We start from the raw sequence: 144,179 nt of genomic DNA, 5'->3' as shown, positions 1-144,179 counted from the left end.
GACAGACACACAGACAGATGCATAAACTCTCTAAAATATGTATATAGATTAAGACATGTTTCCGAATACTGAATAGAGCCATAAACTGGTAGTCCCCCTCTGATGTTTCCATTTGATGTTTTAAACTTTGTCTGACTAGATTAGCTACACAGAGATAGGAAGGTTAAGATGAAATAATAAAGGATTAAATGATGTGTGTATCCTGCAAACAAAGGGCTGTTTGTGCCAATGACTTGGTTTATTTGAGGGTTTTACACCACCACTCATCTCTATGGTATCTGAACACCTTCCATGCAGAATTTGTAATAGCAGTGAAGTCTGGTTTTCATATTCTGCTTATCAATGGTGAAGCTGAGAAGATATAGATTTTCTAGTTGCATTGTTCATTCTGGGATACCACCAAGACCAAATGGATTGAACAGAGGTATTGTCATAGGAATGCTAAGACTACACAATAAATGGGAGGGTGTATTATAGGACAGACAAACTTTGTCCAAGAAACTAACTACATGGAATGATTAACAGCGAGTTGATAATTTGATTGATGAATGATGTTCTGTTCTGAGAAAACTATTCTGAATATGCTGTGAAGGAGGCAGATAGTATTCTATCTAGCCAGAATAGCTAGTGGAGAGGGTGTTCTCCAAATCAGATAGGGTATGTCTACACAACCCTCCTAGTTCGAACTAGGAGGGTAATGTAGGCATACCGCACTTGCAAATGAAGCCCGGGATTTGAATTTCCCGGGCTTCATTTGCATAAGCGGGGAGCCGCCATTTTTAAAACCCCGCTGGTTCGAACCCCGTGCAGCGCAGCTACACGGGGCTCGAACTAGGTAGTTCCACGACGTGTACCGATAGTTCGGAATAGGAATCCTAGTCCGAACTACCTAGTTCGAGCCCCGTGTAGCCGCGCTGCACGGGGTTCGAACCAGCAGGGTTTTAAAAATGGCGGCTCCCCGCTTATGCAAATGAAGCCCGGGAAATTCAAATCCCGGGCTTCATTTGCAAGTGCGGTATGCCTACATTACCCTGCTAGTTCGAACTAGGAGGGTAGTGTAGACATACCCTTAGTTACAGGCAAAGTCTTACTGTTTGGTCAGGTCATATGTTGCAGTTGCTTTTTTAGAAATGCCTCAGACCTGCAGCCTCTTTAATCCAAAAGACATTTTATTGCTTACATAGGGGACAGGGAAAAGGGAAAAGGGGAGATAATTGCAGGCTGGAACAGTTATAGAATAATGGCTTAAACACAGGCATCAAGCAAAGCAGATATTATCTGACCAATAAGGTGAAACAAAATTGCCAACATCTTATCATCATAGCACAGGATTGTTGGTCAACACAGTTTTCATGCCAGTGGACAAGTACAAGTGAAGAATCAGTCAGTGTTTACATTATTGATAACTGTTGAAACAGCTGAAGCTATTTACCAGGAAACTTCACTCTTAGGATGTGGATGAGCTGTTAAAGTACAACTAGACACTTTCTTCCAATGTTTATAGAATCTTGAACTTGAGGACATGGTAAGTAAAATCACTGTCCTCACCTACACACATACCCCACCAATTGTTTAGAGTTTCTATTTCAAAAATCAGTCATTCATGAAGTGAAAGCCCTTGTCCCCAAGTTGAGCTCATCCTCTGCATTAATGAAAGTCTGAAGAAGAAATTATCTTCAGCACACATGAAACAACTAAAAGCGATGGTCCAAAACCCAAAGTCCTCAGTGGAGGGTTTTCTTAAGTGAGAACAATGAGTAAGGACCTCAGATGTGGCACTATATACATTTATAAAAAAGAACTGTGTAATTATGCACACGTTTGTAAAAGGCCCGATAACTATATGCAAATTACATACTGTAGTTAAAATTCATATATGAGTCTCTTGCAGAGCTCATATTTATGCATATAAGTCAGGAGCTGTACATGAAATGAATATTTTATACAGATGTATCTGAACATTGGCTTCAAGCACGGTTTGAAATGCCTGCCTCAGATTAAATCTGAATCTCATGGATTGAGCTCATCTCAGTATTCAATTAACTAAGTCATTGCCTGAACATCTTGTCCTACACCATGGGTGGGGAACCTCTGGCCCAATGCTTAATTTCATCTGGCCTGCAGCATATCTCCACACCACTGACTGGAAGCTCTGGCATATCCTTGTGGCTGCTAGGCCAAGGGGAGCTCATGGAAGCTCACATATTGCCCTCAACCGCAGCATGGCTCCATAGCGCTCATTGGCCAGGAACTGTGGCCAATGGGAGTGGTGCAGACTGTGTGCACTACACAGAACCATCTGGCCCCTCAGTTTAGGCGCCAGACATGGTGGGTACTTCCAAAAGTGGTGCAGAGCCAGGACTGGGAATTAGCCTTAGCCCTGCTGAGCTGCTGACTGACAGCTGCCTCAGGTTGCATGGCCAGCCTGGGCCTGCATCTGAACCATCTGTCCCAGATCAGAGACCCCCTGTACCCTAACTGCCTCCCAGACCCTGCACCCACACCCCAATCCCCTGCCCTAATCCTGACTCCATTCCTACACTCCAAATGTCTTGACCCCAGATGGAAGCCTCCTCTTGCACCTCAAACCCATCCTCCCCTGCATCAACCCAGAGCCTGCACCCTCATCAAAAGTCCTCACTCCAGCCACTTACCCCAGCAGAGAGTCCACTCCTGCACCCTGAATCACTCATTTCTGGCTCCACTGTAAGCCTCTGCATGCCTCCCCTCTGTGGGGCTGCAGCTATAAGCACCAGCTTGCCCAGATGTGCAAGGAAGCCCCAAGCCTTTGTGCCGTACCCCTTCTCTCCCCCGCCCCTCCATGGTGGCACTGTGTGTGGCTTATGATGGATTTTTTCTGTGGGTCAGAAAAAAAGTTCACCATCACTGTCCTACACCTACCTGTATTATTGTCCACTCCTGACTGCATCTCACTTGGGGTCTTGTTTCTACAATAGGCTTCAAATGGACAGAGGATTTGCCTACATGGAGCTCATTGCAGGATTGAGTTCTTAAATTGTAAACTCTTTAGAGACTCTTAAAAAACAACAAATATTCTGGTAGCACTTTATAGACTATTTGATGTTTTTAAAGTTTATCCTGTACAGACCAACTCGGCTACCCCCTGAAGCTTCTTTAGACACAAAAACTTGCCTTTGCCCTAGAGAATCATAGAATCACAGGGTTGGAAGAGATCTCAGTAGGTCATCAAGTCCAACTACCTGCTGAAAACAGGACCAACCCTAACTAAAGTATCCTAGGCTGTGTCCAGACTCCATGCCTCCGTCGACGGAGGCATGTAGATTAGCCAGCTCGGAAGAGGGAAATGAAGCCGCGATTAAAATAATCGCGGCTTCATTTAAATTTAAATGGCTGCCCCGATCTGCCGATCAGCTGTTTGTCGGCAGATCGGGAGAGTCTGGACGCGATGCCCCGACAAAGAAGCCTTTCTTCATCGACACAGGTAAACCTGGTTTCACGAGGCTTACCTGTGTCGATGAAGAAAGGCTTCTTTGTCGGGGCATCGCGTCCAGACTCTCCCGATCTGCCGACAAACAGCTGATCGGCAGATCGGGGCAGCCATTTAAATTTAAATGAAGCCGCGATTATTTTAATCGCGGCTTCATTTCCCTCTTCCGAGCTGGCTAATCTACATGCCTCCGTCGACGGAGGCATGGAGTCTGGACACAGCCCTAGTCAAGGTTTTGTCAAGCCAGGATTTAAAAACCTCTAGCGATGGAGATTCCACCATCTCTCTAGGCAATCCATTCCAGTGCTTCACCACCCTCCTAGTGAAATAGCTTTTCCTAATAGCCAACCCAGATCTCCCCCACTGCAACTTGAGGCCATTGCTCCTCATTTTGTCATTTGTCACCACTGAGAACAGCCTCTCTCCATCCTCTTTGGAACATCCCTTTAGGTATTTGAAGGCTGCTATCAAATCCCCCTGCACTCTTCTCTTCTGTAGTCTGTAATGTGCACTGTGTGATGCTACACAAGTTAACAATGATATCATTTCCTGATTTCAGTGATGAAATATGGAGCATGTCTAGGCGCATGCTCACATTTTACGGGTGCATTTACAGGAGTCCTGAAAAAATGTGACCTTTCAAGTACATACATTTAAAAATCACCGTAACAAAGTATTTTTAAATCAATCTTTTTCTTTTCAAACTGGCTGAAATATTCATTGAGAAATAAGAAGAGACACAAAAAGTGATTTTTTTGAATATCTACCTAAATAAAGTGAAAAGAATAGATGAAAAGCAGATAGTATAGGTAGAGGTGTAAAATAAATGCTGAGCAATCCAGAAAAGAGATGATAAAGAAATAACTTCACCAATTACATGCTTCTTGAGCACCATTCCTATATTACTGGTAGTAGTCTGATTTTTAGTATTAAGTTGCACTCAGAACTATAGTGGTCTGATTTCTTTTCTCACCAATTTGTGGGAGTTGTGTGAGAAAAAAACCAAGCATGTTTTCCTAAAAATCTACATGCTAGAAATTTTTTTGAGGGAATAATATGACGTGTTATTACATGGAAGGTCATACTAGATGGTCACAAGGGTCTCTTCTGGCCTTGGAGTTTATGAGTCTATGAAAGATGAGAATAAAATTTTCATACTCTAAAATGAGTTTACTAGATGGAACAGAATTGACTAAATACACTCCAGGAATACATACAATGCCCAGAGCAAAAATTCTTGGTTGTATTGTTCACCAGCTGAAGGGCTACTTAAAAAAACCCCAATGTTCAGTTAGCAAAATTGAATATATCTGGAATATTTTCAGTGAACAAATATTTATGAAGATACATATATATAAAAGTTCAAGGGGCAGAAGACTGTCTGGAGATGTTCTAAGATTAAATTGGAGGACACAATCTTTACAAGTGCATCAATGAGCTTAGAGCAGTAGTCCCCAACCTTTTGGGGCTTCCAGGCTGCGCGGGGATGGGGCTGTGCATGCGTCGCGCGCCCGGGGGCAGCAATGTGCATGCGCCATGTGCCCAGGACGGGGGCTGCACATGTGCCAGGGGCCCGGGACGCAAGAATGGCTCAGGCCGGCCCTGGTCACTAGGCGGGCACACATATGGCACCCGTGGGCACCGCATTGGGGACCACTGGCTTAGAGCCTTGGTTGGAAGGGGTGGGGCTGAGGGCAGGAAGTCCTCAGCACTTCCTGGAATGTGTTACACTATACCGTTCTGGCCCCTCTACCCCAAGCCAGGCCTGAGAGCTGCTTGGAGGGTGCTGTGCAGTGCTCTGATGGCGAGTTAAAAGGCCAAAGGCTCCAGCCAATACCACTCCTCCAGCAGAAGTATCTGAGAACCTCAGGCCCTTTTGAATCACCAGGCCCTCTTTGCCCTCTTTGTTGGTGGGCCTGAGCATGATCGAGATTAGAAGATGGGATGGAGTGGAGCAGGGCACTTGGGCTAGAGGAAGAAAGGAGACAAGAAGTTTCTGCATCTCTGATGGGAGGAGGAGGAGATACTTTTATATAGTTCCATCCTAAACCACCATTATCTATCTATCTATCTATCTATCTATCTATCTATCTATCTATCTATCTATCTATCTATCTATCTATCTATCTATCTATCTATCTATCTGAAGCTCTTTATTCTCTGTTTAGTAGCAACTCCTCTTTCTTTAAAACAATAACATTGTTGAGTTTGCCCCACTTCCAAACTAAAAAATACCCACAGCTTGCAACTTCTGAAACCCAAGACACCACAGTGTCTTGACAATAGTAGTTTTAGATATTAATGTTGATGCTGGACAGGTCTGTGTACATAGAAATCACCCTTGTATGGATTATATAATTTTTAGAACTTAGGTGTTCTATCTTATATGTGATTTGTAAAAGATTATTTAAACAATTCTTTTAAATCACAGAATCAGATTAAAGTTGCAAGAGACCTCAGAAGGTCATCTAGCCCAATCCCACTCCCCAAATATCTCAACACATTACAAGTAAGTTCGATTTTATTAAGAAAACGACAGTACATCTCTATTTAGTGGCTTGATCTTGCACACATACATTAATAAAATCAGTAAAATGGGGGAACTTCAATGAAAATCAGTAAAATGGCTTTCAAGCTTAAAGTTAATCACATACATAGGCATTTGCAAAATGGTATCTTGTATTATAAAATGGCCTTTCTGTGCATTAAATTTATTTTAAAGAGCCCTGAAGACTAGAACTGTAGTTTGCAATATGTTGTATTAGACAATGAAAAAACCCACAACATAGCACAGAATGAGAGCTACAAATTATTTTAGCTTTTGTAATGCTCTTGACTCATGGTTAACAAGAAAAGGATGCCCTGTAAAGGCTAGTAAACTGTGGCATTAGTCACAATGTACTTTTTAAAAAATCAGATGACTTTTTTTTTCTAAAGTTGAATGTAATTGAGTGCTCTGAAAGATGCTCTAGAACAATGAGATACTTTTTTTTTTTTTTTTTTGAGAATGGCAGGATTTGGACCCGACAGAATATCAAGAGCACATATATTGTGACATTGGGGCGGTAATATGTTTTTTTTCTTATGCATTTGTATAGTGCCTAGCACAAGAGGGTGCATGGCTTGGGCTGCTATTTGCTATCTTGATACAAACAAACAGTAAATAAATACCAAAACAACAACGACTGATTGTGACTCGGGTGACATGAACATAAACCTTATGTAAGTCACTTCACCTTTCTACGCCTCTGATTTCCCTCCCACCCTTTGTCACCCCTCTACTTCTTCAGGGAAGAGAGACTCCCAGTCGTGGTCTGGGCCCCCCAAGTGCTACTGGAACACAAGTGAGAAGCACTAATAATGGAAGGTTGCACAGGCCCATCTGAATGCCTCCAGCATAGTCGAGACTACAGGCATCTTTAGCCTTCTGGTGATCTGCCAAAATTCCCAGAGGAGACAAACTCTGTCAGTTTATAGGAAGTTGATATTTAAAAAACTGAAGATCAACTCATTTTATGTAGGTCAAACTGACCTCATGCTGGAGCCTCATATTGGATTCAAAGTAATAATCTAAAAAGGAAAGGCTCCATATAACATTTTTTATCAGTCCCCTGAGCCATCCTGTCTCCTCTGTATTATTTATTGGTCAAGAAACACATATTTAGAAATTGAGACTCTCACTGCAAAATATAATCTTGGAAGCTGAAAACACACCCTCTCTGATGACGCTCATCCCTTCTTTATTAGAATAATTCATTCACAATAGAGCAGCCAGAGTTACAAAGTAGATTCTGGTTTTTTTTTTAAATCTTAAATTTCAAACCTTGAAAAGATTTGAGCTGGAAAACACTAACAGGAAAAGTACAGACTGAAAGTGGGGCTGCTAAATGGAAATGTCACACTTGACCTCAGTCCTGAGACTAATGCACATACAATTCATTGCTACTGTGGCAAAATATACCACTCTAGTGTATGCTATTTGCACAAGACATATGTATTATATTCTCTCAGACACCTGACCAAACAGAGATTAGCCATATGGCAAGCTTTAAAGGAATCCTATTTTGTCACAGAAGCAATCCTTCCTTCGTTTAATGGGAAGTATGATCATCTTGAAATATAATTATATTTATTCCTCCTTAAGAGCGAGGATGTGAAAATGGAAAGAAGTCATTAGCTTCCCCCCTTGAGAATCTATGAAAAATTAGAAAAAGACGTATTGCAAAATAAATGTTTTTTGTTACTGCTAAACAGTAAGATTCCCTAAACAATTGTCTTCATGTAGTACTTCAAGAACGTTTACAATTCATATTAAATTATATACAGGCATCTCTGCATATTATTTTGTTAAAATGTCATTTTGGCAGATATACTGCAATGCATCACTCAGATGTTAGAGACATGCAGTATTATCCAACTATAGGACAACTTGTCACACACAGTTTCCCTCTATCTTGTGCAATCTAGCAATGTTGCTTGCTGTACTTCAGATGCTAACATGCATTGTAACCAGCAGGAAATGATTGATTAGCAAAGGACATGGTAGCTCACTAAATCCAGGCTCGGACTATTGCAGGTTATCTAATTCAAACAATGGCCACCCCCAGTTCTCAGATTTGTAACAGGGATAAATGCCAGATTTTTTCCAGATGCTTTTGAATATCAGAGTCACTCAACTGTAGAAAGAAATTTCAGCTATAATTTTGAGAAAATAAAAAAATCTTGTATTTCAGTCTTTCAGGTATAGTTTTATGGGTTGTCCATTAATGCAGAGCAAGTAATTTTTTGGACTGGTGAGTAAAATATTATTAGCTCTTATATTCTTAATCAATACTCATAGTATATGTCAGACAAAGTAGATTTTATGCTTGGGCCAGTAAATGTTAGTTTTAATTTTGCTAGGCTGTCTCAGCCCTACTTAACTAACATGTAAAACACATTAGACTAGATTAACTAAGTCACGTTATTTCCTGTATTACACGTGGAAAACATAAAAAAAATCATTTTAGCACTTCCCAGGCTCATACATTTTATTGTACCTCACAGGTCTTAGGGCTTGATCCAAAATCCACTGAGAAGTCTTTTCATTGACTTATGAGCTTTGGGTCACACGCACTTGATGTACAATATTTATTTCTGGTCCAAGGGCCTGGGAAATAGTAAACAATAGTAGGCAAAATCTGAAGGAAGAGAGAGATGAGACAGAAGAGAGAGAATCCCTTTCATTTTGATTTGACTGTTTTGTTTTTCTTTATGGCCAACTATGCTCTCTGATCAGCATCCAAAGTATTCTTATGCATTCCCAGAAACTTCAGCACTAGCATCTTACAAAGCCAAAAAGCGTAGCAATTTTTTTTCACTTCCTTAGTGGATTTGGTTAAGTGGCAGCATTCTTAGATTCTCCAGCCTGGTGCCACACAGAATTGGTCTACCATTGCTTACTGTATTGCCAGTCAGGAGGGGCAAACATCTGAAAGTTTAGGGCCAGATCATCAACAGAAATCTATCTATCTGTTCTAGGGGGGGAGGGTGTGTGTGTGTGTGTGTGTGTGTGTGTGTGTGTCCGTTTGTTCAAGAACTCCTCTGAAATGATAAGAGCTACGACTCCCAAATTTGATATGCAGCTTCCTCTTATCCTAACTTGAAGCAAGATCAGGATTTGCTTGTACCCAGAAAGTGGGAAGTGCCTGGAATCCAATTGTTTTCCATAACATCAAAAGGGAGGGAGATGCTAGGGGGGAAAGTCATACTGCAGCGTGATCACCGAGGGCAGTGAGTGTGGGGGACAGCTACCTTGCAGAGTGACCAGAGATGTGCAGCCACACCAGTACCAGAGTGGCCCTCTAGGGCCAAGGCTGTCCATGTTGCAGGCCTTCAGCTAGAGATAAGTGGCTCCTCCTGCCCCAAACCCTTTCCCCTCACCCTCATCCACAGTGCTGAACGGGGAGGGAGCCCTGCTGGCCACTGTCCCAACCATTTGGCTCCTGTGGCACTGTGCCTCCCCCTATCATGAGAGGATAGACCCACCGCTCTCATCATGCGAGGATGACAAGGAGTCAAAAACCATGGCCTGGTCTTTCTCTCCCCATCCCCTTCCTGCCTCCCATGAGTAGGCTAGGAGTGGCTGGGAACTATGGCTTGGAGCTAGCCCACCCCCTAAGGAGCCACAAGAGGAGCCAGGTAGCTCATCCCTGCCCTCACCAGGAGGAGCTGCTGCGGGGACAGGCAGGCTGGCTGCTCGGGGGAGCCAGACAGCTCTTCCCAGCAGCCACTGGCTGGGAGGGCTCGGCAGCACAGTCCCCTTGGAGGAGTTGCCAGGATTAAAGCTCTTCAGCTTTGTGTCATTCTCTGTTTAGTAGCAACTTCTCTTTCTTCAGAACAATAACATAGAGCTGAGTGCCCCACTTCCAAACTGAAAAATGCCCACACCTGGCAACCTCTGAAACCCCAGACAGCATTTCACGAGGAGTAACGGTAGTTCGAACTAGGAAGCCTAGTTCGAACTACCTAGTTCGTGCCCCGTGTAGCCGCGCTGCACGGGGTTCGAACCAGCAGGGTTTTAAAAATGGCGGCTCCCCGCTTATGCAAATGAAGCCCGGGAACTTCAAATCCCGGGCTTCATTTGCAAGTGCGGTATGCCTACATTACCCCGCTAGTTCGAGCTAGCGGGGTAGTGTAGACATACCCTGAGTAAATCTTTTAGTATACTGTATAAATAAATATAACCCCATTCATGTCAGTGCAACTATGCTGATTTATAATCACTGAGGACCTATCCCTCAGTGCTTCTGTTTAGTTTGGATGAGCATTTTTTAATTCAAACAGTTATCCCAAATTATGTGAACTATCCAAACATGATGGTTGAGCACTCACCAATGAAGCAGTCATTAAACCTTTCTCCATAGGCATGCACAGCACATTTCATTAGGGTGTGCACCCAAAGAATTTTTTTAAAATGTACTTTTTGACCCCCATTAGCCACATCCCTGACCCCCATTAGCCACGCCTCTGGGGGGTAATACTTTTGGGGCAATATGGACACATGACGGCTGTGTCTACATTGGCACCAAGTAGGAATAAAAGATCCTTCGGAAAAGGGTTTATTTTCCGGAGAATCGTGTCTAGACTGGCGCTTTTCTCCGGCTTATCCCCAAGCCGGAAAAAAGCGGCAGCCATGTAAATGCAATTGCGATGTGTCTCATTAGCATCCCTTTTCCGGAAAGGGATGCCAATGTAGACACAGCCGACCAGAAATAAAAGATGTCATGTGACACCCCCCCCCCATGCAACTATCCTGCAATTCCTTTAACCCAATGTGTGTGACATTAACTTGGGGGGTGGAGAGGCTGGGGGAAGGGTCCCCTCTAAGAGTTTCCTCCCCATGAGCACAATAAATTTTCTGTTGTGCACTAGTACTGAGTTTGTGGCTTGTTTGGATGTGCCACTGTGGCACCCAAGTTATTAATAAATATCGAAGGGTATGTCTACACTACAAAGTTAGTTCGAACTAACGGATGTTAGTTCGAACTAACTTTCCTAGGCGCTACACTAGAGCTCCGTTAGTTCAAACTTAATTCGAACTAACGGAGCGCTTAGTTCGAACTAGGTAAACCTCATTTTACGAGGATTAAGCCTAGTTCGAACTAGCTGCTACCCATTCCTTTCCTTTGATGTCCTCTAGTCCTTCTTTATGGGAACTAATGAAGAACTTTTCTGTATGCACTCTCTCCACCCAACTCCTGCTTTTAGAGACCTCTATCCTGTCCCCCCTCCATCTCCTCTTTTCTAAGCTGAAAAGTCCCAGTCTCTTTAGCCTCTCTTCATATGGGACCTGTTCCCAACCCCTGATCAGACACCAGAGGACACCAAAGGAAAGGAATGGGTAGCAGGCTTCAAACTAGTAAGAGAAAGTTGTTCTTCACAAAGCAAATAGTTAACCTGTGGAACTCCTTGCTGCAGGAGGCTGTGAAGGCTGGAACTAGAACAGAGTTTAAAGGGAAGTGAGATCAAGTCATGGAGGTTGGGTCCATGGAGTAGTCTTAGCCAGGGGGTAGGAGTGGTGTCCCTGCCCAAAGTTTGTGGAAGGCTGGAGAGGGATGGCATGAGACAAATGGCTTGGTCACTGTCTTCGGTCCATCCCCTCCAGGCTCCCTAGGGTTGGCCGCTGTCGGCAGACAGGCTACTGGGCTAGATGGACCTTTGGTCTGACCCAGGACGGCCATTGTAAGCTCAGGGTCGGGGGTCTCAGTGGACCCCCTTGATTTTCATGCACACCTGCTCCTGGGTGGCCAGGCTGGCAGTTCTCTTGCCCTAGACGGCCACTTTCCTGTGCCTAGTGCGGAGATCGTGGACGAGGTCCACGATGTCCGCACTAGCCCAGGAAGGTACCCGCCTCTTGCGGTCCAGGGCAAGCTCCCGGGAGCCGCCAGCCTGGTCCCGGGAAGAGGGGGTGGGCTGGGGGACATTGGGTGGGTGGCTCTGTGCCGTGCCAGGTGCAGGGTCTGCTGGCTGGGTGCTGGCAGGCTTGCACCTGGCACGGGCACCGTAGCCAGCCCGTGCCCCTTTAAGGGGTCTGGGGCCGGGAGGGGGGCATAGAGTTTCCCTGGTGTTGGCCAGAGTGGCCACCAGGGAAACCTGGGGAGGGCTAGCCTCCCACTAGTTCGAATTAAGGGGCTACACACCCCTTAATTCGAACTAGTAAGTTCGAACTAGGCTTAATCCTCGTAAAATGAGGTTTTCCTAGTTCGAACTAAGCGCTCCACTAGTTCGATTTAAATTCGAACTAGCGGAGCGCTAGTGTAGCGGCTATGAATGTTAGTTCGAACTAACGTCCGTTAGTTTGAACTAACATTGTAGTGTAGACATACCCTAATTGTTTTGTTCTGGGAACAGTGTTGAGTTCTGATATGGCCCTAGTAGTAGGTTATAATACAGACTTCAGGCTGATAGTTCAATACAAATTTCTATACAATTATATAGAAATAGAATATAGAATGCTGCACTGAACAGCTACACATGAAATTTAATATGTTGTGCCCCGTCTTCTAAAACAAGAAGTCCCACCCAATAAAATATTTTGAACTACAGTGAAAATTTTAAAAAAATGTTAAGCTCAATTGGCACTGTATGTGCTCTTTGACACAGATAAGATGTCATGCATCTCGTTCCATATGGCCAACAATTTAAAATATTTAACTAGGAGCTTGAGAATGACAGAAGGCTGAGTCTGAAACCCTAGTGTCAAAAGAAAGTGTTTCCTCGCAGAGTCTTGTATTAACACATTTACTGGAAAGGATTACCTCAAATATGCTTTGTACAGACTACAGGTGGCCTTAAGTACTGGGTAGAAGGGAAACTGTTTAACTCTTTTCCTCAGAAAGAATGGCAATGCACAGCTGCCTCCATATGAAAAGGAACTTCTAGGATATCTGATCATTTCACTGGATGTAGGTCAGTGGTTCTTGACCCCTCAAGGGTTGTGAGGTTATTACATGAGGGTTGTGAGCTGTTAGCCTCCACCCCCAATCCCTAGTTTGCCTCCAAATTTATAATAGTGTTAAAAATGTGTTTTTAATTTATAAGGGGTGGGGGTGGGGAGAAGATCACTCTCACTTGCTGTGAAAGGGGTCACCAATACAAAAGTCTGAGAAACACTGAGGTAAACATTTACTCAGAGCAAGGAAAGTGAACAGAACTCATATACTTCTACAAATTGGGCTAGAATAAAAGTGAATTGTTATACATAGCAGAGTAACCCTGGGACCCATAAGACATGTCTACACTGTAGCATTATTTTGAAATAACGCACATTATTTTGAAATGAGGTGAGCATCTACACAGCAAGCTCATTATTTTAAAATAAACCCTCATTTATAAGGAATAACACTTATTTCTAAATAGTTATTTCAAAACAAGGTGTGTGTGGATGGTGCAGTTGTAATTACGTTGAAATAAGTGGCCTCCAGAGATTCCCACAGCTGCCCTGTCCTCACCCCTCAGACCTCCATAGTTCCTCTTCCCCTGCAGGCTTTCAAGGTGCAGGCAGAAGGGAAAGGGCTTGTGACAAAAGGAAGGCCCTGACACCCCTGTGCCACACACCAGCAACCTTCACTGCCTTCTCTGCTGCCATGAGTCATCCTAGCACTCCCACTGAGCACCAGGGCTGCAAGTGAGCCAGCAGCCAGCTCTGAAGCCTCTGCCTAGGGCGGAAGAGAAGGGCTCCTTCCTGGTCTGGTGCAGAGATCCTGAATCTCATTGGGGTCTGGGGAGAAGAGGCTAACTTCAGGATCTCTGTCACAGATGCAGGAATGTAGCTATCTATGGTTGGTTGGCCGCCAGCTTGGGCCAGAATAGCCACATACACACCCAGGAGTAGGTGAGCATGAAAATTAAAGAACTTAGGCAGGCCTATGCCAAGGCCAGGGAGCAGAGTTCCTGCTCCGGAGCGGCATCCCAGTCATGCCACTTTTATGAGCAGCTGCACTTCATCCTAGGAAGGGGATCAGTCCCTACACCCCCCTATCAGGGACTCTGACCTGGAAATGCTCGTCCTAAGCCTCCTGCAGTATAAGACTGTGGACAAGGAGGATGAGAAGGAAAAGCAGGAGATAGAGAAGGAAGAGGCCAGCACTGACACCATGCCTACCAGCCAGGAGCTCATCCTGTCCCAGGAGTCTGTACACTCCTCCCAAGATGTCTCCCAGGGTTTGGACTAACCCAGGGGAGGCCCATCAAGTGATTTCCATCACTTTCCCCAAACACACACAGGGGAGGCAGCGGGTGGAGAGGGACTGGGGCGTGCTACTTGCTTGGCCTTCTCATCCTGGGGATCACACAGCAGCCGGTGCACACGGAGCACCAGTCCAGAGCAGACAGCTGCAAGAGGCTGCCACAAAGGAACCAGTCAAAAGGTTCCTGCACAGGCCTGCCTTACTCCTGACTCCATGGTGGGACACTTTCTTACCATAAGCCACAACTAAGGAGGATGGGGTCAGGGAAACATGAAGCATAACGGAGCAGTCAACAAAGGCTTCCCTTGTCGACTGATCCGCATCTTGCCTGCCGCGCTGTGCTGATGATCAGCTGAGCCGGCATAGCGCAGTAGCCATTTTTATTTTAAAGAAGTCGGGGATATTTAAATCCTGGCTTCATTGACTATGTCGGGTAGCCTATTTTACATGCCTCTGTCGGCAGAGGCATGTAATCTAGACATACCCCAAGGCTTGTAGCTCCATTTGAACCTCCACACTTTACCTTTATTTCTTCCCATCTTGCATCAAGAGACACCTTCCAGCCAATCAGGGTTGAACATCTCTTCCTGTGGCAGTCAAATGGGTCAGCAAACAGAGATGGGGTGATATTGCCTCTCGTGTCTCCAGGAGAGGAACTCATACAACTATACAGGTTAAACATCTCTAGTCTGGCACTCTCAGGACATGACGTGTTTCCGAACCAGAGAATTTGCCAGACCACAAAAGGTCAATATTGTCTAATAGCATTACCAACCCTTCCACTGCTTACTGGGCTCTTAGAAGCCATTTAGGAGTAAATTACAGCTAAATAACAATTCAGAACACTGAGAGCCAGGATTGGTGGCTGTAAGCAAACTTTATGGGGCCATGGGAAACTCTGCCATACCCATGGTAAGTGGACACGTGGCTAACTAAAATCATACTGGACCTCAGATGTTGCTGGACCAGAGTTCTGGACTAGGGAGGTTCAACCCGCTGCTGGATTTAGGAACAAGAGATTAATGCAGGACTTCCATTCTCTAGGTTGCTATTAAACCACTGTGACTGACTCTATTTTACATGTTTAATGCAACATCTCTCTTATTTCAGTATAATTTTGCACATGTATATGAACTTATCTGGCACCTTTTTAATAACTCTTTGGTGTGGAGATTGTTTTAAAAATAGGGGTAGTGATCTGCTTACCATAATATTATATTGGGATTTTTAAGCAATTATTTCTTCTGGTACCCTGAAAAACCCTAATTCTGCTTCTGCCATATATCTTCTGTGGTCTAACAGACAGGAAGAGTAACTGGTAGGTGAAAAGATTATGTGCTATCCTAGCAAAGCGATGTGGTTGACTATTTAATGTCTCTGGCTTTCTGTAAAGCTGCAAAACCAGTAACCTCTTTCTCAAGTTAAACTGCTCATCAGCTTTCTTTATATTTCTTTACTGGTCACAAAAAGAAAAAGGTAACCAAGACAACAATTATAGGAAAATCAGAACAGAAACCAACTTTGGAACAGACTATAAGGGAAATGGTAGCTTCTATGAATCAAGAGTTGATGCCTTTTTGGAAGATATGCTTTAACCACAAACAAGTTATCAGGTTCAATAATATGGAGGAGAGAGGGGGAAGGGACAAGGTGAAATGTAATGGCCTGTTATATTTAGAAGGTCAGTCTACACAATCTAATAAACCTTTCTGGCTTTAAACTCTATGAATCTATGACTATTTCAGCTGCATTTGAAGAAACTTGGACTTTTGAAGTGAACATCATTTCCAGGGAGTACAGAAATTAGAAGTGGACCGATAAACACATCAATTCTTTTGCCAATGTAATGTTGTTCCCTTAAACACAGAGGGCATGTCTACGCAGCAGCGTTATTTCAAAATAATAAAGACCACGTCTACACAGCAAGCCATTATTTCGAAATAATGGTGAGCTGGAGGACTTCTTACTCTGATTCCTGTAACCCTCATTTCATAAGGGGTAAGGGAAGTCAAAGGAAGAGTGTCCTTCCTTCAGCTTCCTGCTGTGTAGACAGTGCCAAAAACCGACTTAAGTTATTTCGATTTCAGCTATGCAATTGACGTAGCGGAAGATGTGTAACTTAATTTGACTTTTTCCATGCTGTATAGATATACCCACAAATATTTATTTGGTGTTTTGCCTGTGTTTCTCATCAGATGTCAGTCTTCCCCAGCTCCTAATAACTAAGGGTACGTCTACACTACAGCGCTAATTCGAACTAACTTAGTTCGAATTAGTTAATTCGAACTAAGCTAATTCGAACTAGCGCAGCTAGACTTAAAAACTAGTTCGAATTAGCGTTTTGCTAATTCGAACTAGCGCATCCACACTGATTGGACGCAGGGGCGCATTTAAGGGCAGCTGAAACCGGTTATGGCAGGGCATCAGGTCAGTAGTTGCTTTGTGTGGCTGCTGTCTGAGGCTATCTGAGGCTCGTGCTTAAAGGGACCCCCCTGGACAGCCAGTTCTCAGCTTTTCCTGCTTCCTTGCCAACCTCGCCGAGGGACAGCAAAGATTTTTTTCTCTGTGCCCATCTGTGTCGGTGCTTCCCTTCGGGGATGCCGCCACAGGTGGCAACATGGAGCCAGAGCTCCCCCTGCACTTTTTGGTGCAGTTTCTGGACTTGCTGCTGCAAGCCTGCCAGCTATGGGTGGAGGCTGCCGTACACCACCTGCTGCATGTCAGCCCCCTGCCTCTCCGCCTGGCCACCCTTGGGGCCATGGTGCAGATGCAGTGGCGCCCGGGCGCCGGCGTGCCCCGCCGCATCTGGCGTCTGGACACCAGCAGCGACTGGTGGGACCGCATCGTCCTGGAGCGCTGGGGAGACAGACAGTGGACCCAGAACTTCAGGATGAGGAGGGACACCTTCCTGGAGCTCTGCGAGTGGCTCGCCCCTGCTCTGCGCAGAAGGGACACTCGCATGAGGCCCGCCATCCCCCTCCAGAAGCGGGTGACCATCGCCCTCTGGAACTCTCCACGCCAGACAGCTACCGATCCGTCGGGAACCAGTTCGGCGTGGGGAGATCCACCGTCGGAGCGGTGCTCATGCAGGTATGGCACTCACCGGCCACTGGACTGGAGGCGACAGGGGGCTGCAAGGAGGGGATGGGCCGCCCCAGGGAAAACGGAGATTGGGGGGGAAGGAGGCAAAAGTGCCTCGCACTAGAGGGGCCGGTCTCTCCCGGCCGTACTACACGCCGCCCGGGGGGGGTTGCTTCCGGGAGTGGGGCGCGGGGCACTGCCAGGGCACGAACACTCCCAGCCACCCAGGTGCCCCACTGATTCGTGCTTTGCTGTGTCTCTCTGCACATGGTCAAGGCCATCAACCGGGTGCTGCTCCGCATGGTGGTCCGCCTCGCCGACCCGGACGCCATCATCCGGGGGTTCGGCGCCCTCGGGTCTGGAGGTGGCCTCTGAGGGCACGGCTCTGCTCCTCCAGCACCTCCAAATTCCACTGGCGCAGCCGAAGGTCCTCCCGGACCCAGTGCTCCTGATTGAGGAGCAGGTGCTCCATGAACCGGAGGTGCTGCTGGTAGTCCTCCTGGTTCCTGGCTCTCCTGCTGGCCCGGGATGTTGCAGGCGGGGTGGTGCGCCCTGCAGTCCCAGGTGCTGCGGCTGTGGTGAAACAAGAGCAGCGGTCAATTCTCCCTGGGGCCCAGGTGGGTGAAACCCAGCCCCCCTCTGCAGGGCCAGGGCCCGTGCATGACACCCAGCTGCTGCTCCGTGGTGGGCAAGGCCCAGGAGCACGGTCCCTGGGCTCCCTCTCCCTCCCACCCCCCCGTACACATAAGGGGAGCATGATGGTACTCACAGGTGGAGGCCTCCCCAGCCTCGGATGACACAGGAGACGTGCTCAGTGGGGTGCCTCGGGGGTCCTGGGTTCTGGGCAGGCTGCCGGCAGGCTCCTGGCTCTCGGCGTCCTCCGGCTCCTCCTCCTCCGTGTCCGGGAGTGGTCCCTCTGCCCTGGGATCAATCACCACCCGGGGGGCATGGACGGCGTGAGCCCCGAGGATGCGGTCCAGAGCCTGAAAGTGGGGGCAAGCCTCTGGGTCACCCGCTGTCTGGCAGGCCCGGGAGTAGGACTGCCGCAGGTCCTTAATTTTGCACCGGACCTGCTCCCGGCTGCGCTGGTGGCCTCTGGTGGCCAGGCTGGCAGCCATGCGGCTGTAGACGGCCGCGTTCCTGTGGCTAGTGTGGAGAGCATGGACATTGGAGGCTTCCCCCCAAACCTGGATGAGGTCCACGATCTCCGCACTTGACCAAGCGGGCGCCCGCCTCTTGCGTCCCCGGGCAGGCTCCTGGGAGCCGCCAGGCTGGTCCTGGGGAGCAGTGGAGGGCTGGGTGGCATCGGGTGGCTGGCTCATTTTGTGGCAGGTGCAGGGTCTACTGGCTGGGTGCTGGCAGGCTTGCAACTGGCACAAACAGTGTAGCCAGCCCGTGGCCCTTTAAGGGCTCCGGGGCCGGGAGGGGGGCAGTAGAGTTTGCCTGGTGTTGGCCAGAGTGGCCACCAGGGCAAGCTGGGAAGGGCTAGCCTCCCACTAGTTCGAATTAAGTGGCTACACAGCCCTTAATTCAAACTAGTTAATTCGAACTAGGCGTTACTCCTCGTAAAATGAGGTTTGCCTAGTTCGAATTAAGCGCTCCGCTAGTTCGAATTAAGTTCGAACTAGCGGAGTGCTAGTGTAGCACCTATGAAAGTTAATTCGAACTAACGTCTGTTAGTTCGAATTAACTTTGTAGTGTAGACATACCCTAAGTGACTCTTTTCACCAGAAGATTAAAGATCTTTGTGAAATACTGAAGTGTTTCATGAATTGCTCAGAAGCCAAGTGAAGTTAGCAGCAGTTCCTGAATTAAGTTTAATAGATAAATAATAATAATTTGATTTATTCATTAGTTTCCATTCATTGTCCAAGTGTCCTTTATAGCTGAATCCTGGGCAGAACTAGTTTAGAATCCTACAGTGAGACTGATCCTGCAGATCCCACTACTATAACAGCGGGAGCATGTGGGAATGGGGTTAGCAAGTCTCTACTTTACAGCATTTCTGTTACCATCTCTGTGACCTGCCTGTTCAGCAAGTAGTCCTGGCACTGGGGCTATGTGTAGCATTTCCTCGTCAGGCTTGGGAAGCCCTACATCAGTTTGTGTAGCTTGGTGGATCCACCCTGCCCTCTGATGGCTGACTAAACCATGGCCAATGGTCACCAATTAGTAGAAACAATAACATACCTTTAATTAGCATTCTTGATCTTAAAGACTTCCAAAGTTCCTAAACAATTACATTACTAACCATTAAATAGGTCTGTTCACATGAGTAAACAGAACTTCTAGGATATCTGATCATTTTATTGAACCTGGGTAAATATTTCCTCAAAGCAAAGAAACTGAATAGTTGCACAAATTGCTGCTAAGATGAAAGATAACCCAGGTCTCCCACATGATCTCAGGTAAATACCCTAGACAGTCAGTCTGTCAATATCTAATCATCTACTGAACCTGTTCCATTCTGATTAAATATTCACTAGTCCAAAGTGATTGACTCTACAGTACAGTGGTTAGAGAATTTCTAGGAACTAGGATGTTGGAAATCCTAATTTAATTCCTATTTCAAATCAACCAGAGAAGGAACCAGGTTAAGTGACCTAATAATTCTGGGAGAGATATTCAAAGGTACCATTGAGAGTCAGCTATTGATTTTATGTTGGTGTTGGGTTCCTATGTGCCCTTTGAAAATCTCTTCCAAATTTCCTGGGGAACACAAGGCTAGATAGAAAATCTCTGCCTACTCAATCAGCAACATCATGTCCTTCAGCAGCAAAGACAGCCCTTGATAGTCTGACATCCAAGTATCCACAAGATGCAAGGCTTCTTGGTTTGGGAAACTGATAAGATTACATCTTGAGATGGTATGTAACCAGTCACTTAATGGTGTTTTTAAAGAAAAATAAAATCTAATTGTAAAAACTTTACATATTTTTAAGTTTTTAATTGATTTTTTTAAACTGACACAGATCAAGTAATAAAGTTGTGATCATTAGCAAGGAAAGTGATGGGAGAAGCCAGGAAACCAATTTAATAAAAATGCCTCTTTTTTGGGGAGGGACGTATCCTTTCTGCCTCGTAGTCCACCTATTTGACCTGCCTTTTCTGTTTTGTAAAGAAGTTTATTAAAAGGTCCTTTCTTGGATTGAGAACTGGCTAAAAGACAGGAAACAAAGGGTAGGAATAAATGGTAAATTTTCAGATTGGAGAGGGGTAACTAGTGGTGTACCCCAAGGGTCAGTCCTGGGACCAATCCTTTTCAACTTATTCATAAATGATCTGGAGAAAGGGGTAAGCAGTGAGGTAGTAAAGTTTGCAGATGATACCAAACTGTTTAGGATAGTCAAGACAGAAGCAGACTGTGAGGGACTCCAAGAAGATCTCACCAAACTGAGTGATTGGGCAACAAAATGGCAAATGAAATTTAATGTGGATAAGTGTAAAGTAATGCACATCGGGAAAAATAACCCCAACTATATGTACAGTATGATGGGGGCTAATTTGGCTACGACAAATCAGGAAAGAGATCTTGGAGTTATCGTGGACAGTTCTCTGAAAACTTCCACACAGTGTGCAGCGGCGGTCAAAAAGGCAAATAGGATGCTAGGAATTATTAGGAAAGGGATAGAAAATAAGACCCAGAACATCTTACTGCCCCTGTATAAAACTATGGTACACCCACATCTTGAATACTGTGTATAGATGTGGTCTCCTCACCTCAAAAAAGATATTTTGGCCTTGGGAAGGGTTCAGAAAAGGGCAACTAAAATGATTAGGGGTTTGGAACGGGTCCCATATGAGGAGAGGCTAAAGAGACTGGGACTTTTCAGTTTAGAAAAGAGGAGACTGAGGGGGGATATGATAGAGGTCTATAAAATCATGAGTGGTGTGGAGAGGGCTGATAAAGAAAAGTTATTTATTAGTTCCCATAATAGAAGAACTAGAGGACACCAAATGAAATTAATGGGTAGGAGGTTTAAAACTAATAAAAGGAAGTTCTTCTTCACACAGCGTGTTGTTAACCTGGGGAACTCCTTGCCAGAGGAGGCGGTGAAGGCTAGGATAATAATAGAGTTTAAAGAGAAGCTGGATAAATTCATGGAGGTTAGGTCCATAAAAGTCTATTAGCCAGGGGATAAAATAGTGTCCTTGGCCTCTGTTTGTCAGAGGCTGGAGAGGGATGGCAGGAGACAAATCGCTTGATCATTGTCTTCGGTCCACCCTCTCTGGGGCACCTGGTGCTGGCCACTGTTGGTAGACAGGCTACTGGGCTAGATGGACCTTTGGTCTGACCCAGTATGGCCGTTCTTATGGTCTTATGTAAAAGGAAGGAAAAAAAAGAAGAAAAACAAAGATCTTATCTTCTGAAATGTTCAGGGAGTGAGACTTTTTTTGGAGCACGTGTAAGAATAAGAACACAATCCTGTGGAAATGCGTGTTAAGGTTTTGTTATTCATAATTTAGTCCTGCGGGAATGAGAGAGAGAATTTATCAGAGTTCTTGTGATGGATATGAAAATAGTTTAATTGAATTAAGTTTTGTTAGGCAAGCTCATTTGTGTAAGAAATGCCAAATACATTTGCCTGTCACAAAGCAAAGCACATGTTGATCAAGAAACAGCCATGCTTTTGTGTGTGTGACTAGATTACTTATGTCTTTTAGTTTAAATGACATAAGGAAGGAAAGGGTTGAATAAAATTAAATTTCTTTTTACATATTTCAACAACAACATATATTTTTAACATTCCAAATGCATGAAATTTTATGTCAAAACTGTAGATCTGTTTCACTGAACCAGTTATTCTTGTGGTATGGTAACAGAACCTCTACAAAAATAAACTCTTACACTTCCCATTGATAGTTCTGCTCAACAAAGCACCTGCACATGCCACAGCTTGCTGTTTAGGGAAGAGAGTCCTTATCAATAGCATCTGGCCTGAACTTGATGTGCTCAGAGGAAATACACTACCATCCACAGAATGAGCGCTGCTTGAATATGGCTGGCACTAGTGCTTAATGGCACACTCCCAGGGAATACAAATTTAGAAAAGATCTATGTCCACTGAGTTGAATCTATTATCTTCAGTTAAAGCTTTGGAGGAAGGAAGAAAAATACAAGGGTCCCTACAAACAGCCAAGAAACACTGGAGATATTCCACAGAGATTTCAACAACCTACACCCCACCATCAACCTCAGCCTGGACCATTCTACACGAGAGATCCACTTCCTGGACACCACAGTACAAATCAACAATGGAAAATTAGACACCACTCTCTACAGAAAACCTACCGACTCATACAGTTACCTACATGCTTCCAGCTCCCATCCAGAACACACCACACGATCCATCGTCTATAGCCACGCCCTTCGATACAACCGCATCTGCTCTAATCCCACTGACAGAGACCAGAAGCTTCAGGATCTCTACCAAGCATTTATAAACCTCAACTACCCACCCGAAGAAATAAAAAAGCAAATTGAAAGAGCCAGACTAATACCTAGAAACCATCTACTTCAAGACAGACCCAAGAAAACCAACAATAGAACACCACTTGTCATCACCTACAACCCCCAACTTAAACCTGTCCAACACATTATCAATAAACTACAGCCTATACTGGAACAGGATACCATACTCCAAGAGGCTCTGGGAGACAGACCCATAGTCTCCTACAGACAACCACGTAACCTCAAGATGATTCTTACCAACAACCACAGGACATACCACACTAATACCAATCCTGGTACCTTCCCTTGCAACAAACCACGTTGCCAGCTTTGTCCACATATTCATTCTGCTGATACCATTATTGGACCTAACCAAGTGAGTTATAAGATCAAGAACACATATTCCTGCGCATCCAGAAATATAATCTATGCTATCATGTGCCGAAAGTGTCCATCTGCTATGTACATTGGACAAACATCTCAGACACTTCGCCAAAGGATCAATGCCCACAAAACAGATATCAGACAAGATCACAAAGAGAAAACAGTTTCTTGTCATTTTAACCAGAAAGGACACTCTCTCAATGACTTAACCACCTGCATTCTGCTACAAAGACCTTTTACATCTGCACTTGAAAGGGAATCCTCTGAACTGTCATTCATGTTAAAATTCGACACTCTCCAAAAAGGAATGAACAAACACTCGAACTATCTTACCCATTACCAAGATAGCTTCCCCAATTATCACCTCTAATACCATTAGCTCACAGACATCCCACTCTTCCCACCTCTAATATCATCAATTCACAGACACTTACCTTCCTTCCTTCCCCCCCCCCCCCGCATACTCCTCCTGTTCTGAAATGTGATTTGTCCTTTTCATATTTGTTCATTTTTTTAAATTGTATCCTTTGGTATATATGGTTGTGACTACTTTCTTCCACTATTTGATCTGAGGAAGTGGGTCTGGCCCACGAAAGCTCATCATCTAATAAACCATCTTGTTAGTCTTTAAAGTGCTACATTGTCCTGCATTTTGCTTCACCTACAAACAGGAACATGGGAAAAGGTCTTTCCTAACCTTCAGGGATTGTAATGGACAAAGCACTGGTTGGGAATCAGGAATCCTGAATCCTTCCATAGCAGGGCCGGCCCGAGCCATTCGTGCGCCCTGGGCCTCAGGAGCGCGGTGCCGCCCCTGAAAGTGTGGCGCATGCGCGGCCCCGCCCCTGGGCACCGGCACATGCGCGGCCCCGTCCTGGGAGCCCGGCGCCTGGTGCATGTGTGGCAGCCCCGCGTGGCACCCCCTACAATGGAGCACCCCGGGCGGTAGCCCAGTCAGCCCGTAGCTTGGGCTGGCTCTGCTCCATAGCAATGTGGATTGCTTCATGACTAATCTGCTGATCAAAAAAGGGCTAAGTTTATTCTGAATGTTATGAATGTTATTCTAAATGGTAGTTCAATCAACTGTACCAGTTCCCCACACTGGGGTTAAACAAAAAAGCATTTCCAAAGCATTGTGATCTAGAAAACAGTTTTTAAAATTACTTCTTTACACAGACCAAACTATGTTGATGCTCAATTAGCTTCAGATGCTCTAACCCAGTTCAGGAAGCACAATTTAGCCCACAGAGTAGATAGAGTCATAGAGTGAAATCTTGGCTTTCCCCAAGCCAATGGGTGTTTAGGGCCAGGGTTTTACCCATAATCTTGATAAATATTTCTGGTTCATATCCCATCCTTAAAACAGGAGTCTGCTATCATGCTGCAATCCATGATGCTTTTGTGGTGATAGCCCTGGCCTGGGAGTCAGAACTTGGATCTATTTTCTTGCCCTGTCACAGACTTCATTGTTATATCTGCAAATTGGAGATAAGGCTTCCCCACCTCACAATCGGGATGTAAAGTCCTATTTAAAAGCTACATGTTTAACTGGTTAACAGGCCTGCCACGTCGCTCCATGGGCATGGGGGCTCCTGGAGTAGGGTCTGCTGGACCACGCCACAGGCTGCTCCAGCCTGGCTGAGTAGAGCCCAATGCATTGTGCTGCAAGTGGGGGAGCTGTTCTATCTGGGCCAGCACCAGTTACCGCAGTATGTATACCCTAAGGCAATGCTTACCAAGTAACTGGTTACCTATTTACATCCCCACCTCACAGGGTTGGGAGGTGCTCAGATACTCTGGAGATGAATGCCATAGAGAAGCATATAAGTAAAACAAACTTCTCCTAAAGGTTAACAAAGGGGCAATGACACTACTGCTCCCCAAACTGACAAGGGGCAATTCTGCTATTGATGAGATAATTGCTCCCTGGCCTTTCCCTTCCACTGCAAACAAACGGAAGCAAAGATAGGCAGCCACGTCTGGGGTAGAGATCAAACAAACTTATCTGCAGTTAGGGGCATGAGAATTACAACATATTCAGCCATCTTCCATGGGGGAGAACCTTATACCTAACTATCGAGAATTCTCGGAGCCCCACGGGGAAGAAAAAAGGCAACATATATGATTGTCTCTCTTCAATCTAAAATATAATACAAATTACATGACCAATCTATTGAAAAGCATGAGAAGAAGGTTGCTGGTTTCACTTTATAAAAGAGTACACCAAAGATGAGTTCACCTTCACATCCCAGGATCGAATCCTGCAAGATTTGTTAAAGCAGAATTTAAGCAAAATTTCCAGTGACATCAATTTTATCTGAGGATGGGCAGGGTTTGGTCCATCACACTAGTTAAATTGATCTACTCTGCCCATAAATAGCATTTTGCAAGCACGGTTTACATCATTGTTGATGGTGCTTTATCCCACCTCTTTTTGATGTCCCAAGCAACTCTCTTGATAATATATTTGCTGCTCAATTGGTTTTATTTGTTAGTATTTTTTTCTTAATATCTACCTTAATGTTTTTCCTTCCTCAGTTTCAGTCTACTTCTCCTAATCCAACCAACTTCTGAAAAAGAACAATCCCCTTCTTTTATATATGTTTACCCTGTAGCAGTATGTATAGGACTTATTGTTTCCCGTTTGGCTTTCTGTTTTCCAGACTATATGCATCTGGCTCCATCAGTATCTCCTCATGTTTCTGGTACATCAATCCTTTTTGTTTTCCCTCTAATAGATGGTGCACAATCCAACTAATTATGTGTATGCATACATTCAGCATATGTACAAATATGTCTCAGTGCAAATGGAGCCTTTACATTTTTTTAAAAAACTCTCTTTGCATCTTACATTAATATCTGGAATTACAGTAAAGAGATCAATTCAGATGTACATATTAGCTTGTAAAATCCAAGTATTTTTCATTGGAAAAAGTAAACTTCCTTCTAGTTGACTTCAGTTTTATTTTTGCCCAGAAACAAAGAAGAAAAAAGAAGGGGGAACCCAATCAAATACCTACGGAGTGTTTTAGGTGACAGTTTATGTTTTTTACACAAATGTAATACTTGAATTTCAGCTTAAAATGCTTCAAACAGTAAATCTCACACCACACCTTTGATGGAAGAATTATGCTCATGTTATAGAAGGGAAACTGAGGCACAGAAGGACATTGAATGACTTGTCTGAGGCCACCCACAGCAAACCAATGACAAAGCTAGCAATAGATTCTTCATTGCCTGAACCCTATTCATTGCTTGAATTATCAGACAATATTCCCTAATTTTAGTACATTAGACCACTAGATCATCTCATTTATCCAAATAAGTGTTAAACAATAATCATTTTCTAAACTTACAAGAATTACTTATGTGTACTTTCCATTAAAATAAGAAAAAAATATCAGGATATGTCTGATATGCCCACCCATATAAGATAAAAGTTAATTATGTATTTCTGGCAACAATCAACAGTCAAATAGTTGGCAATTTTGAAATATAGGATAAGTACTTACAATTATATTCCAAAATTAAAACCCCATTAGAATGAAGTAAGCCCATCTTTCTCCTTGGTGCTATTTCTCCCCCTCAGGATATAAAGGACCCCAGATATTGTAGTGCATCTGTTTATATTTTCAACGCTATCTTCAAAACCAGAAGGACTGGATCCTTTTGTAAATGAAAACTTATATAATAAAGGACACAATATGCAGGAAATCTGGAGGAAGACCTTCCATCCTCAGAAATCACTGGTTTTCTGAGCCCAGAAAAATGTCTATTGTCCCAAGTACTATGTTAAGTGTTGGTAGTACATTGACTATGCACAATAGAATAACCATTATGTATTCTATAATGATACATATACAATTATTTATCTGCATTATTAAGACAGGAAACTTGGCCCAATCCCCTCTGAACACTTCCAGACCATGAGTTGGGTGAAAAATGTTCTTTTCCTGTCCTGCAAAAATTTCTTAAGATTTATTTATTTTTTCCTGTCCCAAATTAGGACAAAGTAAAAATTTGAAAATTTTCACAAACAGAAAATATGAAAAATTGTTTTGGGTCAATCTAACCATTTAATTTTGATTATCTCAAAATGTTTCATTTCAATTTTGACCTGTTTAGTTTTAAAAAATAATTTTAAAATTGTGAAACAAAGTTGTTTTTAATTGAAATTTTGAAGTTCTTCGGTCAAAATGGTCAAAATAAGATGTTTTGATAATATCAGAACTATTTCCTCAAAATTCAGGAAATTCATTGAAACTGGCCCTTGTTCACAAAAAATTCTGGTTTCACACATCTGCTTTTTCTGATGAAAAAAGTTTCAACCAAAAATTCTTATCCAGCTCCAGCAACAGCCACGTTAATTGTCTCTTAGGTGCCAAAGATTGGCAAAAAGGATTAAAGAGAATGTTTCTGAAAACATAACTATTTAAATAGGCCCATGAAATATATTTGCATCTCCCCCATGTTATGATGCCATCTCTTCTCCTATAAGTTCCTGTGGAACTCTATTGTCTTCAAAGTATGACCGCGCTGATTCTACGCCAGGACTTGTATAGTGCTGAGGAATTCTGCAATTGGAACATGGACCTAGCCTGTTCCTACAAGGACTTACACACATGATTAACTCAATGTATGTGATTAGTCCCTTAATAAGATTGTTCTATGTTTGTACAGTGCCTAGCAGACTGGGTCCTGGTCTAAGATTGGAGAGCTCCTATAACAAGTTAAGCACGTCTGTAGTCTTTGCAAGACTGGAGTCTTATGAAACAACTCCATTGATGAGGAAGAAGAAAGAATTCAACCTATCTCACTCTAGTAGTGCTTATTCAGCAATGCTACCAGGAATAAAATAAAATAATCTGCTATTGTGCCTAAAGAAAGCAGATCTACAAGGAGCAACTCTGTGGAGCAAAAAGGTGACATTTCTGCACAATAAATTTTCAGAGTAGAACTGCACTGCAACATGCCTGTGTCTGCTTAACCAATAGGCAGTAGCAAAGTATAACTTGTCTAACAATTCAAGAGCTTCATACCTTTAAAAAAAATCACCCCAGAGGATAAATATATGTGAAAATGTTACAATTGTTTAGCTGCAGCTGCACGTTTGGATATACAAACACTTTTTAGCTCTAACTAGATTTGTGTTTTTACTGTCCTGTACATTTACCATCAGACTTCTATTTGTTTCATGAAAATATAAATTCCTGCTTCTAAAGAGATAATTTACTAACCCTGACAAGCTGCAAGGCCTCTGAAATGCCAAAAGGTATTAAGTCCAGAAATAGTTGTAACCAGATGCAAAACATTATTCTTTCCAACCAAAGTCCTTCCTTGACACTTGGTACATATATGCATACATTGTTAAAGAGAAATCGAGCAATGGTTACTTGCACTTTTTAATATATTTTAAATTTGTAAACACTTTGTAGAATGTATTCAGCCCATAAGTTGTCAGGGTGAAATAAAACAATGGCCAAGATCTCTCCTATGCGGAGATTTCCCAACAGCTTTGTGCTTTAGAAAGAAAAACAAAAAAACTCTGAGGACCACAGGCAAAAACAGTATAAACGGAACCATCTGACTGGGGATTGTAAATGACCAATGATGTCTAAGCTATGTAAGCGTTGTGCCAGACTGGCCTGAGATTAAGTTACAGCGTGAAATGACCTCACAGCCTACACAGAACTGAGCTCTTCTTTAGCTCTGGCAATTACATTAATCAGGATTTTTACCATACCTATGTCTACATTTCTTTCTGTGCAGCTCTTCAAAGTTTATCAAATCGCTGAGCTTTGATAAGGGTTTGATATTCAGACCCTTACATGCTGTTTGGGACCTTGATAACTATGTTCAGTGCATAATATAGGCAGTAACTGAAAATGTTTATAAAAAAGATGATAAAAATCAGACAAAGAGGCTGCCTGTCTGCAGCCATCTGTTGTGTTATGTTTGACAAGCTCCGAGAGAGGAGAAACGTTATCTGAGGACTGAATAACTTCCTAAAGTGAGAGAGATTTGGGTAAGTTCATTTGTTTTTTCTGTACCTTTTCTTCCTGTTAAACAACTGTTTCCCATTACTGACACACAAAGAAAGGAAGCAATGTTCATCCCAAGCACCAAATATTACAGAAAACAAGCATCATCTGATGGTGATGGGGGAGAAGGGATTTGAGTTTAAAATGGGCTATTGTTGATAGCTGTGTGACAGAATAGCTGTTCTAAGCAACTTATCAAAAAAATTAGATAGAGTTTCCAGCAGATTTATTTCTATGCTGTCTCTTCCAAGACCCATCCCCCTTACTGCAGGTAACACCTTACCACAGCTGTGCTATATCATTTGCTATCATATTTATTCTTTTTAGGGGGATATTAGTTTGTAAGAAGTACATTTTTAGCCAACTACCAAAGATGAAAGCCTCCAAACTAAGCTGGAATCTGAAAGAATACTTAGAAAGTTATACAAAGGCAGAAAGAAAATGCATTTACATTGATCCTCAGAGGAAAAAGCTGGCAAAGCAGACGGTGAAATAAAACAGTTGGAGGGAAACACATGCCCTACAATTCCTTCATAAGTATCATTTTCAATGGTCTTGAGAGCCTGAAAACAGCTCTGCTTTTTTTGGATTAAAATGAGTTGATTTAACTGTAAATTAGCAACAGATGATATGTGAGACTGTGTGTTACAGTATTTACAGTGTTTGGCCATATTTTCCACTCCCCCAAAATTAGAGCACAATACAGTTAAGAAATATTTATCCACATATTTAAATCAATCTAGAATTAGAAACACTCTGTATATTACCAGTGCCATCACTGCCAGATTTTAATTAATCCTTTAGCAACAAGGTTCCAGTTCAGCAAAGTATTGCAACACATGCCTCAAGTTAAATGCTTTGCTGTATAAAGATAGGTTTAAGCATGTGCTATATGTTTTCCTGAATCAGGGCCCAAATCCTGAAATGATAAACAAAGAGTAGTTATGAAACACAGGTGAGCCCTCATATGACAAATGAAATTACACATATGTAAATTGCGTTAATGGATTGATTTCAAATAGGAGGCAGCCATTGTAATTCATGCAGTGGCTATAGGTTATCTACTTTGGTTAAGAAAAAGGGGCCAACTGCTATTCTCATTCACATTGCTGCAGACCCACAGGGCCAAATTCAATGACAAGAGCGTAAGTGGGCATCTTTCTTGAGTTCAGGAGAGTTTCACCCATTTAAACAAGCAGGAAAGTCTGCTGACTACAAGCAGTTTGTACTGACATGAATGTGAGCAAAATTCTGCCTCAGTTGATTCTTAAGGAAATTTTCATAATTGAATTCCTTATAGAACAGGCACATCAAAGAGGAAGTTTCCTCTCTTTGTTAGCTTATGCATAAAGGATAGTTATAGATTGGTGCCTAAATAAAGAAAAGGTTACAGTGAAGCACAAAAACATGTTTTCATATCGTTTTTCCCCTCAGCGTAATGAAAATTTGTTGTTATTTCACAATCTGCTCACTCATTTTTGCAACCAGTTCATTTTACACTTGAAACACCTTGGGCAAATTGAATTCAAACAGGGTGGGAACTATTCTGATAAATAATTACCTATTTTAACTTCAAGATACATTTGATCAAATTCTGCTACCGGTTATAATGCCTCCAACACCACTATATACCCACTAAAACAATACAATTAGACTTATTACTTCTTTCCCAGGTATATGCATTGAAAACCTTCTACAGGGTGCCAAAATGCATACAGATCCTGACTTCAGTTGTAATCCTACATGCAGCTAAATCCTACAGCCCTTACTCACACAAACATGCCATTAAAGACAATGCTGGCTTTGCCTGAGTAAGGAAAGTGGCAAAATTTTACAGACATTTCTAAAATGATGCCGGAAAACACTGTAGGAAGAGCTGCCTCACTGAACCTCTGTTCTTACATAAAGCTGAGTTTCCCTTCATTTACATCCTGAGTAAGAGCATCATACTTTGAGCCAAAACACTTTGATATTTTCAAGCTGTCTTGTTCTCAGACAATCTTGTACTGTCAAAGGGCGACATCATGGCAGGTAGTATTAGTATTGACTTTACTTCCTTCAGCTGTATTATGATATATGGATGAGTATGCATATTATACATGTGTGTTGCTCTGCCTGTCTGGTTCATTCTTCAAAGCAAACTATGCACAGTGAATTCATTCAATAAATACATCCCTTTTTTGCAGTTCATGAATTATCAAAACCAACTGATTTTTTAAAAATTGTGGGTTAGAGTTGTTTGACAGAATGGTTATGGAAACAAACTTCAGTCTCTCAGTTGTGTGCAGATGCAATGCTTGGGCTACTTATTCTTCATTACTTGTTGAGAGCCTTGTCACAAGAGTCATGTTATTGTTTCTGCTTCTTGATTAGACTACTACTGAAACTTTCAAACAGGCAGCTAATGAATAGCAAACATTCTTACCCAGGCTTGAATGGGGGTCTCCATAGCAGCAGTCAAGCCCAAAGCATTTATGTGAATAGATATATATCTACTATATATGTGAGCGAGTTTGTCCGTGCATCTCTCTGTTTGTTCAAAAACCCCTAAATGGTAAGAGCTGTGACCACCAAATTTGGTATTCAGCTTCCTCTTACCATAACTTAAAGCAAGGTAAGTGTTTGACTGTGCCAGAAAAATGGGAAGTACCCAGAATGGGATTACATCTCATAAAACCATACAGAAAAGACATACCCCCTGTCCAGGACTGCCCAAACCCTGAAAATCCCACTGCCCAGGCACCCTATAGAGTGGGTGGGTGGGGGGGGCTAAAGCCTCTCCCCCCCCCCCGATTTATATGGGAACATTGCTGACTGTTCCCCTTTATCATGGAGCAAGGGGAAAGTGCACAATTTGCTACATTGCTCACTCTGGTTGGAGTGTTGAAGGGGCAAATGAATCTGAACCTGCCCCAGCTGGGAGCTATGCACCCCTCCGCTGGCTGTGCCTGCTGGAGCTGCAACAGCCATGGAGAGGCACTTTTCACCTGGCCTCAAGTTGCTGCCATGAGAGAGGGATGAGGTTGTCCCCTCTCACAGGGGAAGCCTGCATACTGAACCCCTCATTCCCACCCCTACCCCAGAGCAATGATTTCAATGAAGAAAAACAAAAAATAATTGAGTTAAGAGCCTGAGCAACAATGGGTAAACCTTCTAGTCTGTAAATATAGAAAAATAGGGGTTGAAACGCCAATCAAGATTTTTAAAAATAAGTAGTCATTGGAACTCATCTTTAAGCACCCTAATTGGCATGCCCTCAAAGAGGATGGGTTTTCTAGAATCAAGGAGCATCTGCCATTTGAAAAATAGGATTCTAAAGGTGATGTTGTGTTTCTTGGTATAAAAAGAAGCTGGATAATAAATACTCTTGCTGGAAATGTAGAACACAACACTGCTTTATTGCTCAGAAATCAGAATGAGAACTCACAAGAACACAAAGCGGAGAAAGAGAAAACAGGCTACTCCATGAAATAGAGAGGCACAACTCACCCCCACCTTAATCTTCTAGATAGACTGTCAGCTACTAGGCTTAGATTATATGTTTTCCTATGGAGTCCCTCAGCCTGCAAGCATGATGAGAAAACACCTAACAATTTAAAGTAGCAAATTACAATTTCAAGACAGCACATCTGAGCACAAAAATGTTGAGGAATCTATAGTCAGACACTTTTAAAAATCATGGCTATTGATTTAACCCAACAGTCAAGCAATGTAACCAGACACTGTTTGATAGCATTTAGCCAGATGTACTGGAGAGAGGGAGGCAATCAAACTTAGAAACCCAAAACTTCAGGTTTCTTAGTCTTGTGTATCATGCTACCTTGTACTCACATAAGGACCAAACAGGCTAAACTGTACGAAAATACACCATGCAGAGAGCCACATAAGCCAACATCACAGATTTGTTGGTATAAGACCAATAGCATCCTAATAACTTTAATGTTAGATATATTGCTTCTTCCAGCTGAGAGACAAATAAGTGTATAAGTATGATATTTATTCCTGCTAACTTCCCAGCTACAACAAATGACATTGCAATATTTGTTATAACTGGGAAGATGGCAGGCATAAATACATTTCTAAAGGATATAGAATCATAGAATACTAGGACTGGAAGGGACCTCGAGAGATCATCGAATCCAGTCCCCTGACCTCATGGCAGGACCCAGTACTGTCTAGACCATCCCTGATAGACATTTATCTAATCTACTCTTAAATATCTCCAGAGATGGAGAGTCCATATCCTCCCTAGGCAACTTATTCCAGTGTTTAACCACCTTGACAGTTAGGAACTTTTTTCCTAATGTCCAACTTATACCTCCCTTGCTGCAGTTTAAGCCCATTGCTTCTTGTTCTATCCTCAGAGGCCAGGAAGAACAATTTTTCTCCCTCCTCCTTGTGACACCCTTTTAGATACCTGAAAACTGCTGTCATGTCCCCTCTCAATCTTCTCTTTTCCAAACTAAACAAGCCCAATTATTTCAGTCTTCCTTCACAGGTCATGTTCTCTAGACCTTTAATCATTCTTGTTGCTCTTCTCTGGACCTTCTCCAATTTCTCCACATCTTTCTTGAAATGTGGTGCCCAGAACTGGACACAATACTCCAACTGAGGCCTAATCAGTGCAGAGTAGAGCGGAAGAATGACTTCTCATGTCTTTCTCACAACACACCTGTTAATGCATCTCAGAATAATGTTTGCTTTTTTTTGGAACAGCATCACACTGTTGACTTATATTTAGTTTGCGGTCCACTATAACTCCTAGATCCCTTTCTGCCGTACTCCTTCCCAGACAATCGCTTCCCATTCTGTATGTGTGAAACTGATTTTTCCTTCCTAAGTAGAGCACTCTGCATTTCTCCTTACTAAACTTCATCCTGTTTACCTCAGACCATTTCTTCAATTTGTTCAGATCATTTTGAATTATGACTCTGTCCTCCAAAACAGTTGCAACCCCTCCCAGCTTGGTATCATCTACAAACTTAATAAGTGCACTCTCTATGATGATATCTAAATCGTTGATGAAGATATTGAACAGAACCTGTCCCAAAACAGACCGTAGGGACGGAACCCCACTTGTTATACCTTTCCCGCAGGATTGTGAACCATTAATAACTGCTCTCTGAGAATGGTTATTCATCCAGTTATGCATCCACTTTATAGTTGGCCCATCTAAGTTGTATTTGCCTAGTTTATTGATAAGAATATCATGCAAGATTGTATCAAATGCCTTACTAAAGTCTAGGTATACCACGTCCACTGCCTCCCCCCATCCTATCAAAGAAAGCTATGAGATTGGTTTGACATGATTTGTTCTTTACAAATCCATGCTGGCTCTTCCCTATCATCTTATTATTTTCCAGGTGTTTGCAGATGATTTCTTTAATTACTTGCTCCATTATCTTTCCTGGCACAGATGTTAAACTGACTTGTCTGTAGTTTCCTGGGTTGTTCTTATTTCCCTTTTTATAGATGGGCGCTATATTTGCCCTTTTCCAGTCTTCTGGAATCTCTCTTGTCTTCTATGATTTTCCAAAGATGATAGCTAAAGGCTCAGATACCTGCTCTATCAGCTCCTTGAGTATTCTACAAAAGCGACGAGGAGTCCTGTGGCACCTTGTAGACTAACTGAAGTGTAGGAGCATAAGCTTTCGTGGGCAAAGACCTACTTCGTCAGATGCATGTAGTGGAAATTTCCAGAGGCAGGAATAAATATGCAGGCCAGGATCAGGCTGGAGATGACCAGGTGGATCCAATCAAGGAGGATGAGGCCCACTTCTAGCAGCTGATCTGGAGGTGTGAATTCCAAGAGAACAGAAGCAGCTTCTGTTCTCTTGGAATTCACACCTCCAGATCAGCTGCTAGAAGTGGGCCTCATCCTCCTTGATTGGATCCACCTGGTCATCTCCAGCCTGATCCTGGCCTGCATATTTATTCCTGCCTCTGGAAATTTCCACTACATGCATCTGACGAAGTGGGTCTTTGCCCACGAAAGCTTATGCTCCTACACTTCAGTTAGTCTATAAGGTGCCACAGGACTCCTCGTCGCTTTTGCAGATTCAGACTAACACGGCTACCCCTCTGATACTTGAGTATTCTAGGATGCATTTCATCAGGCCCTGGTGACTTGCAGACATCTAACTTTTCTAGGTGATTTTTAACTTGTTCTTTTTTTATTTTATCTTCTAAACCTACCTCCTTCCTGCTAGCATTCACTATGTTAGGCATTCCTTCATCAGACTTCTCGGTGAAGACCGAAACAAAGATGTCATTAACCATCTCTGCCATTTCCAAGTTTCCTGTTACTGTTTCTCCCTCCTCACTGAGCAATGGGCTTGGTCTTCCTCTTGCTTCTAATATATTTATAGAATGTCTTCTTGTTTCCCTTTATGCCTGTAGCTAGTTTGAGTTGGTTTTGTGCCTTTGCCTTTTTAATCTTGCCCATTTATTTGTCTATATTCATCCTTTGTAATTTGTCCTGGTTTCCATTTTTAATATGACTCCTTTTTTATTTTTAGATCATGCAAGATCTCTTAGTTAAGCCAAGGTGGTCTTTTGCCATATTTTCCTACACAGCGGAATAGCTTGCTTTTGGGCCCTTAATAATGTCACTTTGAAAAAATGCCAACTCTCTTCAGTTGTTTTTCCTCTCAGTCTTGCCTCCCATGGGACCTTATATACCAGCTCTCTGAGCTTTACAAAATCTGCCTTCCTGAAATCCATTCTCTAATTTGCTGTTCTCCCTTCTGCCATACCTTAGAATCACAAACAATATGATTTCATGATCACTTTCATACAAGCTACCTTTCACTTTCAAATTCTCAACCAGTTCCTCCCTTTGTTAAAATCAAATCTAGAACAGCTTCCCCCAGTAGTTTTTTCAACCTTCTGAAATAAAAAGTTGTCTTCAATGCAGTCCAAGATCTTATTGGATAGTCTGTGACCTACTGTGTTAGTTTCCCAACATATATCTGTGTAGTTAAAGTCCCCCACCACCACCAAATCCTGCTCTTTGGATGATTTTGTTAGTTGTTTATAAAAAGCCTCATCCACCTCTTCCTCATGGGTAGGTAGCCTGTAGTAGACCCCTAGCATGACATCACCCTTGTTTTTTATCCCTTTTAGCCTAACCCAGAGACTCACAATACATCCGTCTCCTACGTCAATCTCCACCTCAGTCCACGTGTGTACATTTTTAATATATAAGGCAACACCTCTTCCCTTTTTCCCCTGCCTGTCCATCCTGAGTAAGCTGTACCCTTCTATACCAATATTCCAATCATGTGTATTATCCACCAAGTCTCTGTGATGCCAACGATGTCATAATTGTATTTATTTATTAGCACTTCCAATTCTTCCTGCTTATTACCCATACTTCTTGCATTTGTATACAGGCATCTAAGATACTGATTTGGTCTTCCCTCCCAGTTCTGCCTTGTCTCTCCTTTCTCTCTACCATTATAGCCCACACTCCCTCCCATTTCCTATCCATCTCCCAGGTCTCCATGTTCTTCACTTACTTGTGGGCTTTGGTCACCTGTCCCCGTCAAACCTAGTTTAAAGCCCTCCTCACTAGGTTAGGCAGTCTGTATCCAAATATGGTCTTCCCCTTCCTTGAAAGATGAACGCCATCCCTGTTTAGCAGTCGTTCCTAGAATAGCATCCCGTGGTCAAGGAAGCCAAAGCCCTCCTGGAGACACCATCTTCGCAGCCAGGCATTCAGTTCCAGGATTCACCTGTCTCTGCCTGGGTCCCTACCTTTGACAGGAAGGATCAATTACATATTGATACTTCAGCGCTAATGAGTTAGCAGTAATGTCAATGTAAGAAAGGTTACAGACATTTTTTGAAGTGACATGAATGGGAGAGCAGAGAGAGACAGATATGCATCTGGTCCGAAGTTTTACTTCTACTTAATTTGCTAATGGAAGGAAGAGAAAGAATTTTAATGTTTGTTGCAAAACTTTCTTATTCCTGAGCAGCTGGAAAATTGTATAATAGGCTGTCCAGAGCCATGAAATATAGATCTGAACTTCCCCAAAGCTTAGGCTCTTCTGTTCACATTTTGGCCTCATCTCTTGATAATTATTATTATAATTGTTAATTATTTCTGCTACTTAGATTTGGCTATTCAACATTATGTTGAAATAACTGCTTGTCGTGTAGATGCAGACTACATTATTTCAAAATAACATTAGTAGACGTACCCTTACTGGCTAGAACAGTTGCAGAGAGAGGATGAGTCTGATTTGCTGAGTCTGGATTTACTATGTAGAGATTATGACAGTGGCTCTCAACCTATTTACCACTGTGGGACACATATGCAGCTTTCTATGTGTTATATGGGCCACATCCATGCAATATACATACTACCTCTGCTGCCCTGAGAATGCCACATGGGTTGCAGCTGAGTGCTGGTACCAGTGCCTTAAAATGGCACATGTATTTTCCACTCACTTTAAGGGTACATGGAGACTACACGCCTTTTTCGAAAGAGGCTTTTTTGAAAGATACTTTGAAAGTATCTTTCAAAAAAGCCTCTTTTGAAAAAAAGTGTCTCGATTACAACCAGTACTTTCGAAAAAGCAAGCTGCTTTTTCGAGAGAGAACACCCAGGCAGTCTGGATGCTCTCTTTTGAAAAAGCCCAGTTTGCATTACGTAGCGCCTTTTTTTTTAAAGAGCACTTTTGAAAAAAGGTGTTATTCCTCGTAAAATGAGGTTTTCCACGGTTGAAAAAACTGCCACATTCTTTCAATTTACTTTCGAAAGAGCACAGCAGCAGTCTAGACGCAGGGGAAGTTGTTTTGAAAAAAGGCCACTTTTTTCGAAAAAACCCCTGTAGTCTAGACACACCCCAGGTGACCTTTACACTGCATGTACAAAGTAAAGAGAACTACAAGTAATTGTGACTCAGGCCCAGTATGTTTTAATTTTCATCCTTCCTTGTGCCCAGTAAGGATGTTAACCGGTTAATTGGTAAGCATGAGGCTTACTGGTATGCTTACCGGTGAAATCTGGTGGTAGCCAACCACAATGGCTGGAGCTGTCCTAGCCGTGGAGGGGCCAGCAGAAACGTTCCCTCTAATTTTTCCCACCATGAGCAGAATGAATTTTCTTTTATGCACCGATATGGAGGTGACGTGCGACACAGAGATAGTGTGTGACTCATCACCTACGTTTTGGTGCACATTATAAAATTGTTGTGGTGGGAATGGGGCCAAAGCATCTAGAGTGTACGAGGGGGCTCAGGCCTAGGGTGCAGGAGTACGAGGGCTCCAACTGTGGCTACAGTATAGGCCTGTTAGTTTGACATCTGTAATATGCAAGAGCTTGGAAAAAATTTGAAGGAGAAAGTAGTTAGAGACATTGAGGCTAATGGCAATTGGGACAAATTACAACATGGTTTTACAAAAGGTAGATCGTGCCAAACCAACCTGATCTCCTTTTTTGAGAAAGTAACAGATTTTTTAGATAAAAGAAATGCAGTGGATCTAATCTACCTCGACTTTAGTAAGGCATTTGATACAGTACCACATGGGGAATTATTGGTTAAATTGGAAAAGATAGGGATTAATATGAAAGTTGGGAGGTGGATAAGCAACTGGTTAAAGGGGAGACTACAGCGGGTCATACCGAAAGTCAAAATGTCAGGTTGGAGGAAGGTTACTAGCGGAGTTCCTCAGTTTTGGAGCCAATTTTATTTAATCTTTTTATTGCTGACCTTGGCACCAAAAGTGGAAGTGTCCTGATAAAATTTGTGGATGACACAAAGTTGGGAGGTATTGCCAATTCAGAAAAGGATCAGGATATCATACAGGAAGATCTGGATGACCTTGTAAATTGGAGTGATAGCAATAGAATGAAATTTAATAGTGAGAAGTGTAAGGTTATGCATTTAGGGATTAATAACAAGAATTTTAGTTCTAAGCTGGGGACACATCAGTTGGAAGGAACAGAGGAGGAGAAGGACCTCGGAGTCCTGGTTGATTATAGGATGACTATGAGCTGCCATTCTGACATGGATGTGAAAAAGGCTAATACGGTCTTGGGATGTATTAGGTGAGGTATTTCCAGTAGGGTTAAGGAGGTGTTAGTGCCATTATACAAGGCATTGGTGAGACCCCATTTGGAATACTGTGTGCAGTTCTGGTCTCCCATGTTTAAGAATCATAGAATCATAGAATCATAGAATAATAGGACTGGAAGGGACCTCAAGAGGTCATCGAGTCCAGCCCCCCGCCCTCAAGGCAGGACCAAGCTCCACCTACACCATCCCTGACAGATGTCTATCTAACCTGTTCTTAAATATCTCTGGAGAGGGAGATTCCACCACCTCCCTTGGCAATTTATTCCAACATTTGACCACCCTGACAGTTAGCAATTTTTTCCTAATGTCCAATCTAAACCTCCCCTGCTGCACTTTAAGCCCATTACTCCTTGTCCTGTCAACAGAAACCAAGAGGAACAAATTTTCTCCTTCCTCCTTGTGACACCCTTTTAGATATTTGAAAACCGCTATCATGTCCCCCCTTAATCTTCTTTTTTCCAAACTAAACAAGCCCAGTTCATGAAGCCTGGCTTCATAGGTCATGTTCTCTAGACCTTTAATCATTCTTGTCGCTCTTCTCTGTACCGTTTCCAATTTCTCCACATCTTTCTTGAAATGTGGCGCCCAGAACTGGACACAGTACTCCAGCTGCGGCCTAACTAGTGCAGAGTAGAGCGGCAGAATGACTTCACGAGTTTTGCTTACAACACACCTGTTGATACAACCTAGAATCATATTTGCTTTTTTTGCAACAGCATCACACTGTTGACTCATATTCAACCTGTGGTCCACTATGACCCCTAGATCCCTTTCTGCCATGCTCCTTCCTAGACAGTCGCTTCCCATCTTGTATGTATGGAACTGATTGTTCCTTCCTAAGTGGAGCACTTTGCATTTCTCTTTATTAAACCTCATCCTGTTTACCTCTGACCATTTCTCTAACTTGCTAAGGTCATTTTGAATTATGTCCCTATCCTCCAAAGAAGTCGCAACCCCACCCAGTTTGGTATCATCTGCAAACTTAATAAGCGTACTCTCTATTCCAATATCTACATCATTGATGAAGATATTGAACAGTACGGGTCCCAAAACAGACCCTTGAGGAACTCCACTTGTTATCCCTTTCCAGCAGGATTTAGAACCGTTAACAACAACTCTCTGACTACGGTTATCCAGCCAATTATGCACCCACCTTATCGTGGCCCTATCTAAGTTATATTTGCCTAGTTTATCAATAAGAATATCACGCGAGACCGTATGAAATGCCTTACTAAAGTCTAGGTATATGACATCCACCGCTTCTCCCTTATCCACAAGGCTCGTTATCTTATCAAAGAAAGCTATCAGATTAGTTTGGCATGACTTGTTCTTCACAAACCCATGCTGGCTATTCGCTATCACTTTATTACCTTCCAAGTGTTTGCATATGATTTCCTTAATTACCTGCTCCATTATCTTCCCTGGGACAGACGTTAAACTGACCGGTCTATAGTTTCCTGGGTTGTTCTTATTCCCCTTTTTATAGATGGGCACAATATTTGCCCTTTTCCAGTCTTCTGGAATCTCCCCTGTCTGCCATGATTTTTCAAAGATCATAGCTAAAGGCTCAGATACCTCCTCTATCAGCTCCTTGAGTATCCTGGGATGCATTTCATCAGGACCTGGTGACTTGCTGACATCTAACTTTCCTAAGTGATTTTTAACTTGTTCTTTGTGTATCCTATCTTCTAAACTTACCCTCTCAAGAAGGATGAATTTAAACTGGAACAGGTACAAAGAAGGGCCACTAGGATGATCCGAGGAATGGAAAACCTGTCTTATGAAAGGAGACTCAAGGAGCTTGGCTAGTTTACCTTAACCAAAAGAAGGCTGAGGGGAGATATGATTGTGCTCTTTAAATATATTAGAGGGATAAATACCAGGGAGGGAGAGGAATTATTTAAGCTTAATACCAATGTGGACACAAGAACAAATGGATATAAGCTGGCTAGTAAGAAGTTTAGACTTGAGATTAGATGAAGGTTTCTAACCATTAGAGGAGTGAGGTTCTGGAACGGCCTTCCAAGGGAAGCTTCAGGATTAAACTAGATGGGTTTATGAAGGGGATGGTTTGATGAGATAACTTGATCTTGATAACTAATTGACCATTCATTATCAGTGGTAAATAGGTCAATGGAGGGATGATAGGAGTTACTATAGAGAACTTTCCGGGTGTCTGGCTGGTGAGTCTTGCCCACATGCTCAGGGTTCAGCTGATCGCCATATTTGGGGTTGGGAAGGAATTTTCCTCTAGGGTAGATTGGCAGAGGCCCTGGAGGTTTTTCGCCTTCCTCTGTAGCATGGGGTACAGATCACAGCTGGAGGATTCTCTGCATCTTGGGGCTTTCAAACTATTTGAAGGCTTCAATATCTGAGATATAGTTGAGAGGATTATTCTAGGAGTGGGTGGGTGGGTGAGATTCTGTGGCCTGCATTGTGCAGGGTGTCAGACTAGATGATCATGATAGTCCCTTCTGACCTTGGAGTCTATGAGTAAGGTGGGGCTGGGGATGAGGGGTTTGGAATGCACAAGTGGGACTACAGGTTTGGGGAGGGGCTCAGGGCTGGGCAGGTATGTGTGTGCAGGAGGGGGATACAGGCTCTGGACTGGGGGTGTGAGTGTACGGACTGGACTTTAGTGTAGGGTGAGGGACTGGGGCTCAAGGCTTACCTGGGTGGCTCTGTGCTGGGGCTGGCATCCGCAGCAGCGTCACGGTCTGGGGAGAGAGCTCTCTCCCTGCAGCAGCCCTGAGCCCCAGCACGAGGCTTAATGGGAAGCTCTGCAGCACTTACGCTGATGGGCTGGGTGGCAGGACTCCATAGCCATGGTGGGACCTCACAGCTGGGGTGGGACTGGCAGCAGGATCTCACAACTACAACGGGACCTCAGAGTTGAAGCTGTGGTGGAGCTGGGCGGCAGGCCTTAATTTAAAATGGCTAACTGGTTAAACATTAGCATTTAACTGGTCAACGGTTTTAACATCCTTAGTGATCAGATAAGGAGTTTGAAACTGAATCTATTTACAATATGTTGAAGTAAAATGCTGTCTCCCCTCTGTGTCATCTGTAGTGCTCAAACATTGTGGAGCCCATAAACCAATCAACTATGCTAGAGTACTGATTTCCTATGAAAAGTGCCTATTTAGAGCCCAACTCCAGGAGTTCTGAGTACCCATCCTTCCCCTCCAGGATCAGGCCCTCAGGTTGCTAGCATAGGTGCCTAGGTTAGCACATGGGATGCACTGCCCTCCTGTGCACCCACCAAAATTTCAATTGATAAATAGGGCGCCTCCACACCCCCCCTGCCTGCCCTTCTGGGTGGCCCTCCCTGCACCCATAATAGTAAGAATCTATGTTTCTAGAGTTTTAAATCTGAACTGAATGAGGCCCCAAAGCTTGAAAAAGATTTTATTTTAAATTGCTTTCTTATTTCAGACTCCCTATTTGTGTAAATTGTTTGTAAGCTCTTCTTACACAGTGATTCATTCATAGCAGCATTGGCTTCTAGATTTCCTGCACCTAGTGCAATCATTAGTCCAGCTGCAAAACCCTCTTTAATCCATGCAATGGTTTGTGTCTTGTGGACGTTTTGTGGGTTTCTTTCGCGCTCTAAGCTCTATTTGGGCTATTTATAAATGTCATTTTCAAGTGTTGCACTCTGTTAAAACTGAAATCATGGTTGTTTTACACTGTATATTTATACAGACATGTGGCTGGTCAAGAAGCAGAGAAACCTTAGTTCTGAATATAGTCAATTCAGTTTAGAGCTGTGTACCCAGAATAGCCTCTGCTGCGGCAGATCCTCCCAGGTATGTTATTTTTTTAAATTTAAAATATATCAACTTACAGAAACACAATCAAGACTGACAGGATAGAGCCATCCGAGACCCACTTGCATCTGACGAAGTGGGTCTTTGCCCATGAAAGCTTATGCTCCAACACGTCTGTTAGTCTATAAGGTGCCACAGGACTCCTCGCTGCTTTTGCAGGATAGTGCCAGATTCTTTTCCACTTCATGCACTATGGGTACGCTTGTGATCACAAACCGTCTAGGGCCCTCGGAATGGTGGTGGAAGGTCACTCAGCACACCTGCAATTATGACCATGGTAAATGACTTGTTTTGTGACAGATGGTAGATTTGTCATTTTCAAGAGAACACTGATTTCAGGGCAGGTTACATGGCAGGTTAATTACATACATAATGGGAGTTCCCATCCCTAAAAGCAAGACTTGTTGGCACTCAAACATCTTGCCTATGGCATTTGGACCTGACCAGAATTCTAGCTGAATCACTCAGTTCCTCGCACAGGCTCTTCAAGAGCATGCAGTAGTATGCCTGTTGCACCTGTGCTAGAAGAGACGCAGAATTCTTCCCTGGGCCATTGACTGGTGTAGAATATGGGGGCGGGACCATAGATTTACTCTCATTCCTTCCCTCCTCTTTCTGAGCACATATTTCCTGCAGAAGCCTCAGAAGGGAGCAGGTGCTATGCTCTACAGGTATGCTTGCAGAGCAGCTGGAGCACGCTTAATAACACAGGTAGACAAGCATGTTTCGAGCCGAGCTAGCACATGTCTATCCACTCTGAGAAGCAAGTTCCCAGCTGAAGTGTAGGTTGACCATCAGTGTGACCATGATTAGCCCTTATGCAGGGGAGCAAAGGAAGGGGATGCTCCTAATGCCTTTCCCTGGATGCACAGCCAAGCAGAGGCTTGCCAGAATTTGGCCACAGAATGGAAATGGAAGGTGCTGAGAGATTAGGGACATTACTCTCTTTTAAGCTGCCAAACCAAACAAAGCTCTCCAGCTCCCCTCCTCCCACAGGAAGGGCACCATCAGAATTCCCCTTCCTGGCCTCCCTTCTCCTAGAAGGAAGGACACTTCCCCTCCCAGTTATTCCCCAGGGCCATGTTACACTACCGATAGGATTGAAGCAGCCGCAGTCGATCTTGCAGGGTTTGAATTAGTGGGTCTAGTGAAGACACACTAATTCGAACTGAGAGGGGTGCTCCCGTGGATGCCAGTAGTCCTGCTTCTACGAGGAGTAAGGGAAGTCGAAGGGAGAGTGTGTTCCCACTGACCTCCTGCAGTGTGGATAGCGCCAAAATTCGAGTTAAGATATTTTGATGTAAGCTACACAATTAATGTAACTAAAGTTGCCTATCTTAATTCATGAAGCACATGACCAGGCAAACAAGCAGGCAGGCTGGGAAACATTTTAAGCTCTGCAGGCAGGCAAGCTAGTCTGGCAGTTGACAAGTAAGTCTCTTGGCCTCAGCCTGCTTCCGATATCCCAGACCTTTCCTGCCCCAACTGTCCCCCTCTTACACTTATACCCCCTCCCAGATCTGGCACCCCAATCTCCTGCCCCAGATCACAATCCCCTCTTACCCTAGGTCACATCCCAAACCCTGCACTCCAGGCCTCTGCCCTATGTAACAACTGCCTGCTTCATCCCAATTCCCTCCAGACTCCAGTCTCCCTCCTGCAACCCAGTCCCTTACCCCAAACTCCCTTCTGCACCCAACCTCCGTCCCCGACCCCACATCTCTATTAATATCATGGACGAGTGTGGCCCTCCATCACTTTCCAAAATCTTGCAGTGGCCCCCCGATCAAAAATTATTGCCCACCCCTGTTCTAAAATGAACTGTGCCATTTTAGAAGATGCTTGTTTAATTGGTATTTTAATTGTATTAAATTTAATTGATATTTAATTTAATTGGAGCTTCTGAGGTGGAAAACAAATGAGGCATAGTATATAGATCTTGTACCAAAATAGCTGACGGTCACAATGTTCCCTCCAATTTTCCCCAGGCAAGTGTGGAATGAATTTTTTTATGTGAAGAAATATGGAGATGTTCTGTGGCAGGGGTCGTGCCGACAGGTTCCAAGTGTGAGAGGGAGCTCAGGGCTGGGGAAGAAGGCTGAGAGAGGTGGGAGTGAGGGCTCTTGAGGGGAGTGAGGGCTCCAGGGTAGAACCAGGGGTGAGGGACTTGGGGTGCAGGCTGCCTCCAGGGCTGCAGTGAGGACTCTCCCCAGCCCTCTCCCCCAAAGCAGTCCAGGACTGGGGCTGAAGAAGAGGCACTTCTCTCTACCAGAGCTGGTCCAGGGCTGGGGAGAGGTGCGTAGCCCTTGCTAGACTACCATGTGGCTGCGTGGCTCAAAAGGGATTTAATTCACTGATACCCCACAAAGACTCTAGAGCACCATAAAGTTGTGTTCCCTCCAACTGTGAGAAGAGCAAGATATAATTTTCAGCCCAGTTCTCCCCTCCTTTGCAACCAGGAGGAGTTCAGCTGCAGTAAATGAAATTGCACATGTAAAACTTACATAAGCGAGAGGGGAATTAAACCTTTAATCATCCAGCAGAAAGTAATCCTCCATAAAACAGGTGAAGTAAGAGCCAGAGGTTGTAAATTAGGATTCTCATCACTGGATTGGCCCTTCAATAAGGAGGCAAGCTTAAAACTAGGCACAGGAACTAGGAACTCTGATCAGGCCATTTGGAAGCTTTCTGTACTACATGCAGCTATAAAAACCACTAGGGTTGCCAGGTGTCCGGTTTTGAATCTGACAGTCCAGTATTTGAGTTTTCGGGAAACAAATGGAGAAAATATAAATGAGAAAATATAAATGTCCATTATTTTCTAAATAAGATGTAATGTAGATTGTGATGTAATGTCAAGTGTGTCGGGTATTTTTGTTGAAACCACCTGGCAATCCTAAAAACCACACTCAGGATGCCTTACACAGCTCCATACAAAAGCTCAGCAAACCTTTAGCTTGTAAAAGTGTGAGTCAGTACGTGAACTGAAATACAAATCTTTGCAATTTATTCAAAAATTAGTCCTTCAGTTCTGACAATTGATCCAGTACAATTGTTGATCTAATACAAAATTGATTATACTCAAACAAGATGAAAGTGCACCATGCAAGGTTTTTAGTTTCAGCAAGGCCAGTGCTGCATAGCTATTTGAACAATACAATTTTAAATTAAATTAAACAATCATCATTATAATGGATCATGGTCCTGGTGCAAAGATAAAGCAAATTATGATGAGGAGAACAGTGTTCCTAGACTTCATGTTAAAGATGATGTACCGGGGGAGGGGAAGTTGCAGTAAAAATGGGGCCTTTATAACTATTTTGTGGTAAATAAAGAAGACTTGACAAGTGTATGTTGGTGGGTGGTTTTGTTTTTTTAATATGCCTCTTTCCTCCTCTCTCCCTCAGTATTATGTTAGAAATTTCTAGTCAGTCTGCCAAACTCTATGACTAGAGAATTAGCCTCATAAGAACCAAGAAAGAGAAATACGAACTGAACAGAGATGGGAAGGAAAAAATACATTAAACTAATAAATTAGACTAACTAAAACTCTGTTTTATTTTGTTTGTTTTTAAAACATATATTTAACATTAATGCTTAGATTCTGGAGAAAGAAAATCTTTGTTAAATGTTCAACAAGCTCCATTCTTTGATTAAGATGCAAGAGCTAATATCATCTGAGCCCTACTCTCTCCATCCCCTCAACAACTCATCTAGCAAAATTTGAGTTGACATTCCTAATAATTCTGAAGAAAAAAACAAGCAGAATCCCCCCCCCCCCCCCCACACACACACTAAAAATAAGTAATAAAATAATAATAGTTTGACAGAACCACAATATAATCAGATGTCAGGTACCATCAATTAGGAGCTAGTTTTAAAACTTGGATACAGTATCACCATTTAAACCAGATTTACCCAGCCATTGTTGGTTTTAAGTGGTTGCATCTGGTCCACATTGGCTAAGTATATCATGTTTGAAATATGAGAGAAGAATCATTAAAAAAGGTTCTAATCCCAAGTGTGAAAAGCAATAATTAGTAGGATTACACAAAAGGGTGAGAGAATGACCAAAAACAAAAATCAAACAACCCCCCAACAAATAAACTCAGCAAAGTCTGTGGCAGTCCCTTAATTCTCACTTCTGACAAAAATGTGGTGTGTTATGAGACATAGAAAGTCCATTACCAGTTAATTTAAAGATAAAGGGGTAAGAATATTCAGTTATGAATAATTCCTACTGTCACATTTAACTGTTCTTTAGAGGGCTGAAAAAAATTAAAAAACAATGAATGGTCCTGCAGCACCTTAGAGCAGGGGTGAGTAGGCCTCCACGGGTGAGTTGATTCAGCTGTGGACACCCTGCTGCTCTTCCACCCCCCAGGCCAGTCAGGGCCTGGGTACAGGGGAGTGCGCAAAATCTCATCTCCCGCCAGGGGCACATAGTGCTTGTAGAGCAGGAAGCAAGACACTTTGTGTGTTCCCCCCGCCCTCTGGCCTGATTGGCCTGGGAGCAAGGGGAAGCACGTGAAGCCTCCTCTTGCCGCCAGAGGCATGGGCTCCTAGAGGGAACCACCAGCTGTTCAGAACAACTAATGGTTCTCTCTAGGAGGATGGGGGAGACTTTATGCTCTCCCCCATCACCAAGCCATTCAGATTCTGTGGACGGGGAAGCATGGCAGTATCCTGGTCCCTTCCCTTCCTCCCGAGGCCCCGCCCCTTCCGGTGCAGCTTGGGGCCACTTCAAAAATTTGTAAAGTGGCTCCTCTTCTAAAATTATTGCCCACCCTTGCGCGTTAGAGACTAACAAAAAATGTAGATAGTATTCTGAGCTTTCACGGGTGCAACCCATTTCTTCAGTTGAATAGAGCAAGGGGTTCAGAGGTACAAATAAATAGCAGAAAAAGAGAGGAGATGGAGAAGGAAAGAGAAGGGAAAAAATTGTTAATTGTTAATTAGAGTGTCCGTGCAAAATGAGGCTAACAGAGTGGCCTGTAAGTGCTCAATACTGAGCTTTTGATGTCATTAGGATGTTAAATATAGCAGCCCATCCAATTCATGTCTTTGTTCAAATCTTGATTAAAAGTGTCAGATTTGCAAATGAAGGCAAGTTCTGCAGCTTCTCTTTCCAGCTGGTTTTTGAAATTGCTTTGTAAAAGTATAGTCACTTTTAGCTCTATTAATGAGAGCCCGGGCAGATTAAAATGTTCCCCAATGTGTTACCATTTTGAATATCTGATTTGTGTCCATTAATCCTTTGTCATAGAGACTGTCCAGTTTGGCCAATACACCTGGCAGAGGAGCATTGCTGGCACTTGATGGCATAGATCATATTAGTGAATGAGCCTCTGATGTGGTGGCTTATGTGGTTAGGTCCTGTGATGATGTCGCTTGTATAGATGTATGGACAGAGTTGGCACCGGAGTTGATTTCAGGGGTGGGTTCCTGGATGAGTATGATGGAGGTGTGCTGCGTGGTTGCTGGAAAGAATTTTTTTCAGATTAGGGGGTTGTCTATAGGCGAGTATTCGACTGTCCCCCAAGGCCTGTGAGAGTAAGGGATCATTTTCCTGGATAGGCTGTAGATTGTTAATGATGCATTAGAGGGGTTTAAGTTGGGGGCTGTAGGTGATGACCAGTGGTTTCCTGTTTTCTTTGTTAGGACTATCTTGAGAAAGCTGATGCCTGGGTACTTGTCTGGCTCTGTCAGTCTGTTTTTTTCACTTCCCTGGGTGGGTATTTAAGTTTTAAGGATGCCTGATAGAGATCCTGTAGGCATTTGTGTTTGTGGGATTGGAGCAAGTCCAACTCTATCTTAGGGCCCAGCTGTAAACAATTGATTGGGAAATGTGTCTTGGATAGAAGCTAGAGGCATATAGGTAAGTATAACGGTTGGTAGGTTTCTGGTATAAGGTGGTGGAAATGTGTCCGTCATGTAATTGTACTGTAGTGTCAAGGAAGTGGATCTCTTGTGTGGACTGCTCCAGGCTAAGGTTGATGGTGGGGTGAAAGTTGTTGAAATACTTTTGGAATTATTCAAGGGTCTCCTTCCCATGGGTCCATGTGTTGAAGATGTTGTCAATATAGCGTAAGTAGAGTAAGAGTGCTAGGGGGTGAGAGCTCAGGAAACGTTGTTCACGGTCAGCCATAAAGATGCTGGCATATTGTGGGGCCATGCAGGTGCCCATAGCTGTGCCGCTGACTTGAAGATATAAGTTGTCCCTAAATTGGAAATAGTTGTGGGTGAGGACAAAGTCACAGAGTCACCAGGTGCGCAGTGGTGTCATCAGGGATAGTGTTCCTGACTGCCAGGAACACTTCCATCATCGTGTGGAATGTAGGGCTATGTCTAGACTGCAGGCTTCTTTCGAAAGAGGCTCTTTCGAAAGCATCTTTCGAAAGAGCCTCTTTCGAAAGATTGCGTCTAGACTGCAGGTGGATCTTTCAAAAGAGCAATCCGCTTTTTCGAAAGAGAGCACCCAGCGAGTCTGGATGCTCACTTTTGAAGAAGCCCTATTTACATTGAAGAACGCCTTCTTTCGAAAGAGGAACTTTCGAAAGAAGGCGTTCTTCCTCGTGAAACGAGGTTTACCGCCATCGAAAGAAAAGCCGCGTTCTTTCGAAATAATTTCGAAAGAACTCAGCTTGAGTCTGGACGCAGGGGAAGTTTTTTCGGGAAAAGGCTACTTTTCCCAAAAAAAACCCTGAGTCTGGACACGGCCTAGGTGTAAAGAGCTTCTCTATCCATGCTGGCCAGGATGGTGTATTCAGGAAGATGACTGATGTTCTGTAGTTTCCTCAGGAAGTCGGAGGTATCTTAAAGGTAGCTAGGTGTGCTAAGGAGTCAAAATAACCAGCTAATCCTTCTGGAAGTGTGCCAATGCCTGAAATGATGGGTCTTCTGGGATTTCCAGGCTTCGGTGGCTGATAGAAAACTCCTGGTCGGGGATTTGGGGGGGGGGGGAGGGGAGTGTAGATTTGGTCCCAAATTATAGCATGGAGTTTCATGAGCAGATGGTGTAGTGTTTGGTTTTTGTTTTTGTATTCTTTAGTGGGAGCAGAGGAGAGAAGCCTGTAGAATCTGGTATAGGTGAGTTGTCTGTCAGCCTCCTTTTCATAATCTATTCTGTTCATGATGACTACAGTGCCCTCTTTGTCAGCCTCTTTGATTATAATGTTAGAATTGGTTTTGTGTCTGTGTATAGCATTGCATTCTGCATGGCTGAGGTTATATAGCACACGTTGTCATTCACTGACAATAGCAGCCCATGCATGTTTGCAGGACTGTTGTACTTGGTTCTTCAAAGTACTATCTATATATATGTATAACAGGGTTTCCCAAACCTTTTTGGCCATGGAGTCCCTACAATTCGGCAGAGCCCTTAAAATATTATGATTTTAATTCAATAGGTATTCAAATAAATATACAAGAAATAAAAATAGAATTTCAAAACGTTGCCTATTTCTTATAAATTCTCCCTCTCCCTATCAGAAAATTAGTAACAAAATAAGAGGTATTATCAATCCTGGTGAAATTGGACGACTCTGTAGCTGTGGAATCAGTATTTGCATCTGACACTTAACTGATATAATTCAGACAGCTGGAGAAGCTATTGTGTTATAAATCAATATTTCACCAGACCTCTGCATCTGATGATCAGAATTAAAATCCCACAAATTCTGCAATGTCATGAAATATAAAATAGAAAACAAACTGACTAGGAGATTGCAACAACTGATTATGAGGGAAACAGCTGCCCTCTAGAGGGAGACAGGAAAAAGATTAGTGAGGATTCCTTTTGGTAAATCTAAAAGCACAAAAAGTACCCTGCTGTTTAGGATGTGTTTGTCCCAGAAACTGACAGCTTCCAGTTGTTCTAATCCCCCTCACACCAGCAACGGATTCTTGACAGTGGAACAAGGCAAGAAACAATAATAAAATTAAGTTCTAAATCTGCAAAATGTATCCGTAGGAGGAATAAAGTAGTATTTTAATAGTGCCAGTACAACTCTCATTAGATGGAAATGTGCCTTGTGGATCATATCTTCATTCCATTAATGCAGGAAGTCTCTCTGTATATGCTCAATTGTTTTATGTAATCTAATTAGATATGATTCCAGTCAAGGTTTTGCTACTTCCCCTGGGAAATTATACCAAAACCTAATAGCAAATTTGTTAGCAAACGTTTCCTGATATTCACCTCCCTGTTCCTAGTATTAATCTGCAGCACAGTTATAATCTACTGTATGCTTGCACTTTGGCTTGTCCTGGATGCTCCAGCTCCTTTTTACATTCATGCATGTTAATACATCCTATTACAACAGGGTCACCAGGATTTTTTATTCTCCAAAATTGTTTTGTTGAAACATAACTTCCATGTAATCTGTGCTGAATTCAAATACTTCCTCGTCACTCGATTCATGCTCTTCTATGACCCTATTTACCTATTATGTTGGGCCTCTCTCTAGTATCTGAGCACTAAATTCTTGTTCATTTTACAGTTTTTAAGTAGATAGTCCCATGAACGTTACGTCATAATTCATCTTTCAGAGAGTCTCACATTCCTTTTTGCAGGACTGAAGGTATTTCCATAGTGACCATTAAAACTCATCATTTACTACTGTATATATTTAATATATTTCAGGAATCTTCTACAGTACTGGGAAATATTGTTATACCAGCATGGTAACTGCTGATAATGTGGTCAACCCGTTAACAAAGAAACTTGTTAATGTGTGGTTATGTCCTACTATGACAGAACATGCTGCAGGATGCTTGAGAATTGGAACAGGATATAATAGTAATGAACACAATTAGAATAGGAGTGGGTTTTTTTTTTATACTCTCTTCAGAAAACCATATATTCTCCATTAATGTCAGCTGGGTTTCCCTAGACAGTTGTAATTCACTGAAGAACAGTGGCCACCATTTCACTTCTCTTAAAAGAGAAAAATTATATGCCAAAGAATCCTCCTCTGGTAAAATAAAATTAATATTGCTGAGCATTAAAATCAGGTAGCTACTCTTCTGCTGCTAGCAGTGTGTGACAATGGTCACAAAACAGCTTTGTACGAAAACACCAGCTCCATTTTCCAGAATTTCTCAAAAAAATGGCGCCTCTTGTTAAAATAATATAGATAAAACAAGTATTTATTCAAAAAAGAACTCTGAAGAACACACAGGCAGAGAATATCAAAACTAGTCCCTTTCAAATGGATAAGAAGAATCGGCCCATCCAGTTCTCTTACTAAATTAGGTCACTGCAGTTTTTTGTTTTGGCTGACTGATTTCTGAGTGAGTGAGTGTTCAGGTACTTCCTGCCTGAAGTAATATTACAGCATTAAACCAGTCATGGATGCAGTTTCTGAAAGGGGCTGATGTTCCGTGCTAGATCTGGTGCTGAAAAATTGGAAACTGTTCCAATTTAAAGGGAAAAATTACCTGCGAGTATGTTGGACACTTCTTAAATGAATTAGTCCTCAGTGGAGAAGAAAAATTAGAGACTTTGAAACTGCTGAAGTACATTTGGAAGAGTACAGTTAAATCACTGTGAGATGTGAAAAGCGAGGATAGTCAGATGCCACGAAGCATAGAGAAGACACTGTCCAAAGAGACTGGCAGTGGCAGACTGCCTAAGTCTACGCTCCCTTCAAAACAAACTATGAAAGGAGTAGCAACTGCAAATCCATTTTTGGTTTTCAGAAAAAGGAAATTTACATGAAGTCTTCTTTTCCTACAGAAAGCAGCTCCAGGAGAGATCTGTTCTAATATCACACTTAGATATATTTAAATTATGGCATAGTTACGAATACTAGTACAAGCATGGAAATAATACCTGGAAATGATACTTTCCTTCTCAGAGTTAATTTGCAAATTAACCAGTGCTTAAACAACTGTGGAATGAGTCTTTCATAGCTCCAATACATATTTCTAGAGAGGAGCGTTAGTGCATTGCTCATGCACATTCACACGCACAACACATTGTTGCATGTACACAATCCCATGAGTTTAATAAAGTGATTTCTTTCAAGTCTGTTTAGAAACACTACATATTTTATTACGATGGTTTCCTATGTTCTTTCTCCAAAGTTCCTGACTTTCACGTTTATTTTAATTCTTTTTAATGGCCTGCCTGGTGATCTTGGGGAAAGTTACTTCCTCTCTCCCTGCCTCAATTTCCCCCCTGTAAAATGAGAATAGTGATACTGATCTTCTTCGTAAAATGCTTTGAGATCGACTGATGATGTAAAGGTCAATATAAGAGGTAAGTATTATTAACTATTATAATCTGAGCTTATTGGTACCTCCTGGCACACATGAAAGACAAAATAAAAGTGTGAGGAAAAATTAGACAGCTTGGATGCATGTGGAAATCAAGGCACTTAATATATTTTTAGATTTTTATGTTGACAGATCTACAAAACTGTACAATTTACTTTTTTTCTCTCTCATAATTAAATAAACGTCCTGGGTACTTAATCTAAATCCCTTGTACCCAGCTAATTGTATCTAATACAAGTATGGGCTAAAGGCTGTTCTATATGAAAATAATTGCTAGTTGATGGGTCTCATCTTGATTGAATAATCCTATTTCTTAGTGGATTATGTATATTGGAAAATAGTCAGATAGTGCCTAATCTGACAGCCCCTGTACATCTAAAACTCCCACTGAAGCCAAAGGAAGAGTTTTAGAAGCACAGGGTCTGTAGCATTGGTCACAGAGTTAGCATAGTTTGCTGAGGGTTAGGTTTAAACAAACATTTAGAGAAAAAATATCTTCTCATTTTATTAGAGGAAAACCCTGTGGGTCAGAGAAAATAGGGGAACATTTAGTTCTGCCAAATCAATAAAACATTTAAAAAAATTATGTGAAAACTTTTTAAAGTTGCAAATCAGTCCAAATGATAAATCTCTATTTTTATTGTCTAGTCCTAATTTTTAATACGACTAAACTGATTCCTTCCAAATGTATGTTTTAAAAAGCTTCAACAGGCTGATACTTTGCATTCCCAGTCTGATTCCAAAGTGAATTATTATGATTAAAAAGAATTTGAAATGGAAACATTGACAAACCATTAAGTAATGCAGCACCAGTGGGCACTGAATAGTATCCGCTAGAGATGGTTGGAATTTTCCATTGAAGTGTTTTTCAATAGAAAATGTTATTTCTGCAAAATTGAAATTTTCAGCAAGAAAATGCAAGTTTTGCTTTTAATTTTTGCTACATTCTAGTGGGAAAATCTAAATGTTTAAAATTTAATATTTTGTTGGGGCCCACTGAATCAAAACCTTTACTTTTGTCAACCAAACATCAAAGTATTTCTTTTTGGAGTGGATACATTTTAACCTGTGTTATGCCTGAGCAGCCATAGTGTCTTATGGGAATTGTAGTTCATGAGTCTTAGACCTCCATTTGTGCATATGGGCCAGGCTCCCTAACTGGCCTTCATCTCCCATGATACTGGAGATGTCCATTGCTTGCAACGGGAGATTTTCTTTACGGCAGCTGTGGAAAATATTTTAGAAACACAAGTTCACAATGAATTGTATTCCCAACAAACACACATGCAGTGTAGCAGGTAGCCATGGATTATTACAGTTAGAACTGGTTGAACAATTTTACAAAACCTTTTCCCCAATCAAAAAATGAAACCAAAATGTTTTTATTTCAATTAAAAAAAATGGAAGGTTTCCTTGAGTCCAAGATAGAATTTCAGTTCAAAATGAGAGACAAAGGGAGATCAGAATTCTCAATAGCCTAGTTGGCTGTCTGCCCAGGCCTAATTTTGGGTCTCAGAGGCTATGCCTACACTGCAACGCTATTTCGGGATATATCCTGCATCTTAACAGCAAGCCTGTTATTTTGGGCTCACTATTCTGACGTCCCTGTAAACTTCATTCCATGAGGAGTATGGGACATTTAAGAAAAGCGAGTTATTTCGAAATTTGGCACTGTGTAGACAGCGCCAAATTACAAAATAAGCTATTTTGAAATAAGATTGAAGTAAGATACACAGTTTGCGTAGCCACGGTGCAGTGTAGATGCACCCACATATATCTAATCCCACCCTTCCCCCGAAACCTGAGTTGCCACTGCTGCCTCTACCTTCTGCCCCTAGGGGTGGGCCATCCTCCTCCTTCTTGCAGACAGTGCAACAGACGCTATGTGGCTGGTGGCCCCCTGATGTCCTACGGGCATTCTCTGGAGTGAGAGGAGCTCACACTCCTCGACAGGCATATCCTAGAACACAGGCTGGAGAGATGGTGGTTTCCAGTCCAAGAAGAACACACAGACGCACCAATGCCAATCCCAGATGGAGAAGGAGAGCTGACCCGAGTCAAACCCAAGGTTTGATTGTTTTACTACCCAACCCAGTCCAGACCTGGCACTTGTAATCAGGTCCCATGGGGTTTGGGTTGGATGCAGGGCTCTATCCCACTCTCTAACCGTTGCGGAATCACCACTACATAGAGTTGGTCTCCCTCAATCTCTCCAGCTCGAGGTGTTCCACGGTGTATAAATACTGACTGGGTAAGAGAGAGAAAGATGCCCAGAGGTCAGAGATCTCACCTACGTTGCCAATAGCCTGATGCTCCAGGCAAATGCACCGGTTATGCAAGACTCTGATTTCAAGCTGACTTGAACTTGGGTTTTGCATGATCCAGGCAAGTGCCTTAGGCACCAGGCTATTCGCTACTTTGGTCTCCTTTGTACTTGTGTGGGTTTTGGGAGAAGGAGAGGGGAGTCAAAAACTTCAAGAGAGTTTTGCTTTTCATATCAGAAAAAAGCAGATTAAATGTACTGTGAAACTTCATAGATGATTAGAGCTGGAAAAGACGTCAGGAAGTCATGAAGCCCAACTGTCATGACGTATGCACACCCCCATCCCTTGGGGTTAGAATACTCAGGGGTGTGGACGCTGCCCCGTTGGTTTCCGGGTCATCAGCAATCCCTTTTAGTCTGAGAGAAACAACCCTCGGCTTAAGATAGTACAGCCTAATGGCAAATGTTAATAGGGTAGTCCCTATCTCAGGGCAGTTCAGCCTAATGGACAGAGTCAATAGGGGTTAGCCCTTATCCCAGGGCAGTACAGCTTAATGGCCAGAGTCAATAAAGAGGGATGACCCTTAGTTCAAGGTAGCATGGCGTAAAGTTCAGAGTCAATCAGGAGTAGCCTTTTAACTCAGGACAACACAGTCTAATGACCAGAGTAAAAGTAAAAGTGGGAACTCTTAACTCAGGGCAGTGTGGCCTAATGGCCAGAGTCAATAAATTGGAGGCAACAGCCCTGGTAAGGGGACTCTGGCCCACCCTAATCCACCAGGTCTCAACACAGTACCCTATGAACGGCAGAGCGTTTTACCACTCGCTCGGCAGGGAATCCAACCAAAACACACTGAGCTCACAGGGGTGAGAGATACCTCTCCACCACCCTCCCTGGGTCACTTCCTACCAGTGTTGGTGAGGCAACATCCCATGTTGTTTCTGGGTGCTTTTGTTCCCCTACAGTTGCTTCTCCCTGAGGCTCCTCCACTGCTGGTAGCTTGCAGCGTCTCCTGGGTTCCCGGCTCCTGTCATCTGAATCTTCTTCAGAGTAGCTCTGGAGTCCCTGCTGGAGGTCTCTCTCCTCTGCTGGCCACCCCAGAATGAGCTGAGCAGCTCCTTTTTATGCTGCCCCAGTATTTGGCGCATGCCCAGTCTTGGTGAAGGCGGCAGGACTTCCTCTGCCCACAGGGTTTTAACCCCAGTAGGTTCAGTGTAGGGCCGTGGTCACCAACCGATCACTCGCGAGCTACTGGTCGATCTCGAGGCCTCGACCAGTTGCTCGCGAGGCATCCTGTAAGCCCCGCCCCCATTTCCCTCCCACACCCCAGAAGCCCCACTACTTACCTCCAGAGAAGACGGAGGTAGTGTTGGCTTCCGGCGTGCAGGGGTTTGGCCCCAGGGCTTCCCGGCACGGGGAGGGGGTTGGTGCCGGGACAAGCGCCCGCGGGGCTTCCCTGCGTGGGTGGGGGGGTCAGCTCCCTGGGCAGGCGTGCAAGTGCGCGAGGCTTTCTTGCACGGGGGGGGGGTTTGGCCCCGGGGCAGGCGCGTGCACGCGGGGCTTCCCTGCGTGGGTGGGGGGGTCGGCCCCCTGGGCAGGCACGCGCGCAGGGCTTCCCTGGGGGGGGTCGGCCCGGGGCAGGCACGCGCTGGTTTCCGGGGTGGGGAGAATGCTCGGAGGAGGGAGATGCAGGGGACTCTCTGCCTCCACTGGCATCCCACTCCCCTGTCCCCACTCCCGTCCCCAACTACAGAATGCTGTCCCCACTCCTGTCCCCACTCCCCGAACTCTGTCCCCACTGGCATTCTGTCCCCTGCTGCAGAATCCTGTCCTCTGCCCTCCCAGCACCCTGTTCCCTCTCCCCTGCCCCCAGCCACAGTACTCTGTCCCCACAAAATGTATAATTATAAATGCTTCATTTTAGATTTAAATAGCATGAATAAAAAACAGACCATTTATTTCATAACTATAAACACGTGATTTTAATTGTATGTATCGCATAATTTAAAAATAAACTGTTTATCAGAGTGTGTAAGTAAGGGTTGGGGATAGCAAGTGATGGACAGGAGGAGAATAGAGAGGGCGGGGCTTCAAGGAAGGGGAGGGGCTTCAAGGAAGGGGCGGGGTGGTAGATCTTCTCCTGTTCTGAGATTTAAAAAGTGATCTTGGGTATAAAAAGGTTGGAGACCACCAACCCTGTGCTCAGAAGAGGACCAACCCTAACTAAATAATTCCAGATAGGGCTTTGTCAAGCCCTGTCTTAAAAACTTCTAATGATGGAGATTATATCTCCCCAGGTAATCCATTCCAATGTTTTTCCTAATATCGAGCCTCAACCTCCTCCACTGCAACTTGAAACCATTGCTCCTTGTTCTGTCATCTGCCTGAGAATAGCCTGACTCCTTCCGCTTTGCATCAATTCCCCCTTCATGTAGTTGAAAGCTGCTATCAAATCTACCCCCCCATTCATTCTTCTCTTTTGCAGACTAAATAAACCCAGTTCCCTCAGTCTCTCCTCATAAATCACGTCCCTCAACCCTTCATTATTTTTGTTGCCTTCCACTGGACTCTCTCCAATTTGTTCACATCTTCTTTTCTGTAGTGTGTGTGTATGTGTGTGTGTGGGGGGGGGGGGGGGGGGCTGTCCAAAAACTGGACACAGTTATCCAGATGTGGCCTCACCAGTGCTAGTTGGAAGGGAATAATCACTTCCCTCAATCTGCTGTCAATGTTTCTACTACTGCAGCCCAATATGCCATTAGCAGCAAGGGTACACTGTTGACTCATATCTAGCTTCTCATCTACTGTAATCCCCAAGTCCCTTTCTGCACTTCTCCCTAACAATGCTTGGGATTCTTCCGTCCTAAGTGCAGGTCTCTGTTCTTCTCTTTGTTGAACCTCATAAGATTTCTTTTGGCTCAGTCTTCCAATTTGTCTAGGTCACTCTGGACCCTATGTTTCCCCCCAGTTTAGTGTTATCCACAAACTTGCTTAAGGTGCTATACATCCCATCATCCAGATCATGATGTTGAACAAAACTGGAATCAGGAACAACCGCTGATACTGGCTGCCAACTAGACATCGAGGCGTTGATCTAACCCAACAATCTAGCCATCTTTGTACCAACTTCATAAACAATTGATCCAAGACATACTTCTTTAACTTGCTCACAAGAATACTATGGATCATCATATCAAAAGCTTTGCTACAGTAAAGCATATCACTTTCCCCTTATCCACAGAGCTAGTTATCTCATCATAGAAGATAATCAGATTGGTCAGGTATGATTTGCCCTTGATGAATCCATGTTGACTGTTCCTGATAATCTTCCTCTCCTCCAAGTGCTTAAAAATTAATTCCCCAAAGATCCCCTCAATGACTTTTCTGGGAATTGAGGTGAGGCGGACTAGTCTGTAATTGCCTGAATTCTCCTTCTTCCCTTTTTAAAAGATGGGAACTGCATTTGCCTTTTTCCAGTCATTTGAGCCCTTCCCCTGTCACCATGTTTTCAAAAATGGCTCTGCAATCAAATCAGCAAACTCGCTCAGCTCCCTTGATGCATTAGATCCAGCCTCATGGACTTGTGCATGTCCAGCTTTTCTAAGTAGTTCTTAACCTGTTCTTTCGCTACTGAGGACTTCTCACCTCCTTCCCATACAATGCGGCCCATTGCAGCCATCTGGGATTTGACTTTGTCTGTGAAGACGGGGGCAAAAAAAGCACTAAGTGCTTCAGCTTTTTCCATATCTGTCACTAAATTACCTCCCTCATTCAGTAAGGGCTCTACAATTGCCCTGGCCTTTTTCTTGTTGTTAACATACTCGTAGAATCCCTTCTTGTTATCCTTCACATCCCTTGTTAGCTGCAACTCCAGTTGTGCTTTGGCCTTCCTGATTACACCCGAGCATGCTCAAGCAATGTTTTTATATTCCTCTCTAGTTATCTGTCCAAGTTTCCACTTCTTGTCAGCTTCCTTTTTGTGTTTAAGCTCACCGAAGATTTCTCTGCTAAGCCAGGTGGTTGCCTGTCATATTTGCTGTTCCTTCTGCACATTGGGATGGTTTGTTCCTACACTCTCAATAAGGCTTCTTTTAAACACAGCCAACTCTCCTGAACTCATTTCCCTTCATAATAACCTCCCAAAACATGTTGGTTTTCAGCCAGCCCAGTGTCTCTAAACACATTCATAAACTCACAGCCAGGTTGTCCATCTTGCCAAACCAACCAACTTCCAAAGCAGGATGGCAGTGATCTCACTACTATTGTGCCTTTAAAAACATCACCATACTGATGGACTATGATGACTTCATATATTCACCCTGACTTGATGTGTGATGCTATCTTCTCTCTCTCCTTCACATTTCTCCTTGAGGATGATTTCACCGATGGGGCTTATAAGTCACTTCAATGGCTATGCCAACATGACTTGGGTCAGGTGAGCAAGTGGCAGATCAGAGAGTCAAAATTTATGTCATTACAAAACTAAACTGAGTAGTATCTATGTATGGACAGCAAACACTAAGAAATCTAAACACGAGGGGGAAGGTCATTGCCATTTCTCCTGTAATACAAATGGTAAATATTTTATTGCCTTCATCTCCTCCTTCCTTTATACACGGATTATCTTCAAATTGTACACTCTTTGCTGAACAATATATTTACCTCTGATTTTATAGGTCTCTTACAAAACAGGGCCCTGATTCTGAATGGATTCTCTGAGAGCTAATGTGATATAATATTTAATAATCCTTATAAGGATTACAGCAATAATTTGTAAATACTGTAGTAACATTTCTGGAAGTATCACTTTTAACAAAAATGGTGCTTTTAGCTTGGCTCCCTAGACTTTTGCATGACTTTGATAAGATATACAGAAATGCTTTTTTATACAGGCCCAATATGCTACTTCAGAATATATGGCTGATGCTACAATATCAAGCTATAAATCATGCAGAAACTAGCTACAGATTAAGTCTGGTTTGTACAAAATAAAGGAAACAAAAAATCCTTCATGTAAAAGGAGGAGACTTGGGAACAGTTAATAACTATAATGTTTATATATTGATTGATTCAATACTTTGTACTGGCTTCTTTGGAAGTAAAGTAGGGTGAAGAATGGATTTTTTTAGTTCATTGGCAATATTGGAAAAAAACAGTTTCAGGTTAAACCAAAACCAAGGTTTTTAAAACATTTTGGTGAATCGAGTAATTGAAAAAATTGTTTTAGATCAAAAAATGTTCTGTTTGAACCAAAACAAAATAATTTATTTTGATTTCAGGCATTCATATTTTAATTTTTTTAAATAAAATTTATTTGAATATAAAATCAAAATGAATTGTTTCTAAAATATTGAAAAAATAGCTTTAATTTTTTTGAATTTGAAGAGGTTTTTTTTGTAAACAACAGAACAATTTAGCAAAACTTATACAAATTTACTTTTTAGTATTGCCAAATCTGAAGTTTTCCCACCCTCTCCCCAAAAATCACAGTTTTGAGTAGCTCATTTGTAAGTACTTTGAGATAGGAACACTACCTGTATAAGTAGACTTTTAGGCACAATTGGGTATGGATTCTAACTGAAGGCAATGGCAGATTCAGCAAGAGAAATAAATGATAATTTGTAATTATGATATTCCATTTTGGTAGTAAAATTTGCTTTTGAAAGTCAATTTTGTTTAAATTCAATGCATGTAACATGCATCTAATCAAGACAGAATGTGACAAAGTTAGTGGATTACTGATACAAGCTTGGGTATGATAGAAAAGAACATGTCTGTAGGGCTTCCTTGTACAATAAGATATACAAGTAGATGTGTTCTAAAGGCCTGGTGGCACTTTTGCTGAAAATGTTTTGTATTCTCAGCATCTGTGTGGTTCCCAATAAAGAAAAAAGCCCGGTTCCCCTGTTTTCCAAAATAGCTGGAGATTACTAATATACTCCCAATATTTTAACAAGGGGTGCCCCCCCCCCCAAAATTCCATGCTCCCCCCAGTCAATGAGAAAACCCACGGAATCAAAAGTGACAGGATGGGTTGAGCAGTGAAAAATCATGGAATCTATTAATTTGTTTTTCCACTTCAAAGAAACACTTCCCCAAACTGTAATCAAGGATGGAGTCAACATCTTCTCCCCTCTTTTTGTTTGTTCGTTTTTATTTAGCAAATAAACTTACATTAAGATCAAGTTGTTGGCTATTTGTATATTTTATTGCTGAAAAAAATTATCCTGAGCTTATAGATGGTATAGCACAGTGTTCTGCTTGTTTAACTGAAAGTGGGGAAGGATGGGGGCTGTGTTTGTGTATGTGAAAAGGCCTTGTGAGGGAACCAGGGATATGCCACCTGGGGAACATTTCTGAAAAATAACTGACATTTAGTGTAATCAGGTACCTTCTATAGGGGAAAGGTTGTATTTCCAGAGCCCTAGGAACTGCAGTACTGGACCAGGACAGGGACCCTTCTAGTTCAGTCTCTTGCAGTTGTTTGTAAGTCATGCTCCAGAAAAAAAAAAGAGCCTATAATTGGTAATTATGGAATAACTTGCTTATGGGAGAAGTTTCTTTCCAACTCCAGAAATAAACTGGTTGGGAGTCTGGAAGGAATTATTTGGAATCATTAGAAAGGGGGATGGGATGAACTTCCTCAGGGGCAGGAAAGCCACTCCACTCTCTCTTCAGGAAGGCAGTAGGGCTACGTCTACATTGGCCCCTTTTCCGGAAGGGGCATGTTAATTTCACGAGTCGTAATAGGGAAATCCGCGGGGGATTTAAATATCCCCCGCGGCATTTAAATAAAAATGTCCGCCACTTTTTTCCGGCTTTTAGAAAAGCCGGAAAAGAGCGTCTACACTGGCCCCGATCCTCCGGAAAAAAAGCCCTTTTCCGGAGGATCTTATTCCTACTTTGAAAAAGGGCTTTTTTTTCCGGAGGATCAGGGCCAGTGTAGATGCTCTTTTCCGGCTTTTCTAAAAGCCGGAAAAAAGCGGCGGACATTTTTATTTAAATGCCGCGGGGGATATTTAAATCCCCCGCGGATTTCCCTATTACGACTCGTGAAATTAACATGCCCCTTCCGGAAAAGGGGCCAATGTAGACGAGCCCCAATAGAACAGCTTTAAATCAGCTAACCTGCAGTTCTTTCCCTGAACACCTTCAGGGTGACCTCCAGTGCAGATTTCAGGTTTAGTTAATTTGTCCAGAGGGCATGTAGAAGCAACTTAATGAAACAGTTTCTGTTTTTCAGTCTGAAAGGCAAAGGCCCAAGAGTCTTTCTGAAATCAGCACTAAAACTCCCATTACCTACTATGGTAAAAATCAAGTTGCTTGATTGTCTCTTTTCCAGGAAGCCAAATCAAACTTTCCTGTGTTTATAAATCTATGAGTACTGTTTACTTTGGGGAAAAAAGCCAGCACAAGGCCCCCACACCATTTAAAACATTCAGCCAAAGATGTAGGGAATCTTGTCATTTACCCGTACTGGTGCATGGGATAGGTTCTCTGCACACCTGTGCGCTGAACAGGTTTCTATGGCTATGTTTACACTACTAGGTTATTTAAAAATAAGTTATTTTGAAATAACTTCCAAAATAACTATTTTGAAATAAGCTTATTTCTCTTCACAAGCAGGAGTTATTTCAAAATAACCAGCCCCTTATTTTGAAACAACAGGCTTGGTAGTGTGGATGGTCGCCTTGTTATTTCAAAATAACTCCTAAGTGTAGACATGCCTATGTTAGACCAGCACAAGCTGGCTCGGGAAGTGGTCATGACAGGAGAATAGACTATACAATCTGCCATTATATGGTCAGTGTCCCTCATACCTAATGCTAGGAGTATGGAAGGGCAGTGGCTACTATATTCCAGCCCATACACTGGGGTACTGACTTCAGGAACAGGGGTTCAATCTGTCTGCAGCCCTACACCCTGGTTTTGGATTGAGATAGTGGCTTTTGTCTCCTCAACCCCTCCAGTCCCATATTCTTTGCCCACTGAAATGTGATTAATCTGGTTGTAAGGGGGTGCTTTCTGTTACAGGTTGCTCTGTAAATCAATACAGCTGCTATGTCCTCAGCTCTAGCTTTATTATTCAACTATATTCTCTCTCACACCTTTAAATCCTAGGTGCAAAAGGGAAAAGTGGCCTATTTTCACATTGCATCTAAAAGCATTTGCAGATTCTTGACTTGCCATTTGAATCTATGTAGGTCTCTTTAGTGAATCCTGACAGGATGGAATTCATTTATGTTCAAGGGAAAGGCTACCGCAATGTCTGTGCATTTGAGAATCACAGCTGCTAGGATGTGGGAAGTTATTTGAGAGTCCACTGGACACGTCCCTCCTCCCCTTCTGTAGGAGCAAGACAGAGAATTCTCTTTTTGCAGTGCTCTGTCACCTACCAGTAGCTCATTCACTCCAGCTTCACAATGAGTTGTTTACTGGCCTTGACTGCCTATGAGAGCAGCCAGAAGAGAGCAGAGGAAAAGGAGAATAAACAAAATTAAATCAGGGCATGTGAACTGTCTGGCTAATTTTTACAGACTAAAATTTAAACGCAGATTCAGGATCCCAAACAGAGGGCTTGAGAAAGCTGGGAAGAAAGAAACCATATGAAAGCAAAGCTGAATAATTTATCCACTAACATTACTTTTCCTCCCAGACAAAAAACACCTCAAAGCCTTTTCCTAGCTGAAGGGCTGGCATTAAAGGTAAGACAGAGAAACAAAACTCCTAGTTAACTGGTAAATCAGGAGACAGATGTACTAAGCCGGTAAGATTTAGCAGACTGGGTTTGTAACTTTTCTAATCTCCATAAACGTCTTCCTAAACATTATAAGCGGGAACCTAAGGCTTTGAGAGCAAATGTCTTGAGAGCAAGAGGTAATCAGTTCTAGCTCACTATACAATTGCACATAGAATTGGAGATAATATGGAAAGATGGCAATATATTACTTTTATAAAGTGCGCTGCTGGCTGGTGTTTTCTGGTGCATGCCTGACACAGAAATCTCTTCTCGCCCTCCCCGCTTTTAATTGAAGGGGGAAATCAGAATAGCTATGGAAACCAAACTTTGAGCTTTTAGACGTGGCTATCCACTTAACAATTGCTTGCCTTGCTACAAAGCACACTCCCACCGGCTGTGTCGGCCAGCTAACCTCTCAGGAAATAAAGCTTTATCTATTGTCAAGCTGTACTTAAGCTGCTAATTCTTAACTGTGAAGGATGCTTTTCCTGGGCAAGGCGCTTTAGGAGAAAACACAAATCAGTACTGCGACTGGTGACTAAGGAACGATGAAGCACAGAGGACGGGGCGGGATCACAGCTGCTAATAATACTTTCTTATCCAATGAAAAACATTTCCTATTGAGACCCCCAAGAGTTCCCCCTTCCCCCTGATCCTGCATAGACATTGGCCCTTTTCTTGCATTCTGTTTCCTAAGGCATGATGGCTGCAACATTCAGAAGTTTTTCTCCCCTAACAAAGGAATGGAGATAACTTCTACTAGCTTCACGTTGTTAAGGATGAACAACAATTAGTAAAGCAGTAGAGCAGCAGATTTTACCTATGGGATTAAACAAACTTTCATTAAACATGGAGAAATCTATGGACTGCCAGAGAGGAATCTATCTGAAATCTGCTAACTAGGTAGCTGTCTGAAGACACGATGTCTCTAATCCTGTATCTCTTGGGTAAGTTACTACTGTTATTTTATTTATTTTCTGGTTCAGTTACAAAAGTATAGATTTAATGTCAGCTCTGAGAATCTGATTTTAATACTTTCTAATCCACTGGGTCGGACTGTTGCCTGCTGTAACTTTTTTGGAGCCCACAGAATTATTTTACTGGAAATCAATCTAGCCCACCAGATTTAATATTGTGGAATATTTTAGCAGTAACTGAGCAATACTTTTGTCAGGGGAAAGATTTCCTTCCTATTGCCCAAGTCACAATATTGTTTTTATGAAAGAAGTCCTAGTTTCTCACACTGATGTAGCAACATGTTTACAGTGAAAAGATTACCTCCATGTTTTTGGAATGCAATTACTCTGCAAAACTGCTTCCTTGCTTGCCATGAATGTTTGTAATGCACACTATCTTCTGAAGTCAGTATGAGAAATTAAGGATCTCTGTCACAGTTGTGTTTAATTAGCTTGTTTCAGCTAATTCAAATAATAGCAGCTTGTTAAAAAATAAGTTGTTTAGAACATTTTTTAACATTTTGAAATCAGTGACTAGAGAATACTGTTTGACTTAGATTTAACAAGTGAGCTTTATATTCAACAGTGCTAATTTAGGCTGGCATATGTTTAGTTTTGTGCACTATCACAGTGTATAAAGGTAAGAGTATAGTTAAGTATGTGCCTAAATCTTTGCAGCACAGAAGCTATATTTCCAGAATTGATTATGAGAGTCAAATTTCTCATTTTGTAACACTTTTGTTTATTTTAAAGAATTAATTGGCATTAATTTACAGTCAAATTCTGCTCCCTTTGAAATTACTGGCAAAACTCCCATGGATTTCAATGGGAACTTGATTTGGCTATATAAGTATATATAACAAGCTGTAAAATGTATTATGCATGCTTAGTTTTTTAAATAAAGTATTATGTTTTAATAAGAGAATTACAATAAAAATAACAGTCTTTTTCACCTTCTTGAGAATGATTTGCAGCACAGATATTTTTAAATAACAGCGTTGATGGTTTTTTTTTTAAAGAAAAGGCAGTTCTATAATTTTATTATTCCAATATATGGATTGAATAGTTAGCAAGACCTAAAGGATGAGGAAGTTCAACGCTCAATGAGGATATCCTTTCACCCTACAATACTTTTTCCGTCCTCCTTCTTCTACTAGTGTTAGGAAAGCCAAAGCAACCTTAGTAGGAATCTATCCTTACTACCTTAAAGAGTTCAAAGCTTATTAACTTAAAAAGAAAGTCCAGAAAAACATGGAAAAGGAAGAAGGAACTGAATGTACATTTATTTTCCCTCCTTAGAGTTTAAAAATGAGACTTCTGACTAAAGCTTAGGTCAGTTGACAAGATCAGTGCCCTTTAAATTCTGGAAATAGAAGTTCAGAACATACAAAGTACAAATAGAGCCATGCCTATTAACTTTCATTTCAGAATGTGTGGTTTGACAGGGGACACAAAGAAAATACATCAGCTTGTCTCTCTTGTCATGTTTTCTGGCAGAAGTAAGATATTACTGTTAATTGTTTCTAAGTGCTGCCACTCACAAGCAGGAAAGATGCAACCCTAGCAGTGGCTCTTTTTTCTAGAGACTGTGTGACGTAATAGATAGCACACAGGACTAGGACTAGGAAACCTACATTCTAGTACCTTGTACTGCCACTTTGGGTTCTGTCTGCAGAATTAAGCCAGGCTTTTACCTGTATGATGCTACTGTCCTACACACCCATAAAAACTCTCACCTGAGAGAAGTGCTTTCAACCCCAGGTTAGAGCCTAAATTCAGCTTTCACTCAGGCTGATAAACCTCCCACTTTTCAGTGAGGGTGCAGGCTAAATCCCCCAATGTCTTCCTACAATTCCCCCTGTGTACCCAGAACGGAACATATCCCCCTGTTCCATAGAAAAGAATCAAAGCAGCTCAGTTTACTGCAGCATGAAGAATCATGGAATGTGCCCACAGAAGTCCTAATGACACACATGAAAGAAGGAAGCATCAGTGAGGACACAGTGACTTGGGTGTGGTTTTGCAGTGTGCTCACACACTTCCAGGCTAACTCTGCAGCAAATTCACACCATTACATGCGGGCTGGGTCTGAGTCTGACCCTATTGACTTCAGTGGTACAAAACCAGCCCCACTAAGTTCCCAAAATAGGGAAAATCCTGCCATATCTCACAGGATTAACAGCATTACAGGGAAAAAGCCTTAAAGCACCTTAGAGGCTAACAAAAAATGTAGATGGTATCATCGTGGGCACAACCCACATGAAGGCTCATGATACCATCTACATTTTTTGTTAGTCTCTAAGGTGTGCTGTAAGACTATTAGTTGTTTTTAAGGTTTTCTAGTTACAGGCTAACATGGCTTCTCCTCTGAAGCATTACAGAGGTTACTACATGCTTGCACAGAGCTATCTATGTGTAAACAACCATAAAATTGAACAATGTTCATCAGTCATTCAACTTTAGAAATGAACATGTACAACACAATAACTTGCTTCAAAATGTTTTTTGTAATACTTAAGTATATTCACACATAGTCACGTCTGACAAGCTAATTTTCTTCCAGCATTTTCAGGGTTTCATTTTGGAACTTGCAGATACAGACTTTTTGCATAAGATGTTTTTGTTTTCACATTAAACACAAGTGGTATTTCATTACTCAAAAATAACACCACCTCCCCTCAAACTATACTATAGTTTCCCCACCATTCTCTGTCATTCTTGGAAATATGGTATCTAGAAATTGAATTATGGGAATGAAATTATGGTCTCTCTGAATCTGCATTTTTGTAATGACATTCTAGCTTTATTCTAGACATTCTAAATCATTCTAGCTTTATTCCATTATTATAGCTTTGCTCGCTATGGTTTATTACTGAAGGAGTAAGATGTTACAACTCTCCTTGTCTGTTAGCTTTTAGCACTTGTGTGTGTGTGTGTGTGTGTGTGTGTTTGTGTGTTTTCTCTGATGCCAGGGGTGGGGACCCTTAGGGTCAGAGACTGCTGACAGCAACATCAGTCGCGGGCCACACACAAGTGAGAAACACATACACAAAAAATCCCACAAACCCTCACTACTGATGCGGTCCCTGACTGAGAAGGAAAAAGACACTCCCCACATTCCCATGGCACACCAGAGCATAAGGGGCGCCCAGGCTAGTGATTTTGGAGCATTAACAATGCTGGGGAGGAGCCCTGAGCCTTGGGGGCCAGATCCAACTAAACTGGGGGCTGAATCTGGCCCTCAGGCCTTAGGTTCCCCACCCCTTTCTTATGTATTTTCATTATAATTTACTGATTTTTTTTTTCAATTTACAAAAGAAAATACAGTAAACTTCCGATAATCCGGCACCTTTAGGACCCAGGGGGTGCCGGATTATCAAATATGCCAGACTATCGGAAGGGGGGGCTATAAGGGGTCTAGGGTGGGGTGGGGGGATGCTACCCCAGACCCCTCATAGCCCCCCCTTCCGATAGTCCGGCTCTGCCCCAGGCGTCCCTGATTTAGCCACTGCTGGTTAGTTTCAGCAGCAGCTGAATCAGGGACGCCTGCAGCAGAGCAGCTGAAGTGCTGCTAGGTTGGTCCGGTAGCGCCGACCCTTGGCGTGGCGAGACTAACCCGGCTGCACCCCAGCTGCTCTTGGGGATGCCTGGGGCAGAGCAGCTGGGGTTCTGCCGGGTTGGTCCCGCAGCGCCGCTCCTCGACGCTACTGGACCAACCTGGCAGCACCCCAGCTGCTCTGCCCCAGGTGTTCCCAAGTCAACCGCTGCTGATACTGATCAGTGGCTGACTCCAGGAAGCCGGAGGCAGAGCTGCTCTGCCCCTGGCTTCCTGGAGTCAGCCGCTGGTCAGTTTTAGCAGCGGCTGAATTGGGAAAGGTGGGAGCAGAGCAGCTCCAATGGTCCGGCTGCCCGGAGCACTTCGGGGTTCCTGATGGTGCCGGACCATCAGGAGTACTGGACCATCAGATGCCGGACCATCGGCGTTTTACTGTAAAAGCCCAGTTTACCGGAGAAGGCCAGTTAGGAATATGAACATTTCTCTGTGAGACAGTGAAGACTCTACCGTGAAAACACCAATCAAGCATTTAGGTCAGTTTACATTAGTTTTGGTGAAGTAACTGTGACCTATAAGATATGGATACCTAAGGTCCAAACCATGTGGTAGTCTCGTGATATGTCCGCACTGCAGTGTAATCCCAGGTTTCAAACTCAGGCTCAAACTTAATCCCTCCCCTTCTGTCTACACACAAATCATGCTAATGCAAGGTTTGATCCTAGGGCTCCACAAGTTTGAGGGTCTGAGCCTGAGTCTGCAGCGTAGACACTGTCCTAATAGATGCATGTTCTGGGAGTCTATCAGAAATATCCCACAAGCTGACTCTCTTTGTCCTCTGGACAGTCAAGCTTGGTTCACAGTCAATGTTTCCTCCCATTGTACCACAAAGAGCTAATGCACGTTTTGGGAGGGTGGTAAGAAGTCTGGGATATGGCTGGTTGGATGCAGGACCACATAATGCAGTCTAGATGCTGAACCCTACCCAACCTGAGGCATCAACAATACCTAACCTGTGGTTACAAATGAACAGACACACTCAAGGTTGGGGGGAGGGGCTGCTAACTCGCATTCAACTAAGACTGACTTTACAGTGCAGTATAAAGTGTATATTTTAGTTTTATTACAAACATTTACACTGTAAAAATGATAAAATAGTATTTTTAATTCACCTTATTCAAGTACTGTAGTGCAATCTTTGTTCTAAAAGAGCAACTTACAAATGTAGAGTTTTTTGTTACATAGCTGCACTTAAAAACAAAATGTAAAATTTCAAAGCCTATAAATCCATTCAGTCCTACTTCTTGTTCAGCCAATCCCTAAAACAAACAAGTTTGCTTACATTTACAGGAGATAATGCTGCCTCTTCTTATTTACAATGTCACCAGAAAGGGAAAACAGGCTTTTGCAAGTCACTTTTGTAGCTGCTGTTGTAAGGTATTTACATGTTAGATATGCTAACCATTCATATCCCCCTTCATGCTTCAGTCCCCATTCCAGTGGACATGCTTCCATGCTGATGACATTAGTTAAAAAATAATGTATTAATTAAACTTGTGATTGGGAGAGAATTGCATGTCTCCTGCTCTGTTTTACCTTACATTCTGCTGTATATTTCATGTTATAGCAATCTCGGATGATAGCCCAGCCCATGTATGTTCATTTTAAGAACACTTCCACAGCAGATTTCACAGAACACAAAGAAAATGTCAAAGTGAGATTTCTAAAGATAGTCACTGCACTCCAACCAGGATTTAAGAATCTGAAGTGCCTTCCAAAATCTGAGAGGGATGAGCAGTGGAGCATGCTTTCAGAAGTTTTAAAAGAGCCACACTCTGATGAAGGACTTAAAGAAGAGAACCACAAAAAATGAAATCAATCTTCTGCTGGAATCTGACTTAAATAATGAAAATGAGCTTGTGTCAGTCCACACTGATCTGAATTGTTATTGAGTAGAATTTGTAATCAGCATGGACAGATGTCCTCTGGAATGGTGGCTGAAGCATGAAGGGACATATGAATCTTTAGCACATACATATCCTGCAACACTGGCTATAACAGTGCCATGCGAATACCAGTTCTCACTTTTTGGTGACATTTGCAAAGATAATGTGGGGAGCGTTATTTCCTGCAAATGTAAAAAAAACTTCTTTCTCTAAGCAATTATCTGAACAAGTAGTAGTGCTGAGGGGGCTTGCAGGCTCTGAAGTTTTACATTGTTTTATTTTTGAATGCAGTTTTTTTGTACATAATTCTACATTTGTAAGTTGCATTTTCATAAAGAGATTGTTCTGTAGTACAATTCTTTTAACAGCGCAAGTAATTGTAATTAAAAGTAAACAAAGTGAGGATTGTACACTTTTTTTATCCTGCTTTGTAATTGAAATACTGTACATATATTTGAAAATGTAGAAAACATCCAAAATATTTAAATAAATAGTATTATTGTTTAACAGTGTGATTAATCAATTGATTTTGAATCGCTTGAGAGACACTATTCATTCAGGATAAATGTAAGATAGGTTTAAGTTCCCTTTTATAGTTGGCCTCCGTCGGTCAGTTGACCATGGATGACGTATCCTAGTTCTCGTCTTGGTTCGTGTCGGATTGTCTGGGACAGCGTCGGGGACAGCGTCGTTGGTGGCTGAAAAGGCCAATCCGGCACTATTCATTCAGGATAAATGTAAGATAGGTTTAAGTTCCCTTTTATAGTAAGGTACATGAAAGACTAGGGAGCCACTTCTCAAAACACAGGTCATATGCAAGGCTGGTCAGAAAGTTGACATATTGGGCACTGGGTTTTTACTGGCTATTATTTGATTGAGGTGTACAGATGTGAGATCAGAAGCACCCAGAGATCGTCCAAAGATGCAGGCCAAGAGCCAAGCAAGATAGCAAGGGAAGCACTCGAAACATGGGATAGAGAAATCCAAAAGAGAGGGGGGAGCGTTTTGGGCAGAGTGTTGGCTAGAAAGAGACTTAAAGCTCAGAGCAAAGAAACTCCCTCCTGTTTGATTCCTCTTGTGTTCATGGAAATAGAATTTTGTACATTCTTTGTAAATAAATAGGCTTGTATCAAAGAAATACTGACTCCAACATGAATTTCTCTTCCTAATGGGAACAACCTACCAAACTCCAAATACTGGCTAACTGCTTAGATCACAAGCAACACAGGGTTTTTATAGATTTTTTTTTTTTTTTTTACTGATTGATTTCTGTATTACATTTTCTATCGGATTTTTCAGATTTTGCATAGTCTACTGCTATGCTGGCCAACAACAAAACTGCATTAGATCTAGGTGTACCAGTGTAAAGAGAGCCACCCAGCAAGAAACTTGGGCATGAAAAAAGACATGCAAAATTACAGTCTCAGTCTTTAGATATCATGTTGAGATTCCCTGGAAAGTTAGGCCCAAAAGGTTGAGTTCTCTTTTTACCACTAATAATTTATTCATATATTTGAACTGAACATCTGTTTTACCAGATCAGTGTACACACATGTTATGGTGAAATTTTATAATGTCTACTGGAACATAGCCCTAATGTTAGAATGGGTTAGGGGATGAAACATCTGAGAAGGCATTTTTATTGAGAGAAAAATACTTATCTTGCCTTGAAGGTCAGCATGTGATCATGGGTTAAGTCAGTTAATTATTCCTCTAAGGCAGTGGTTCCCAAACTTTTTGGCATCATGCCCCCCACTTCTTGATTTTTGAAAAAACCGTCATACCACCCCTGCCAAAAAAAAAAAAAAAAAAAAAAAAGCAGCAAAACTTGTTGAGGGGGGGGGAGGGGAAAAAGGAACTGAGTGGGGCAGCAAAACTTGATGGGGTGGGGAGGGAGGCTGGGTTGCCTCGCACCCCCCCTGGAATTTCTTCACGCCTCCCAGTTTGGGAACCCATGCTCTAAGAGGAAAATGTTTTAATGAGCTAAACACAAAACAGATACAGCACAGGGAAGTCACCATACACAGGAAACGCCTTCTAACTCTCCAAGGGCTGTTAGAACTGAGTCAACAACAGTGCTGATCAATCCAAAAGGAAACAAAGCATGGCCCTTTTGGGTTATAACTGATATAGATCAGGTTTCCCTTTCCACATTCAGTGAAGAAGAGTTTCTAAGGACAACCTCAATGCTGCCTCCTGTTTCAGACACTTTATATTCCTTTGCTAGTTCCAAAAGGGGCTGTAGGACCAGGAGTGCAGTTTTGGGGGAGTGGAGGGATTGCCACTTCAGAGGTGATGCTGGGATGGGCAGCTACATGCCACTGCTCCCTCCTTCTAATTTCTGTGAATGCTGTGGGATAGAGCAACTCATTGTGGACAGCCTAGAGAGGGCCAGCCATCCCTGTGGGGTGGGACTTTCTCGTTCACCTTCTCTGCTCCCTCTGCCCCAAAAGCTGGGCACTGGCAGGACACCAGCCTTACTCCCTACTTGTCTGTGTAATTCACACACCTACTGGGTGTGGTTCACTGTCCCATGGACTGGCACGTCGAGCACTTGCAGAGAGTGAGTGTGAGGAGCTACCGCCTCAGCTAAGAGCCAGCTGGCTTTTTGCTCAATCTGTAGAGGTTCAGATAGAGGCAGCAAAGGTGGGGGGGGGAGGGAAGGGTGCAGCGCTGCACAGCTGGGGACTCCCCAGCTGACCCTGGCTCCATGTGACATTTCAAATCGGCATGAAGCCTGGGGTCAGCAGGGGACTCTGACTCCCTGGCTGAACCCTAGCTCCATGCCACGCTACCACTTTGAAATGTGCAAGAGTCCCAGCGGGGCATTTCAAAGCTGGCACGCTGCATGAAGCCTGGAGTCAGCGGGACTTCCCACTGGCCCCGGGCTGCACGTGGAGTTCTGCATTCCTCCTTTGACATGTACAAGAGGCCCTTTTGGGGTTCTTGTAGATGTCAAAGGAGGAATGCGGAAGTGCCTGTCGAGTAGTCGATGGAAATTCCATCGACTACTGGACTAGTAAATTAATGGTTACTTAACATCCTTAGTGGCCACTGGCCAGCTGTGGCAGTAGCAGAGGCTGGATGGAGGGATGGAGCTTTTCTCCAAGGTGACTGTGTTAACAAGGTCTGCACGCAGTCAGGCCCTGGCCCTTTCTCCTGAGTAAGGCCCTGGGATTCAGGCAGAGCTCCTGTGGGTGAGCAGTGCAGGTGAGAAGCTGTCAGGGGCAGCAGGAGCTGAGATGCTGTCCAGAACCACCATTGTTTTTCTGATCCCTGCCCTACAGTGGGAGTGGCCAAGAGAAAGGGGGGGGGCCCTCCGGTGAGTATACCCCTGGCTGAATTGATTCCTGGCTGCTGGAAGGGCTGATCGGGCTCAGTGTTCCCTCTAATTTTTTATGTCCATGTGCGAATGACTTTCATTATGTGCATCAAGATGGAGGTGATGTGTCACATAACAAAGTCATACCAGAGGGGGTGAGGTAGAGGAGGGTGAGGACTCTGGATGAAGGTACAGGCTCTGGAGTGGGGTTAGGGGTGCAGGAGTGTGCTCAGGGGTGGGACAGGAGTTTGAGGTGCATGCAAGTTGAGGGCACTGGAATTGGGCTGGGGATGATGAGTTTGGGGTACAGGCTGGAGGTCGACTGCTCCAGCCCTGCCCCTTCTAGTCGAGCCCTCCCACATTACCCAGGGGCTTCGTAATCCTGTCAGGTCCCCTGAGTACAGTCTAGGCTGAAGGGGTACTTCTCCCCTAGCTGTGGCAGCTCCAGATTGGAGCCAGTAGGTAGGGCTCTAACACGGAGATGCTGCGACCTGGTGGGGAGGCAAGTGCCCCCCTACCTCAGCATGGAGCTGTCGACGGCTGGAGAAGGCAGTCTGTGTAGGCACCATTCATGGGGCTCATTAGGCAGCTGTGAGGTTACCCTGCTGCGCAGTTTAGAGGGAATTTAGATTGGCTTTTTGTCTAATTTCATTGGCGATTGAAAGCACTTAAAAAAATCATGAAATCCTGGCTCCACCGAAGTCAACTGGCTTTCAGCCTCACAACACCCATGAAAGTAACTGGAAATTGAGATAATACAATAAATAATAATAATGAATAATCCACTAGTGGGGGAGCACTTGAACCTCCCTGGACATACAGTTTCAGATTTGCAAGTTGCCATTCTCAAACTTCAGAAACAAGCTGCAAGGAAATACTGATGAATTCATATGCAAATCTGACACCCAGAAACTAGGTTTAAATAGACAGGTGGAGTGGTTCTCACATTACAATAGATAATTTCCCATTCAGGTAATCTCACCTCATCACTGTTGGGGAATGAGCCACATCTACCCTGATTTAATTAGCAGTGATGTCACACTACCATCTCTGTGTCCCTTCTTTTTTTTTCTTTTCTCTTCAGCAATTGAGGAAGTGAGTTATAGCTCACAAAAGCTTATGATCTAATATTCAAATACATTTATTAGTCTTAAAGTGCCACCAAACTTCTTGTTTTTTGAGGTAATACAGATGCTGCAGGTACATAGCAAGTTAGTGCCAAAGCTATGAATGAAAGCCTGACTCATTCTCTTATCAGAAAACTCTTCCTTTCACTGAAACCTACATTGCATCTTCCTAACAGTAAATTGCTTTGTTAAAATATGCACGTTTGTGTGGGGTGAGTCTTGTTTGGCTCTTTGGAATTAGAAGCTTTAAAAGGGCAATTTAAAAGTCACACTTCTGTCTGAATATGTTTTCCCACTATTCACACAGATAACACTTAGTATTACTAAAGCAGAAAGATTAGAAAAAGTCTCTTGCCTGCTTTCAGTACGGTGTACATTTAACCAAACTTTGTTTATAAACAGTTTCACTGTTCCCCACTGTCAGCCAACCAGTTTCTCCTGTTTGTATGGCTTTTTCACACATCAACAGGAAAGAGAAAAAAGCTTTTAAAAATAGGAAAAAGTTATTTTAAAACCACAGTAATTGGCAGGGGATGGGGTATTGAATCTATTTTTGGCTTAGTTTTTAAATTAACCTTATTTAAAATGAGTATCCAATAAAAAAAAAAAGCTGTTTCCTTTACCAGTAGCCAATGGAGCCAATGAATACTGACTCCTGCTGTGTGACAGGGTGCAAACTTCTATCATCCTGTCTCATGCTGTGTGACTGAGGCCAGGAAATAAGTCAGTCTTTTACAAGTGCTTGTCTCATATTTTTACAATATTGCAGGACCTGAGCGTTCAAAAATCTTGAGTTCCTGGAAAAGCAGATTTGTTTGAGCCTTTACATTGCACTTGGATTATGTTTTCAGGCTTTTTCTCCAAAACCATATATAGAGGGACATCATTTGCTACAGAGCAAGGGGGAATTTGCCCCCCTCTCCTGCCCATCTTTTCGTAAGTCCACTTTTTGTACACATGCTCCACTGCCCCGACTTTGGATGACCTCATGAGGAAAGCAATAATTGCCTGTTTTCTCATTTGTGATGCTGTTTGGAAAAGAGAACATCCTATATGTTAGAACTTAGAGGCAAAAATCAACTCATACTACAAGACTAGCAATAAAGTCATGAGAGCTGGCTTTATCATTACCCCAAACACTAGCTGGCATTCTGAATTCAAGGTTGTTAATTGTTTAATGTAAACCTTGTAAGACATTGGAAATTCTTGATAATTCGATGCTGCCATGACAGGTCCATTAGAAATACATTGTGTGAAAAATCATATCTCAGCTTGCATTTAGAAAACAAACCGTATCTGTAGGGTCCACATGTACAGTGATATGTTACAGTCTCATATCACTCCCTCTTGTGCAAAAGTCTATAAGAATCTAAATGTTGCAGCCCTTACATACAATTATGCCCTAATAAATCTGAAGAAGAACAAAAACTGTTTAGAGCAAAATAAATTTCCATCCAAAACCTCTATGTAATCCAGGTAACCTTAGAAATAGACAAAAGGGAGAACATTCCAAATTAATGGTTATAGTGACTTTGACCTTAACTCATCTCACTGGGCTTTAGCAGACATGATGTATATGACATGTTTTAGTGCAGTGTGTAGTGTTTCATGTAGGGTTGCAAACTTTCTAACTGCCCAAAAATGAACACTCCTGCTCTGTCCTTCAGTCCTTTCCACTGTCCTGCCCTATCACTGAGACACTGCTTCCTGCTTGCTCCATCTCTCCTGCCTCATTTGCTCACCTTTCCCCATCCTGACTCACTTTCACCAGGCTGAGCAGGGGTTGGGCTGTGGGAGGGGAGAGGGCTGTGAGGTGTGTGTGTGTGTGTGTGTGTGTGTGTGTGTGTGTGTGTGTGTGTGTGTGTGTGTGTGTGAAGGCTCTAAGAGGGGGCAGGTGGTTGAGATGCGGGGGAGGGAGAGGACTTTGGCTGGGGATACAGGCTCTGGGGAGGGGCTGGGGATGAGTTTTGGGTGCAGGAAGTGACTCACAGCTGGGATGTGGGGTATTTCACAGTGTGGGGTGCAGGCTTCGGGATGGAGTTTTGGTGTGGGAGGGAACTCCAGAGTGGGTGGGAAAGGGTTGGGGTATAGGAGGGGGTTCAGGGTTCTGGTGGCATTTAGCACAGCTCCCAGGACATGGCTGCCAGGTCCTGTGGCCCCAGGGAGGCTCCACATGCTGCCTTTGTACCCTCAGGGGCCTCCCCTGCAGCTTCAATTGTTCATGGTTCCTGGCCAATGGGAGCTGTGGAGCTGGCACTCAGGGTGACAGCAGTGCATGGACCCTACCTGCACTTATGGGCCGCAGGCACCTGGCAGATACTTCCAGAAGCCACGTGGAGCCAGGGACCGTGCGTTAGCCACAGGCCCCCACTATGCCTCCGACTGGACTTTAAATTACCTGGGCAGCAGTGCCAACTGGAGCCGCCAGGGTCCTTTTCAACGGGGTGTTCCAGGCGAAACCCAAATGCCCGGGAACCCTAGTGACACTTCATGGAGCCATATTTTTGTATTCTATCAACTGGATACACAGTAATGATGCAAAAGCCTTTTCATGCATTATCATTCTTGTCAAGATAGGAATAGTCTTCATGTAGTGTGCAGAACAATATATAGCTGTTTATTGTTGGGGCCAAGGCTATATGAACAGAGTCATACAGCCAACGCCCCAGGACCCTTAGGCCCCTGACTCTTTGGTCATGAAGGGCCTATACACTAGCCCAGTGTTTTTCAACCTTTTTTTTTTTTAGGTACCCTTTTTCAAAAAATAAAAACATAAAATTATAAGTACCCCCAGTACCTACAGTTTTCAGACACATAATTTTTTTCTACCATTGCAACACATTTGTTTTAACAACTTAATTGTAGCCGGGTGGGCAATGAAATTTTTGGGTGTAAAAAATACAAAAGTAATAAAGTGCTGTAAAACTTAAAACAAAAATTCAGTTTTCTCCACATTTCAGTTGTGTTGACGTACTCCCCAGACTTCTCTCAAGTGCCTCTAAAGGTACTCCTATCACTGGTTGAGAAACACTGCACTAGCCTATGTGCATAAGGAAATCCTACACAATTCTCATCCACACAGATACAGCCATCTTCCAAAATTTGGTCCTGTTTGTGTAACATTATTTTGTGTCAGAGTCCACTACGCATCATCAAAGTTCAATCAGTATTTTGAAAAGTTTGGTTTTGTCATTTGGAGGCTTAAGAAAAATCAACAAGACATTTAATAATATTTTCTGCTGGTTCACGTGACCTGCTGAGTATTCATACTAACAAAGTTCAACTCACTTTACATCTCCACTAAGTCTATAATTCCCTTGTTTTTTATAATCATAGCACTGGAGAGGTCATCTAATCCAGTCCTCTGCACTCATGGCAGGACCAACCATCATCTAGACTATCTCCGTCAAGTGTCAGTCTAATCTGCTCTAGAAATCTCCAGTGATAGAGATTCCATAACCTCCATAGACAATTTATCCCAGTGCTTAACCACCCTGGCAGTTAGGAAGTTTTTCCTAGCGTCCAACCTAAACCTCTCTTGCTGCAATTTAAGTCCATTACTTCTTGTCCAGTCATCAAAAACAACAAAAAGAAGGAAGTTTCATTAATAACACAAGAGTTCAGTTCTTTCCTATTTTTTCAAAACAGTCAAATTTAATACGTATTTTTGATGCTCATATATTTTTTTCAAAATTAAAAACTCTTAGGATGGCAAGTAAATATATTTGATAATTACAGTGCCCCAGTAAGCTACAACATAGCAGTTACGAGTGTCGTAGTGTGTAAGAATAATGAAGTCAGAAACAAAGTGATCCTGTGTTTTATCAAGGAGAAGGAGAAGATTTCCTTAATTTTCACTGTCTGGCAAGTGAAAGTGATTACTATTGCACATGAGAATTGAGTGAGAGCAAGCGTGACTGTCAATTAACTGTTGCAACACTGCTAGCTTCACACTCAGTTAGGATGACCTGATGAAACTGACAACAGATGTCCAGTTATGTGAGATGTAGTGGTCAGCTCACATAATTTCACTACTCCAGTATAAAAGCACTTTTCTATATTCCCTTATGGCATCACTTCTAATAACCTCTGACCTAGAATTTGTACATTCGGTACAGTGGACACTAAATCTAAAGATTTGGTCTGCGTGAAAAACAGAAGTAAGTTGTTTTTGTTTATTTGATATGCATTGAACTTGGCATGTTAAAAATATGCATGTAGCTCTTAATCTTTCTCAACAGATGAGAGGGTGGTGAGCATGAAAGGGAAAATTTGCTGTTGATTTAATTCTGGTTGGAGAGAAGGAGAATGAATCTTGTATTTAAGGCATTACAGTTATAGTCTCTGACACCTTGTAATGGAAGTGAGAAATTTGTCAACTTATTTAACTGCTTCGGTGTTAGATATGTAAACAACATGGATTCATACTTTCAAGATCAAAACCTAGCTTGGATAGTTGTTGGTAGACCATTTTCATGGACTGATGCACCAGGAAAGAGAAATTTGTCCATGTGACTGCTTGTTAAATGAAAAACATTACAGGATCTAGCATCTTTTCTCCATTGTGCTGAAGTTGCATTGCATGTAGCTCAGAGTGCTGGCACATCATTTCACTACTCCAGTATAAAAGCACTTTTCTATATTCCATAATGGCATCACTTCTAATAACCACATACAGTACAGTAATGTACTTGATTAACAGTAAGAGTAAATATTTCAAGACACTTTTGTTTCTGATTGCACAGTTTGGGAAGCAAAAATGCAGGACGACTTTGAATTTGAAAACTAGATATCCTCCTTTCCTATGTAAACTTAAAAAACAACAAATAGTCTGGTAGCACTTTAAAGAGTAACAAAACATGTAGGTGATATCATGAGCTTTCATGGGCTGTGCTCATGATACCATCTACATGTTTTTTTACTCTTTAAAGTGCTACCAGACTATTTGTTGTTTTTTACGTTAGCTGACTTTATCCTGTACAGACTATCCCCTGAAGTTTTCCTCTGTAAGTTTTTGATGAGTAGAAACGTAGCTGCCCAAAACTTTGCCCTCCAAAATTTAGACATACATGGAGCCTGTGATGAGGTCACATGGAAAACCTGGCTCTCAATGAGGAAAAAAAAAGGAAATCTACTTATGCAAGGTAAATTTCAGCATAAACATTATAGCTTGCTTCTGAGAGAGATAAAGCACAGTCTGTTTATGTACTGTCTGTGGGTTAGAAGCCAAAACGTTAATAAGTAGACTGAAGTTTAAATTATGAGACAAACCATCCCTGTTGGAACTACATATATTTCTGAACCTAGTTACATATTGCCCTAAAGGAAGACAAAATATAAAACCTATATAAATTCATCTTCTATAAATACAGCCAGCTAAATGTGTAGATCAATCTATGGTTGTTTTGGATTACTTCTCAATTAAAGAAAGAGTGTTTTCGCATAATTCAGAACTACTTCTTCGAGAGAGCATATATGTATTAAGTGTCTCTGTGGAATTGTTTTCTGTGTTCTGTTTCCTAATAGCTGGCAGTTAAGTTCAATTTGTCGTGAATTTAGCAAAGAAGACATTGAAATAGTTAAAGAGCATAATGTTTACAAAGCTGAGACACACCAGAAAACTACTGTGCTCCCTACATTTTTAAAAGACAGTTCATATAAGACAGTTCATCTATTTGTGCATTTATATGTGTTTTGATCTAATTTGTCATGCCACACAGCCAACAACTATCAGATAAAGGAATGTCTACTTCTGATTTGAATATTTGTTAACTAGGACTCTCATAGCAACTGCCTAGCTCAAACATAGGTAAAGATAAATAAGTTTACTGAACTGTTTAAAAAGACATGCCAAAATCTATCAGAAACCCACAGAACAAGTTCAAACAGTGAGATGCACATACAGTTAGTAATTACAGGCAGTCCCCGGGTTACGTACAAGATAGGGACTGTAGGTTTGTTCTTAAGTTGAATCTGTATGTAAGTCGGAACTGGCGTCAGCCGCTGCTGAAACTGATCAGTTTCAACCGCGGCTGAATCTGGATGCCAGTTCTGACTTACATACAGATTCAACTTAAGAAACCCAGGCATCCCCAAGTCAGCTGCTGCTGAAACTGATCAACGGCTGATTCCAGGAAGCCTGGGGCAGAGCAACTCTGCCTCGGGCTTCCTGTAGTCAGCTGCTGGTCAGTTTCAGCAGCGGCTGACGTGGGGCCGCCTGGGGCAGAGCAGCTGGGGTGCTGCTGGGTTGCTCCAGTAGCGCGGCTCCTCGGCGCTACTGGAGCAACCCAGCAGCACCCCAGCTGCTCTGCCCCAGGCGTCCTGATTCAGCTGCTGCTGAAACTGACCAGCAGCGGCTGAATCAGGACGCCTGGGGCAGAGCAGCTGGGGTGCTGCTGGGTTGGTCCGGAGTGGCGCTGCGGGACCAACCCGGCAGCCCCCAGCTGCTCTACCCCAGTGGTAGGCAAGAAAAGCCTGGTCTACTGGGGGGGGCACTAGTTGCACCCCCCCCCCAAGCAGTCCACGGGGACAGGAGCAAAGCCACCCAGGTGGGGGGAGTCCCGCCGCCTAGGCGGCTTTGCTCCGGGGCAAACGAGCAAAGCCGCCCAGGCGGGGGGAGTCCCGCCGCCTGGGCGGCTTTGCTCGGGTGTCCCTGGTCTGCTGGGGGGGGGGGGGTCCAGCAAAGCTGCTGGACTCCCCCAGCAGACCAGGGACACCCGAGCAAAGCCGGCTTTGCTCCTGGGCAAACGAGCAATGCCGCCCAGGCAGCGGGACTCCCGCCGCCTGGGCGGCTTTGCTCGGGTGTCCCTGGTCTGCTGGGGGGGTCCAGCGGCTTTTCTGGAACCCCTCCCCAGCAGACCAGAGGGACAGGAGCAAAGCCGCCCAGGCGGGGGGAGTCCCGTTGCCTGTGCGGCTTTGCTCTGGGGCAAACGAGCAAAGCCGCCCAGGCAGCGGGACTCCCGCCGCCTGGGTGGCTTTGCTCGGGTGTCCCTGGTCTGCTGGGGGGGTCCAGCGGTTTTGCTGGACCCCCCCAGCAGACCAGGGGGACAGGAGCAAAGCCGCCCAGGCGGGGGAAGTCCCGCCGCCTAGGCGGCTTTGCTCGTTTGCCCCAGAGCAAAGCCGCACAGGCAACGGGACTCCCGCCGCCTGGGCGGCTTTGCTCGGGTGTCCCTGGTCTGCTGGGGGGGTCCAGCGGCTTTTCTGGAACCCCTCCCCAGCAGACCAGAGGGACAGGAGCAAAGCCGCCCAGGCGGGGGGAGTCCCGTTGCCTGTGCGGCTTTGCTCTGGGGCAAACGAGCAAAGCCGCCCAGGCAGCGGGACTCCCGCCGCCTGGGTGGCTTTGCTCGGGTGTCCCTGGTCTGCTGGGGGGGTCCAGCGGTTTTGCTGGACCCCCCCAGCAGACCAGGGGGACAGGAGCAAAGCCGCCCAGGCGGGGGAAGTCCCGCCGCCTAGGCGGCTTTGCTCGTTTGCCCCAGAGCAAAGCCGCACAGGCAACGGGACTCCCGCCGCCTGGGCGGCTTTGCTCGGGTGTCCCTGGTCTGCTGGGGGGGAGGAGGGTCCAGCAGCTTTGCTGGACCCCACCAGCAGACCAGGGAGACCGGGAGAAGCTTTTCTCGCCCCGGAGGACACGGGTGGTGATCCGCCGCCCGTGAGCTCCGGGGCGAGAAAAGCCCCGTTCGTAAGTGCGGATCCGACATAAGTCAGATCCGCGTAAGTCGGGGACTGCCTGTACTAGAAAGGCCAGGAATAAACAGGGTAGAAGTTTTTTTGCTCACTCAGATCACATAGAGAGGCAGTTGTGCAGGTAAGATGCAGGTGCAGTTCCAAGGTAACACTTAAGAGGTCAGTGCCATGATCTATCTGGTATGAATCCACACTAAGCTCTATGCACCTTCTGCCGCATAGATGGTGCTCTTAGCAAGAATAATCTTTGAGGGTATGTCTACACTACAGTGATAGAGATGTAGCCGTGTTAGTCTGGGGTAGCTGAAGCAAAATGCAGGACAATGTAGCACTTTAAAGACTAACAAGATGGTTTATTAGATGATGAGTTTTCGTGGGCCAGACCCACTTCCTCAGATCAAATAGTGGAAGAAAGTAGTCACAACCATATATACCAAAGGATACAATTAAAAAAATGAACAAATATGAAAAGGACAAATCACATTGCAGAACAGGAGGAGGATGCAGGGCGGGGGGGGGGGGGGGAGGAAGGAAGGTAAGTGTCTGTGAATTGATGATATTAGAGGTAGGGAGAATGGGATGTTTGTGAGTTAATGGTATTAGAGGTGATAATTGGGGAAACTGTCTTGGTAATGGGTGAGAGTTCAAATGTTTGTTAAGTCCTTTTTGTAAAGTGTCGAATTTTAACATGAATGACAGTTCAGAGGATTCCCTTTCAAGTGCAGATGTAAAAGGTCTTTGTAGCAGAATGCAGGTGGTTAAGTCATTGAGAGAGTGTCCTTTCTGGTTAAAATGGCAAGAAACTGTTTTCTCTTTGGCCGTGTCCAGTCTCAGGGTTTTTTTCGGGAAAAGTAGCCTTTTCCTGAAAAAACTTCCCCTGCGTCCAGACTCAAGCCGCGTTCTTTCGAAATTATTTCGAAAGAACACGGCTTTTCTTTCGATGGTGGTAAACCTCAATTTACGAGGAAGAACGCCTTCTTTCGAAAGTTCCTCTTTCGAAAGAAGGCGTTCTTCAATGTAAAGAGGCCGTCTTTGAAAGAGAGCATCCAGACTCGCTGGGTGCTCTCTTTCGAAAAAGCGGATTTCTCTTTTTCGTAAGATCCGCCTGCAGTCTAGACGCGATCTTTCGAAAGAGGCTCTTTCGAAAGAAGCCTGCAGTCTAGACATAGCCTTTGTGATCTTGTCTGATATCTGTTTTGTGGGCATTAATCCTTTGGCGAAGTGTCTGAGATGTTTGTCCAATGTCCAACTACAGTGTTATTTTGAAATAGCTTATTTTTAAATAACGTGTCTACACACAAAATGCATTTCGAAATAGCGCGTCCACACTGAGTCGCATACGTCAGGACTTACTGTGTGGGGCTAGCTGAGGTCTGTGCTTAAAGGGACCCCCCTGGACAGTCAGTTCTCAGGTTTCCCTGCTTGCTTGTCTACCTCGATGAGGGACAGCAAAGTATTCTGTCTCTGTGTGCTCTCGTTGCCTTCACTCAGGACACCACAGGACTCTGCAACATGGAGCTAGATCTGCCTCTCGGCACTCTGGTGCTTCTCTTGGATGCGTTGCTGTGAGCCTGGCTGCACTTTCTGCAGGCTGCCATCCAGGAGGTCCATCGGGGGGCTGTCAGTATCCAGGAGGCTCTGCAGGAGAACTTCCACACTGCGGAGCACTAAGAGCCTCTCTGGTCTGCCCCACTGGGGGCTTGTGCCTCATTCCTCCCTCATGTCCTTCCACTTACCCCTCCCTAACCCCCCTTCCTGATGTCAAATAAAATACACGTATTTTCATGAACACAAACTCTCTTTATTTAACAAAACTGGGGGGGGGGGGAATGAAACTCTGGTGAGACTCGGGAAAGGAGGCAGGAGGGATGAGAAAAGAGGGTGGGAGAGGAGAGGGGGAAACCTGGGAGGAGGGAGCTGGAAGGGCAAAGCAAGGAGAAGAAGGGGGAGGGGAAGCTCAGGGCTCATGGTTGTGGGGCTTGCCGGACCAACTTGAATGTCATGCAAACCTGCTCCTGGGTTCGCATGTGGCCTTTGGTGGCCAGGCTGACAGCTATCCTGCCATAGATGGCTGCGTTTCTCTGTCTAGTGCAGAGATCATGGACATTGGGGGCATCCCCCCAAACCTGAATAAGGTCCATGATCTCTACCCTGGACCCAGGAAGGCGCCCACCTTCTCCGGGCCCTGGCAGGCTCCTGGGAGCTGGCAGATGGCTCCTGGGGAGAGGTGGGGGGTTGGCTTCCAGTGGCTTGCTGGCTTATGTTTTGGGGCCACTGGGTCAGGGCAGTGACTGCTGGCTCTGGGCTGGCAGGCTTGGAGCTGGCACAGGCACTGTGGCCAGAGTCTACCCCTTTAAGGGCTCCGGGGAGGGGAACTTATGTTCTTGGTTGATGCTGGAGTGGCCACCAGGGCACCCTGGGAAGGCTGGAGGCCCCCTATTTTGAAATAAGTGTCTACACAGCACTTATTTCGAAATAGCTATTTCTAATTTGGCATTATTTCTCATAGAATGAGGTTTACCAAGTTCGAAATTAGTGCTCTGCTATTTTGATTTTATTTCAAAATAGTGGTTTGGCTGTGTAGATGCTAGGAAAGTTATTTCGAAATAAGGGCTGTTATTTCAAAATAACTTTGCTGTGTAGACATACCCTAAGGGACAAGCCAGGGCACTGATTAGAAAACTGGCACACAATGCTGCTTTCGTATGCTGAGAGTACACCTACCGTTTTCTGGCCTCTCCTAAATTGGGCCAGAATTCATATCTTTTTGGTGAAGTTATATTGTGAGGAAAATGAGACGTTTCTGTTTTTTTCATTGCAATAGAAAAGTTTAGTAAAGATTTGCACAATAGACATTTTACAGTTGGCTTACAGATAATGTGAATGTAAGAATTATTATCTGAGAATGTAATTTTTTCCACTGGCAGTACAATATGGAAAACGCTTGATTTTAATAGTTAGACAATATGCCTCTATATATCCTGATTCAATCAATGCATGCTTTGTTTCAATTAGTTGTTTGCTTACATATTCTAATTTCAAAAGTGTTTTCAATTTTCAGAGAATCGAAATGTATTTAATACCACCTAAAATTTACTATTTATTCTATATTGCCACAAGATATTTTCTGATGTAGCTTCAACTCCTAACTAATGGTTTCCTCTGTCAAAGATGTTCTATAGTTTTACCTACCGGATCAATTCTTTGATCACATGAAACAATCTTTATATTATATATTCCCTGTTTGGTTCCCTATATTTTACTGTGCAGATGATCCTCCTGCAGTTGTCTGATCTTGTCCCACTTTCCCAGAGATACAATGAAGTCCAAAAAGTTACTCTCTCCCAAATGTGAGAAACTTTCTGGGTATGTCCACACTACAGAGTTTTTTCGGAAAAACAGCCTTTTTCCCAAAAATCTTCACTTATGTTCACACTGCAATCGCAAAAAATAAATAAATAAATAAAAATAAAAAAACACGAAAGAACAGAGGGTTTTTTTCCAACATTGATAAACCTCTTTCTATGAGGAACAAGGAAGCCTTTTTCTGAAAGAACTCTTTCAGAAAAAGGCGCGTGTGGATGGGGAAGAGGGAGTTCTTTTGAATAAAGAGGAAAAAACACAGGTGCTCTGGTGGCCACTCTGTCCATAGTAATCACAGATTAAATGCGAGATAGTATCCATTCAGTGTGGACACTTTTTTTCAAAAAAACAGATCGCTTTTTCGATGCACTTTTGCTGTGTAGACGCTCTCTTTTGGAAGAAGTTTTTTGGGAAGATCTCTTCTGGAAAAGCTTCTTCCGAAAGAAGCCTGCAGTCTAGACATAGCCTCTGATTGATTACTTCTTTGCACAGGCCTTAAAAATAGACTAGAGTTAGACCAGTTAATGAGGATACCTCAAACGGTTTCCAAGTGTTTAGTTCCAATAAGCATTTGGGGTTTTATGCTTATCAGAATTATCCAGATCTCTACATCCTCCTAAATTGGGCAAGAAGTCTCATGAGACCAGATTTTCTGTGTGATTTCTAATACTACTTGCTTTGAGCCTAGCCAATGACCAGAAGAGAAAAAGGAGCTGTGTAGAAAAGCTTCAAAGCTTCCCCTTTTTTGAGGAAGAATACAGTTTAATCATGAAAACACTTCATGCATGTTCTTCATGCACTTCATGTTGTTGCCAAAATCTTGTTTGAGAAAAAAAATAGAGTTCCAAACAATTTCAAAATGTTCCATTTTGACATTTACAGAATGAAGTGTTCTGATTTTCAAATGACTGTTTCAGTTATGTAAGTGTATATATTTTTTAAAAATTGCAAAACAAAACGAAATGTTTCAACTTGTAACTAAATATTTTTCAGAATTATCTTTCACTGAGAATTTCAAAATGTTGCAGTTTTGCTCCTAACTGGAAAGATGGCAAATGTCAAAATCCTTCACAAAATTGGAATTGCCATTCTCTGAATAGCTCTAAGGGTACGTCTACACTACAACGTTAATTCGAACTAACTTAGTTCGGATTAGTTAATTCGAACTAAGCTAATTTGAACTAACGGATCCAGACTAAAAAACTAGTTCGAATTAGCGTTTTGCTAATTCGAACTAGCATGTCCACATTAAATGGACCCTGAACCAGGCTTAAGGATGGCCAGAAGCAGTGCCAGCAGGGCTTCAAAGGAGGACTTAGAGCGTGGAGATGCTGTCTCAGGCTAGCCGAGGGCTGCGCTTAAAGGGTCCCGACCCCCACCCCGGACAGACAGTTCTCAGGGGTGCCCCGCTTGCAAAGCAGTCCTGGCTTGGAGTGCCCAGAGTACCCACACTGGGCACATCACAGCACTCGGCCATCAGCCCGACTGCACTTGCCACAGGCTGCCATCTGGGGAGAGGGGGCAATCGGGGGGGCTGCAGGAGAGCTTCCAGCCCAAAAGCCCGCAGAGCCAGCCCAGTCCTCCCCATCGGGGGCTCGTGCCCCATTCCTCCCTCACCTCCTTCCACTTACCCTTCCCTAGCCCCTCTTCTTGATGTACAAAATAAAGGACAATTGTGTTCAAAAATGGAATCTGTCTTTATTGAACAAAACTGGGGGAGACTGGGAAAAGCAGGTGGGAGAGGGGAAGAGAGAGGCTGGGAGAGGGGAGGGCAACTAAAATGATCAGGGGTTGGGAACAGGTCCCATATGAAGAGAGGCTAAAGAGACTGGGACTTTTCAGCTTAGAAAAGAGGAGACGGAGGGGGGACAGGATAGAGGTCTCTAAAAGCTGGAGTTGGGTGGAGAGGGTGCATACAGAAAAGTTCTTCATTAGTTCCCATAAAGAAGGACTAGAGGACACCAAAGGAAAGGAATGGGTAGCAGGCTTCAAACTAGTAACAGAAAGTTGTTCTTCACAAAGCAAAGAGTCAACCTGTGGAACTCCTTGCTGCAGGAGGCTGTGAAGACTACAACTAGAACAAAGTTTAAAGGGAAGTGAGATCAAGTCATGGAGGTTGGGTCCATGGAGTGCTATTAGCCAGGGGGTAGGAGTGGTGTCCCTGCCCAAAGTTTGTGGAAGGCTGGAGAGGGATGGCACGAGACAAATGGCTTGGTCACTGTCTTCAGTCCATCCCCTCCAGGGTCCCTAGGGTTGGCCGCTGTCGGCAGACAGGCTACTGGGCTAGATGGACCTTTGGTCTGACCCAGTATGGACATTCTAAGCTCAGGGCTCAGGGGTCTCACTGGACCACCCTGATTTTCATGCACTCCTGCTCCTGGGTGTCCAGGCTGGCAGCTCTCCTGCCCTAGACGGCCACTTTCCTGTGCCTAGTGCGGAGATCGTGGACGAGGTCCACGATGTCTGCACTAGCCCAGGCGGGTGCCCGCCTCTTGTGGTCCTGGGCAAGCTCCTGGGAGCCGCCAGCTTGGTCCCGGGAAGAGGGGGAGGGCTGGGGGGCATCGGGTGGGTGGCTCGATCCGTGCCAGGTGCAGGGTCTGCTGGCTTGGTGCTGGCAGGCTTGCACCTGGCATGGGCACCGTAGCCAGCCCGTTCCCCTTTAAGGGGTCCGGGGCCGGGAGGGGGGCAATAGAGTTTCCCTGGTGTTGGCCAGAGTGGCCACCAGGGAAAGCTGGGGAGGGCTAGCCTCCCACTAGTTCGAATTAAGGGTCTACACAGCCCTTAATTCGAACTAGTAAGTTCGAACTAGGCTTAATCCTCGTAAAATGAGGATTACCTAGTTCGAACTAAGCGCTCCGTTAGTTCGAATTAAATTCGAACTAACAGAGCACTAGTGTAGCGCCTATGAAAGTTAGTTCGAACTAACGTCTGTTAGTTCGAACTAACTTTGTAGTGTAGACATACCCTAAGAGCTTATCTGAACAATTCAGAAACTTTTTTTGTTCTAGCTATGGGCGATATTTTAGGGTTAGGTTTTGTTTTATTTCCCAGACTTGATGCTCCATTCCTATTTAAGTTATGAAGGGACGATTTATTTCAAGGAGTGGAGAAAGGTGGCGGGCCTTGACGGGGTATATAAGAAAATGCATTGTAAACCAAATATTTTCATTATCACAGCATTCCTCAACTAAAATAAAGATATCTACTCCATGATAGCTACCTATGGGATGTATCTTCAAAAAATGTACCTGATAACATATTTTAAAAACCATGAATATCGTCAGTGGTAAGATTATGCTCCATAACATGTGAAAGTGACGGTGCTGGACAGAGGGGGTTGTATATTTTCATTTTTTAAATGATAGTTGGGTTGTAGAACTGATTGGTTTTATTTCTTCCTCAGGATGACAAGACACCACAAAGATGAGGCACCAGAACTTCAAGTTGCAACATTAGAATGTGTTTCATAAGGAAGAGCGCACTTACTAACTTATTTTATGGATGCCACTGAATTCAGCTTTGAAGGGCACCAGAAGCACGTCACAAACCTGGAATGGGAAATCACAGCAATAATCATACTTGTTTGACAGATGATTCCTTTAAATACAACTTGTATGGGGCTGTATACAGTGTTGTTTTCATCCTTGGCTTGATCACAAACTGTGCCTCTCTGTTTGTTTTCTGCTGTCGAATGAAAATGCGAAGTGAAACAACCATTTTCATGACAAACCTTGCTGTTTCTGACTTGCTTTTCGTATTCACTTTGCCTTTTAAAATTTTTTATAATTTCAACAGGCACTGGCCTTTTGGGGACAGTCTGTGCAAAATTTCAGGGACTGCATTTCTCACCAACATATATGGCAGTATGCTGTTCCTCACTTGCATTAGTGTCAGCCGATTCCTAGCCATTGTCTACCCATTCAGATCTCGTGCCATTCGGACAAGAAAAAATTCAGCCATCGTGTGTGCAGGAGTCTGGATATTAGTTCTCAGTGGAGGAATATTAGCTTCATTGTTCTCCACAACCAATGTCTCTAACACTAGTACAACCTGCTTTGAGGGTTTTTCTAAAATTGTTTGGAAGACCTATTTGTCTAAGATCACTATATTTATTGAAGTGGTAGGATTCATAATTCCTTTGCTAATCAACCTCACATGCTCTTCGCTGGTTCTGAGGACTCTCCGGAAACCTGCCACATTATCTCAGATTAGGACAAACAAAGAGAAAGTACTAAAAATGATCATTGTGCATGTGACCATTTTTGTAGTATGCTTTGTGCCCTACAATTCCATACTTTTCTTATATGCTCTTGTGCGATCTCAAGCCATAGCAAACTGCTCCCTGGAGAGGTTTGCTAGGACAATGTACCCAATCACATTATGCATTGCTACAATGAATTGCTGCTTTGACCCATTCATTTATTACTTCACGTCAGAATCTTTTCAAAAGTCTTTCAATATACACCCCCAAATACAAATGGACTCCCTTTCCAAGACTGAAACACCTCTAACAATGAAGACTCCACTGCCTGCAATACTGGAGGAAGTGAATGACCAGCCTATTACAAATGGAAGTGATCCAACAACTGAATCACATTTCTAAAGGCTTGTAAACACACAGAGTTATTCCTGATTAATTATCCCTGATTCACGCCACATCTGGACATCCTTATTCCAGAATAAGAGTGCCTTGTTCCTGTTTAGCTTAACACATTTGAAAAAAGACACTTTCAATCTCCTGGAACAAAAGTGACCACATGTGAAGTTATTTGGAAATTTCTCCATGTGTAGATAAATCCATCAGATTACAGGTTTCTCAGTTTTGAGAACTCAAGATATGTAAACCCAGATAGATCTCTGTGGAGATTATGGATGGAGGGAATGCAGCTGATACTTGCACTGAAAGATACCAACATTTGGTATGTTTTCCTGGCATTAAACATGAGACCGGTCAGGAAATATGAAAAGTTTACCATACTGTAGAAATCTCAGTCAATTTTTTCCAGTCTTCTGAAAATACATCATATGTTAACCCAGTTTCACACATATGTATGTATTATTTCAAATGTAAAATAAAAACTTTCAGCTTTTCTACACATGTATATTCTGGGTTTGCTAGACACAGGGGGGATTAAAATGACAGTAGGTATTGGGCTGGTTTGGAGCTTAATTAGTTCTCTTACATAATGCAGTAAATGGTTGTTGTACTAATAAAAGGAAAGAGCAAATAATTAAAGGACTTAAATATACAGTCATGTGCAAGATGCTGTATTCTTTTGAGCTGCATGATTAAGTTTCCTTTCAACTGATTTTAACACTGTATTAAACATCAACCATAGATAAAAGAAAGCATGTTTACATTCTTGTTAAGATTGGTGTTTCCACATCCCACACTGTTACTGCCAAAGACCAGCCCTTCCCCAGCACAGACAGCTCAAAGGAAAGACATGATCCCACAGAGTTCTTGCACCTCCATCTTTCTTAATCACATTGATACTACACATTTTCTGGTTGATGGTGTTAGTCTATTTCTAACTACCTGGGATAAAGACAGACTACAGTGAACAGAAAAGAGAGACTTCTTTTTAAAGAAGAAAACCATTTGTTTTAATTCTTACATGTTGAATCTTCTGTGACATACAAACAACCCATTAGGTCTAATTACATTATTAAATGGTTAGCGTTTAAATGCTTACTAACTGCAAAAAAAAAAATCACTTTGAAAATAATACTTATTTAGCACTACCATTGTTGTGGTTGAAAGAAACAGTCATACACTAAGCAAGACAAACCGACTCTATAGTTCAATATATTTTAAGCTCTTAAATGACTATAACACCTGACTTCTAGCACTCAGGTAAAGAATGACTATATGATAGATTGTATATAGGGAATTTCACAATCCAAACAACAGAGTGGCTTTGTGTTACAGCCATCTTGACTAGAAACTGACATCTTGTACTGGGATTTACTGCTGCATAAGTCTCAGGGCAACAGTGGGCAGTCAGCATTTCCAGACAAGAAAGCAAACATGACAACAGGAACAGATTACTCTAGCCACTTGGGAGTGTAAGTTAATAGCTGGAGCAGGTGGCAGGGCAGGGTACACCAGCATTGCCCTGGTGAACTCATTGATGCTTTGAGGCAACCCAAATGATAAAATTAATTGGCATTTTACGAAATTGCAGGGCTTACTCAGCAACCATCCATCATGCCTGCTTTGCATTGCCAAACCCACCGTCAAATACCAAACATGCATTCAATTTTAACCAGATTGTTTTGCTCCCCCTCGACAAAATACTTGGATCTATATAGGAACATGTGTGCTCAAGGAGGAGATTGTTCCTGCAATTCAATACAGCCCATTTAGTCTTATGCCAAATGGATGAGAGGTTCCTCCTTCCATCCCCACTTCAATACCTGCACAGAATCATTTACAAGATTTCTGAAATCTCTTTCCTTTGGGCGATGAACCTGTTTCAATACTTGCCATAAGTTATATGCATTTCAAAGAAGCTGCTCCCATCACTTCACATCAAACCACAATATGTGGCAAGTGATCTCTTTGTGGCAAACTATCTGTCACTCCTAAGCACTGACAAGGAAGCGGTCGGATCTGTCAAATCAATAACAAGTCTGGCAGCTCCTCCCATTAACTGGCTTTTGAATGTTGATACCTAAAATGTATGAACTGATGAGGAAGAACGTAATTGTTCATGGGAGTAGATGGAACAAAGAATGAAAAGGGAAAGGGATATAATTGGAATCTACATTGCTGAAATAATGATGAATCAAGCCATTTTCCACTGAAGAAGGGAAAATATCATGGTGAATGGGTAAGCTGAGATCTCAGAGGTAGGGTCCATTTATATTACAGTATTATTTTAGTCTTAGAAAACGGAAACTACTAAGTCAATGCCAGCTCATTCTTAATCGTAAGATTTTACTTTCCCCTTGTGATGCTCTGTGCTTTAAATCTACTTTGTACATTCGTGCAATAAGCATAAACCCCACAATTCTTCAATTACATGGGGGTAGTTGGGATGTTCTTGGGCCAAAATCTGTCCTAAGCTAATGAAGGCAAGGGAGTTTTATTGGTGTATGTGAGAACAGAACTTGGCTCGCTATGTTGAAGTTGACTACAAAGGAGTATCTTGTTATCAATGATCTTGGAAAACCTCACACTTGATTCAAGTCTACTCTTCTACTAGTTAAATTTGCAATTCTTTTAAAACCTAGAAACCACTGTCTAGCCTTCTTAAGGAAACGTTAAAAGAGGAGGGAAAGAACTGTATGTGACTGGATACTATCCAGGCTGTAGATGCATAGCTTAACTGTAATGCTAGCATAATGGTTGTCTTTTTCTAAGTGAAACTAGTGCCAATGCTTACAAATTTCTGTTTGCAGTTTTATGGAGTGAGAGCTGTGGTTGATATTCTCACATAAAATGTAATACTATCATCATGTGCCAAAATGGTAACTGAAAAGATTCATTATTTTGTAATTTAATACTTTATAAGTTTATATGGAGATCATATGTTGACTGACACTCACATCTGGTAGGACAATTTTTGACTGATTTTTTTTTTCTACGTCAGGTAGACCAAATAAATGCCTGTATGGTTTGTATATAAGTAACCAATTATGCATTGAAAGAGAGGAATATAATTTTTCAGATGCTAGTAAGCAAGGATGGAAAGAACTCTGGTAGCAAATGAAAAAGTTGATTCTGTTTGCCTGGATAACTTGCACCTGGGTCCTTCCCCTTCGCCCCTCCCCCCACCCCAAAAAAAGAGCTTTTGTTAGCAAATAGAACAAAAAATGGTTTAGATGCAAAAAACAAATTAAAAAGGTCAGTGCTGTCATTTAGCTGAACCTGTGAGAGACAAAAATCTATAACCTTTATGAAGGAGTCCACTGATTTGTAGCCAGCTTTTCTTGTTTTACAAATTCACTTATGTGAATTGTTAGACTATAGCTTACTACATAGTTTTGGGCCACTATTTGTTCTATAAATAACTCTGGTGGTAAGCTGCAGCATTTGGAAACACTGACATGCAAAGAATACCTTTCATTTATATATAAACCTGTATCTGTGTAAAATGCCTTACAAATCTCATCTAAAAGTTTTGGTAGTAATGTGAATTTCTAAAGAGGTTGGTTATATTAAGACCATTATGTGCAGCTGTGGGACTAGCTTATTTATGTGGTAGCTAGTAAGACAGAGTTACTTTTATAGCAAAAGAACAGTGTGTGTTTATCTGATGGGGTAAGTTTTCATTGGCTTTGCCGAATTAAGGGAAACTCTCCAGACTAAATTTTAAATGGCCTTCAAGAGCAGACAGGCACCAGAAGGTCACAGAGAAAGTCTGTACATTGGGTCATGGTACCCAGAGGCCATGCTGGCTTGGTGAATAAGGAAGAAGGGTAGAAAGCATCCACACCACAGGTGCGTTGCACAGCTGATATATGATACTTGACTTTGGAAAAGGTTCAGAAAAAGGCAACAAAAATGATTAGGGATTTGGAACAGGTCCCATATGAATAGAGATTAAAAAGTCTGGGACTTTACAGCTTAGAAAAGAGGAGACTAAGGGGAGATAAGATAGAAGTCTATAAAATCATGACTAGTGTGGAAAAGGGAATAAGGAAAAATTATTTACTTGTTTCCATAATAAAAGAACTAGGGGTCACCAAATGAAATTAATAGGTAGCAGGTTTAAAACAAACAAAAGGAAGTTTTTCTTCACACAGTGCATAGTCAACCTGTGGAACTCCTTGCTAGAAGATGTTGTGGCGAGCAGGACTTTAACAGGGTTCAAAAATGAACTAGATAAATTCATGGAGGTTAAGTCCATCAGTGGCTGTTAGACAGGATGGGTAGGAATGGTGGCCCTAGCCTCCGTTTTTGTCAAAGGAAATGGATGACAGGAGAGGGATCACGTGATGATTACCTGTTCTGTTCACTGCCTCTGGGGCATCTGGCATTGGCTATTGTTGGAAGACAGGATACTGTGCTAGATGGACCTTTGGTCTGACTCAGTATGGCTGTTCTTATGTTCTAAAGTAGGTTCTGCCCCATGAGTACCACTATACCATAATAAGTGTGCCTTCCCCTCAGAGATTTTGAAAGGAGGGAACCCAGCTCCTAAGCATCTCTAATAACTTCAACAACATTCTTGGGGCCTCATACTACACTGTTTCTGGAGTTACATAAGGCCTATTCTCACCACACATCCAAAGGCACTGGGTATAGCCTTTGAGGGGTGTGTTGCCAAGAGGCAATGGTTCTTTCCTTAAAGGATTCGGAGGCAATAAGCACACAAATTGAGTGAAGGTTTAAAGATTTTACTAAGCAAATATTAAGATAAAGTACAATGCTTAATATCAGAGTAAAGTACAATGCTTATTAAGCAAATGTTAGAATAAAATGCAATGCTTACTAAGAAAGTACAATGCTTATTAAGCCTAAACGGATTTCAGAATAAAATGCAATGCTTATTAAGAGAGCACAATGCTTATTAAGAAAATCTTAGGATAGGATACAGTGCTTACTAAGAAAGTACAATGCTTATTAAGCCTAAGCAAACCTCAGAATAAAATGCAATGCTTACGTCCCTTCTGCTGCTGGGAACCCTTTGAAGAAGGACAGTGGAAGGACCCCAGCAGCTGGTACGTAGCACCTCCTGCAGCTTTGGTCTACACCGAGGTTCCAATGTTAGGAATATCCCCAGAACTTATATACTATCGGATCTACATTACTCACACCGATTGTTTTGAGAACCTGGCAAAATTGCTAATACATCAAATATTTTCCCAGGCCACATAATTAGTTTTAGCAGGTGGTAAACATTCAACATAGATAGCCATGTGATCTTCCCAAGCACTCCTGTACTCCCATACCAAGTGGATGGCCTTGGGACCTGTACAATAACTTGTTGAAAGTAAACAGTGCATTCCTACACTGTACCCTCTTAAGCAAACAGCTAACTCTTTGAGAATAAGAAGAGAATAAGAAGAAGAAGCAAAAAGCACAAATGGCTGCCTAGGGCATCCAGGCTTGTACGAAAATGCAGGCACAAAAGGAACAATTGTTGTACACCATCTAATTTCCTCAATCTCACAATCGTCTTCCGCATTTCCACTACAAGGGGAAGATGGGATTTGCTACTGGTACTCCAACAGCCTTTAAAGGGAGGCACATTTTCAGCGATATGGGTGCCTATCCCCAGCTAACTCACTGTGGAGGCACCAACCAGGCTGTCCCAATGGGCTTCTGCTCTGTCATTCCTAAGGGACTTAATTGCTGTACATTTAGGGAGGAGACAACATTTTCCCCAGGAAGTGGCTATCTCGGGACAGGGAACGGCAACAGTGACCCCTCTGAAGAAGGGCTATGTGTGCTCCACTTGTTTACAGCATAAAGAATGACTAGTTAGGTAAATCAAGACCTAGCTGTGTATTTAGTATCTTAGGAAGATGCAAATACAAGTGCTGTGCACAGTTCATTTCAAGAACACATGTCAAAGCAGTGATCTGTTCCCAGGATATGGGATGTTGGTTTCCATGAATCGGCTAGGCAGGGAGTATTTATTTTTATTAAGATTAAAGGACTAATCCCTTTGGAAACGGAAACCCCACTTTTCTCCAGATTGGAAGCAGCTGTAATGTAACTGCCACATGCTGCCCTCAGACCCAACAGAGCACTGACAGAAAGCTTCAGAACTGGGTCTCTGACACATTTCTCTGAACCAGCGCTGTAATGCCAAGTGTGCCAACTTGCTGAACAAGGAGATGGATACTGGAGTTTTTATTTTGCGGATTAAATGCACCGAGGATTTAGCTGAGATCATTGTATTTAAGGTCCAACAAAACCTAAAAAGTGAAAGATGACTAGTTAGTAACTTAATGTTTGTATAAGCTTTCAGTGCAGAGCATGGGTCTCTCAAAGATGTGGAGGGCCTATGACATCGAGTGTAAAAGCTAGCCATGTTCACTACCCACACAAAGTCTTTCATCTAGAGGTCCACTCCAAATACTCTTAGGCTACATCTACACTGGCATGATTTTCCGGAAATGCTTTTAATGGAAAAGTTTTCCGTTAAAAGCATTTTCGGAAAAGTGCGTCTAGATTGGCAGGATGCTTTTCCGCAAAAGCACTTTTTGTGGAAAAGCGTCCGTGGCCAATCTAGACGCGCTTTTCTGCAAAAAAGCCCCGATCGCCATTTTCGCGATCAGGACTTTTTTGCGGAAAACAGTACTGCGCTGTTTACACTGGCCCAAGAGGGCTTTTGCCCGAATGGGAGCATCACAGTATTTCCGCAAGAACACTAATGATCTTACATGAGATCGTCAGTGCTTTTGCGGAAATTCAAGCGGCCAGTGTAGACAGCTGGCAAGTTTTTGCGCAAAAGTAGATGATTTTGCAGAAAAACTTGCCAGTCTAGACACAGCCTCAATGTTTATCAGTTTCAAAATTGTTAAAAGTTGGTGTTTCTGTCCTGAAAACAAGGTAAGATGGGTTTTCACAGATAGAACAGAGCCAAATTTGCAGACAATGGGGATGCAGAGATGACTTAATTCAGAATTCAGCCTGAAAATCTCTCTGGTGAAGGTCCCTATTCAAGACCGAGCCCATGTTGAGCCTTGGGTGAGCATGCAGGGATGGCTTTTAGAAATCATTTCTGCTGCAAGATGGGCTAATTTGAGTTAGACAAACATTGCATCATTTCTGAAGTAGCTTTTTTCAAAGTAGAACATCAGTTGAAATAATATTTATTATACTTTTTATTACATGCAATTCTGTTTATGACTCTTTAAACAGCACCCTTATTATATTAGATGCAAGATGCACCAGCATTACTGACTTCTGTAAAACACATGAATGCAAGAAGGAAAGTAGCTGGTTACTCCTTCAGGATTGGGTAGTTTGTGTGTGCAAGTTTTCCCAAAGATACTAAGAAAAATCTTGTGTTCGCACTTCTGTTTGTGAAATGTTGACTATAAACTTGTAAATATTGTATATAATTTTATTTAGCATTTGGAAATTTTGTGCAGTGTCCTCTATTATGTATGTATAAAGCAAATGTAACAGTTTGAGGGAAAAAATGTAGAGAGTATATTCAGCAAAATAAATGAAAATGAACACACAGAGATTAACCAGAATAACATTGAAACAAGATTTTCCACAGACCATTTGAAACATCTATGCCATCACACAGTCAGAATTTTCTGGAGAGCGTTAGCATGGATCATTCCAACCTTGTTGTTTTATATAAATATCCAAGCCTTTTTTTATTTATTTTTTGTGGTAGCACATCATTAGCCTTAGTCCCTAGGACCAAGCAGCACTTTCTTTGATGTTGCTCTCATTCACTAAACCACTTCTGAAAGTCGGCATCATAAGACCGCAGTCAGCTGATGAAACATCCAGTGTGGTTGCCAGAGAGAACTCATTTGATGTAGGTTATTTCCTTTAAATCCCAGCTGCCTGTATAGCAGAGGATGATAGTCAAAACACATACTACACTACGCTAAAGGATCACTCTGAAAGCCAGAGCAACATTTTGTCATAGCTTGTGTAACAGATTAATTTTCCCCCCAGACTGGATCTTTGATTCCCCCATTTCTTCGCTTCTACTCTTTTTGATGAACTGCTGGATGGTGCTCCCTGTGGAGTTTGTCGACACCAGTATGTAAACCAGCAAGAGAGGATTGCTTCATAATGATATTTGGAGATTCTTCCCAAAGCCACTATTTTAGTTCTTAGTTTTTTAATTGATTGCAGGTGGAACACTGGCACAGACCTGTGGATTCTATTGTTCAATGAATTCAGAAGACTTGTCCAGAATTTGGATGGAATGTGTTACCCAAAGTCAGCATTTTGCACAAGTTTCTTTAAAAATGAGGTAGTAGAAAAATGACCCTAAAGCACATGTTGACCCTGAGCAGCTCTTCCTTCAGTGACCTGAGTCTGCATTGCTCCTGAAAGCTGCCTTCAACTTCTGTGATCAAGTCATCTATGAATAAATATCCTTTCTGAATTATTTCATTTGGATAAATTCATATTAGCTGCAACAGGACTACCTGAAAAAATGTTTCATATTGGCCAATCTCATGATTCAGTGAAAAAAGTCAGTGAAAACAGAATTTGAGATCATTCCAGTGTTGCCTTCATTATAGTGTCTATCTGGATAATACTCTTATGTGCTTCATCTTACGTATAACTTTCAACTTCTGAAAAAGGACAGTGGTGAAAAAGATCCAGATCCCTGCACTGATTTACTGGCATCAGAACTATAACTTTTCAGTTGGTCATGTCTTTGCAGCTTTATAATATTGACAAAATGTTCCCTCCCTGTTATTTTGAAATAACGGGCTGTTAGTTTCAAAATAATTATTCCTGCTTTCCATGAGGAATTACGCTTATTTCAAAATTGTTATTTTGAAACAGTGTTAGTGTGGATGCTACACTGCTGCTAATTCGAAATAATTGGCCTCCAGAGGCCTCTCACAGCTACACTTGTGGCCACTCTGGCCACACCTGCCAGCTCCACTGCTCCCCTTCTCCTGCAGCGCTTTTAAAGCAGCAGGCTGCAGGAAAAGGGTTTGTGAAACGAGGACAGCCTTGCCAGCCCCGTGCTATACTGCAAAAGCACAGGAAACCTGGCCATCCCCAGCACTCCCTCTGAGCCACTCAATGCCATTCTGGGAGGGGGGGCAGTAACCTTCCCCCACCGTTGTCACTGAGTGCGGCCAGGACATGCTCGGTGTCAGCCTCCACAAGGGTGAGGCTGTGGAGGAAGAGGAGGAGCAGGCCAGCCAAATAATCATGCCTGCCAGTCAGGAGCTGTTCCTTACCATGGAGCTGGTCCTCACCCCCATCCAGGATGTCTCCCAGGCATCAGACAAACCTGAGGAAGGTACTTCAGGTGAGTTCTATAATTTCCCTATACACACATGGGGGCAGGCGGGGCTGGCTGTGAGGGGCTGTGCGCTCCTTGCTTGGCTTACTCAGCCTGGGCGTTGCACAACAGCGTGTGCATGTGGGTGCACATGGAGCACCAATCCAGATCACTCAGCCCCATGATGCTCTCACACAGGATCCCCTCGGTCCTTCTCACAAGGTTCCTGGAGAGGCTTGCCTTACTCCATGGTGGGACACCTTCCCATGACAATCCACTATTAAAGAGGGTGGGGTGATAGAACCACACAGCAGTGCTGCACATGGCATAGGTTCATGCCTGCACTCAGGCAGCATCTACTCCTGGGCTAGTGCAGAGATGCGGAGGAGACCAATCCCCTACATGGAAACCTGGGGTAGGACGAGAAGGGGACTCCGGTAGTACTCTCTCCAGCAAGCAGCCTCTGCTGGTAACATATACCTTCTCCCAGCAAACCCCCATCTCCAATGAGCAGGGATAGAAGTTCTCTCTCTGTGGGATGCCACCAGTGCCAGATCCGGCATGGGCGGGACCCAGAAGGAGTCTGAGCCACCCTGTCCCTTCCTCCCACCCATAGGCTCCTGGCCTGGTTGGCACTTTCCCATGCCTGCTTGTCCCCAGGTTGTGGAAGACCACCTGGGACCAGCTGGAAAGTCAGCACAAGGTCATGTGCTCCTTCTCCCTCACCTTGGTGATGGAGTGCATGGTCTCATGCAGGGAGCAGGCTGAAAGGTATGCTGCACTTGCTGAGGTCCAGGCAGGTGAGGAGACTCCTGAACCTCACCTTCATGAGGCTGAATGCGCACTCCACAACCATCTGGCACCTGCTCAGCCTATCATTAAAGTTCTCCTTGATGGGGTCCAGGCTGCCCATTTAGGGCTTCATCAGCCAGAGGAGCAAGGGGTAGGCTCCGTTGGCCGAGATCCACATGGGCATGGGCATGTCCACGTCCCTGATCCTGATGGTGCGTTCAGGGAAAAAAAAGTGCCAATGCACATCTTCTGGAACAGGCAGGAGTTCTGGAAGATGTGGGCTTTATGCGCCTTCCCTGACCACCTGACGATAACTTCCGTGAACTGCCCTTGTGGTCCATCAGGGCCTGCAGCACCATGGAGAAGTACTTTTTCCTGTTTATATAATCTGAGGCATGGTGGTCGGGAGCCAGGATAGGGATGTGCATGCTGTCTATAGCCCCCCTTCTCAGTTGGGGAAGCCCATTGCAGCAAAGCCATCCAGGATGGTGTTGACTTTGCTCAGAGTGATGACCGTACATAGGCAATATGTTGTTGATGGCCCTGAATGTGGATTTCCCCACACGGACCTGCTTCCTGATTGAGCAGTAGCTGTCCGGTTTGGTGAGCTTCCACACTTCTGCACGGGAATGGTGGGTTGCAGTCAGATGTCTTGTTGCCTGAGGGCAGGGGTGAGGCACTTGCAGAGCTCCAGAAAGATGGCTGTTGTTATTCAGGAGGAGGGTCGGGATTTACTGCCGAGGTGTCCTCACAGGTCTCTGGCTCTGTTGATGATGATAATCAGAAGGCTGCTTGCGTGTGTGCTCAGTGATGTGTGCTGTGTCGATTTGTGTGCATAAGCCCATGCAGCATAGGCCTGGTCTGAGGCCTAGCTAACAATGGACAAAACATGGCTAACATACAGCAAAGCTAAGCTGTGAGCAAGAGGCAGACCCCAGCTCACAGTGGCCTTGTGCATGAGGAAGTTCTGGAGCCTCTTCTGGTTTTCCCATCGCTGAAGGACCAGCAAACTTGTCTCCCTCCACCAGAAGCAGCATTTGACAGTGTTCAGGAGATTGAGGGGCATTTGCAGCTGCAGAAGCACCAGGACCTGGGTGTAGGGGTCCCCCAGTTCAGGCTGGTCGTCATCCTGCTGTATCATCAGGCAGGCAGTGTGGATGAACTGCCCCATGAGCATGAGGCCCATGAGCCTGACACTGCTTTGCAGCAGTTTCGCTCCATGATGTCAGTGCTGTGGCATCCGCACAAGCAACCAGAGCACATGGCATCTGTTTGGTGTCCCATGAGGGGGTAGGCAGTGGAGGAGTGGTATGTGAGGCACGGCTGTAGAGAGGAGCCCCTGAAAGCATGTGTCACAGCTGCCTGACCAAGCAGCCACAGGAAGTGTTTGCCCTCCTGATGCCCTCCCCAGAGTGCTTCTGGGGGCTCTAAATCCAAGGTGGGCTCCAATCAGTGTGGACATGCTATTTCAAAATAATTCTGAGCTATTTCAGAGCTCCCCCATAGTGTGGAGGTGCTGTTTCGATTTTGTTATTTCAGGACTTATTATTTCGATTTCACTTATTTTGAAATTATTTCCTAGCATAGACATATCCTGGGAGAGCTTTCTCCCAGCACTGGTGCCATGGCCATACTGTCACTTTAAAGTGCTGCCGCTGCAGCTCTTTAATGTTCAAAGTGTAGACTTAGCCTTAGACACTCAGGGGGCTCGTCTACATTGGCCCCTTTTCCGGAAGGGGCATGCTAATTTTTCAGATCGTAATAGGGAAATCCGCGGGGGATTTAAATATCCCCCGCGGCATTTAAATAAAAATGTCCGCCGCTTTTTTCCATCTTTTAGAAAAGCCGGAAAAGAGCGTCTACACTGGCCCCGATCCGGCCCGATCCTCCGGAGCTTTTTTCCGGAGGATCGGGCCGGATCGGGGCCAGTGTAGACGCTCTTTTCCGGCTTTTCTAAAAGATGGAAAAAAGCGGCGGACATTTTTATTTAAATGCCGCGGGGGATATTTAAATCCCCCGCGGATTTCCCTATTACGATCTGAAAAATTAGCATGCCCCTTCCAGAAAAGGGGCCAATGTAGACATAGCCAGGGTGCGTCTACACTGTGGCACTGTTTTGGGATACTTTCAGTATCCTGAAATAGCTATTCCACGTCTTTGACTAAAGAAGCTGACTTTGATGTAAAGTAGCTTAGCTGCATTATTCCTCAGATATTCCCCAAATGAAATAATAAATGTCCTGCTTTAAATCTCACACCTTTAGGCTACATCTACACCACCAGCTTATTCTGAAATAAATAACTCTCAAAATAACTTTCAAAATAAGCTTATTCCTCTTCACAATCAGAAGGCCCACAACCTCAACAAATATGCTTTAAATAATTCATGTACATTTTAGCTTCATTTTTTTATTTCAGCTATATGGTAAACTTTTCAAGAGCAACTGAGGGACTTATGGGTTTGTGAAAAAAAAATCATATTTTCCTTTTATGGAATCACCTTAACATCAATCTTGAATTTTAAATGGGGCTAGTGAGAAGACAGTAATCTTCCAGACCAGCGCTGTCATGTATAATCCCACAGTAGGTGGAAGGCTCAAAATGCAATCTCATCTATTCCCATGAGTCGGCAGCATTATGCACTTATTATGCCTTTCGACAATAATAGACACCTGCTTCTTTGTATATGAAAGTTAAACAAGCTCATGCACACTAAAATAAAACCAGCCAAGCAGTCATTTCCCTATCAAGTTTCCTGCTATGAAGCTACAATTAGTTGGCCATACACCATGGCATTGAAAGCCCTTGCTGTTTGCTGTAAGTAAAGAGATTTAATTAGTAAGTCAGGAAGCAAGGAATTCCTGTTTTGAAAAAAAAAAAGTCAAATGGGACAGAAAAATAAATTACTAATAGTGTGCACATTTTTCCTGGCACTGTAGTCACCCCAGAAAAAATATAATGCTATGAACGACATCTTCTTCCTTTGCATGTCTGTTGCACTTTTCTTCCCTTGGCAGAGTCACATTTAAATAAAGAAACATCAGTGGTAACTCTGCAGAAAACAGCCCCTAATTGGGCAAAGATAAACACAAGTGACTGAGACCTCTCTAAAATTCAGGATACAAAATTCACTGAGCGAAATGGGTGCGAAGCCACTAGAGCTACAGATTAGAATTGGCAAGGAAGGATTTCAAGGAAGCCACATGTCTGGCTTTGGGATTGGAATTGCGTGTTGTGGCAAAGAAACAGCAACCAGGGATACAATGAAGGGAAATATGTATGCCAGCATGCTTTTGGAAGGAGGGGATTATATTTCTACAATGCTCCTTTTTAATACAATAAAAGCAATAGGCTGTACACGGATGTGCACAAATATGCAAAATAGGTTGTTAATATGAAGAAATAAATTATTTCTGTTGCTAATAGTTCATAGTCTCAGAGGGGTGCCATGTTAGTCTGTACTGTAAAAACAAAGAGCAGTCCTGTGGCACCTTAGAGACTAGCACATTTATTAGGTCATAAGTAGTCATCCTTCTAGAAAATAATTTTATCGTCCGATTACAGAGGCAGACAGCTGAAATGGAGTTCATTTACAAGTTCAATATTATCAACTTAGGCTTGAATAAAGATCTTAACTAGTTAATGCACCACAAAGGCAATTTCCCCACCTTTTGATATTCATATCTCAACATCAAATGCTGTGAATGAGATACATCCTGACTTAATTAGCTTCATTAACACTGGTCCTACAACTGACAAATAACTTCTTTTGCTGTTATGTGTACCTCACATTCAGTAATTTCCATTACCCGCAAAAGCTCGTGATTAAAAAAAATTGTTAGCCTCTATGGGGTGCCACAGGACTGCTAGTTGTTTTTGTTACAGTTTTTACAGTTCAGTTTGAAATATCCTTTGATGCCTTATCCTGTTTACATAAACAATGGACTTTTTTTTTCTGTTTGTGTTTGCAGAGAGCCCAGCATATCAAGTGCCTAGTCTTGACAGGAGCCTTTGGCTACTAGTGTGCTATTATTATATTTGAATTGTGATAGTGCCTCTGAACCCAGGGGAGAGATCAGGACTCCCTGTTGTAACCTACCAACTCTGTGATTCTTGGGGAACCAGAACATGGTCACCTGTCAGCCTTGTGCTCTTGGGGAGCCAGGGAGTGACATTCATGGAAAACCATCCCCCTCCCTCAGGCCTCTGCTAGAATCAAAGACAAAGCAATGAAAAGGCCAGGGAAGACACACCTAAACTGCTTCAGACAAGGGTGATACAATTAAGGAAACACCCCCGCTTCATTTGCATTAAAGATGGAACAGAGGGATATCTCATTAGCATACAGAATGGAGAGCAGCTCTTCCAAGGCAGGAACCGCAGTGAACTATGGGACACCGAAAGCAGAGAAGCACTGCCTGATGGAAAATCCCTGCTCCAGATGCTAATGAACCCAGGCCTGCTCACACCCAAATTAGTCATTATCAGACCAATTCTATTAACAATCCTATTGACATCTAAAATACTGAAACTGCCTAGTTGCATTGTGAGTTTGTTCAAGGAACATCACCCATAATCAGGGGTGATCAGTCTCTATTGTCTCACCTCTTTTTCTTTGAACTATCCCTATATAAACACCTAACCTTGCCCCAAGAAAAACTATTCTGATACCTGGACGTAAACTGCATCAGTTCCATTGAGACTTCTTCATCTCCTGTCTGATTGTGCTGGGGGCTCTGTTCTGCTTGTCTCCTGCCCTTTGGATCCCCCAGATACCATCATCATCTGGGAACCCCGATCAGTGCAAGCTTCGTGGAATGGTGAGGTCTCTCTCTCTCTCTCTCTCTCTCATCAACTATCTCTCTAAGCATAGCCTCCTGACCCTGCCCTACGTAAACTGTTATATGGTTACCTAACGTTTGTAATCAGTTTCAATTTAGATTTAATATTGTAATTGTTAGATTTAATATTGTAACTTTTTGATATCTATTCACTACTCAGAAATAAATCACTTTCATTGTTAAGCTGGTTGCTTCTCTCTCTCTCTCTTTCTCTTTTGCTCACTCTTCCTTGAGGGGTGTTGTTTTGGCTTCCCCATTTGCTCTGCAACAACGCTTCTTGTACCCAAGCAAAAGATCCCTGTAGTGCCCAAAATCCTGTGGGGTTTGCTCATCGTGTGGTTTACCAGTGAATGACTGTGGTGTGAAAGTGGGGATAGGGGGTGCTGAACCTGGGGGCTTATGAGGATGGCAGCTTAAAGTGCTGTTTAATTCAGCCCACGGAGTCCAAAGGCACATGAGGGTGCAGTGTGGCATTGCTGTGAAACCCAGCCAGCTGAGTCAAGGGACATATGAGGGGGTCAGCTTGTGAGTGCTGATTACCCAGTCCTCTCAGATGTGCTCTGATTAGTGGGTGTGAGTGTCTGTGTGTGTTGCCAAGGTGGTAAGAACCCCATCCTGAGGAACCTAGTTCCTGCAGGAGAGCTCCAGTGGGAGGGGGAATTGGCAGCAGGGAGAATTCAGCTCCATATGAGAGCACAAATAAGCACCAACAACACACGGATAGAATTGTTAACCTTCCCCCAGTCCCATAAGGGTAACCCTGATAAATGAGCATACCCCAGAGTATTGGGCAAATCTGGTAACACTGTGGTGGGCACTGTACGAACACAAAATAAAAATGGTGCCTACCCAAAATAGCTTACAATCTAATAGAAATTTCAAATATTTTATGTAAATTTATTATTTAATAGCCAGGGTAAATTCAAATAATGTAATTGATATAGAGCAACCCCACTTCAAAACATCAGTTGCTAACAGAGGCTATGTCCTATTTTAAACATAGAGGAAAACTCTGGTCATCTCAGAGAGAACCATATGGTCTTACAGCAGAGATAGGCAAACTTTCTGTCCCAAGGGCCACATCTGAGTAGGAAAATTGTATGGTAGGCCATGAACATAGGGCTGAGGTAGGGGCACAGGGTTGGGGTAGGAGGTCAGATGGGGTGTGGGTTCTGGCAGACACTACTTACCTCAGGTGCTTCTGGAGTGGCAATGCAGTGAGGCTAAGCCATGCTGCCTGTCCTAGCTCAACATGGATCCTGGAAGTAGCTGGCATGTCTTAGGTCAGTGGTACCCAACCTGCTGGGCAACCGGGGATGGGGCCACTCACACGCCGCTCACCCAGGGGCGGGGCCGCCCATGTGCCATGCACCATGCGCCCAGGGGTGGGGTCGCCCCGCGCCACTTGCCCAGGGCCGGCATCACACATGCGCTGCGCGCCTGGGGCAGGGCTGGCCCTGATCACTCGGCAGGCGCACATAAATGCCCCGGGGGGGCGCCATGGCGCCCACGGGCACTGCGTTGGGGACCACTGTCCTAGCTGGTGGGGGAAGGGGGAGAGGGCAGGTAGCTATACACATGGCAAGCACCGCCTCCCCAGCTCCCATTGACTGTGGTTTCTTGTTCCTGGCCAATGGGAGCTGTGGGGAGCAGTGCCTAAAGCAGGGGCAATGTGCAGAAATCTCCTGCCCCCTGCTACGTACAGGGGTCTCAGGAACATGCCAGGTGCTTCTGGAACAGCACAGGGCCATGGCAGGCAGGGATCCTGCCTTAGCCTCATTGTACAATTGAACCAGTAATCTCATAGGCTGTATTAAGAGCCCTGAGGGGCCAGATGTGGCCCACATGCCATAGTTTACCCTCTCCATCTTAAAGTGTAGATGAAACCTGCCTTTTTAATGGCAGTTACTGATAATATGTGCATGCACTCTGCTAGATATTTCACTTGAGTGTAAGAATGGAGATTATAAAGTGGTTCCTCATAACAGCAACTCAGTTTCTATGGCTCCAGCTCAGGCTGTAAACCCTCATCTGATAAAGTTAAGTACACAGCTGCAGCAGGAGCACAGTGAGATCAATGGGTAGAACCTGGGCAGGATACATATTTTTTACTAGCGTGGTCTGACTTGACTGCAACAGAAAGGAAGTAGGGGGCTGCAGGTATGGTCAGAGTTTGTGTTTACTTCCTTCTGTTGTAGGTTTTTAGATGCTAGAGATTAATTTACTACATTTTGTAAAATGCAGCTACAAAACATTTTTACTTTTCCCTTTTAAACCTACGTGAGAGGAGCTAGTTGCTGTGGGGAAGGCAGAATGAAAACTATGCACCTAAATCCCTGAATTTGCTGGAGACAGCCAATGAGCAGTGTCTGGCAGCTGCCTGCATCGTTGAAATTATTCTGACTGGGCTGATGTGCTGTCCTCTCACAAAGGTTTGGAGATGCAGTAAATGATTTCTGGCACCTAACAATGAATGTTCTAATGCCAGGAATTCAACAAAGACAATTTTGAGTACAGATTTTCACAAGCCTAAACGTGGGTTCTGAATATTCAGGAGCAATTAAAATCAGACTCACTATGTGTGTGTGTGAGAGAAAAAAAAAAACAAGATCAAAATTTTGCAATTTAAAGTCAGTTCTACTTCTGATTAGTAATAAAGAAAGTTGTACTGTTGGACACTTCACTGTGCTAAAGAACTTAGGATCCATCTTTAAGTCATTTAGTCAGACCAGTATATTGCTGAAGCCTGAGACTATTGTAACCCACACATCTATTTTTGGGATGTCTCTGAAGCTCAGGACAGCTAGGGGAAGTATTTAAACCATACATCTCCTGGGTGTGGTGTACAATCCCACCTAGTGCACTAAGGCCACTTAAAGAAAGACTAATGAGGCTGTTCTACAGCCTTAGCTGAGCAGCAGTTGGCTTTTTTAGCTCATGCAGTAGAAGCTCATGTACTAAGTTCCAGAAGTCTGAGGTTTGATTCCACCTACTGGTGTTACGCTATATTTTTCAAAATCCTCTCTCTAATCAATATTGTAATGATGAAGACCAGCCACTTGGCAAGACTTTACTTCCCTTTTAACATCATCCAAAAGTGTAATGCTTGCTACTAGATGTTTAAGTGTGAAGTTTTGTTGTGACAAGTATATTGAAGCTGAATGAATGCTAATTAAATTGGCACTTCGAAGATCTGACATAAGAGAACCATACTGCAGCAGGCCACAGTACAACATGTACTCCTGCCTAAGTTTCCTCTGAGTCACCAGCAACTTCGCATGAGCATCTTTGACCCAGAATATCCTTCCCTGGGGCCAGAACACCACAAAAACAGAGCAAAACCGCTCATAACAAGTCCGCAACATGGTCCATTTATCACCCCAGTGGACATATCCCATGAAATGATGCCAACATACCACACACAATTCTACTTTCCACTACATGTGACTCTAGCAATCCTCCACTGTCCCTCTGACAAGGGAGTCACTCCAGTTGAAAAGCTCTTCCCTTTCCAGTAGGAACCCATCCCTCTCTTCCCCTGGCCTTGTCTTGTTCCCCTGCATGCAGGTTTCCAGCCCTGGTGATATTAGCAGATAAGTCCCTCCACTGCTCCCCTGCCTTCAGCCCTCAGCTCAAGTTCACAATTCAGCAGGAAACACCTGCTGCTGCTCTGGCCTTTCAGATCTTCTCTTCTCTTCTCTTAGGATATCAATAGCAAGCCCCTCTTAAGGCTCTCTGAGTCACCTGCCTTCAGCCTTCTCCCAGGAGCCACATGTAATCTTTTGGCTACGGTATTTCTCATTTGCCTCTTTTCCTCATGCAGGCAGCTCTGATTCACCCAGTCTGTTTCCTCCCCACACCAGATTTTCCCTGAATCTTTATAGCCCCAGGTGCTGCTCTGCTATTTTAATTGACCAACCCGGGAGCCTCTGTTCTGGCACAGGGAAGCTGAACATGCTTCATTTACAGGAGCTGGCCACCTGTGGAAGAGCCAAATGGAAAATCCAGCCTCAGATATTGATGGGCAGGGTTGCTTAGACTCTCACATATAGGCTACACAACCACCTTTGACATGGACACTAAAGAATGATCTCCAGAAAACATATCATGGAGGAGTCAAGAGGTTATATTTACCCCCACCGGGGCTGCTACTAGAATACTGTGTTCAGTTCTACGGTCTACAACCCAGGGAGAGCTTTGTTAAATTACAGAGGGTTCAGAGAAGAGCCATGAGAATGATGGAAGGATGGGAAAAGAGCCTTAAAATGCAAGACTTAAGGAGCTCAACTTATTTAGTGGAACAAAGAGAAGGTTAAGGGGGGATATGACCACAATGTATAGCCATCTATAAGAGGAACAAAAATTAGACCGTAGGCTCGGCAGGTCAGAAGATGAAGGAATAATAAGATCTAAATGCCTGAAGCTGAAACTAGACAAATTCAGACTGGAAATAAGATGAAAAATTTTAAGTGATGGCAATTAACTATTATAACAACTTACAAAGGGTTGTGATGAATACCCTCTCATTGCAATTTTAAAATGCAGTGTGGATGTTTTTCTAAAGAATATGCTCTAGTTTAAGTATTAAAAAAAATGAATGGAGATGGCTATCTCCTAGAGCTGGAAGGGACATTGAAAGGTCATCAAGTCCAGTCTCCTGCTTTCACAGCAGGACCAAGTACCTTCTCTGACAGATTTTTGCCCTGGATTCCTAAATGGCCTTCTCAAGGATTGAACTCACATCCCTGAGTTTAGCAGGCCAATGCGCAAACCACTGAGCTATCCCCCACCCATAGTATGAAAGATGGAGGGAGTCCACTGACTTATGTTATACAGGAGATCAGAGTAGCTGATCCCAGAGAACCCTTCTTGTTTGATGGTCTAGGAACCCCTAAAACTCTTCTGCAGCCCACCACTTCACAAAGAGAAATGAAGCCTCAAAAAATGACAGACCAAAAATGAGTGATGTAAAATTAAGATCACAAAGGCAATCACGGCCTATTTAACTTCTAAAGAAAAGGATTCTTGTATAGGTGGATAGCCCTGGTGTCTGAGTTGTGATATTTTTGCACTGGGAGCATTAAAGGAAAGGAAGGAAGAAAGCCATCTCTGCATCTGGAAAACATTGCTCTAACTGAGGCAGTGGAGCATAAATTTAAACAAATGAGAGTTGGGTGGGTACAGAAATATCTATGTTCATCTGCATCTGCTAAGTCAAGATGCCGTGGCAGCATGAACACATTGTTATAAAATAGTTGCCTCTTGTTAGCATGATAGAAAAGGAAAATAGATCCACATTTGATCCTAATGCATTCCAAATTACAAGCCATGTAGATTTCTATCCATGCTCTAGAAGAGATGTGTTTGTCTCTTGGCAGTCACTCAATAATGAGTGGGACGTCTTCCTGTCACCCTCCTATTTGTGGATCCATTGATGGCTGACCAGCCCAATTCTGGAGCGGCAGGTCTTATTGAAGGGATGCAGGGCAATTTTTGCTGCTATTTTCTCTTCCTCCGCCTCTCCTCATCTGTGCTACGGTGGGACCTGTCAAATTGTGCCACCCCCCTCATGAATTACCACTCTCCACTGGAGATGGTCCTGGCAAAGTTCTCCCAAGTGTTGACACTGATGCCACATTTTTTCATGTTTGCCTTCAACATGTCCCTAAATCACTTTTTCTGGACCACAACGCTCCTCCATCCTTCCTTCAGCTCAGAAAACAGAATCTGTTTTGGGAGGTGCTGATCAGGCATCCGGACCATGTGACCAGTGCAACGAAGTTGTTGGTAGATGATGATAGCTTCAATGTTGGTCATGTTCAACTCTTCCAGGAGCTAGTGTTCGTATGCCTGTCCTTCCAAGGGATATTTAGGAATCTCCTGAGGCAGCATTGATGATATTGTTCAAGTGCCTTCAGGTGACACTTGTATGTTGTTCAGGTTTCACATGCATACAGCAGTGTTGGAACAACCACTGCATGGTACACAGGGAGCTTTGTCTTAGCACTGATATCTCAAAGAACTTCAGGTGGGCTAAAGCAGAGCTTGCACAGCTCAAACAATGCTGGATTTCCACGTGAATGCTGACTTTGGCGGAGAGATGACTTCCAAGGTAAGGGAAATACTCCATTTTCCAGCAGTTCTCTATTGACTTTAATAGATGGTACATGAGATTGTCCCATCAGCGAGGGATGATGGAGCACCTTGGTATTTTTGATGTTCAATCTGAGGCCGAGATTCTTATATGCTTCAGCAAAGGTGCTTAAGATGGTCTGAAGAGCTATGGCTATGGTCCATAAACACCATTGATGGCATTGAAGGAAGTTCTCATATCATTGATATCTGTGAGATACTGGAGCTCTTGTGCCTTCTCGGTCCACCATTGATTGATTCAGTCAAGGGATTAGAGTTGCTATTGCCAATTTCTTTTCCAATGGTGGTCTGCCATAGGTGCATGTCTCTTCCGACCCTGGCATTGAAATCTCCCAAAAGAATAATCTTGCCTTCTTTGGGGATGTCTTTCAAGACTGTATCCAATTGGGTATAAAACTTCTCCTTCACATCATCTTCAGCATCAAAAGCTGGTGTATAAGCACTCAGGACAGTTGCTTGTTGGTTTTTGGCAAGCTTCAAGTGGAGAGTCATGAGATGCTCACTGATGCCAACAGGGACTTCAGATAGGATCTTTGACAGTTTGTTCTTGATGACAAAACTTACTCCATTTATTCGTTTTTCTTCCTTTCCAGAAAAAGGTGTACCCTATTCCATCTTCTCTTAGCGATCCTTCTTCTGGTCTACATGTTTCTGCCAGGGCAGCGATGTCAATGTTAAATCATCGGCGCTTGCAGGCATCTTTCAGGTTGTCCACTGTCTTGATTGACCATTAAAGTTCAAATATTCCATGTTCCAAAATTTGACCTTGGATTTTGACTGCATAGAGGTGAACCCACTGGATGCGGTTATTCAGTCAGGTGGGCTGAGGTGGGCTGCTCTCCCCATATGGGGTGAGCAGACTGTATCCTAAATAGGGCTGCTCAGTCATGGATGTGGATACCGGAACATTCTACTACCTCAGTCCTCAAAATGGAATGACTGATGCACACATCCACTGCCTCCTTGTTGGTCCATGACTAAAAGCTTCCGGATTTCACAGTTCCATCACTATTCACCAGTCACTGTAGGGCTTAAGCTTAGGAGAGTAGAGTACATAGGAAGACATTTGTGTGTGATCTCTTTCAATGTGTGGGGATTGTTGCACTGCAGCCACCACATTATCCTTGATGGATAGAAGGCCCAGGTCCAATGGCAAGGAATCCACGATGATTGGGAGTCTCCTGTCCTCTGCAGCCTTCATCCACCTTCACAGCCATTGTACCATTACCCTTGCTATTCTCTGCCTGTTCTGCCATTGAGAACTTTTAGGATTGTTCTTCGTCTGGTCCTTCTCCCTTGATCTTGCTGCCATGGGTGATCCCGCTGGGAGTACAAGACTCCCTAGGGCATTGCTCTCAGGTTTTTTGGAATGTGCAAACCCACTCACCATGACAAGGTGACACAAAAGATCAACTAACAAAGGAGGTATTTGAATAAAAGCCAATTTTTTCTGGTTGATTCTTCATCACACCACAATCCAGTGCTTATGCTATTATTGTGGGTTGCCATAGAAATTCATCATTATGAACTCATGTCAGGACTGCAGAAGCAGCAGAGACAAACAGTAGGGAAAGACCATTGTTTAAAAATATTTTCGATGAAAACTTTCAGAAAGAGGCAAAACAAATGCTGAGGGCAACATGAAAACAAAATGGGTTTGTTTCTAAATCTGTTCCATTAAAAAAAGATTTCCCTGTGGAGGAAATGCTTTATTATAGCAACTCCAATTCCTGCGCCTGTCCTCAGCAGATTCATTTACACACCTGCACTTCTCTTGCTAAACATTTCAAGTGGTTCCTGTTGGCGAGACACACTTTTTCACTGCATTTTTTTCTGGTCTTGCAGATGTTTTTGTGAATCTGGCTTTAATTTATTTTTGGTGAATTCAGAGGAGAACCACAACAGGATCACATTGATATAAGTATCAGAGGGGTAGCCGTGTTAGTCTGAATCTGCAAAAGCGACGAGGAGTCCTGTGGCACCTTATAGACTAACTGAAGTGTAGGAGCATAAGCTTTCGTGGGCAAAGACCCAGACATGCATCTGACGAAGTGGGTCTTTGCCCACGAAAGCTTATGCTCCTACACTTCAGTTAGTCTATAAGGTGCCACAGGACTCCATTGATATAAGTGTTCCCTATTTTAGGTCCTTACAGTTGGTTGCACAGATGTCGACTTTCCAATGTGCTGGGATGGGGGAGGCGCTTGACCCTTGGCTATGTCCCAGGCCCTGTCCGCACTCTAGCCCTTCTTCCAAGGTTCTGTCCCACTTCTTCTCACCCCATTCTGTCCCCTCTCCTAAGGGCACCACACCCTCACTCCCCACCCCCGCCCTGAGTGCCTCCTCCATGCCACAATACAGCTGATGGCAGTAGGTGAGAGGCAAAGGTCTGATTGACAGGGTCGCCAGAAGGAGGGAAGGACTGAGGGCAGAAGAGGGACCTGGCTGCTGGTGAGTCATTTATTCCTTCACATAACACAACAATCAAGGGTCACCCAATGAAATTAACAGGCAGCTGACCTAAAACAGAAATACGGAAGTATCTTGCACAATGCACATGCCATACAGTCAACCTGTAGAAATCATTGTCAGAGGGTGTTGTAAAGGCCAAAAGTATAAATGTGTTAAAAAGGAATTCGGTAAGTTCATGGTCAATGACCATTAGCAAAGAGGTCACAGACATAGCCCCTTGCTCAGTGGTGCCCTTGAATCTCTGCCTGTTAGAAGCTGGGAATGGATGACAGCTAGGGATGGATCACTCAAATTCACCTGCTTCATTCATTCAATCTGAAGCATTTGGCACTCACCATTGTCAGAATACAAGTTACAGGGCTAGATGGACTGTTGGTTTGACCCATTATGACCATTCTTATAGTCTTATGAAACTGACCGCAGACCCAGGTCTTCTCAACATGCATCTCCCCATGAGCCACAAAGAAAATGTGGGCCTTGAAACATGTCTGGTAAGCCAACAGGCTCGAGCTGTTATGAAGGGAAAGAACAAGTTTCCAAAGGCTCAGGGCCTAATCAAGAACATAGCTACCCAATTTCTCACTTTTCCATCTATTGGTGTGTCTAGACTACAGGGTTTTGTCAAAAAAGTGGACTTTTGTCGACAAAACTAAACCTAAACAGAACAAAACTAAACAGAACGTCGACAGAACTCAGCAGTTTTGTCGACGCTGATAAACCTTATTTTACGAGGATTAACGCCTTTCGTCAACAGAGTTCTGTTGACAGAAGGTGTTATTGCATCTACACTGTCCTTTGTGTCTACACTGTTATGTCGACAAAGCAGCTTGCTTTGTCAACAAAACTGGATGCAGTCTAGACGCTCTTTGTCGACAGAAGCTTTGTTGACAGTATCTGTTGACAAAACTTCTGTTGACAAAAGCCTGTAGTCTAGACGTACCCTATGTGTGGATTTTTTTCCACCCATGTGCAGAAAACATTTTTTATGTGCACTTAGGAATATGCGAATGTGCACCACTAGTAGAAACAAAACCTATCTGTGGGTGCTGGGTGGCATTTGGGTGCCTACGCAGCTGCCCAGCTTACACTGCATGCTGCCTACCTACTGTAGTTCTATACCACTGCTAGAACTGATCAGAAAATGATTATTTTCCTAGCCACCATAAAAATGACAGAAGCAGAAAAATTTGAGGGCAATAACTGATTTTTGTATAACCCCCCCCAAAAGAACTTTCAGATTTTTCCATGAAGCAGATACTTTCTGCCAAATATTGTTTTGTTAAAAACTGGGTTTTAATGGAAAACTGTATTGTGACAGAATTTTTTTGACCATCCCTAATCAAAACCTTTTGGAGGTCAATATTGCCTCTTTTCCAAAGTTACCAAAAGAAAATTTGTTGTTACAATTACAAAATGCCTAGTCTGGAACTAAGCAAGGACCACTGATTGCTCTGCCAGTTCTGTATAATGTCACAATGATCCCTGAATAATCAGGAATGTTTCCTTTGTCAGGGAATGTCGCAATGTCCCTGTTGGCTTTACAAAACATAAACAGCCAACCACCAAACACATCACAGCATTATATCCTATGTTTTGTGAACTCCTGCAGACTGGCCACTGGAAGAAACCACTGACTGAGGTTAAAGGGTGGCTCTGTGCAAGTGTCCTTAATAGGCCTTCCCCTGAAAGAGATGCTATATTCTGACAATGCAAGATGACAACACTTGCTGGTATCCGTGGAAGGGAATTTCACTCCAGATATCAGGTGAAGCAAGGAGAGGCCAATTTACAGACTCACAGCCCCTCATCTTGACAGAAATGCTCTGCTGCAGCCTCCCATTAAAATCTGTGTAAAACTGCACACACTAGCTTCTGTTAACAAGATACATTCTGTGCCTGTATAAACCCCTTGTCTTCTGACTCCACCCTCATTGTCTTGAAGCAGAGCTGCAGAAAATTCACTGTGACCAAGATTTGGCCTTACTTAACAATTCTATTCACAATGTTCAAGTTTAGACTAGAATCCAGCTCACCTTCCTATACAGCAGGGATGGGGAACCTCAGGCCTGGATGCAGCCCCTGTCTTACCTGGATCTGACCCCTGAGGCTCAGGGCTCCCCACCAGCAATGGGGAGCCCATGCTGGTGCTCCAGACCATTCCCCCCAGCACAGGGCTGGAACACACAAAATCTACTAGCCTAGGCTTCCCCACAGGCTCTGGTGTGCAAGGGGAATGTGGGGAGTGTCTTTCTCCTTCTCGGTCAGGGGTCACATCAGTGAGGGTTTGTTTGTTTGGTTTTTTGCTTCTTACCTGTGTGCGGCCCCTGACTGATTTTTCTGTGGGGCAGTGGCCCCCAACCCAAAAAAGTTTCCCCACCCCTGTCATAGAGCCTAGAGGTATTGGCTCTGCAGTATTAATGGGAACAAAAAATAATGGTTAAACTTTATTTTCATCCCTGTGTGATTCTAAAAACACAGGGAGCTCTGCTGACTAAGCAAGTGCCATTTTACATGGCAGCTTTCCAGAAATGATGCACACTTTGACTAATTTCAATAGTATTAGAAGTTTATATTGCAGGTGCATCTAATGTACAAACAAATCAGGGCCTTGGTCCCATTGTTCTAGTCCAGCGATTGGTAACGTAGGTTAGTGAGTGGGTCACATGAGTGTCCCTCCTTCATTTTCAGTGGGCTGCAGGATTGTCGTAACCAGGATGGGCTCCCAGGATTCGGTAGTATTGCTAACTGCACTTGTGTACCTAGAGTGTGCAGGTTGATTGGATGCAGAGGGTGCACATGACTCTCACAGTCAGTGCTGTGTGCAATCAGCATGCACTTCTTTTCAAAGCCCTTGCTTGACCTGCATGTCACATTAGTAATCTATCTATTAGTCCTTTGGGCTCCTAATGGAGCAACACCAGTAGGAAAAAACTATGCAGATGGAAACCATCAGAATCTGACAGCACTGTACATGGGCAATGGCAAATAAAACATCTCACGGGCCACACAAAGAACCCCGATGGGCCGCATAAGGCCCATAGGCTGCAGGTTGCCCATCATTATTATAGGAGCTGTACAAAACATGCAAAAATAGCCTCTACTGCCTGTAAGCTCATGGCCTTCCCCAAATCCACCACTGACAGTCTCAACTTTCCCAATACTGCCACATGGAGTTAGGAAAGCAGAGCATTTTAAAGTCTCTCAAAAGGCATTGGACAGTTAAAGGAAGTAGCAGACTGAGCAAAATCACCAGAATTCAAAGCAGTTGCTGACACCACAGCAGAAAAAGGTCCATTAAAGTTAGGAAGAAGGACTGAATCCAGGGATGGGAGGGGCAGAAAAAGTTAGGAGAGGATGGTGTCTTTGGAGAGAGAATCGGCTGCATTTGTTGGGGATAATGTGTTTTTAGCGTATATTTTGTGTTTAAATACTTTGTGAAAGGGGCTTGATTTTACATGCACTGAGTTTCAAATTAAGGACAGTCGGAACCTGTAATCAAGGTGAGTACTGCCCTCTTGTGGCCTATTTGAGGAATTGCAGGAGGAAGATTAAGGAAACAATGAGTTCAATGGGAGAAATGGCAGTACTATTGCCACAGACAGCATTTTGCAAATATTCTGCACCATTTCATATAATAAAATGACTCTAGTCATTACAAACAAAGAATAAATATCCACTACACACAGTAGGATCTAACTCATATTTACTATTCCTCACATTCCCTCATCCTCTGCTCATAAGTTATATATCCAGCCCCCTAACAATTTTTATTGCTCTCTTCTGGATCCTCTCCAATTTGTCCACATCCTTTCTGTAGCTGAGGCCCAAAATTGGCTGCAGTACTCCACTTCTTCATCCAAGACTGAAAGCACCAATATACTGGACCGGGTATGGACTGTCATGTTCCTTTGCCTTGACTGTGATGGAGGCTGAACACCTCAGCAATCCAGCACTCTGGCATTTAATTTCAAAAAAGGGAATTACACAAAAATGAGGAGGTTAGTTAACAAAAATTAAAAGGCACAGTGACTAGAGCCAAATCCATGTAAGCTGCATGGAAACTTTATAAAGATACCATAATAGAGGCCCAACTTAAATGTATACCCCAAATTAAAAAACATAGTAAGAAACCTAAAAAAGAGTCATTATGGCTTAACCACCATGTAAAAGAAGCAAAAGGTATCTTTCAAGAAGTGGAAGTCCAATCCTAGTGAGATAAATAGAAAGAAACATAAACACTGTCAAATCAAGTGTAAAAATGTAATAAGAAAAGCAAAACGAGATTTTGTGGAACAGCTAGCCAAAAACTCAAAAAGAAATAGCAAAATGTTTTTTAAGTACATTAGAAGCAGGAAGCCTGCTAAAAAACCAGCGGGTCCCCTAGATGATCGAGATATAAAAGGAGCAATCAAGGACGATAAAGCCATTGCGGAGAAACTAAATGATTTTTTTGCTTCAGTCTTCACAGCCGAGGATGTTAGGGAGATTCCCAAATCTGCACCGTCCTTTGTGGGTGATGAATCTGAGGAGCTGTCCTGGATTGAAGTGTCATTAGAGGAGGTTGTGGAACAAATAGAAAAACTTAACGTTAACAAATCACCGGGACCAGATGGCATTCATCCAAGGGTTCTAAAAGAACTCAGCTGGGAAATTGCTGAACTATTATCTGTGGTTTGTAATCTATCCTTTAAATCACCATCTGTACCTAATGACTGGAAGATAGCTAACATGACACCAATATTTAAAAAGAGCTCTAGAGGTGATCCTGGCAATTACTGACTGGTAAGTCTAACTTCAGTACCGGGCAAATTAGTCGAAACAATAGTAAAGAATAAAATTGTCAGGCATGTAGAAGAACATAATTTGTTGGACAAAAGTCAACACGGTTTCTGTAAAGGGAAATCATGTCTTACTAATCTATTAGAGTTCTTTGAAGGGGTTAACAAACATGCGGACAAGGGGGATCCAGTAGATATAGTATACTTAGATTTTCAGAAAGCCTTTCACAAGGTTCCTAACCAAAGGCTCTTGTGTAAATTACATTGTCATGGAATAAGAGGGAAGGTCCTTTCATGGATTGAGAACTGGTTAAAAGACAGGAAACAAAGGGTAAGAATAAATGATATATTTTCAGAATGGAGAGGGGTAACTAGTGGTGTCCCTCAAGGGTCAGTCCTGGGACCAATCCTGTCAACTTATTCATAAATGATCTGGAGAAAGGGGTAAGCAGTGAGGTGGTAAAGTTTGCGGATGATACTAAACTGTTCAAGATAGTCAAGACAGAAGCAGACTGTGAAGAACTTCAAAAAGATCTCACCAAAGTGAGTGATTGGGCAACAAAATGGCAAATGAAATTTAATGTGGATAAATGTAAAGTAATGAATGTTGGAAAAAATAACCCCGACCATACGTACAATATGATGAGGGATAATTTGGCTACGACAAATCAGGAAAGAGATCTTGGAGTTATCATGGATAGTTCTCTGAAAATGTCCACACAGTGTGCAGCAGCGGTCAGAAAGGCAAATAGGATGTTAGGAATTATTAAGAAAGGAATAGAAAAGAAGACACAATATCTTACTGCCCCTGTATAAAACTATGGTACGCCCACATCTTGAATACTGTGTACAGATGTGGTCTCCTCACCTCAAAAAAGATATTTTGGCCTTGGAAAGGGTTCAGAAAAGGGCAACTAAAATGATCAGAGGTTTGGAAAGGGTCCCATATGAAGAGAGGCTAAAGCGACTGGGACTTTTCAGCTTAGAAAAGAGGAGACTAAGGGGGGATATGATAGAGGTCTATAAAATCATGAGTGGTGTGGAGAGGGTGAATAAAGAAAAATTATTTATTAGTTCCCATAACAGAAGAACTAGCGGATACCAAATGAAATTAATGGGTAGCAGGTTTAAAATTAATAAAAGAAAGTTCTTCACACGACGCGTAGTCAACCTGTGGAACTCCTTGCCAGAGGAGACTGTGAAGGCTAGGACTATAACAGAGTTTAAAGAGAAGCTGGATAATTTCATGGAGGTTAGGTCCATAAAAGGCTATTTGCCAGGGGATAGAAATTGTGTCCCTGGCCTCTGTTTGTCAGAGGCTGGAGATGGATGGCACGAGACAAATCGCTTGATCATTGTCTTCGGTCCACCCCCTGTGGGGCACCTGGCGCTGGCCACTGTCAGCAGAAAGGCTACTGGGCTAGATGGACCTTTGGTCTGACCCCGTATGGCCATTCTTATGTTCTTATATAAGGTCTAACTGATTTTGCTTCTGCTAGCAGCGCATGTTCACAATGAAAAGAACAAATGTATTATCCTTAGAGGGGAAGCTTCATATGATTTCACCTCCAAATAGTCTGCGGATGCCTTAAGGCAGATATATACTATAATGTGGAAGACAGACTTCATGCCAGTCATGGTCAGTGAAAGCCAGCGGGATGGTCTGAGATCCGTTATTGACAGTAATTGCTAATGATACCTTTTCAGAGATGAGATACCAGTCACAATTAAAAGGAATAAAATAATTCTTGAATTAGCTAGTCTTGAGGTAAAATCCTAGTGAAGACAAAGCATTCTGTGGTTTTCATACAAGTTAACAAGTCCAAGTAAACTTTAGGCTCCCCCAACATCTTTAATTCATGCTGCTAATACATGTGACAGCTGCTGACTGCCTTGTCTTCACTGAAAGTTTACCTCAAGTTAGTAGAGCTTTTGTTTCTAAAGGCCTCAAAGACAGCTTGATACCACTGGTCTTGGTGGATTGTTATGGATGGATGTGGTTTTGGGAATGTGTGAGGGGCCTAGTTGTCCAAGCGAGAGGCACTCAATCAGAATTCAGACAAAATAAAGGCATGAAAGTCTAGACTCAAATCTTCTGGGAGCTATTTGGCAGGGAACAAGGAATAGAAAGCCAGTTCTTGCAAGACTGCCTGCTAGAAGTCAGAGAGTAGCCTAATACCCCCAGGGAGGCAGGAGACCATTAATGTAGTTTTATCTCTTTAACTATTTTCTTCATTCCAAGGTCTCATCTGCTTTTTTCAAGCCAGCCTAGTTTGGAAGGACAGCAGCTAACAGAGTCTTGTAGAAGGGTGAGAATTTGGCTTTTGAAAGCTCTTGGCAGGGAATTGCCAGACTGGGTCTGATCCCATCGAGTCCAGTATTCTGTGTTTGACAGTGACCAGTGCCAGTTTCATTGGAGGAAGGAGAAACAACCTTGCAGTGCATAGATGTAAATGGATTTTGACAAGAAATCTAGCTTGCCAGGAGAGATTCACCAAGTGAAAACAGACAGAGTGTTGTATGTAATCGAGCTACCCTTCCATGGAAAGGACTACACCAAAAGTGTTAGCCAACTCTTCAGGGATCTTGACACATAGAAAGTGCTTGGGGCTAGTTTCCCTGCCACCAAGTGCTGTTGAGAATGGCATGATTCCAGGAGCTGGGGCTTAACAAAAGACCCCAAATATCCTGAGAGTTGACAGTCCTGTACCAGGAGCACCAGCTGGATGTTTTCTTCTCAAGAAGCCTGTGTAGTGCAGATCAACAAGCACTATGGGTACAAAGAGATTGGAGTAGCTGAGGACTGAGCTGCTCTTGGTACAATGCTCATATAAGAGACACAGTCGCTGAGGAGACACAATTCATGCTATAGGCTCTGGAGAAGGATGGATGCACTCACTGCTGGTCTTAAGGCTTTATTACCTCCTAAAAACTCCCCACTCTAGACTCTCAAGGGAAGAGCAAAACTGGAGATAAAAAGGAGTGGATCCTGCTATTACTGCTTCTGCAGTTATATTTTAATTGAAGAAAACCAAAACAAAACAGGCAGAAAGGCGCAAAAGAAATATGAAGAGAAACAGGGAGAGAATGAAGGAAATGAAGATCCACTGTATCTTGTTCTTTTTTCAGACACTGAAGGGAAATTTACATTGATTTCGAGGCAGAACTGGGCCCAGAGCTTAACGGATTTGTGACGTGTTTATGCATATTAATTCCTTGATTTCAAGGAGTGTCTGCAATAAATCTCTAGCAGTGTGAGGCAGATGATTGTGTAGAGAGGGATGACTATGGCTGCTCTGGGAAACTTCAGTTAAATTGAAGCTTATTATTACTAATAGTCATGTAACAAGGTTTAAAGTACTTAAGCCTGTACAAATTCAACTTCCTTCCTCTTCTGCATGGATAATTTGGGCATGGGAAAGTCCTCACTGACAGAATTTGAAACTAAAAAAATCACCTCCTTAAAAACTTCAACTCAAAACAAGAAGCATGTATGAAATCACAATTTTTAAAATCTGCCCTATTAACACAGTTACATAAAAGTGGGCATGGAACACAGGGCTTTTAAAAATGCAGGCAACTAATCCGACTCCAGCCTGGCACTTCATTGCACAATTTCATTGCCTGCGCCACATGAAATGAATTGATGGTTTCAGCCCAGTTCACATCGCACACAAGAAATGCATCCTCACAAGAGGCAGTCTCAGCTGAGACCAGTAATTCAATAAGCAAGGCAAGTGGCTCCCAGTTGATTATAGCAGGTGAGGACCGAGGAATGTTTTGTGCTCAACTTCTTCTGCAGTCCTGGAGAGAGAAGCCCTGTCTGTCTTGGCATCTTTCAGCAGCACTGAATTCAGCCTGTGTTTCCAAAATGATCATTAGAGCATCAAAGGCAGCAAGAAAGCAAATGCCAGTTTGAAAGCAGAATTCACCCTGTGGAACAAGCTGGTAGGGAGAAGGGACATGTGCTTTGCAAATGTGGTAAAAACCATATGTCTTTTCTTCCAACTGAAAAACTTCCAATTTCTAAAGTTGTTAACTCATTCTATTGGAGATAAAATTCTTGGATGCAAAGTTCACAAGATCTCTCACTCTCTTTCTTTGTTAGCAAAAGGTACCCCAATTTCTCTTGCTGATTGAGCCACTAAGAAATTGTGGCCACTAACCTAGAACTGTTATACTCATGTTTGGTGTCAAATTGATTCCACATGTCAGTAAGAAACGGGCCATGCAACCTGGGAAGGAATCACTGGAGTTTTCACCAGGAAATCATAGAAAGTTGGGGCTGGAAGAGACATCGGGAGGTCATGCTAAAAGCAGCACCAACCTCAATTAAATTATCCCCGCCAGGGCTTTGTCAAGCCTGGCCTTAAAATCCCCTAAGGAAGGGGATTCTGCCATCTCCCGAGGTAACCCATTCCAGTGCTTCACCACCCTTCTAGTGAAACAGATTTTTCTAATAGCCAACTTAGATCTCCCCCTAGTGCAATTTGAGATCATTGCTCCTTGTTCTGCCATGCAATACTTCAGATGTGACCTCACTAGTGCTGAATAGAGGGGAATAATCACTTCCCTTAATCTACTGGCAATGTTCCTGCTAATGCAGCACAATATGCCATTAGCCTTCTTGGCAACAAGGGCACACTGTTGACTCATATCCAACTTCCCTTCTACTGTAATCCCCAGATCATTTTCTGCACAATTACCGGCTAGCCCAAGGGTGGGCAATAATTTTTGAAGGGGGGGGCCACTCCAAGATTTTGGAAAGTGGTCGAGGGCCGCACTCTTCCGTGATATTAATGGAGATGCAAGGTCTGGAATGGAGGTTGGGTGCAGAAGGGGGCTTGGGGTAAGGGACAGGGGTACAGGAGGGAGACTAGAGTCTGGGAGGGAGATGGGGTAAAGCAGGCGGTTGTGACCAAGGGCAGGAGACTGGAGTGCAGAGTTTGGGATGTGACCTAGGGTAGGAGGGGATTGTGATCTGGGGCAGGAGATCTGGGTTGCCAGATCTGGGAGGGGGGACGAGTGTAAGAGGGGGACAGAGGGCTTGGGTATGTTGAGTGGGGAGGGGGGGCAGAGAGTTGGGGCAGGAAAGAGCTATCAGAAGCAGGCTATGGCCAAGAGACTTACTTGTCAGCTGCCAAACTAGGATGGCTGCCTGCCTGCAGAGCTTAAAATGTTTCCCAGCCAGGCTGCTTTCGTGACCATGTGCTTTATCATGAATATCTGAGCCCAGGAGAGGGGCATGATTCTTCTTAGCTGCCTGTTTTCTAAGAAGCAGCTCGCATTGGCTGGTTTCTGCCAAAAATCAGCCAATGGGAATGTGTTGTGGGCGGGCAGCTCCTAAAACTCCCCCCCCCCTCCAGTTTCAAAACAGAAATGGAGCCCTGCAGTCACTTTTCTGCACAGCATGTGGGGCTGTGGGGCAAGCTGGGGAGCCTGCCTGTGGCTCCCCACTTTCTCCGAGGGTCAGATCTGGTGGTTTGGCAGGCCGGATCCAGACTGTGGGCCATATTTTACCCAGGCCTGGCCTAGCCAGTCAGTCCCTCACCTGTAGCAGTGCATGGGATTTTTCTGTCCTAAGTATGGGATTCTGCACTTGTCCTTAGTGCATCTAATCAGATTCCTTTTGGCCCAATCCTTCATTTGTCTAGGTTACTCTGGACCCTATCCCTACCTTCCTGCGTATTTATCTCTCCCTCCAGCTTAATGTCACCCATCAATTTGTTGAGAATGAAAACCAACCCATTATCCAGATTATTAATGAAGATGTTGAACAAAACCAAACCCACGGGACTCCATTTGATACCAGCTGCTAACTAGACATAGAGCTATTGATCATTACTTGTTGAGCACAATAATCTAGCCAGCTTTCTATCCATGTAATAATCCATTGATCCAGATGGTAGTCGGTATTTCTTGAATTTGCTGGCAAGAATACTATGGGAAACCATAACAAAAGCTTTGCTAAAGCGAAGGTATATCACATCCACCAATTTCCTCATATCCAGAGAGCCAGTTGTCTCATCATAGAAGATGGTCAGGTTGGTCAGGCATGATTTGCCATTGGTCAATCCATGTGGACTGTTCCTGATCACCTTCCTCTCCTCTATGGGTTTCACAATATATCCTTGAGGACTTACTCTGATTTTTCAAGGGACTGAGGTGAGGCTGACTGATCTGTAGCTCTCTGGATCTTCCTCCTTTTTAAAGATGGGCTTTACATTTGCTTTTTTCCAATGGTATGGGATTGCCCCTGTCATGATCATGAGGGTTACCTAGCAGCCTGGGGATTAAGGGGTTAACTATGTCCCTTACCCAAGCCAGGTAGAATCAGCCAATAGAAATGCAGGTAGGAATTTCAAACTGGGACAAAGGAATTTTTGGGTTTTTCCCTCTTTTGTCTGTGGGCAGTTTCTCTCCAGCTACTGAGGGAGACAGACAAAAATGTCAAAGTAAGAATAAGAGCCTCCGGAAAAGGGCACTTTTTCCGGAGGATCGGGGCCAGTCTAGACGCTCTTTTCCGGCTTTTTTAAAAGCCGGAAAAAAGCGGCGGACATTTTTATTTAAATGCCGCGGGGGATATTTAAATCCCCCGCGGATTTCCCTACGACGACTAGTGAAATTTACATGCCCCTTCCGGAAAAGGGGCCAGTGTAGACGTAGCCTGAGGGTTACAGAATCTGGAATAAGACACCTGTTATTTTGATAATATTTTCTAGGAACTGAGGTAAGACTGACAGGCCTATAGTTCCCTGGATTGTCCTTCTTCCCTTTTTTGAAGATGGGCACTACATTTGCCTTTTTCCAATCATCCAGGATCTCTCCCGATCTCCACGATTTTTCAAAGATAATGGCCAAAGGCTCCTCAATGACATTTGCCAACTCCCTCAGTATTCTCAGATGCATTAAGTCCAGACCCATGGATTTGTGTACGTTTAGCTTTTCTAAATAGTTCCTAACCTGTTCTTTACCCACCAAGGGCTGACCATCTTCATCCCATCTTGCATCACTTAGCGCGTTAGTCCGGGAGCCGACCTTGTCTGTGAATACAGAGGCAAAGAAAGCATTGAGTACTTCAGCTTTCCCCACATCATCTGTCACTAGGTTACCTCCTTCATCCAGTAGGAGCCCCAAATCCTCTCTGATCACCTTCTTCTTGTTAACATGCCTGTAGAAACCTCTCTTGTTATCCTTCACATCCTTTGCCAGTCGCAATTCCACTTGAGCTTTTGCCTTCCTGATAACCCCCCGGCATTCTCGAGCTATACCTTTAAACTCCTCCCTGGTCATTTGTCCAAGTTTCCACTTTTTGTAAGCTTCTTTTTTGTGCTTAAGTTCACCAAGGATTTCTCCCGTAAGCCAATCCAGTCTCCTACCATATTTGCCTCTCTTGCTATTCATCAGGATGGTTTCTATTTGTGCCTTCAATAAGACTTCTTTAAAATACTGCCAGCTGTCCTGGACTCCTTTCCCCTTCATATTAGCATCCCAGGGGATTCTGCCCATCAGGTGTCTGAGGAAGTCAAAATCTGCTTTTCTGAAGTCCAAGGTGTGTATTTTTCTTCTCTCTTTTCTTCCTTTGGTCAGGATCCTGAAATCTACCATCTCATGATCACTGCTTCCCAGGTTGTCACCCACCCCTACTTCCCCTATTAGTTCCTCCCTGTTTGTGAGCAGAAGGTTAAGTTGTGCATGGCCCTTGGTCGGATCCTTCAGCACTTGTGCCAAGAAGTTATCCCCAACGTTCTCCAAAAACTTCCTGGATTGACTGTGTACTGCCGTATTTGTTTCCCAACAGATGTCATGGTGATTAAAGTGCCCCACAAAAACCAGGGCCTGCAATCTGGAAGCTTCTCTCAGTTGTCCGAAGAAAGCCTCGTCTACCTCATCCACCTGATTCGGTGGCCTGTAGTAGATACCAACCACAACATCACTGCTGTTGTTTGCACCTCTAAACTTAAGCCATAGTCTCTCAACAGGTTTTTCTCCCTCTATATACTGGAGTTCAGAGCAATCATAGTGCTCTCTTACATATAATGCAACTCCTCCTCCTTTTCTCCCTTGCCTGTTCTTCCTGAACAGACTATACCCTTCCATGACAGTGCTCCAGTCATGCGAGTCATCCCACCAAGTCTCTCTTATCCCAATTAAATCATATTTCTTGGACTGGGCCAGGGCCTCCAGTTCTCCCTGTTTGTTGCTCGGGCTTCTCGCATTAGTGTACAAACATCTCTGATAACCAGTTGATCATCCTGTCTTCTCCATTCAAATCAGGGGTCCTCCTTTCTTGCTTGTTCCTCTTTGCATTTCTTCCCGGTATCCAACTTTCCCACTCCCCTCAGGGTTTTGGTCACCATCCCCCAACGAACCTAGTTTAAAGCCCTCCTCACTAGGTTTGCAAGCCTGCCCACAAAGATGCTCCTTCCTCTCTTGGGGTATGTCTACACTACAAAGTTAGTTTGAACTAACGGATGTTAGTTCGAACTAACTTTCATAGGCGCTACACTAGTGCTCTGTTAGTTTGAATTTAATTCGAACTAACGGAGCACTTAGTTCGAACTAGGTAAAATCAAGGGGGTCCACTGAGACCCCCGACCCTGAGCCCTGAGCTTACAATGGCCGTCCTGGGTCAGACCAAAGGTCCATCTAGCCCAGTAGCCTGTCTGCCGACAGCGGCCAACCCTAGGGAGCCTGGAGGGGATGGACCGAAGACAGTGACCAAGCCATTTGTCTCGTGCCATCCCTCTCCAGCCTTCCACAAACCTTGGGCAGGGACACCACTCCTACCCCCTGGCTAATACCACTCCATGGACCCAACCTCCATGACTTGATCTCACTTCCCTTTAAACTCTGTTCTAGTTGTAGCCTTCACAGCCTCCTGCAGCAAGGAGTTCCACAGGTTGACTCTTTGCTTTGTGAAGAAGAACTTTCTGTTACTAGTTTGAAGCCTGCTACCTGATGAAGCTAGTTTATGTTTAGCTAAAAGCCATCTTGTATAACAGAAACCATTTCAGCTTTTTGTCTTTGCACGTAGGCCAAAGTGAACTTTCTATCACCCCATGCGCCAGGCCAAGACAGATGTGCTATTGAAATGTGTTAATTGGGCTGGTTCAGAAAGGAGAGGTACTCCCTCGTACCTGTTCGCCATCATGTTGATAAGGCTTTGTTTTTCCTAGTCTAATTGATTATTTCTGTAATTGGATGCCCTGACGTCAGACTGTTTGGTTAAGGGTATAAAAATACTAGGATTGATTGTATTAGGTAGCCTTACTGGACCCGGCTTTGCTGAGAGCACGTTTGGCTCACTTTGCTTTTATTGGCCAATAAAACTGTCTGTTTAGCCGCGTAAACTGAGTGAGGCGTTTGCTTCGACATACCCATTCCTTATATATATACAGGGCTCGACAAATGCACTCGCCCGCTCGCCTGTGGTGAGTAGATTTTTCCAGCTGGCGAGTGCAGGGGCGGACTGGCCCGGTGGGCCCATGTGACGGGCTGGCCGAAGCCTGTACTATGGGCGGCGTGGCCCCATCCGATTCGCCGGCCGGCAGAGGAGCAGAGCGCTGCTGGGAAGGAGGAAGTGCGGCGATTCTTCCCACCGGGCTGCCTGCGTGTAGCTCCGGCATGAGGAGGCGGGATGGGACACCAGGACGCTGGCATGACCTGGCCCCGCTGATTCTAAAGGTCCGTGGCAGCTCGGCTCTGGCTGCGTGTCCCTGGGAGCTGGCTGTGGCGCGCGGCGTGTATGTGTTTTGTTTGTAGTGCTGAGTGCACATCAATACACTACCTCAATATTGGTGTTGTACATAAGAAATTTCAACCTGCCCAAAAGAAAATTCAACCTGCCCAAGGATAGAAAAAGTTGGAGGGAACACTGGCCACATGCTGCCAATTTTCCTCCCTGTTCTGCACTGCCCTCTCCGATTCTTCAACATACTCTTTCTGCAGTACCAAATGCTGACTTCTATCCAGAAAGTCTTCATTTTCTCTGATGAATGCAGGGTAGATACTTGTGCCTCTAATTCTTTAACCTTCTCTTCCAGTATGGAGATAGGCTTGCACTTTGTGCAGATGAAGTCGCTTCTGTCCTCTGGGAGAAAGACAAACAGCAGCTGATTGCTCACAACCCATATTATAGTCCTTCTAGGAGCCTCTTTCGATGTTCTATTTATTGCTCACAGAACCCTGAAAGGCACAAAAATTCTCCCCTGCCAGGTGAACTCCCAGGCAAACTCTCTGTTTGCTTATCCTCTGTTCACTGCTCCCTCAACTCATATCTGGAAGATTTTTTATAAGGCTACCCCCTCAAAGAAGTTGGCCCAACTCAAAACCTTCCCTCCATCCAAGAACCACTTGGAGCAGAGCACTCCCAGTTCACACTTTTCAAACCAACCAACCCATCATCAAACAGTCCCTGTAACTAGCTCCAGTCAAACAATTGGTCATAGCAGACACAGATACCTCACCAGCTTACTATACAGCTCCCCTAGGGTACGTATACACTGCACAGCTATTTTGAAATAAACTATTCTGGAATAGTTTTTCTGAAATAGCTTATTTCAAAATAACACATCTATACTGCAGGGAAGCCTCAACATTAGTCTGAGGCTTCCCTAAGGTAGACATTTGGAACCCCCCGAGGCACTGGGGAGGAATAACTTAGAATGATCCTGGTGAGGGGCTACTTCAAAATAGCAACAGTGGATTGTCTACACATTTCTTATTTCAAAATAGCTATTTTGGAATAGGTGTTATTCCTCATGAAATGAGGTTTACAGACATCAGAATAAGGTGCCCGTTATTTCTAATTTATTTCAAAATAACGGAATTGCTGTGTAGACACACACATTGTTATTTTGAAATAATGCTAGTTATCTCAAAATAACAGTGCAGTTTAGACACACCCCTAATGCATAAGGGGCACCAGCTCATAACACAGCACCCTTAAAGTGTGTGGTGTAAGACAACTCACTGTGGCTCTCTCAACGAGGAAGCAGCTTTCTCACAACCCTCTTTGGTGACCCAGCAGGGGAAGGCCTTACATGACAGTGCTTTCTCTGTTTCCCACAGCACTCTGTGGTAGTCTTTTGAGGGTAGTCCCCACATTTAACTTTCTTGTGGTCTGTGAAGAAGCAGCAGCCATCTTTTAGCCTTGGGCAATCTCCGAAGAAAAGGAAAGTTATCTTCAGTTTTCTGTGGTGAACTGTGAGGAGCCTAGCCGTCTCAGAGATTCTGTCTATGTCAGATGAGTTTGGTAATCTCAGTTTAGTCTCTAGCATAAAGGACATTAAATGTCACCCTTCTTGACCATTTCACTGTCAAGCATAAGAATGCAATGAACAAAGAGACAGACCTACTCTCTCAGCTCTAGAGTTCACATGGATTCTCTCTTTCACTTCTCCAGTGTTGATTTGTTAGTTAAATGGAGGATGTCAGTCTCCAATGTTCTCTGCTTTGCCCTTTTCATTAGCATTAAATTCATTATATTTAAAAATTGCTCCTTCCTTTTTCTTCAGGGGAATGTTCAGGGACACTCTTGCCTCTTGTTTTCTTATATCTCCTTTATAAAACCCAGCTACTGGTGCACAATGGTTTCTTATTTATCTGGATTGTTTCATGATCACTCACACCATCCATCACTGGCTAAGCAAAGCTTAATAAAGAGAATTAAGTGTTATGTTTCAAAGAATTCTCAAGCCACACTGAGAATTCACACTTTTCAGAGAATTCTTTCCTACGTGTCACATTGGTGGGTCTTGTCCAAGTGCTCAGAATGTAACAGAAAACAATATTTGAGGTCGGGAAGAATTTTCCTTCAGGATCTGTTTGGCAGGACCTTGAGTTTTTGGCTTCCACCATTGGGCAGACACAGGTCACTTCCAGGTTTAAAGTCGTATAAATGGTGAATCCTCTGTAACGTGAGGTCTTTAAATTATGATTTGAGGACTTCAGTAACTCAGCCAGTGGTTAGCAGTGGGTGGGCAAGGTTCTGCAATGGGCAGGTGGTTAGACAAAGGATCGTGACGGAATTCTGACCTTGAAGTCTATTATTCTACATTGCTGTACATGTCCTGACCACAGTTTGTTAGTTTGCCTAACCTTACAGTAGTTCTCAGAAAAACAGTTGCCTCACATGTTTCTCAGACGCAACACTTCAACCACAGTAGCTGCCACAGTGAAATTGTTTTAACAGCATTCTCTATTGCCAAAGGCAGGGCTACAAACAGACTTGCCGGGCCTCTGGGCAAGGGGTGTGTGTGGGAGGGAGGGCTCTGTACTCCCAGAATGGACAGGGCCTTGGGAAAAGGGGCAGGGCAGGGGACTAACCTCCCGCAGCCAGTCCTTCAGGGCCACCCTCAGTGAACCACCCAGGGCTCCAGTGGTGATTTAAAGGGTGCAGGGCAATTGCAGCCAGGAACCCCAAGCTTTTTAAAATCACTGGGGCCTGGAGCAACAGCCCCATTTGCCTCTTCTCCTGCTCCTCTCACCCATTAGCAGTCTTGGTCAAAGGTTGCCCTCTGGGCAAGTAGTGTGTGTGGGAGGGAGGGCTCTGTACTCCCAGAATGGACAGGGCCTTGGGAAAGGCAAAAAGGGATTCACTCAATTTTTTTTCAGGGTGCCGCAGGCATGCTGGAGGGAAATGAAGGTGTGGGGGCATTGTCTGCTTTTGCTTTGTGACCATTGTGCAGCAAAACTGGAAACATTTCACAAAACCTTTGCAAAGAAGAAAAAAAACCCGAGAAAATGTTAAGAGCTAGATTCAGTTTATCAAAGCGAGATGTTCAGTACTGGTCTGAGCACAATAAAAACTGCTATTGTGCCCATTATTAGCATTGGTTTGAATTTTACTTATGGAAATGAATCAGCAATGATGCCTAAGAATTTGAGGCCCATTACAATGACCATTGACGTCACTGGGGGTACGTCTAAACTACTGGTTTGCAAGCAGGGCACCCCTGAGAACTGTCTGTCCGGGGTGGGGGTCGGGACCCTTTAAGCGCAGCCCTCGGCTAGCCTGAGACAGCATCTCCACGCTCTAAGTCCTCCTCTGATGCCCTGCCGGCACTGCTTCCGGCCATCCTTAAGCCTGGTTCAGGGTCCACTTAATGTGGACATGCTAGTTCGAATTAGCAAAACGCTAATTCAAACTAGTTTTTAGTTCTAGACGCGTTAGTTCGAATTAGCTTAGTTCAAATGAACTAATTTGAAATAAGTTAGTTCGAATTAGCGCTGTAGTGTAGACGTACCCCCCAGTGTGCATGTGCAAGGATGTTAAGTCCCAGGGAAGACATGGGCAGCTGCTCACAGCTTGGGGAAGGCCCCACACACGTTTGACCTCAGGGAGGGCTATCCTCCCCCCGTCTGGAACTATGGGAAGCAGGCTGGTCACAAGGGCGCATGCCTGACACCACACAGATCACCGCAAGTGTCACACATAGCACTCGGCCATGTATGCACAAGCAATACTAGTTACCAGAGGGCAATAGCCACCCTCTTCTCCGGGGGATGGCGGGGTGCAGGTGGGTGTCCTGTCATTGCAAGGCAGGGGCAAGCCTGGTACACAGCTCCTGGAAGGTGGCCTTATGCATTCAGAAGTTTCAGAGCCAAGTCTGGTTATCCCACCAGTCTGAACTTATGTCCAGCCTCCAAAATCGCCTCTCTTGGAAGAAGTTCGGTGGCAAGAAAAGTATTGCTGCAGCCCGAGCGAGGGGCTCAAGGCTGTGTTCAGAATCCAGACCTTTCATGAACATCATGATGGTCTCATGCAGATGCAGCAGAACTTGAAGCATTACAGTGTGGGGCCATCGTCTGCCCAGGGGCAGCTCTGGCTCCACAGCAAAAAAAAAAAAAGAATCGTAAAGCACAAATACCAATGAAAAATCAGACTGCTGTGAATCCCAGAAAGCAGGGCACTCCAAGCAAGCACTGAAGAAGCTTTGCTGTCTCTCTAGGAGGTAGGCAAGCCAGGTGCAGGAGCAGAGGAATGGCTGTTCAGGGGGGTCCCTTTTAAGCACATGTCTCTGCATAGAGCATGCTGCAGGACCCGGAAATAAAGGCTGCCCCCATGCCCTGGCAGAAGTGCTTCCAGGTGCCCTTTTTTCGACAGGGCATTCGGGCAGGCTGGACACTCTTTTTCGAAAAAGCAAATCGCTTTTTCCATCCACTTGGTGCAATCTAGATGCTCTTTTTCAACAGAGGTGTGTAGTCTAGACATAACTGTTCATTTCAGAGGCAGATGTTATGTCTATTCTATTGTGGCCCATCTACAGTGGTGTAGCTATGTCAACATGCCACCATAATATGGATGCAGTCTACACCAAGAGAGAGGTAACCTGGCCCTGAAAAAAAGCTGGGATAGAGAGATGCGGGGTTACGTGCTGGCCAAAAGAGTCTTGGGACTATGAGCAAAGAAACTATCTGCAATGGCTTGATTCCTACTGTGTTCAAGGAAACAGGATTTTCTGTTCATCCTTTACAAATGCGCAGGATTGCATCAGATACCTGGCTTCATCATCAGTTTTCCCTCCTAAGTGAAACAGTTTGCAGAGTCCTGAACTTGGTTAATCACTCAGGTCAAAAAATGATAAAACATTTTTCTTTTCCAGGGCTTGGTGCCATGTCTGAAACAGCTACAGTTTTCCAGCCTATAAATTGTGTGCAAGTGGAGTATGCACATGACTTTGACACACAGACCTCAGAATTAAACCACACTGGCTAGGTTCTGCACTGTTTTCTTATGAGTCAGACAGCTAGCCTGGTAGTATTATAATCTAGAGGAAACCCCCTAAAATTGTGCAACAACAGCTTGACAAGGTGAAAAAGAACTTACCCTGCCCCCCACCTAGATACTGAATGTTTTTCTTTGTTGTCTTAGTAATAATTGAGCATGCAAGCAGGCAGTAGACAAATATATTTAGCAATGGTCAACCCATAGGTAAATATGATTCCATAGCCAATACCACAGCCTCAGAAACGTGGGAACACATAGGCACAGAAAGTAGGAGTGTAGGGGTGCTGGCTTCTCCATGCCCAGAGGCTGATGCTGCTACCGGCTCTGCCAGCCCCAGGTCCCAGCCATGGGGCATTTCTTTGGGGTCCCACTGATTTTGGCACCTCGGGGGTCCTGGTGTCTTTAAACGTTTCATGTATGTTTACAATTATTGAGTAAAGATCACAATTATGGAAGTTAAACTCACCTCTGGGTAGACATTATCCAAACCCAGGGCCAATTCAAATGTAATTATTAATAAAAACAGGCATGTCCAGCGGCGGATATAGGGCAGGGTGAGCAGAGCAGCTGCCCCGGGTTCTGCGCTTCAATAGGCCCCGTGTCAGCACCGGTGTTTTTTACAGGGGCGGACTGGCCTGGAGGGATACTGGGAATTTCCCGGTGGGCCGTCTGCTGGAGGGCCGGCCAAAGGGCCGGCTGGCGGCTGCTGGAGGAGGAGGGGGATTTGTGACGGGGCGCCGCAGCCCTGCACTCTAAATTCCCCGGCGCTGGCCAGTACGGGGTATTGTAAGGCCGAGGGAGTGCATGCGTGGTGTGCTGAAACACCGCACAACAGCTGGCAGGGGAGACGCCTGGGCGTGGCATGATGTCACAGCCCGGGACTTTAAAACTGCGCAGCCCAGCATTGCACCACACGGTCCGGCATGTGGGTCCACAAACTGGAAGGCAGAAGGTGGGCTTGGGCTTGGGCACCAAGGGACCGCGTGGATGAGAGACAAATGCCAGGGGGCCAAGTGGAGACAATGAGGAAAAGGGCAGGAGGGGAGGAGTTAGTGGGAGGGGGGACAGGGTGATGCTGGGAGAGGAGAGGCTAAGCGCATTGGGGGCTAGAGCGGGAGGTGCTGGGATAAGGCTAAGGTGTGAGGAATAAGGGAGCGGTTGACAAAGGCTTCCCCTGTCGACTGATCCGTGTCTTGACTAGCGCGCTGTGCTGACCATCAGCTGACCGGGCACAGTGCGGCGTCCATTTTATTTTAATGAAGTTAAGTCGAACTAACAGACGTAATTCGAATTAACTTTGACAGGCGCTACACATGCAAACCGCTAGTTCGAACTTAATTCGAACTAGCGGTGCGCTTAATTCGAACTAGGTAAACCTCATTCCATGAGGGCTAACGCCTAGTTCGAATTAACCAGTTCGAATTAAGGGCTGAGTAGCCACTTAATTCCAACTAGTGGGAGGCTAGCCCTCCCCAGCTTTCCCTGGTGGCCACTCTAGGCACCACCAGGGAAACTCTTCTGCCCCCCTGCCGGCCCCGGAGCTCTTAAAGGGGCACGGGCTGGCTACAGTGCCCGTGCCAGGTGCAAGCCTGCCAGCACCCAGCCAGCAGACCCTGCACCTGGCATGGCTTGAACCAGCCACCCACTGCCACCCAGCCCTCTGCGTCTTCCCGGGACCAGCCTGGCGGCTCCCGGGAGCCTGCACAGGTCCGCAGGAGGCGGGCGCCAACCTGGTCTAGTGCGGACATCGTGGACCTCATCCATGACCTCTGTACTAGGCACAGGAAAGTGGCCATCTAGGGCAGGATAGCTGCCAGCCTGGCCACCCAGGAGCAGGTGTGCATGAAAATCAGGGTGGTCCACTGAGACCCCGGACCCTGAGCCCTGAGCTTAGAATGGCCGTACTGGGTCAGACCAAAGGTCCATCTAGCCCAATAGCCTGTCTGCCGACAGTGGCCAACACTAGGGACCCTGCAGGGGATGGACTGAAACAATGACCAAACAATTTGTCTCGTGCCATCCATCTCCAGCCTTCCACAAACAGAGGTTAGGGACACCATTTCTACCCCCTGGCTAATAGCACTCCATGGACCCAACCTCCATGACTTTATCTAACTTCTCTTTAAACTCTGTTATAGTTCTAGCCTTCACAGCCTCCTGCAGCAAGGAGTTCCACAGGCTGACTATTTGCTTTGTGAAGAAGAACTTTCTGTTATTAGTTTGAAGCCTGCTACCCATTCATTTCATTTGGTGTCCTCTAGTCCTTCTATTATGGGAACTAATGAAGAACTTTTCTTTATGCACCCTCTCCACACCACTCATGTTTTTATAGACCTCTATCCTATCCCCCCTCAGTCTCCTCTTTTCTAAGCTGAAAAGTCCCAGTCTCTTTAGCCTCTCTTCATATGGGACCTATTCCAAACCCCTGATCATTTTAGTTGCCCTCCCCTCTCCCACCTCTCTCTTCCCCTCTCCCACCTCCTTTTCCCAGTCTCCCCCAGTTTTGTTCAATAAAGAGAGTTTCTATTTTTGAACACACGTGACCTTTATTTTTTACATCAGGAAGGGGGGCTAGGGAGGGATAAGTGGAAGGAGGTGAGGGAGGAATGGGGTAAGAGCCCCCGATGGGGAGGTCTGGGGTGGTTCTGTGGGCTCCTCAGGGTGGAAGCTCTCCTGCAGCCCCCTGATTTACCCCCCCCCAGATGGCAGCCTGCGGCAAGTGCAGCCGGGCTGATGGCCGAGTGCTGTGATGTGCCCAGTGTGGGCACTCAGGGCACTCCAAGCCAGGACTGCTTTGCAAGTGGGGAACCCCTGAGAACTTTCTGTCCGGGGTGGGGGTCGGGTCCCTTTAAGCACAGCCCTCAGCTAGCCTGAGACAGCAGCTCCATGCTCTAAGTCCTAACCTGATGCCCTGCAGGCACTGCTTCCGGCCATCCTTAACCTCGGTTCAGGGTCCACTCAGTGTGGACATGCTAGTTCGAATTAGCAAAACACTAATTCGAACTAGTTTTTAAGTCTGGATGCGCTAATTCGAATTAGCTTAGTAGCTTAATGGCTTAATGGCTTTTGCGCAAAATCATGCCATTCTAGACGCAGCCCATCATTGTAAGAGGTCTCCGAGGAACAAGTCTCCCCCCTTCCAGAGTTGAGTGAACTGAGCTGGGGGGAAGGGTTAAAGGGCTTGAGGCAGCCTGCTTCAAACCTGCCAGGTGTGAGCTGTAAGACTGTCCTAACCTGCCCCCTTTCCCTTTTGTTTTAAGGACAGACCTAAAGCAGACTCCATGAGGAGTCTTTTTGCTAGTCCAGTGGAAGCTGGAATCTTTTACCAGTCTAGGTGGTGGCTAAAGAGTTAAAATCACTCTGGTCACGTCTGCATCGGCAAGATTTTGCGCAAAATCTTGCCACCAGTCTGCACTGGCTGCGAATACTTGCACAAGAACACTGACGTTCTAATGTATAAAATCAGTGCTTCTTGCGCAAATACTCCACTCAGGGATAAGCCCTCTTGCGCAACTGTTCTTGCGCAAGAGGCCAGTGTAGACAGGTAACATCAAATTCTTGCGCAAGAAAGCCTGATGTTTAAAATGGCCATCTGACCTTTCTTGTGCAAGAGAGCGTCTACACTGGCACAGATGCTCTTGTGTAAAAGCACATCTTTTGCGCAAAGGCACATGCCAGTGTAGACGCTCTCTTACTCAAATATTGTAATGAAAAAACTCTTGTGGCTGTGTCTACATTGGCAAGATTTTGTGCAAATACTTTTAACGATAGAGTTAAACACTTGTGCAAGAGAGCTTATTCCTGGCTGGGAGCCAGACCCATTGCAGCCAGAGAAGTGGTGGCGGCCAGTGGAGTGGCTGGTTGGGACCACTGGCAGGCGGCCGGTAGAGCTACGTCTACATTGGCATGATCTTGCCCAAATACTCTTTAACGCAAGAGTTTTTGCATTAAAGTATTTGCACAAAAGAGCATCTACACTGGCATGTGCCTTTGTGCAAGAGATGTGCTTTTGCGCAAGAGCATCCATGCCAGTGTAGATACTCTCTAGCGCAAGAAAGCTCCGATGGCCATTTTAGCCATTGGGCTTTCTTACGCAAGAAATTCATGTTGCCTGTCTACACTGGCCTCTTGCACAAGAAGGCTTATTCCTGAGCGGGAGCGTCATAGTTCTTGCGCAAGAAGCACTGATTTCTTACATTAGAACGTCAGTGTTCTTGCGCAAGAACTCACGGCCAGTGTAGACAGGCGGCAAGTTTTTGCGCAAAAGCAGCCGCTTTGGTGCGAGATCATGCCAATGTAGACACAGCCTACGAGCGGTGGCAGGCAACCAGTGGTGCAGTGCGGCTGGTAGGATCAGCTGCAGGCGAAGAGCGGTGGCAGGTGACCAGCGGCGCGGTGCGGCCGATAGGAGCGGCAGCAGGCGACCATCAGAGCATCCGGTGGAGTGGAACGAGACAGCTGGTGGAGTGTGGCGGAGTGGCTCACATTAAAGACTGCAGCAGAATCCTAGGGAGAGGGCCTCGGACCACGTAAGGTGCCCCTATCTATCCCTCCACCCCCATTTCCACCCAGGTTGGGAGGTAATACCCTGCAGGTGAACTTTTGGACTCTGGGGGTACTGACCAGGTACAGAGACTTTTGGGGTGTCGGACTTTGGGACTTCAGATGATTCTTAGCTGGTGGGGAAGGGCTTAGCTCATGTTTGGACTATCAACTCTGTTTCTGGTATTTTCCCAAGTTAATGCCATATGACTTCTCTCTCTTTTTCATTAAATGTTTCTTTCCTACACTCAGACTCTGTGCTTGTGAATGGGGAAGCATTGCCTCTCAGAGGCACCCAGGGTGTGTGAATTTCCCTGGTTTCTGGGTGGGGGCTCGAAATGGACCCCTACATATTGAACCTGGCCCTGATTGCTGCTGGGCCTACCCAGCAGAAGGGTTACATCTATATAAAACCATGGTATGCCCACATCTTGAATATTGCATACAGATGTGGTTGCCTCATCTCAAAAAAGATATATTGACATTGGAAAAGGCTCAGAAAAGGGTAACAAAAATGATTAGGGGATTGGAACAGGTCCCATATGAAGAGAGATTAAAAAGACTTGGACTTTTCAGCTTAGAAAAGAGAAGACTAAGCGGGGATATGATAGAGGTCTATAAAATCATGACTGGTGTGGAAAAAGTGAATAAGGAAAAGTTATTTACTTATTCCCACAATATAAGAACTAGGGGTCACCAAATGAAATTAATAGGCAGCAGGTTTAAACCAAATAAAAGGAAGTTTTACTTTACTCAGTGCACAGTCAACCTGTGGGACTCCTTGCCAGAGGATGTGGTGAAGGCTAGAACTTTAACAGGGTTCAAAAAAGAGCTAGATAGATTCATGGAGTTTTGGTCCATCAATGGCTATTAGCCAGGATGGGTAGGAATGGTGTCCCTAGCCTCTGTTTCTCTGGAAGCAGGAGACAGGGGAGGGATCATGTGAGGATTACTTGTTTTGATCCCTCCCTCTGGAGTATCTAGCATTGGCCACTGTCAGCAGACAGTATACTGGGCTAGATGGACCTTTGGTCTGACTCAGTATGGCTGTTCTTATGTTCTTATATTAATGGTTAAAGTCAACTGGTTCTTTTTCTGTAGATAGAGGTGGTTGTAGGTGCTGGGTCTCCTAACTGGATGCCAAGTGCACCATATACCCCCATTTCAACTATCCGGGTCTCTCATTTTTTCACCAAAATTAGAAGGGTTCTGCCTAGAATATTTCTTAAAATTTTGTAATTGATTGGATGCAGCATTCATGAGTTATCACCTTCCAGAGAGACAGAGAAATGCTATGAAGTTGTGCGTAAGTCCTTGCTTCGCATGAGGCATGGTGAAGAAAGGTTTATCTCTGGAATCTGCCAGCAGGATCTGTAGGCACAGATTGCCAGTGCTGCACAGATGTCTGCTGTGGAATTCTCCTACATTAGCCACAGAAATTAGTCAATACAATCATACAGATTTCCAGTGTCCTTGTTTATACGTTATTGTGTGGAATAGTACTGACTTCCCTTCAAGGTTGGTGCGGTTCAGTAGTGATTAGATTTAGGCCTCATCTCTAAAATTCAGATCCTATTTTGAGCATTGCGAGACTTGGTAGTATTTGAACTCAGAGATTTAAATGTTCTGACAAAAAAAAAAAAATTAAAGCCAGTTTAACCGCAACTGACTGCAACGGTTATTTACAAATATACAAAATATATTAAAGATGCTAACAGGCATATTGCAAAAAAACACATTCACATTTGGCACTGACTGGCATCTAAGTTTGCAATCTCCTCTAAGAGGCTAGAAACTGAACCACAAAGGAATGATATTTCCTCTTTTATCCCTAAGCATGGCATGTCCAGATGGGGATGAAGTCACATTGGTGAGACAGAAGGGGAGATATTCCTGGCTTGTGATGTATCATTTCTGTGCATAGAGCCCTTCAGCTTCTAATGATATAACTCTGGGGCCAGCCATAAACATTGTCAGGTTAATAATCTTTCTCTGTGAATGGCTGTCGCAAGTGGAAATGATCAATAAGATGGGGTATTGCTGAGGATTTAAAGAGCATACTCAGATGAGCTAGTGATGGTCACAGCATAAAAGGAATATATAATATTCATCAATAATACACATTTAATTAAGACACTTCTGTCTCAGAGAATGGGGATCCTGTGAAGAAGGTATATTGTTTGTATTTTCCAGAAAACTTTAGCTTTATGGATAATAAAAATAAAAATAAAAGATAATTCGTATAGATCTAGCAACTAAAATATAATCTGACTGGTGTAAAATTAGTCAAGAATATAAAAAGGAAAAAGGCAAGACTACAAAAGGATGCACATAAATGAACATGTGTCACCTCCAAGTGTAAACAACATGTTCTGTAAACATTTTATGTGTAGATAAACTGTGGAACATACTGTATTTAAACAGGATATTGAAATGTTGCATTTCCTCCCCAGGTGTGACCAGCAGAAGAACAAACTTTCTGCTTAGCAAAATGCAAGGCGGAAAAGATAATTGAAGTCGTGATACAGGGACCAGCAGAGCACTAATGAAGACAAAAATCCTTAAAAAGAGAAGTGGAGACTAAAAGTCAATTACAAGTCAAGAAAGCCAATAAACTACTCTTCTTGCTAAAAAACCTGACTTCCTCACTGAGACGCTCCTGAGGGGGCAGACACATTTGCTCACGCCTTTCATCACCACGTTGGAATAATCAGACTTTGTGATTCTTTGTGAGTCAAATGAGTGGGGGTAGCAGTGATGGAATTCACTCCACCACTGAATTGCAAGCCACTAGGCTACAGTACAGCAGTTTTGTGGCTACTATTCCTACCCCTCAGCACCAGTTTCAGAACACCCTATCCACGTACTTGTAGATTCTGCAGGTAATCACTGAGTCTGCACCCAGTCCTCCTAAGCCCATTTTATCAGAGCCTTCTGTGAAGATCTTAGATGGGGCCAAGGACTTTGTGTCAGCCAACCACTATCTGCATGCATTCTGGTGTCCACAACATTCCAGATTTGCTAAACACATATGGGAAGATTTGGTCTTGTCTTTCTGGGTGAATGTCAGCTTCAGAGAATTACAAAGAAAGTTAAGGAGAGGATTATAAAACCCACGGTTTTACTTTCAGCTTTACCAGTCAAATATTAGGCCACTCCGATATTAAAACTGATACAATATAACAATGTTCTTTATATTTAAAAAAGATATAATCTGAAGAAAAATTGGTTATTTTGGGCCATTTTATGTCACATGAGATTCTCCTGTCTTTTCACAGTCTCATCCCAACAGCAACACCGATGTTGTTTTTGGCTGGATGCTTTTGTGTGTTGATGGTTGTTAATGCCAGTTTCTAGTTTTCTTAGTGAAATCTTATAGCAAACACAGAATTGTGCATCAGTTTTTTCCAATGAATCATTCTCTCCCTGGAATCTTTCACTGGATGGGAACTGTTCAGAATATGTCTTGAAATATGACTATTTGCCTTTGGACTCTATCCTGGGTATTGACTCTATCTTTCACCAGAACTGAACTTTTTACTGTTCTTAACAAGGGATTATTTTAAAAAACCAACCTGTTACTTTTGCTATTAAATTTTGTTGGCTACTTTCTGTTTCCTCATTTTCACTAGTTTGCAAAGCATGATTTTTTTTAAATTCTTTTGTCCAGTCCAAAAGGTGCAGTTTTCTTGATGCTATGTAGCAAGAGATTCTGGATGATAAGGTGTGGCATTCCCCAGGATACAATTTGGATAGCTGAACAGTTGTTTTCCTTCAATTCTCCAACCTGAAGTGCCCTTTGCATTGCTTTGTTGTGAGAACAGCCACTCCTGGTCTGCTCACACACAGTTTCTAGCATGTAAATCACTCCCAGCTATACTGTATGGGTGCTATGGCCAGCCACTCTTGAATTACGCTGCAGAGCAATACCAGCAAAATCCCAGTCCTGGACTTTCCCCCAGAAATGTGCATGTTGTACTGCCCAGACCTTTCCTTGACAACAAAAGCTCATATAAAATCCATCATTTTATTAATGCAAAATGATATGCAGAAATCTTGTTATCTCAAATGGAGTTTCCCAAACACTTCAATCCAAGCTCAGTGGTTTAAATTAAACGATACAATAAGTTTATTAACTACAGAAAGAAAGATTTTAAGTGATTACAAGTAGTGAGGCATAAAAGTCAGAATTGGTTATAAGAAAACAAAAGTAAATCACATCTAATACCTCACTTCACAAGCTAAGTGAATTCAAAGTAACAGCCTGTCTCGCCACATGCGCCAAGAGTCTTATTGGCTGAATGTCTCTCAGTTAGGCTCCATTCCTCAGGCTAAAGCTGTTTCCTTAGTTCTTAGAGGTATTGTGGCTGCTGTGGGCAGAGAAAAAGGACAGAATAATTTGGGGTGTTTGGTCCTCCTTCTTATGCCATTTCCTCTTCTTTGAGCATCATTGCTAGCTGGGGTCCAGGAGGCAGAAAGTCTGAGGGGACAGGAATCACCCTCTGTTTCTTTGCCAAGATGTACATTTCTTACATTTTCCCTGCCAAAGAATGGCCAGTGACACAGGCAAGTCTATTTGTTTTCATTAACACCTGGCTGAGGCATCAGTTTTCCTTTTGTCTCTGAGGAACTGGCTTGCGGCTGCTTCCCCAGATTTGAAAGATGTTTAAGCAAGATCATACTATAGTCTATAACATTACACATAATGTTGCCACACATATTTTATCAGCAAGGAGTAGTCCTGTGTCAGCTACAAAGATAGATAGATATATATTATCATGAGCTTTTGTACTCTCAAGCTCATCTGAAGAAGTGAGTTTTGCCCATAAAAGCCCATGATACCTTTTAGGGTATGGCTACACTAGCCACCCTAGTTCCAAATAGGGTGGCTAATGTAGTCATTTGAACTTGCAAATGAAGCCCGGGATTTAAATATCCCAGGCTTCATTTGCATGTTCCTGGGTGCCGCCATTTTTAAATGCCCGGTAGCTTGAACTACCTGCCTGCGACTACATGAGGCACGGGCTAGGTAGTTCGAATTAACACTCTTAATTCGAATTACTGTTACTCCTCCTGCAAGGAGGAGTGTTAATTAAGAGTGTTAATTTAAACTACCTAGCCCGTGCCACGTGTAGCCGCGGGCAGGTAGTTTGAGCTACCGGGCATTTAAAAATGGCAGCGCCCGGGAACATGCAAATGAAGCCTGGGATATTTAAATCCCAGGCTTCATTTGCAAGTTCTAATGACTACATTAGCCACCCTAGTTCGAACTAGGGTGGCTAGTGTAGCCATACCTTTATATATTTTTTCATTTGCCTCTAAGGACTACTAATTGTATTTAAAGTTACAGACTAACATGGCTACCCCTCTGAGATATTTTCCAGGACAATAATGATTGGCAAATCATCAGTTTTCAATTGGTACTTTATTAGGCATAGTTGTAAAAAAGGGATGGAGCTAGGGATACAGATTGTCACACAAGGCACAGTCAATTAAGGCTTAACAAAGACCTTTCATGAAACTTCTTGTTGATTCTATTTTTAGAATCAAATTCAAAACAAATCTTTTTCAGAGGGTGTGAAATTTTGCGATATAGCATGTGTTGTGCCCACGTTCAGTTTCTGCCCCAAACCAGAAGTACCAAAATACCAGAA

The 144,179-nt window shown here is 43.7% G+C and overlaps 1 protein-coding gene across 2 annotated transcripts; it reads left to right on the top strand.

The window, feature by feature from the left end:
* The first annotated feature begins 28,803 nt into the window (after positions 1–28,803).
* LPAR4 (lysophosphatidic acid receptor 4) lies at positions 28,804–91,561 on the top strand. Of its 2 annotated transcripts, none has more exons than XM_006113666.4 (2): positions 28,804–29,141; positions 89,714–91,561. In XM_006113666.4, the coding sequence occupies exon 2, from the start codon at positions 89,864–89,866 to the stop codon at positions 90,911–90,913; it is 1,050 nt and encodes a 349-aa protein (XP_006113728.1). In that variant the 5' UTR covers positions 28,804–29,141; positions 89,714–89,863; the 3' UTR covers positions 90,914–91,561. The 2 variants fall into 2 exon arrangements, with proteins under 2 accessions (XP_006113728.1, XP_006113727.1); XM_006113665.4 differs by lacking the exon at positions 28,804–29,141 and adding an exon at positions 64,676–65,307.
* Positions 91,562–144,179: the final 52,618 nt, after the last annotated feature.

This window comes from Pelodiscus sinensis, chromosome 13 (genome assembly GCF_049634645.1).
Source record: "Pelodiscus sinensis isolate JC-2024 chromosome 13, ASM4963464v1, whole genome shotgun sequence".
NCBI lineage: Eukaryota > Metazoa > Chordata > Testudines > Trionychidae > Pelodiscus > Pelodiscus sinensis.
Note: the sequence above shows the minus strand (reverse complement) of the source record. Positions and strands in the feature narration are given on the sequence as shown.

What these genes read in the sequence shown, in the direction of transcription:
- LPAR4 (XM_006113666.4), top strand. Translation starts at nt 89,864, where the DNA reads ATGGGAAATCACAGCAATAATCATACTTGTTTGACAGATGATTCCTTT.